This window comes from Microcebus murinus, chromosome 4, assembly GCF_040939455.1.
Source record: "Microcebus murinus isolate Inina chromosome 4, M.murinus_Inina_mat1.0, whole genome shotgun sequence".
In the NCBI taxonomy this organism is placed as follows: Eukaryota; Metazoa; Chordata; class Mammalia; order Primates; family Cheirogaleidae; genus Microcebus; species Microcebus murinus.
This window is the reverse complement of record NC_134107.1, coordinates 29,643,397-29,787,093: the sequence shown is the minus strand read 5'-3', so window position 1 is coordinate 29,787,093 and position 143,697 is coordinate 29,643,397. Positions and strand designations below refer to the sequence as shown.

At 46.4% G+C, this 143,697-nt stretch overlaps 1 protein-coding gene across 3 annotated transcripts; it reads left to right on the top strand.

The window, feature by feature from the left end:
• The first annotated feature begins 51,247 nt into the window (after positions 1-51,247).
• Positions 51,248-137,903, top strand: PRR5L (proline rich 5 like). Of its 3 annotated transcripts, none has more exons than XM_012738740.3 (9): positions 51,248-51,339; positions 70,197-70,487; positions 72,193-72,273; positions 85,334-85,382; positions 96,961-97,018; positions 102,466-102,557; positions 108,445-108,585; positions 113,257-113,383; positions 123,667-137,903. In XM_012738740.3, the coding sequence occupies exons 2-9, from the start codon at positions 70,324-70,326 to the stop codon at positions 124,059-124,061; spliced, it is 1,107 nt and encodes a 368-aa protein (XP_012594194.1). In that variant the 5' UTR covers positions 51,248-51,339; positions 70,197-70,323; the 3' UTR covers positions 124,062-137,903. The 3 variants fall into 3 exon arrangements, with proteins under 3 accessions (XP_012594194.1, XP_012594195.1, XP_012594196.1); XM_012738741.3 differs by lacking the exon at positions 51,248-51,339 and adding an exon at positions 51,613-51,709; XM_012738742.3 differs by lacking the exon at positions 51,248-51,339 and adding an exon at positions 64,868-67,679.
• The last annotated feature ends 5,794 nt before the right edge of the window (positions 137,904-143,697 follow it).

Sequence of the window (143,697 nt, the reverse complement as noted above, 5' to 3'; positions counted from 1 at the left end):
CAGCTTGATGTGATGTGCAGAGTTCAGCATCTGCAACTTGATTCATTGATGTATCCAGATGGCACGTTCCTTAAGGGGTTTCAAAGCACTTTGCAGACATCCAAATGCCCATTCCCCAGTTAAGCACCTGCTGTGTTATGTACTAATTTTGTGACCTTGGGTAAGTTATTTTCTCCTGTTGAATCTCAGGTTACTCGTCTGAAAAATGAAGATAATGATTGGACCATTGGGGTTGTTGGAAAGACAAAGTGAAATCATGCCTGCAAAACACAGAACAGAACCTGGTGTAAAATAGGATTACAATGTATGCTTTTCAGATAAATAAATAAAAGCAGAATCCCTCACCTAAATGGGATTTCTCTCAGTTGAAAGTGGGCATTGATCACTTTTTATGATGTGTGTATGAAGCACTGGAGAACATAAACTGGTCAATGGTTAGGGCCATCGAGATGGCGTTGTGAATTTATACAAGTTGCTTAATCACTACACATTAGTTTCCTCCATTATAAAATGGGGATAATAATAGTACTTATTTAAGGATATTGGGAAGATTAAATGAAACAATGCATATAAAAACAGAGCCTGGTCCAATTTGAGAGTTTAGAAAATCATAGCTAATATTATTAAAGGCTTATGCCTTAAATTGATCTATTAGGATAAGAAAGTGTATTTGCCTCTTTTCCTGGTATAAGATTCAAATCTGCAAAATCTAGATGAATTTAGAAAATCCCAATGTTATTTTATTGAAGGCTTTAGTCAAGACAGAAGTTATTTAATTTAAGCTGATAGCTTTGGCTTTAAAAGCTTTAAATCACTACACAGTTCATAAACTTAATAATTCCGTATTGATATTTAGTTTAGAAAATCTCAACTTCTTTTTGGGCTGTTAATTTTGCAGTAGTTTCCTTTTGTCAGCTATACATTAGAATTAATTTGGGGTATGAACGAATAGTCTAGCACTCCTGGCTGGTGATGCTTTTGATTTTGTATAAATTGTGAGCAATTGGCCATATTCCACAGCAGCTAGTTATGAAGATGGAATATGCATGAGCAGAGTTCAGTGTTGGGATCAAATAGAGCTTGCAGCAAATTAAATGTGATGTTGTAAAAGATATGCAAAATAATTATTGTGCTGTGGGGTAATTAGACATAAATGCAGTTCATACAGATTACATAGTTGTCTCGCCCAAAACAAGTCCTTATAGGATTAGCTATGTGAGGAAGTGGGTTGGGCCTGTCAGGGGCAGAAAGCAGCTTTGGGGTCCCTCAGAAGTCACCCAAATTCAGAGCATCCAGATCTCTTTTTGGAGATAGGGCCTGGGTGACCTGGAGGCTTGTTGTTAGGACCAGGACATGACAAAATCATCAACCTCCTCCTAGTCGTTATAGAAGATTGACTACAAGGGAAGTTTATTAGTCTAGGCCAGGAGTCAGCAAACTTTTTCTGTAAGAAGACAGTGAATATTTTAGGTACAAAGGGCCATATGGTCTGTGTTGCCATTATTCAGCTCTGCCATTGTAGGACAAAAGCAGCCATAAATGACCCATAGACAAATGGGTCTGACTGTGTTCCAGTAAAATATTAGAACAGGCAATTGGCCAGACTTGGTCCACGGGCTGCAGTTTGCCCAACTCCTAGTCTAGACTAAGGCAACCAATGGGAAAGTGGAGAAGAGGAGAACCAAACCGACACTTCTCAAAAGCAGGCCAGCATGTGGGTTGATGGAAGGAATAGGGCCATGGGCAGTTGGGGGGCATAGGGAAACTTCAGACACTCTTCTCCTTCCCTCTTCGACAAGGCTTGTCTGCCTCAATGAAGGCAACCAGTTGGAGAGGTAGAATAGATAAGAGTGTGCATACTTCCTGGGGTTAGGCTTAAACCCAGCTCTCTCCTAGTTTAACTGTGTGACCTTGGGCAAATATTCTACCTCTGTAAGCCCATCTGTAAAATTTGGATGATAGAACTTGTCTTGCAGAGTTGTAAGGGTCTAAAGAACCTTGTTATGTAAACTTTTTAGCACACACCACATAGTAGAGATAGTGTCTGTATGCTGTATTTTAATGGGAAATTTAAGGAAGGTTCAAAGCTGTTTTGGGATTTGTCACCTTTCCTACAGACTTTAGAACTATGTGATCACCAGCCCCCAGGCCGTGGACCGGTATCAGTCCCTGGCCTGTTAGGGATCGGGCCACAGAGCTCTGCCACCACTGCCCTCCCTACCCACCCCTGTTCATGGAAAAATTGTCTTCCATGAAACTGGTTCCTGGTGTCAAAAAGGTTGGGACTGCTGCTTTAGAACACAACTCCTCATAAATTAGGACCATGTCCAGAATTATTTGAGTAGTTCCATAATATACCTGGGAGTGGAATTTTGGGGTCCTATGTTGTACACATTCAGCTCTAGGTTGTCCATGTTCATCAGATGCTAACGTGTTTAGTAGACACTAAGCAAAATGGCTATACCTATTTGCATTTCCATGGGCGGTATTGTGAGAGTTCCAGTTGTTTAGCATTCTGGTTCTTGGTGGTTTTAATTGGCACATTCCTAGAGAGTAATGAGTTTGTGTACTTTTTCATATGCTTATTAGCCACTTGAATATCCTGACACTTCTGTGAAGTACCTGTTCAAGTGCCAAGTTTTCTTATTGATTTGTGAAAGTTCTTTATATATTTGGATATGAGAACTTTAGCTGTTACAGGTGTTTTCTGATAAAGAGAAGTCCCTGATTTTAATATACAGTCATGTACCGCATAATGACATTTGAGTCAATGACCACATATAGGATGGTGGATCCATAAGATTTAGAATGTCGTATTTTTACTGTACCTCTCCTATGTTTAGATATATTTAGATACAAAAGTGCTTGCCATTGTGTTTCAGTTGTCTACACTATTCAGTATAGTAACACGCTGTGCAGGCGTGTAGCCTAGGAGAAACAATAGGTTATGCTGTGTAGCCTAGGCGTGTAGTAGGCTATACTATATGGGTTTGTGCAAGTGCACCCTGCGATGTTCACAGGATGACAAAGTCACCCAATGACACATTTCTCATAATGTGTCCCCATTGTTAAGTGGCACATGACCGTAGGTCTATTTATCTATCTTTGCTTTGCTTTTTTAAGTCAATGATTTAGGCACATTATTTGGTACTGTTTATACCACATCGCTCATACCACTTCACACTAATACATACCAGTTGAGAACCATCGGCTTAGTTGGCCGATTTCCTTCCATCCCTGAGATTTGCTGTATGCAAAGGATGAGAAGGATGAGAAGGATGGATAGGTGGAGCTACTGTCAGAGGTGAATCATTATGTACATTTGGAAGTGATTTAATCTACTCGCTTGTCTAACAGCTGACTAAAAGTGAGGGTGGTTGGTGCAGGAGAGAAAAACAAAGAGGAAGTTCTGGAGTGCACATACTTGCACCAGGGCAGGGTTTCAGGTTAAGTGGAATAGCGCGAGAGAGATCTGAGCAGCCGTGGAGTATATCCGAAGAAGGCTCCCAGATATCTGGAACAGTGAAGAGGAATTGAGAGAGGGCGGGTCCACAGGATAAGTCAGAAGGAAGGGAGATGTGGCAGAAAGGCAGAAAAGGAGGTTTAAATTACGTAGCAAATGTCAGAGGCTCCAAGATAACGAAGGCCAGTGTTCATGGGAACTCGGCCTGATGAGAACTGGTTTCCTTGACTTCTCCCAATTTTATACTAAAAGGCCCTAATACTAAATCACATAGCAAAGCTTTTAAATGCCCACCACTTTTTCTTCCTCTACTGATGGGGAATAAAATGGGTTATTAACCTTTGAATAGGTACTGCATGAAATAAAAAGGGAATGAAGGATTTAGAAGCAGAAGCAAGCAGTCTCAGCTCCTGGAGTGGATCAGCAAGTCCTATCCTTCAGCCCACAGGGAAAGGCTGATTAGGGCCAATGAGGATCTGGCCCCCAGACTTTTATTTGCTGGTGGAGGGGATCAAGCTGAGAAGGTGTGGTTTGGAGTTGGTGCAGTCATCTTGCTACCACAGGGGAGAGCCCGAGAATCAAACTAGCACAGGGAGGAAAGCAGAGAGAAGCTAAGAGATGGGAGGGACTGGTTTTTCAAAATGTCATTTGAGCCCCTTGATTAAGCTGTACCTGACATTTCTCTATCTAAGTTAGAAATAGGCAAACTCTTCATATAAAGCGCCAGGTAGTAAGGGTTTTAGGCTCCGTGGGCCATATCATTTCTACCACAGGTATCTGTGTCTGCCTAAATGATGTGTAAACTGATGGGGCATAGCTGTGTTCCAGTAAATCTATTTATAAGGGAAGGCGGTGAGCAGGATTTAGCCCAAGAGCAAGAGTTTGCAGATCCCTCATCTAAGGCACTAAATTCCTCTTTTTGCTTAAACATATTTGGTTTGGGTTTTTCTAACACTTATAACTGAAAAAAACCTTAATTGATACAGGTTCCTAGGCTGTGAACAACAGAAATAGACTCTGAATTCCTTGAGAAAAAACAGAGGTTTATTATCAAAATCAAGCACAGCCAAAATTCGAATTCCCAGGAAAGCGATTCCAATCGGTGTAGCTCAGGTCCCATGTCCAGGGAAAGGGGATTTGCCAGTCCTCCCAAGGCTGCATGCAAGAGGGAAGGGGTTGTTTCTGTAGGGAAAATTAGGGGAGAGTTATTAGACACACACTGGAGACTGGGTCTACTTCGTAAAGACAGGGAAAAGTTTCCAAATCAAGTGCATTCAGTAGGTGCCCTATACATGCACTTCATCAAAGACAGTGTTGTGTGTTAGAAAAAAGAGCCTGTTGACAGAAGACCTGGTCCTTGTTGTACTTCTACCACTAACCTGCTGTGTTAACCTGGGCAAGATACGGCATTTCTCTGGGCCTTAGTTCTTTAAGTACAAAAAGAAAGTGATGAACTAGGAATCTTTAAGGCCCCTCTGAGTGCCAGGCTTTAGTGGTTTTTTTCCATCTATCCATCATCTCACCTATTAATCTCTAAGACTTAATACCTTGTGGCCTGTGGTTCACCTTTTTGCATAATCACTAGCCATGGGCCCTCCCTCATGTTACTTAATTCTGTGAGTATTGATTTTCTCATCTGTTATCAGCCCTACCTTGCAAGGTGGCGTGAGGATTAGAATTACATATGCTATATATGTGCAGAGGCAGTGTGTGTACTGGTTTGGAGTAGAGTCTTCAGAATTAGATTAGCAGGACTCAGTCTTTGTTTAGCCTTTTTCTCACATGCCACATTGAGCAAACTATTTAAACTCTTGGAATCTTTGTTTCCTCACTCGTAAAATGGGGCTATCTATAGAACCCTCTTGATGAGATTGTTGTGTGGATTAAATGAGACACTGCCTATGACTTGCTTAGTACAGGGATTGGTACGTGGTACTTTGTAAAGAGTAGCTGTTTATTGTAATTGCTTGGAATGATTTTATTTGGTTTCTAGAAATAGGATTCTGATAGAAAGTTTTTCCTGTTTTTTACTGTCCTTGTTATGGAATTTTTCAAAATAATTCTTTGGGCCTTAATGCTGTTGGTTGTTTTTAGTTATTTCTCTAAAATTACAAAGGTAACAGATCCCTATTTTTTTAAAAAAATTTGATTTTCTAACTATTATAGTAGGATGCTTTCATTTATAGTAACAGACTTAAGAAAGGACATTTATTGGCTCATATAATTTAAAGTCATATAGGCTTAATACAATACTCAACAGTGTCCTCAAAGATCATTTTCTTCCTCTTTCTACACTCTGCCTTCTGTAGGGACCATTTCACGGTAAAACAATCTCAACTCTTGACTGCAAGAGATGGTTGCCAGTAGGTCTGGGAGCTACCTGCTTCCTTTTCCATATCCTACAGGAAGAGGAAAAAAGTCTCTCTCCCTGTGGCTTTCTTAAGAAAAGCAAGAAAGTTTCTTTCCCATAAGCCTCTAGCTAATGGCTTTTCGAGCCTCACTTGCCCAGATTGGGTCATGAACCCATTCCTGAAAGAAGTTGGTCCCACAGAGGCTGGGCATCAACTAGTGTGCTTAAACTAGTCTGGCCCCACCTCTGGGCCCGGCAGACTGTCCGTGTGGCCAGTCTCGAGTGCAGGCCAGACAGGCCCCACAGGACACACTTCCATGACCGAGGGTGACGGCAGAGCCCCACCGTGGGTCACCGCCTCCATTTTAATCCTCTGCGTTGCTTCTGTGTCCCTGCATTAGTTTGCTTGGGCTGCCACAGCAAAGTGCCACTACCTGGGTGGCTTACATGACAGAAACTTATTTTCTCACAACACTGGAATCTGGAAGCCCAAGATCAAGATGTCGGCAGGGTTGGTTTCTTCTGAGGCCTCTCTCCTTGGCTGGTAGACGGCCGCCTTCTTTCTGTGTCTTCCCGTGGTCTTCCTTCTGTGCGTGTCTGCGTCCTGGTTTTTCTTATAAGGACACCAGTTGCACTGTGTTAGAGCCAACCCATTTGATACCATTGTATCTTAAGTATCTTGTTATGAAGGCACTATCTCCAAATACAGTCACATTCTCAGGTCCTGGGGTTTAGGACTTCAACATATCAATTTCAAGGGGGACATGATTTACCCATAACAGTCCCCACCTCTCAGGCCTACTCCTCAGAATAACTATTAATATTTTTATGCGAGGCAGAGAAAAAAGCAATATTTGCAACGGTTTACTCTAAACCGTTAAGTTAATTCATTCTGTTTTCTGGTGTTATATTTATTATTAATTTATTTTGGAAGTTTCACCAAGAATGTATGTTGGGTATATTGCTGTGTATATTTTACTGAGATACTTCAAAATATTGATGATTATTATAATTGTTTTCCATGTTTGACATTATAACCCCCTCCGGGACAAATATCCTTTTGGTGATCTTAACACATATTTGGAATTATTTTCTTAGGATGGATTCCTGTCAGTCAGTTGTTGAGGTCTGCAAAAATGGTGAGGTTTCTTCTATTTTATTAAGAGGTAAACATTTTTATTACTTTTGATGTGACTCCAAACTTCTTTCCAGAAATTTGTATTAATTTACACTGCCATCAGCAATGTGTACCTTTTTTATTTTACTTTTCACTATCTAAAATCTCAAACATGCCAAATTGGAATAGTAAACCCCCACATACTCAACACCCGGCTTTACTAATTATCGATATTTTTCTATTCTTGTTTAATGTGTGTCCCCCTTCCAATATACAATTTTTTTTTTCTTTCCTGGTATATTTCAAGTAAATTGCAGATGCTATAGCTTTTCACCCATAAACACTTTAGTGTATCTCCAATAGGTAAGAACACACACTCACACACACGTACACACACACACAGAAAACCCATTACTGCTATCACACACAATTAAATTAACAACAATCCATGAGTCAAGTCTAATTGAATCTTTTAATACCTGGTACACGTTCAATTTTTCCCAATTTTGTCAAAAAATATTTTTGACACTTGGCTTATTGGAATCAAGATCCAAACCAACATTGCATGTGATTGATCTATATTTTAAGTCTTTTTGAAAACTCTAACAGGTTCCCCTCTCCTCTTTTGTCCCAATTCCACTTATTTGAGGACCTGGGCCAATCACTTGTTCTACAGCAGATCTCATGCTACTCACCTGACTGGCTGCACCCCTGTGGTGTGCCAAACATGCTCCTCCACCCCTACTCCCCAAGGTTGGTAGCTGGCAGAGGCTCCACTAGACTGTTTCAGTTAAAGTTGCTAAGCTTTTGAAACTACTTTTAAAATGTCCTCTGGAAAGGTTATAAGTATTTAAAGAATCTAAACCATTCTTAAGGACCCAGTTAAATATCATGGTAAGTGTTTGTTAAAACCTTGCTCAGTTAGGGACAAACAAAAAAACTCTATTATCTGCATCTGGGTGAATTCCCCTAGAGGCCAGTGGGAGATGAAATATAAAAGTGGCATGAAGACATTCAGATGTAAGCCAAAGTAGAGTGGGAAAGCTATTTCAGTCCATATTTACTTAGTAAAATTTCCAGCTCTGTGCCCCCCAGCTGGGTGCATTGAACAAACAGCAGAATTAATGTAATACAGATAGCTATCAACTTAACACCACCTGTGGAGCAAACTCTGTTTCATTCACACTCTAGGGAAAACACTCTTTTCCTTTACTTTCTCATGTTCAGTGATTGAAACACTGAAAATTGCCCAAAACTGATAAAAGACAAATTAGTAAGATTTTTATTCATGCATATATACAAAGTCCACAGAAAAATGTGATTAAAGAAGGCAGTTAGAATTGGGGGCTTATATATCATCGTGATAGGAGAAGGAGAGGGTGAGAAGGACACTTATGGGGAAACAAATGACCTTTAGGAAAGAGAAATGGATCCTTAGGAGAATAGATGGGCAATATGATAGTTCTGTGACAATGTATGTTTGGGTGATTCTTACCCCAGTGCCAACTTCTCATCTCTAGCGATAGGAGCTAATCGTCCCTGGTTGCGAAACACCCAAGAGGGGACTCATGACTGTTGAATTCCTTTGGGAGGCACTGCTTTTAGGCAGATCAGGGCAATTCAGAAAAAAAGACTCTTCATAGTGGTATATTCTGCATCTCCTCATTTTCCCCATCTGAAACTTTCCTAGAAGTGTCACAGAAAAGGGGCTGAGTTATTCGATCATCCCATATCCCATAGAACCAGTCTCCCAGTCCTGAGAATGGCAGTCTCATGACAGTTGTGTCTCATTTCAGGAGGTAGTGGTGCCGGCGGGAGTCACTGAAGTCAGACCTTTATACAGTGCAGATAATCAGGCATTTGATGAAGGGCATTTCTATGGAAACAAAAGAAAAACAAAGATTAATGGCTGGAGCAGACCATAAAACCAACTTTTTTTGTCTTTCAGTCCAGAGTGCAGCCAGTCAAGAAGATTTCTAGACATTGGGCTTAAAGTGTCTTTAGATGATGGGGTGAATGTGGTAGAGGCAATGTGATAGCCATGGTTGTTACCTGGAGCAGAGGATGGAAGACAAGATGTTCGGGTGAACTTTCTGAGTGGGCCAGAACATTTACCACTGTTGAGATAATTCCTTAGAAGTTATAAATGTATCAGTGCACCCAGATTCAGCTTGTAGGCTTTGGGGAAAAGGCACTTTTAGTTCTGAGTGATGCCAATTGAGGAGGATGGGAGAAAAACTGAAAACATTAGTTACTAAAAAAGTATAAGATGGCAGGATCCAGTTTATAAAAAGGTGAAAACAGCTCAAAGACAATAAACAGGACTAGAATTTGATAACCCACAAGGGTGGGTTATAGTTTTTCACTGAACATAAAATTTCTCTCTATAATTATTTTCATTTTGATCAAAGATCAAACCAAAGTAAGATTATTCTTGTTTACAAAATAAGTCTAGTCTTATTAAATTTTGCCTGATAATTTGCGTAAGTGCAGAAAAAATTTTAATGGACCACATAAAGCTTTTTAGGTTTGATTTACTAGAACTTTTATAAGGAATCTAAGATTAGACTTTTATTATTAATAATAAAAGCCTTAGGCCGAGCGCGGTGGCTCACGCCTGTAATCCTAGCACTCTGGGAGGCCGAGGTGGGCGGATTGCTCGAGGTCAAGAGTTCAAAATCAGCCTGAGCAAGAGCGAGACCCCGTCTCTACTATAAATAGAAAGAAATTAATTGGCCAACTAATACATATATAGAAAAAATTAGCCGGGCATGGTGGCACATGCCTGTAGTCCCAGCTACTTGGGAGGCTGAGGCAGCAGGATTGCTTGAGCCCAGGAGTTTGAGGTTGCTGTGAGCCAGGCTGACGCCACGACACTCACTCTAGCCTGGGCAACAAAGTGAGACTCTGTCTCAAAAATAATAATAATAATAATAAAAGCCTTTTGAGGGTAGGAAGCCAAGCCAAGAACTTGCCATCAGTCTTCACTTGGATGTCTGTAGATTTAAGTGGATTCTTCTTTTCTTGCAGTCCTCAAAATGTCCTAAGTTCCCTGCCACTGCCATGAAAGTGACCTTCATCATTCATCTCTAAGGCTGGGAACCATGTAATCCAGGTAACAGGCCAGTTTTTCCAAGAGTTCTTTGTAAGCATCAGCTCCATAAAGCCAAACTCAGTTCCTTAAATCTGTCTTGTCATATCTGACTCTCTGCACACTGTCCTCAAATATGACCATCTAATCAAAGCCTTGGTACTATAACCAGTGTTTCCAGTTATGTCCTGTTACCAGAAGAAGAGAGTCCTGTTAAACTTATGCAAATAACCATATAAGAATAAGAATGCTCAGAGTTTCTGAATGCTGGAGGCATCAGGTAGAGAGAAAAAGATGAATGCTTCATTTTTGTTTACAAAAGTATAATCTACTAAATTGCTATAAGTTATAGATAGTTTAAGAGAAAAGAAAAAGTGGACCTTTATCTCCAGAAAATAGAACCTCAATGTTCCAAACAAAAAGGCTATAAAAATTATAACTATTCTTCATCAGTTCATTCGGTCCCATATAATTAATTCTTGTTCTTAATCTTGGGTTAGCAGTTTTATGAACTCATCAGTTTCTCTATTCGTTCTGGAAATCCTCACTCAGTCCACTGGTGTAATCTTAGTTATTTAGGCCATGTCATTAGAAACCTGTACTTGCAAGTACCTGTCATAGCCCTTTCCATGGGTCTCTGAGACAGTCTCTCCTGTTGAAGATGAAGCACTTTGTGTTGTAACTGATTACAGGAACATTCAGGAAAGCATCAGAGTAAAACAAGGACTATCTGTGAATAACAAAAGACTTACAATGGCCATGGTTAAAGCTCTGATGAGAGTTCATTATAACATAAGTGACAAGGCAATTTGGTTGTCTCTGTGGCATACAACATTTAAAGACAGTAGCTGGCATCATGACTGATAACATTATACCAGGACATATCATGGACAGCAAGGACATCGACTGATTTCAGGGAACCTCATATAATTTTTGTTATTATTTTTTATTTATTTAGTTAGTTATTTTTGAGACAGGGTCTCACTTTGTTGCCCAGGCTAGAGTGAGTGCTGTGACATCAGCCTAGCTCACAGCAACCTCAAACTCCTGGGCTCAAGCAATCCTACTGCCTCAGCCTCCCGAGTAGCTGGGGCTACAGGCATGCGCCACCATACCCGGCTAATTTTTTCTACATATATTAGTTGGCCAATTAATTTCTTACTGTTTTATAGTAGAGACGGGGTCTTGCTCTTGCACAGGCTGGTTTTGAACTCCTGACCTTGAGCAATTCGCCCGCCTCGACCTCCCAGAGTGCTAGGATTATAGGCGTGAGCTACCATGCCCGGCCAATTTTTGAAATACTTACATTAATGACATATACTAGGGTGGATGCAATGACTCCCAGAAATTTGGGAGGCTGAGGTGGGAGGATCGCTTGAGCCCAGGAGTTCGAGACTGCAATGAGCTATGATTGTGCCACTGCACTCCAACCTGTGCGACAGAGTGTCCCTGTCTCTAAAATACACACACATATATATACATAACACACACACACACACACACACACACCCATGCAAATATAACATAGATAAAAGTTAAGTATCTCTTTTTATTTAACAATGCTTCCTAAGCAACTTAGAGTATCAAATAGACCTAATTAGTTTAATCTCTGTCTTCACAAGGTGAGAGAACAAATTCTTTAAGATTTCTCAGGAGCCCTCTTGATCTTAAAGTCAGTTTGAAGTCAAGAAGACTTCATTTAGAATTCGATTTGGGGAAGTTGTCAAAAATGTCAAATGGTTTGAACATTTGATTAAATAGAATCACAGAATCACAGGTTATTTCCTTGTTTTAAAAAGACTTGGTTATTTTAAATAATCAAAGACAAGATAAAAGACAACATAGAGTACAGGAAATTATTCTGATAATACATAGAATCTTTGTTTTGTAGGCAAATTATTCAAAAGGTCGAGAAAAACCTTTATAATCTCCTATTAAGAGCAGATCAATAATCCAAGAAACTTTATCCTTTAAGAGAGAGAACATCAAACTCTAGTTTTGCAGTGAAATGTGCTCGATATTAAAACTCACTTTAACAACTTATGATAAATCTATTCAATCTTAGCCAGCTTGACACATGAATTAAACTGTGAGCTAAGTTGACAAAAGAGATTAGCAAGACAAAAGACAGATTTTTATTCATGTACATACAGCAGAGTTCACAGAAAAATGTGGTTCAAGGAGATGGTTAGAATTTGGGGCTTATATTAGCCAGAGTTCTCCAGAGAAACAGAACCAATATATATATATATACATAAAAATACACACACAAACACATACTCACTTGGGAAGTGAAGTTCCAAAACATAAGAAGTGTCACTTCTTATGAGCTCTTTGACCTTGGGTAAGTCACTTAACTTCTCTGAGTCTCAGTTTCCTCATCTATAAAATGCAAAACACAGGATTGTTGCAAGGATGAAATAAAAATCATTCACCTAAAGCTCTTAGTCAAGTTTTTAGCTTCCATTCAGCTCATTCTTATTTAAGTCCTTTGATTTTTTCCCCCCTGGAATTGAAGTTAAAAGAGGCGGTATACACAGAAATCGATAATAATAATAATTTCATTAGTATCAACAAAATCGTAATAATATTACAAATAATCCTCATGGATGTCAACATTAGCATTTGCGCATCTTCCTCCCTCCTGTCTAAAACACGCTCTTCCACAACAAAACAAAGACACAAACAACCAAACTAGCAAAACCCACAGGTTTGCAACAGCCAAAGCTGGAGCAGTTGCCAGTTCTCCTCCATGTGACTTTGACATCTTGGAGGCAAAGAGAACAGTAGTTGGGAGTATTCTCTGGCAGTAAATAGGCCTGGGCCTGAGGCCCAGCTCCTCTGCTGTGTAACCTGATTGTCTTAACCCTCCACACCCAATTCATTATTATCAAGTCCTAAATCTATTATCTCTTAACTCTCTCACCAACCTATCCATTTCTCTCCATCTCCCCTGCTCTCCCTTATTCCAAGCCACTGTCCCCTCTTAACTGAGCTGCAGGACTCTCCTAATGGGCCTTCTTCCTTCCACTCTTGCTTTCTGTATTCAGTAGGATTAGCTTCAGCTGGGAGTGATAGAACATTCAAAATAATGTGGCTTAAAGTCAACTTAAAATTTTATTTTTTTCTCATATAAAAATCTAGGTAGCCCACACAGAATCCTTTAGAATGTCTAAAATTAAAAAAACTGACAATATCAGGTATTGCCAAGCTACATGGAGCAAATGGTACTCTCATTCACTGCTCATGGGAATGCAAAATGCTGCACCCACTTTGAAAAACTGGCTGTTTCCCATAGTATTAAACTTACACCTACCATATTTCCCAGCCATTCCACTCCCAGGTATTTTCCTAGAGAAATGAAACATATATCTACACCAAGACTGTACACATTTATGTACACAATAGCCCAAAACAGTAAACAACCCAAAGGTCCATCAATTGCTGAATGGATTAAACAAATTGTGATGCATCCATATAATAGAATACAACACAGCAATAAAAGGAACGAATTACTGATAGAACAAAATGGATGAATCTCAAAATAATCATGCTGAATGAAAGAAAAGAGTACATACCATATGATTCCATTAATATGAAGTTCTAGAAAATGAAAAGTAGTCTATGACTCAAAGCAGATCAGCAGTTGTCTCATGCTGGGAGTAGGTTGGAGGTTGAATTGCAAAGAGGCATGGGAATCTTGCAGGTGTGATAAAAATGTTCTGGCCCTTGGGTGCATTGGTAGTTGCATGGATGTATACAACTGTCAGAACACACCAAGTTGTACATTTTAAGTGAATTTTTTGGTATATATATATATATATTTTTTTAAAAGTTAGGTTATTAAGTATGAAATGTCCAATTTCCTTAAGTACAAAGTTTGATAGTTGATATCTGTGACATTTCACTTTGATGCTTCTTGTTTTATTTTTATTGTAAAGGTACATCCTCATTCTTTCAAACACACACTTTGGCTTGTGATCATCTTTCAAAAAATTTTTAGAGCAAATTTTATGAAACCATGGATAAGTAAAAAAATCTGTGTTATTTTCGAATATGAGTTCCATCGTAGAACAAATGCTGCACAGACAGCTAGAAATATCAATGAAGGGTTTGGGAAGGATGTGGCTAATGAATGCACAAGATGTCGATGGTTTGAGAAGTTCCGTTGTGGTGATTTTAATCTTGAAAATGAGCCTTCTGGGCTATCTGAGACCAAGGTGGATAATGACGAGTCGAAAGCTGTAGCGGAAGAGAATCCATCTCAGCATATGCGTGAATTAGCAGCAAGGTTTGACGTTACTATTCAAACAATATTGGACCATTTGAGACAAATGGGCGAGGTAGCTGGATAGATGGGTTCCGCATCAATTAAACAAGCGTCAGAAGAGAAATCGCCTCGAAGCTTGCCTTTCTTTGCTGTCACAACATAAAGGCAAACCATTTCTACACTGTATTGTTACGTGCGATAAAAAATGAATTCTCTCTGACAATCGCAAGCGTTCAGCACAATGGGTGGATAAAGATGAAGTGCTGAAACACAGTCCAAAACCAGTATTTGTAAAAAAAGAAAAAAAAAAAAGCTAATGGTGTCTGTTTGGTGGTCCAGCACTGGTGTTATCCACTATGCCTTCATGAAACCTGGTCAATAGGTGACAGCGCATGTCTACTGCGACCACCTGGACAACATGATGAGGATGCTTGTGAATGAGCAGCTGAGATTGGTCAACAGAGACAGGCCGGTCCTCCGGCAAGACTGCTCAACCACATGTCTCACAAACAACACAGCTCAAACTACAGCCACTGGCCTTGGAAACTCTCTGTCATCCACCTTGCACCCACTGACTACCACTTCTTCCAGGCTTTGGACCACTTCTTGCAAGGAAAAATATTCAATTCTCAACAAGCTGTGGAAAACACCTTTTGCAATTTCATCACCACTCGCTCCCCAGGCTTCTTTGCTGCTGGCATAAGCAAGCTACTGTTAAGATGGCAAAACTGTCGATAGTTAGGTGCATACTTTGATTAGTTGTGCTGCTTCTTATTTGCGATGCAATAAACTAAAGTTTTGATTTGAAAGCAGACATAGGTTAATTAACGTAATAAATTGAAAAGTCAAAGGAGCTGTCCAGGGCTAGTAAAGCACTCCACAATGTCAAGAACCCAGGATCCCCTTTTCATGTTACTCCTCCACACGAGGCTTCGTCTTCATGGTCCAAGACAGCAGCATCTGGCTTCCAGGCTGCAGGATGGAGGAAGGGACAGAGAAGGCAGCAAAGAGCACCTGCGCCTGTTCTCTTAAAAGAGGACCTTGGAAGCCCTTCCCTCCTGACAATCCAGCTGACACACGGTGGGCCATAATCCAGCCACAGAGACTAGTTGCACAGGAGGCTGGGAAATGTAGTCTTTAGCCTGGATGGTTCCAGATCCTGGGGGAAATAAACTATGGAGGAAGGGGAAAATGGATACTAACAGACAATTAGCAGATTTTATTTTTGATGCCGCCACTTGTATTTTGTCAAAATGTGCATCTGATCAGATTATCATCTCTGCTTCAAGCTCTTCTGTGGCCTCAGAATACAGTACAAACAAGCTCCTTGCCATGGCTCCAAAACCTGCCCCGTCTGGCAAGGAGCTTGTCCTTTGTATCTTAGTCTCTTCTATTTCAGAGCTCCTCTGCTCCACCTTCAGGGTTTCATTGACTCTGTTTCCCTCTGCGTGGAAACTTTCCCCTGCTTCTTTGTCTAGCTAACTGCTCTGTGTCCTTTGGCTCTCAGCTGATCCTCACGCTTTTGCTTTATACTTACTTTTCCTACGTAGCACTCCCCACAGTTGGTAATTTTATACTTGTGGGACAATTTGATCAAGATCTTCCTCACACATTAGCCTGCAAGCTCTTTTGTTCACCTCCATATTCCAGTGTCTAACTGAGTACCCTGCAAGGCAGAAGGAGCTAAATTTTGGTGGAGTGAGTGAAAGAACGGATGCATGCACTATATATTAATATAAGCATGTACTGTTAATTGAACTGAGATTGCCAAGGAGCAGTTTTGTAGTTCCACCGAGCTCCGAGGGCAAAACAGCTCACTTGCTAATTATCTTTTTTAGGTGCCAGTTTTGAATAGTAGTTCATCTGATCATGTGACCTGTACCACCACCCTAAATGTTTAAGTCACCAGCTGTGCTTTGAGCAGAGATCTTTCTATACATATTGTCTGCTTGGGTGGTGTAGTGGGGTGGGGGACGGTAATGTGAAATCAGTAAAGTTTGTGGAAATAAAAGTTACTGTACAGTTCAACGCCCGTGTCCCTAGGGGGGAAATGTGAATTATTTAGGGCAGGAACAGCTCTCAGGGGAGAACTGCCGCAGGTTGTGATGTGGTTACATTGTTCATTTAACTGGAGAGGCAAAGCTCTGTTGATCCACTTGAGGGGCAAATTATTCTCAAGTACATGGTATTTATTTAGAATGCAAATACGATATGGTCTGCTTAAGTGGGAACTTTGACAGGATAATTATAGGATAGTAATAGATTCAAAAAAACTAGGTTCTCCATAGTGCGACTCGTGGTTAGCCAGCTATATAATAAGCAAAAGTGAAAAATCACTTTTTTTTAATAAATATTTTCTTATTCAAAGCTTCCTTGATTTACAAAGCTTTGCCAAGTGAATCCTGTTAGTGGCTTTTCTTATAATTTTGACATGGAAATACACTGATTTCATTCCGTATAAGCTTCAAAACATTAGTGAAAGAAATAGATGATTTGAGATATAAACAAGGGGAAGGGGCAGGCAGAGCCTCAGGGGAAATAGGCCACGAGGTTCCAGGTGGACACCTTCCTTTCCATGGGTGCTAAGTGAGACTGGACACCCCTGCCTAACATAATAGGTGCTTAAGGTATGTTTGTTGAATGAATAAATGCCATTCTCATGAATAGAAAAACTTGTGTTTTTCTAAGAGGCATTGCAGATATATAGCTATTACAAGCAATTAAAAACGTTCATCTGCTTCCTATGTAGAATCCTCTTGTCTGCCACTGGCAATACATCTATGCGCCATACTTTTCTAAGCCGTATAGCAATGGTCACTGCAGAAATTATCTCATATCATCATTTACTTATTGTCTTCCTCACTCACTATATAGGCACCTCTGTTTCTTAGCAGTTTTGTCAACCCCACCCTTTATTTCCAGCACATGTGCGTCACATTACAGGTGTACAACAAACCTCTGTAAATGAATGAGTGTGTATCTCATTTAATCTTTATAGCAACCCAGCATGTAAAGTATTATCTCCATTATCACATAGATGAAGAAGAAACCAAGACATAAAGGAGTTAGGGAACTTGCCCAAGGTCCCAGAGCTTGTAATTGTTGGAGTCAGGATTGGAGCCCAGGCTGTCGAAATCAGGAGCCCTCCTTTTGAAATATTATATTGTATTACTTGGTATTCTCCTTTCCAGCCTGTATCACCAAACACATCGATTTTAGTTAGACCAATTAAAAAGCAACAACTTTTTTCAACACTATCAAAGTGCATTGTATTTGCCATGGTCCGAATGTGGGTGTGCCCTCAATAGTCACGTGTTAAAACCTAACCCTGAAGGCAGTAGTATTAAGAATTGGGGCCTTTCGGGGGTGATTGGGTCACGAAGGCTCCACCCTCACGAATGATATTAGTGCTCCTATGAAAGAGCTTGAGGGAGCCTGTTTGCTCGTTCCTGCTTTTGCCCTCTTTTGCCATGAGGACGCAGCAAGAGGCACCATCTACGAAGCAGAGAGTGAGCCTTCAACAGGCACCCAATCCGCTGGCTCCTTGATCTTGGACTTTCCAGCCTCCAGGATTGTGAGCGATAAACTTATGCTCTTTATAAATTACCTGGTCTAGGGTATTCTGTTACAGCAGCCCAAATGGACTAAGAAAATACTCTCGTGTAGTTACGATTTTTTATCCTAATTCTTACAATGGTTTTACCCCAAAGCGGGTCTCAGCACATTCTCATTTATTCATCTTATCTAAATCTCTGCACTCAACTTTCTGAGCTCTCAGCCTCTGGGCTCTCCCTGCTTCCATCTTTACTGCACAGTTGCTGCCATATTGTTCTGCGTTACACCCCTCCACCACCACACATTGATCTCGTTACTTGCCAGCTCAGAACCTTCCAATGCTTGCCTGCTGCTCCATGATAAAAGTGTGAAGTCTTTGCCTTGCTAATCAGTTAGGAACAAGTTCAGACACAAGTTAAGTCAGACCCAGAGTAATAGTGGCTTAAACAACCAAGAAGTTTCTCTCCTGTGAAACAATCCAGAAGTAGGATGCCCAGGGCTGATATAGTCATCAGGGAGCTTAGTTCCCTTCTTCTCTTCCATCATGCTTAACCTTTTTGCCTCATGATCCAAGGTGACTTCTAAAGTTCCAGCCACTGTGTCCACATTCCAGAATTCACACATAGAACTTTCCTTTAAGTCTTACTGGTGAGAACTTTGTCACATGGCCACACCCAGCTACCAACGAGGCTAAGAAATATAGTCCATTCTGGGCAAATGAGATGTTTTGTTAAAAAGGAAGAAGGAGAGACATCTAGTAGTCTCTACCATAGCCTGGAACTGAAGATCTTTTTGAATCGAGTATCAATCTTGCTTTTCAGATTTCCTTTACCTACTTCTGGTTCTGAATACTCTGTTTGCATTGAGCTCCTATGCTTGCAGTCCCTGAAACCCATCTTATATTTTGTCACCTTCTCTTCTTTACTAACCCCTGTTGGAATTGCTGTTTTGCTTCACATTCAAACCAACCTTTGTTTCCACAATGCTGCTTGAATCCGAAATGACTTCTTCCAAAACTGAAGTCTTCTAGCAATGACAATAAGGTCCATTCAGATATTCACACTCTTCTGCCTCGGATTGCTCTTTTTTGATGACTTGCTTAAATCTTCCATGTTAACTTTTAATATATTTATGTTTTGACCCCACCCTTACCCCTCCATCTACATCCCCTGAGGACAGGAGCCCCTTGCTCAGTGCATATTTGTTGGTCTCCTACCTTACATTTGGCCTTGTGCTCTGTGCTAGGGTGACTAAGATGCAAGTCCTCTCCTCAAAACCCTAATGTTTTCCATGATGTCTGATTTTAAACCTTGTACCCATTAAGTACTTTGTAAATTTCTGTTGCTAAAAAAAAAAAAATTCTGTTGCTTTATTGAGGAATAAAAGCTGACATTTATTTAAATGATCATCACATATTCATAATAATATTTAGCAGGTAATTACTCTTTGCTAGACACTATGCTAGTTTTTCATATGTACCATTTCATTTCTTTCCTTCTACATCTAGGAGGTAGGCACCATTAATTTTTACAGATATGGATGAGGCACAGAGAGGTTAAGTTACTTGGCCAAAGTCACACAGATGGGAAGTGATGGGGCCAAGATTTGATCCAGAAAGCTTGATTCCTGAGCCGAGGCCATGCTAAGAAAGTGCCTAAGAGGGTGGTCTTATGATTCAAAGATTTACTGGTATTATTTGAAATAGCCATCCACGAGTGAACTAAGCCAGCCAGCCACCCCAACAGGAAGCTTTCCTGGGCTGCGGTGCCCTAGGCCCTGGGAACGCCCCTGGGCTGGGTACTGCCGATCTACTACGCCCGTCTGAGTCTTGTCCTTTGATCTCATCCTTTCTGCAGTGACAGGATGCAGCAACTCTGAGCAGAGGCTGTAGTCTGGAGGCCCCAGCTGGATCAGGTGCACCGACCTGTTTTGTTCAGTCTAACCCAGTGTTTCGTAGTTTTTTTTTTTTTAATTCGTTGTCAACGTTTACAAATCAGATGGCACACAAAATCTGGAGTTTTGGCTTCTTTTGAAAAACTGAAAGGTTTTGGAAACACTGGGTCTGTATGCCCATGGGCTCAGGCTGCCAAGTTCAGGTGAAGCATGTGCTGTCTAAGTTGGCACAGTCCCCTCCTCCCTGCTACTTGGACACCTGTAGCCACATTCATTTTCCTTTCCAGCCTGCCACAAATGCTACGAATCATGATATGAAGTGCACGTGCATATAATACTAAGTGTCAGACACTGTTCTAAGTGGTTGGCTTTTTGTCACCACGGTCACTTTTGGGAGGAGTACTGTCCCACTGGTGCTACTTTACACACAAGGGAATTGAGACCCACACCAGCAGCGGGAGAGCTGGGACTCACACCCTGACATTCTGGCCTCACTACACTATGACCTCTCAGTGTAGACATCGGAATTTATATCCCTGCTCTAAAAGCAGGGAGGGGACCTGTTCCTGACCCCTGTGCTGCCTAAAGCTGACACATCAAAAATGCAAAATGCCCAGAGCTGATTTCCTATACAAAGAACATGCAAGCAGGAAAAGGCGGCTTTTCCTTATTGCTCTGAACAAAGTTGAACTTGCTGTGGAGATCAGGGCAGTAAAAGGAACCCTAGTGAGCACCTGGCACTGTCTCGGGGCCCATCTCAGAGCCAGCTGTGGTGGAGAGAGCTTTCCCTCAGCTCCCGTGGAACGGAGAGAATTAATTAATTCTATTAAGCTCCCATCCAACTCCCGCTTGAAACATTAGCCCGTAAACATGTGTAATCCATCTGAATCCCCCATTCTCTCCCGGGGAGGCAGGTGGGCTGGGGAGAGGCAGGTCTGAAATGTGACGCTGGGCTGAGCAAGCATCCTGGCCTTCGTGCCGGTGTCCACGGGGGTCGCCCAGCCTGCCTGAGCCCCCCCTGGGCTGCGGAGTCCACAGTGTGATAGATGGAGCCTGTCGAACAGGGAGAGATTAATTTGGTCGGGTTACCTGCCTGATAGTCACCGGAAACTGAGCTTCTTTGTATGCTCGGGCTCCAACCAGAGTTTCATTTGGAAGCCTCCATAACTCAGAGGCACAGGGAGTACCCATGACCAACATGGCAGCCGAAGATATTCACTGAGCACTTCTGAGTGCCATGCGCCGTGGCTGCAACAGTGGACGAGCCTCTAGTGTAGCTAGGGTGATCACAAGAGTCCAGACCAGGACGCTCTTGAGAGTGAGGGACACAGGCTTAATCTGGGACTATCCGGGACATATGTGGTCACAGTGAGCAGAGCCTTTGAGACCACCCACAACTCTTTTTTTTTTTTTTTTTTTTTTTGAGACAGAGTCTTGCTTTGTTGCCCAGGCTAGAGTGAGTGCCGTGGCATCAGCCTAGCTCACAGCAACCTCAAACTCCTGGGCTCAAGCAATCCTGCTGCCTTAGCCTCCCGGGTAGCTGGGACTACAGGCATGCGCCACCATGCCCGGCTAATTTTTTATATATATATCAGTTGGCCAATTAATTTCTTTCTAATTATAGTAGAGACGGGGTCTCGCTCTTGCTCAGGCTGGTTTCGAACTCCTGACCTCGAGCAATCCGCCTGCCTCGGCCTCCCAGAGTGCTAGGATTACAGGCATGAGCCACCGCGCCCGGCCCACCCATATACAACTCTTGAGATCCTGATTCTGAATCTAGCCAAGTGTCTCTGGGCAAGTACACCTCATTGCTTGTTTCTTGCTGAACAAAAAGAGAACGACACCAGTACAGAGTTCTTGCCTCTCACGAACGTCGTGGGGACTATAGTGGATAATGCAGAGGCTGGAATTTGCCAAGAAACCCATCCCCACGAGGAAAGACCTTGCGGCCAAGTCCCTGGGCTCTATGGGCTGAGCTAGTGTGTTCCTTACACTGAGATGCCAGGTGGGCTCTGCAAGCCAGTACTTAAGGGCTCTGGACTATCAAGGGAATTGTAGAGGCTGAGGATGGGGAAGAGAACAAGGACAAAGGAAGAGACAACTGGAGGAGGAAAGAAAGGTTTGGTGGCAGCGGGAGGAGACAGTGAATGGAAATTTTTTAAAGTTACTGCTATGTGGTTTACATTGTGATTCCAAGTCTATGTGCCCATCTCTGCATAACGTCTTCAGTAAAATAGCTATTGCTCCTGAATGCCTTGGCGGAGGCAGATCTTTGGGAGGATGCAACAGGCTCAAGGTGGGTGGACAGTGAGAGCTGAGACAGCCCCCACCCCAGCCCACCCCCTTTCCCATAAAGGCTCACCGTGGGTGGATTTGTGAATGCCAAGTTCTTAGCCTAGTACTGGTCCACAGAGACGTCCCTGTAAACCCTAGCTTCTCTTATTACCATTACCTTTATTAGGCAGGCCAGGTTCGGTCTATCAACACCAACCTGGAAATATAAAGCTAGAAACCACTGGGGCAGACAGGAGGGAAAAATAGGCCCCGTGAGAACAAAGGGGAGTATTATTATAACACATCACCCCTGGAGAAGCCTAGTGTCCCGCAGAAAGGAATGGCTTCAGGAAATCCCAGGCGTCTCCGAGTGTGCCAGGCCTACCTCAGAAAGACGTGGGTGGCACTCCGCCCTCATCAGTTGTTTGCAGAATGAGAAGAATGTTCATTAATCCTGTTATCTGAGCTCAATACTTTCTGGTTCAATTTCTCTGATAAAACCTCCCTGAATGGGGAGCTCTCAGAATGCCAAGGGAGGCCTCCTCGTGGGATCCCTGAGGTGCCGTGAGACCTGGAAAAGGGGGTGGGGTGGGGTGGGGCGCCCTTTCTGCCTTGGGGACCTCAGGTCAGTGCTGACCCTGTTCATTCTGACTGGAGACCCTTTACCATCTGTTTTTGTCCCCTGTTAAACATGGCCACACTTTAGGAAGTAATGGGAAGAAATAAATTCATAAAAACTAAGCAAAACTCCTTCTCTAATATTAGGTGGCTCCGGCATGTTATTTTTTCCCCATAGTCTCTCTTTTTAAATACGTGCAGATATTTTTAAAATCCCAGCCATGTGGCAAGGACTATGTTCTGGGCGCTGCATAGAACAGACTTCAGAAAGTGAATTATTAAGTTGAAAGACAAGAACCATGTTTTAAGAGAGAGCATGGTTTTGCAAAAGGGATTCTTAAAGTGATTGGCGGCTCACAGAGACTCACGACTCCGTACGAAGAGCTGACAATCTCAAAGGCAGCTGGGAAAAGACCCCAAAATGATTCCTTCGGGACCAAGTTGCGACTGGCTTGCATGATTTGTCTCAGAATTCCAAGTGAATCAGAAATACGTTGAGAATTGTTTCAAACATTGGAAAAAGAAAGAGACAAACTCTAGTTCAATATCTGTAAGGGTGTACATGGAGGAAATATAAAATTCAGAATACAGACTGACCTACAATTTTTGCATCACATTTAATAGCCATGTAGTTGCTGAGTGCTTACATGTGATAGGGACTATCTTTCTTCCTTTATAAGTGTTATCTGTGTAATTTACTCTAAAATGCTTGAGCTTAGACTATGAGATATTTCTGTATATATTATTTGAGATTATACCCCATGGGCAGCCATTATTCTAACCAGGCATCCCTTCTCCGGGGGTGATAAACTGGAATTATTTCAGATGAGCCTCACTCCAGAAGAGCTATTTTAAGTGCTTCAGCTATCTTAACCTTAGAGACACACCAAATGCTTTCCTAATTAGCAAACTAAATATCAAAAGTGGGATTTCATTGGTGAAATTAATAGCACGTTGATAGGCATACTGGTCTTAGCAAGGGACCCTCAATTACTCTCAGTGAGTGACAATCAAGATTTGTAGATTGGCTAAAAAGTTTTATTACTGACTGACACCTCCGCCCCGTGTGAAAAGTATGTAAGAAGTCTTGACCTCTATATGGTCTTCTATCTAGCTATGGGAGGTTTAGAGGGAGGATTTCTTTGTTGCCTGAGCCTTTCTATAAGGGTCCCACAACCCCACCTCTGAAATGTTTCAATTACCCTGAGGACCCTTTCATGCAATGTGGAGGTTGGTCTGAACAGCTAAAAAGACAGGACTTCACTGAGTATGCAATGCAGGTTGTAGGAGCTACCTTACCCCTGCTCACTAATAAAAATTTAGGAAATGATGATGGTGTGGAAGATTTGGACTGAGACTTGCTTTCAAGTGGTAGGAAAACAGCTGAACTTCACCCATCAAACTTTACAATAGCTTCCATCACTTACGAGTAGTGCACACGCACAACCTACATGAACTCTACAATAACTCTGTGAAGTGGAGGAGCCATTATCACCTCCACTTCCTGTTGAGGAAATGGGTCTGGAGGGCCTGCGTCACTTGTCCAAGGTCACAGAGTCAGGATATAAAGCTAGGTCATTTGATTCTGAAGTCCATGCTTTTTCTACCATATAGAAATCAGTTTTATGATTTTTTAAATTTTGACTTTAAAAACATCATAGGCTCACAGGGAAATAGCAAAATAGATCAACATATAAAATAGCCTACTCCCACAACTCAGAGAAAACCCTATTAAGCCTTAGTGTATTACTTCCAGACTTATTTCCGTGCACATTTAGTTGGGATTGCACAGTACTTATCATGCTGTGTTTTGCTTACTTGACATGTTATAAATATCCCTTCATACTATAAAAAAAACTTCATTAACATCATTTTTAAGGTGCACATGATAGTCAATCCTCTGGCTATGTCATACCACCCGCTGTTGGACATTTAACTTCATTTGGACTTTTTGCCACCACCGATAACAACACGATGGCCATCTCTGAAGGTAACCTCTTGCTTACATGCCTTAGGGCAGATTTCTGGAAAGGATATTACTGGGTCAAAGGGCAAGAACAGTTTAATGGACGTTATGAAGCATTAAAATAGACCACAGTGCACTCTGCCTTTGTAAGCAACAAAGATGAACCCTACTTTCCAAGGCTGAGATTATCCATCAAGATAAATTAGGCCGAGCACGGTGGCTCACGCCTGTAATCCTAGCACTCTGAGAGGCCGAGGCAGGAGGATGGCTCAAGCTCATGAGTTCAAGACCAGCCTGAGCAAGAGGAAGACCCTGTCTCTACTAAAAGCAGAAAAAATTAGCCAGTCGTGGTGGCGCATGCCTGTAGTCCCAGTTACTGGGGAGGCTGAGGCAGGAGGATCACTTGAGCCCAGGAGTGTGAGGTCGCTGTGAGCTAGGCTGATGCCACAGCACTCTAGCGTGGGCAACAGAGTGAGACTCCGTCCAAAAAAAAAAAGATAAAGCCGTGAGCTTTTTGACGAAAATGGACTGAGCACTGTCAGGTTTATTTAGTACTACTTTTCTAACCAGTAGGGGGCAGCACAAATACCAACGGAGATCCCTTCTTGGCCATCGAATTTGGGGAGCATTTTTGCCAAGCTTGCTTTGTTAGCAACAACAGAGTCATGAAACTTAGGAGCAGGGGCCAGAGAGGAAAATGCAGTTTGTAAAGATTTACAGCTTTCAGGAATGTTCCGGAAGACTGTTCCAGATGGCAAAGAAAAGGGTCTTTCCAGTGAAGTGTGGGCTTGCCCTGGCGGTGAGGAAAGCAGGTCAGGGTGAGCGAAGCAGCAGGAAGAACAGGGTCGGCCGGTGGGATGCACGGTGCTGTTCCGTGCCCAGGGAGAGGTGGTCTGAGGGCGGAGAAGTGAGTTTATCTTCCCAAACAGGATGGCCAGAGGAAGAAGGGGGCACGTGACTGCCAGCCTCAGGAAGACCTTTGGAACGACAGACAGGCACACGGTCCGTCATGCGAGGAAGGGAAGCGTTAATGAATCACAGAGAAATATGCCGTGTCTGAAACGACCGCCAAGGGCTGGGCGAGCCGCAGTAAGGAGCGTGACTGCAGTGCACCTGCTCTGGGGCTGTTAACCTAGGGAGCGTGCGCCATGGATAGCATCTTCGGGAAATCTGTGCGTGCCCTGCACTTATGCAAAATGCATACAGAAAAGCAGATGTATCTTGCAGGGAGACAAGGTCTGTAGCTTTCAGGGGTCTGTGACCCAGAAAAGATTAGAAACAAATTATCTGTGTATGTTCCTTCTGTTTCCAGGATCAAAGGTACCCCCTCCACGGAGCCTAACTCCTCTTCTGTTCCAAGGTGCCTCTTGCCCTGAAAGTGGCAGAAAACCCTGCCCAGATGCAGTGTGGGTGCCCAGCCTAACGCCTGTGTTGCCATGCAGGGCTCGGGAGGAGGGCAGGTGAGTCGGGGAACAGAGAGCGGCTGCTCAGGGAAAAGCTCTTTCATGGCACAGCAGAAAAGCCGGGAAGCATCCAGGTAAACTCTATCAGAATGAGATTTCCTCTTGGAGGCATACTCCCTTTCCTAAAAGTTTAATTCCTCCCCCCGGGAAACTAGCAGCACCTCCGGCTCGCTATAACTGCTGCTGGAAAAGGCTTATTGGCATCATGGGAGCATCGCGTTAGAGATTAGGGCCGTATTTCTCTTGAGAGCCCTGGGGATGTCTTATACCCCGTTTCTTCTGAAGGTTCTAAAAAATTGATGTTTATGACAGCATTGTCCACAGTGGCATAAACCAGAAAACAATATGAGCTCCCATCAATAGTGAAATCATAGAATAAACTGTGGTTCATTCATATTATGAGGACTAGATGGCTTTTGAAAGAGTTTTAGATTTATATACAGTGACCTAAAGTAGCAGTAACCAATCTTTTTGGCACCAGGGACGGGTTTCTTGGAAGACAATTTTTCCACGGATGGGTGAGAGTGGGGTGCGGGGAGCGGGGCAGAGCTCTGCAGCCCGGGCCCTAACAGGCCACAGACCTATATCTGTCCACGGCCCTGTGGTTGGGGACTGGAGACCTAAAGGATGTCCATGTTATTATTTTCTCAAGTGAAAAGCCAAGTTGGAGTATAGTTCTTAGGACAGGGATAGGCAGATGTTTTTTGAAAAGGGCCAAATGGTAAATATTTTAGACTTCGTGGGCCATATGGTTTTTGTCACAACTGCTCAACTCAGCAATTGCAGTGCAAAAGCGGCCATAGATGATACACAAAAGAATGGGCATGGCTGTGTTCCAATAAAACTTTATTTACAAAAGCAGGCAGTGGGGTCAGATTTAGGCTGCAGGCCATGTTTGCAGATACTTGGCACAGAGCATGATATTTTTGAAAAGAACATTTGCATATTGTGTATATATGTTTTGTAAGGATAGACGCCGAACTATTAATACTGGTTACCTTAGGGAGAAAAAGGGTACAATGGGGTGGAGAGGGTGATTATTCATTTCTTCTTTATTCATTTCTGTTTTCTTTGATTTGAAATGAAACACGTTTATTTGCTTTTGCAATTTCATTTTTAAATTCCTAACATGAAATAATTAAGCACTGGGAGTTTCCAACTGTATAGCAATGCCTTTGCCTGTGGAGTAGGACAGTTCTGACTGGTGTAAGGGGGTTTTGGTTGACCACAAGCTCCAGAGAAACCAGCAGTTGCTAAAAGCCTAACCCATTTTGAGATGATGGTAATGAAAGTATGATTTTATGATTAATAGAGGGGACATTCCCACCGGTTTTTGCACCAGTCGAACCAGGGACAAAAGAGAGTCCAGAGCTCTTTTTTTGATTTTGAGGGGCAGGGTTGTAAGGCAGGTGTGGAAAAACTAGATGATTGCTAAAGACAGAGGCCAGGAAGGGGGGCGGTGTGGAAGCTCTGTCAAGAGGAGCAGAGCATGCTCAGCCTGGAGAAGAGAGGGCAGGCGTGGGGGGTGCAAAAGCTGCCCTCACATCCTAGAGAGGAGAAAGGAAACATCACCCAAGCTCCAGGCTGGGCCCCGAACCACTGACCTCCATCCCTTCTCGTCAAGCAGAGGATAGTTCAGCCACCAGGGGTACTGCAGGGGATGAGAGCCTTCCATGGCCCCGTTTCTAAAATGTTCCAGAAGGGCCTGGTCTCTGCAGGAATCGGGAGTTGAAAAAAAAAAAGTTCCTATGGGGTTTTATGGGGTTTCGAGGCCTGAACTTTGGGGCAGACAGATCTGAGTTCGTAACCTTGGGGAAAGCTTCTAAATCTCTCCAAGCCTCCATGTTTCCTGTGCAAAAGAGAGACAATGGTAAGATAATGGCAATAATACCTATTTCATCTGGTTATTATGAGAATCAAATGAGTCAATACACATTTAGCACTTTCCATGATGCCTGGAACAGTAAGTGAGTGCTTAGTGAGTGTTAATAGTTTGTTCTTGGCTCAGTTCTTATTACTGAGGTTGTTATTGCCATAACTGCCAGATTACTCTTAGTTTACTCCCGTAGCTGTGTTTGGCGGGCCTGCCCCCTTAACCTCACGACATTTGCCCCATGGTCTTTTTTTGACAAAACCAAGCTGATGGCTTGGTTGTGTGGCTTCCTCTGGGCCTCGGTTTCTCATCTATAAAACAGACTTCACCGTATCCATTGTTCCTATTTAATAGGGCAGAGGATGTACAAAAGACTCCATGGATATGTCCCTGGACAGTAACGTGAAGGATACAGGTTGCAGGTGACGCAGTACTCAAAGCCTGGAGTCCCCTGCCTCACCTTTCTGTGTATCCAAACTCTGCTCCTCTTTCAACCAACTTAAGTCCTGCTTCCTGCAACCGTGCAGGTATCTCCTTCCGGAGGCTTCTTGCTACTCCTGTCTGCCTTGCCCATGTGGGCTGGTGACTCTATACTGCATCGCTTTGCACTATAACTGAATCATCTCACATGACTGTGTCACAGCCACAGCTGGAAGTAAAACCTTAGAGAGCTGGGTCTTTGTTGTAATGTAGTTTACATGAATAGATATTAATAAAAAAAAAAAACAATAATAGATGCCAAATTCAAGGAGATTGCCATGTGCTAGAAATGGTGCCAGATGTCTTCACAGAGAATTAACATGTAACAATGTCACAATACTCCTGTAAGGTAGGTACCAATGTGCCCCTTTTACTGATGAGCAACGGGGTTCAGGAAACCAGTTAAGTAGCTCGAGAGCCCCCCAAGTATATGAAGAGGCCAATTCTTTCCTATTCTCTCAAGACCAAGCAGAGTATCAGGCACACATACAGCCAGTTCAGGGAACATATGAACAGCACTTCTCTCTGATGAACTGGAGATTTAAAAAATTGTTATTTTCTAAAAGCAACTAAGTTAAAGTTAAAAAAAAGAAAATCCATATGGGCTTGCACTTGCTACTTTCTGGGATCTGTTTACCAAACAGGCTGCTCACTCACCTGGAACCCACCCAGGGCCTGGGAGGGAGGGGAAACAGGAGGCCCAGCTGGACCAGGGTTTCCTGCGGGGAAGTCCAAGGGCTGAGCGTCCAGCTTCCGTCTGGTCGATTGTTCCTGGGAAGGCAGGCAAGGGGCCTTCTGTTCTTTCTCTGGAATCCCGTGGTGCCCCCTCTTTGACAAGCAAGAACAATGAGCGCTTCCCAACCCGCTTGGCTCGCAGCGTGTTCCACGCACATCTTCCCCCCTATTGTGGCCTTTGTGGTGCGTGAACACATTGTAAGCGCTTGGATATACGAATTGATTCTTTCTAAACCCAGGGCCTGCTGGTGAGCTGCAGGCCTGGGATTTACAGGCATTACCCATCAGCTGAGAGCAGCGACCCTAACCCAGGGTTCGTCTCAGCTCTTCTGGCTGCAGGGACGGGGTGGTGGGAAATTGCAGGAGGAAGATGGAACCCAGCACTAGAGTGTGAGCAAAGAAGAGGCAACTCTGCTGACTTTGGAGAAAGCTGCACACGGAAGGGATCTAAGGCATGAGTGTCTCGGAGAAGGGGGGAGAGCGTGGGGAGGAGGGAAAATGTACTTAGGTCACAGAGGAGGGGCTGCTGGAATCCAGGTTAAAAAGTTAACCCTGGAGAAAAGGAGGTTGATTAGGGATTTCTTGCTGTAATCTGGGTGGTGACAGTGGAGGAAGTGAGTGTGTGTGGGTGTTTCTGTGTGTGGTGGGGAGGAGGAGGTGGTGGAGAAGTGACAGGGGCAGTTGCAAGAGGTTCTCGAAAGTGAAGACAAAGCTTGACTTGGGATTGGATATGAAGCAGAAGGATAGGTTAAAAAAAGAACTTCAAGTTTTAGAATTTATTGAAACTAGATAGTTTTAGAGCTATAAGGGGGCTAACCTCCCCTCCTCCTCCACCCCCTTTTATAGACGACAAGTTGAGCCCAGGGAGGTTAAACCACTTGTCTACAGCAGTCACTCATGTTAGTATCCAGTTTCGGGGCCAGCAGTTAGATCCTGGATCCTCGGGCTGGATCCCCAATGTTTCCGTGTTCCTTCCTTTCAGCTCAGGGGGTGATGCTAACCGTGGGTTGTCATAGTTGGCACAGGGTAAACAGTGGGGCTAATACGTCCCTGGCCCTGCTCAGTCACCAGGACATTCCTTTTAGGAAGAACAAATCCTGATATCAGCATTCTCAACCTCAGCACTATCGACATTTTGGGCCCAATATCTCCTTGCTGTGGGTGATTGTCGTGTGCATTATAGGACATTTAGCAGCATTTCTGTTCTGTGCAGCCCATGGTGTTCAGCAGCATTCTTGCTGCTAGATGCCATCGGCATTTTCTTCTCTCTCTCCCTACCCCTACAGTTGTGACATTTAAACATGTCTCCAGACATTGTGAAATGTCCCCAGAGGAGTGGGCATGGAAAGACAAAATCACCCTGGTTAAGAACCATCCATGAGCTTCAGCATCATGTGGGGCGAAGAAAACCATAAAATCGTAAAGGTTGAAGCTCTTATACAGTTTGTTGAGAATTAAATGGTTAATATTTTCCAAATAATCTTTAGAAAGGTGATGTGTTCATTCATTCAACAGCTATGGCTTCTTTATGTGCCAGGAACTGCCGAAGTCTTTGGGGAGACAGGAGTGGGAGTTGGACTATAGAGGTTTGTAGTCAAGCTCGGCGATGCTGTGAAAATGTGTGACCATCCCTGAGACTTCAAGAGCCCCACAGGGAAAGGGAGAAGGGAGAGAAGCCATAGAAGGCAAAGACTCAGCAGTCAGAAGTGGCTACAAAGGCAGGAGAGGGCACTGCTGCGGGAGTCAACCTAGGAATTGAATGGCTAAGACATGAGCTTGTAGTCGGGTACACCTGTGTCTGAACCCCGGTTGATAATGACTTGGGCACATTCCTTTCTTCACTTCAGTTTCCTTATCTGTAGAATGACGATCGATCATAACAATAGTCACCTCAAGACTGTTTTAAAGATTAAATAATATAATGCATATAAAGCTCTTGGCACAGTGCCTGGCACCTGGCAATCACTCAACAAGCCTACAGAAGCTTCTGTAGCCATCGTTTGGTTTATGCTATTTGTATAGTTAAGAACAAAGTTGCTTTCCAGGCAAAAGCACATCCACTGCCATCGAAGGTTACAGTAAGCTATGGGAGCATTTTGGCCCTTCCCAATGGCTCGTTGGTTGTGTATGTGGTTATAAATTTTACTAAGCCTGTTATTTCCTATACTCATGACAACAGCGAGAGGAATGTGCTAGTTTAAAGAGATGTTCACTCATAATGAAAGTAGAGGTCACTTTTTAAAATTGAAAGCGAGAAAACGCAGAATGCTGCATGTGCCTTTGTGGCGAAGCCTTGGACAGGGGGCGACGATGATACGTAGAAAATACTTAGAAATGAGCGTGGCACATAGTGGGCACCCAAGCAGTGTCTTCCTTTACAATTGTCATGATGATGATCATGCAGAACAAAGAGGGAATCATATAGTATGTGAAAAATGTTGAGCTTTTATGCACAAAGCAATTATTAGCCAGAGGCAAGGAAAAGTGAAGAGTAAATCGGAAAAATATCTGGAATAGGTGGCTAGAGCTCAGCATCAATTTCAGACGCCTCATACAAATTCAGGAGACACTGGGGACTGCAGAACGCAAAGGCTCAGCTTGGAGAGAGTGCTCCTTCGAGGTGATCGAGGTGATCGTTGCAAGCCCTGCGTGTAAGGTTCATTTGAATCTGTTCCTCATTAAAATGAAGCTCAGGTGACTGGGGTATGGAGCCCATAACTCTCTGAGATATTTGTGGAGACCATCAGGAGAGGAAGTGTCAGCTGCCCCAATAGATTCACAAATTGATCTGTTTTAAGGAAGGATGTCCAAGAGAGGAGTGTTTTACAATGGCAAGGAGAAACATAAACTTCAGAGCCTAAACTAACACTTCTATTTGGTGGGTGTGTGAGTGGGGACTGCATACTTAATCTCTTCTTGCTCACCTTGGATTTACAACTATGATGCCAACAACAGCTCATTGATTGAGCATGCAATATGTGCCAGAGAGTTCTAAGCATAGTGCATGGACTTTCACCAAGACTCTATGAGCTAGGTAGTGTTAGGCTCCCATTTTACAGATTTGGAAGCTGAGTCGCAACTTGCTTAAGGGATCCAGTCAGTCAATTGTAGAAGCAAGATTTGAAGCAGGCAGTGTGATCCCAGAGCCCATGCTTTTAACTACTGAACTTACAAACAGCCTTTTAACACGTGACCTATTTTTATGTATCAAAGCTTCTGTAGTAGTATAACAACTGTCACTATGAGGGAAGCATGGTCGTTAATGTCCAGGAGAATTATGACCAAGTAGAAGCCATTTCATTTATCAACAAGCACCTTGTTGGCCGTTGAGAGGGTGGTTTCTGTAAAGCACTGGGGTAGCAGCCAGACTGCGCTGGCCTAAGGGAGTTGACAGAGGTGGGAGAAGGGAGGACTTCGGTGATTACAGGCATACCTCATTTCATTGCACTTTGCTTTATTGCACTTCACAGATGTTGCACTTTTTACAAATGAAGGTTCTCGGCAGCCCTGCATTAGGTAAGTCTGTTGGTGCCATTTTTCCTACAGCATGTGCTCACTTTGTGTCCCTGTGTCACATTTTGCCAATTCTCACACTATTTGAAACTTTTGCATTATTTTGTTGCCTGTTATGGTGAAATGTGGTGATCACTGATATATTTTTTTTTTTTGAGACAGAGTCTCGCTTTGTTGCCCAGGCTAGAGTGAGTGCCGTGGCGTCAGCCTAGCTCACAGCAACCTCAAACTTGTGGGCTCAAGCAATCCTCCTGCCTCAGCCTCCCGAATATTTGGGACTACAGGCATGCGCCACCATGCCCGGCTAATTTTTTCTATATATATTAGTTGGCCAATTAATTTCTTTCTATTTATAGTAGAGACGGGGTCTCACTCTTGCTCAGGATGGTTTCGAACTCCTGACCTCGAAAAATCCGCCTGCCTCGGCCTCCCAGAGTGCTAGGATTACAGGCGTGAACTGCCGCGCCCGGCCGATCACTGATCTTTGATGTCACTATTGTAATTGTTTGGGACACCATGAAGTGCACCCATGTGAGACGGTGAACTTAATCGGTAAAGGCGTGTGGTCCGACTGCTCCTCTGACCTGCTGTTCCTTCATCGTCCTCCCCGCTCCTCAGGCCTCCCTAGTCCCTAAGACACAACAATATTGAAATTAGGACAATTAATAACCCTACAGTGGCCTCTGAGTGTTCAAGTGAAAAGAATATTTGCATGTCTCTCACTTTAAAACAAAAGCTAGAAATGATTAAGCTTAGTGAAGAAAGCATGTCAAAAGCTGAGACAGGCCAAAAGCTAGGCCTCTTGTGCCAAACAGGTAGCCAAGTTGTGAATGCGAAGAAGTTCTTGAAGGAAGTCAAATGTGCTGCTCCATGAATGGTAGGAAAGCTATGTTGCTGATATGGAGAAAGTTTTAGTGGTCTGGATAGCAGATCAAACCAGCCACAACATTCCCTTAAGCCAAAGCCTAATTGAGAGCAAGGCCCTGACTCTCTTCAATTCTATAAAGGCTCACAGAGGTGAGGAAGCTGCCGAAGAACAGTTTGAAACTGGCAGAGGTTGGTTCTTGAGGTTTAAGGAAAGTTGTCTCTGTAACATAAAAGTGCAAGGTGAAGCAGCAAGTACAGTTATAGAAGTTATAGCAACTTATCCAAAAGATCTAGCTAAGATAATTGATGAAGGTGGCTACATTACGCAACAGATTTTCAATATAGACAAAACAGTCTTCTATTAGAAGAAAATGCCATCTAGGAGTTTCATAGCTAGAGAGGAGAAGTCAATGCCTGGCTTCAAAGCTTTATGGGACAGGCTGACTGTCTTATTAGGGGCTAACACAGCTGGAGATTTTTGAGATGAAACCAATGCTTATTTACCATTTCAAAAATCCTAGGACCTTTAAGAATTATGCTCAATATACTCTGCCTGGGCTCTATAAATAAAACAAGAAAGCCTGGATGATAGCACATCTGTTTATAGTATGTTTTACCAAATATTTTAAGCCCCCTGTTGAGAACTACTGCTTAGAAAAAAAGAGATTCCTTCGAAAATATTACAGCTCATTGACAATGCACCTGATCACCCAAAAACTCTGATGGAGATATACAAGGAGATTAATGTTGTTTTCATACCTGCTAGTAACACAACATCCATCCTGCCCATGGATGGAGTCATTTCAACTTTCAAGTATTATAATTTAAGAAATACATTTTGTAAGGCTACAGCTGCCACAGATAGAGATTTTTCTGATGGATCTGGGCAAGGTAAATTAAAAACCTTTCTGGAAAGGATTCACCATTCTAGATGCCATTAAGAACATTCATGATTCATAGGAGGAGGTCAAAATATCAACATTAACAGGTATTTAGAAGTTGATTGCAACCCTCATGAATGACTTTGTGGGGGTTCAAGACTTCAGTGGAGGAAGTAACTGCAGGTGTGGTGGCAATATAATATCAAGAGATTAGAAGTGAGGTTGGAAGATATAACCCAATTGGTACCATCTCATGATCACGCTTGAACAGATAAGGAGTTGCTTCTTATGGATGAGCAAAGACAGTGGTTTCTTGAGATGAAATCTATCCCTGGTGAACATGCTGTGAACATTGCTGAAATGACAGCGAAGGATTTAGAATATTATATAAAAACTCAGTTGATAAGGCAGTGGCAGGGTTTGAGAGGATTGACTCTAATTCTGAAAGAAGTTCTACTGCGGGTAAAATGCTATCAAACAGCATCACATGCTACCGAGAAATCTTTCATGAAAGGAAGAGTTGATTGATGTGGCAACCTTCATTGTTGTTTTAAGAAATTGCCACAGCCACCCTAACCTTCAGCCACCCACCATCCTTGTCAGTCAGCAGCCATCAACACCCAGGCAAGACCCTCTGCCAGCAAAAATGATGACTTACTAAAGGCTCAGATGATTGCTAGTATTTTTTTTTAGCCATAAAGTATTCTTAAATTAAGGTATACACATGTTTTAGAAGTAATGCTATTACACACTTAATAGACTGCAGTATAGTATAAACATAACTTTCCTGTGCACTAGGAAACCCCCCAAAATTATATGACTCACTTTATTGTGATCTATTCACTTTATTGCCATGGCTGCCACCAAACCTGCAATATCTTCAAGGTATGCCTATACATCACTTCCGGGAGTTTGGCAGCAACTGAAGAGAAAGCAATAGAATTACTACCACAAGGAGTAGCCAGCCATGGAAAGGTTTGTTTCTTCTTCTCTCCAAGGTGATAAATACACACTGGAAGTAAGAAAAAGGGGCTGGTGGAGGGGAAGAGGATGCAGGTGCTGAAAAGGGAGGAACGCTGTTTTAAATAAACATCTGGGGAGGGATGGTGCTCAGGGGAGGGGTTTGGAGCCTGGCTGGATTTGGAGGAGATGTGTTTGGGCTTTACTCTTTGGTAATCCTTGATCGATCAGTGGTTGGATTCTCAGTAGTATGTTCCACACTGACTTGCAGGCCTACATTCTCCTGGTGTGGATAGTTCGTGATCTAATTGTTAGAACTGGGTTTGGGTCCCAGTGCTGCCATTAAGTAGCTGTTTGATCTTGGATAAATAAGTCACTTCAAGTCTCTGAGCCTCAGTTTCCTTATCTGTAAAGTGACAGGTTTGAGCTAAAGATCGTGGGGTCCTTTGTACTTGGAGCAGTATTTACTTGATTAGAAGGATGTTCTTCAATGTTAGGTGAAGGGTCAGTAATCCTCTTGTAAGATTCTGTCTTAGCGTGGGAGACAGGCTACTGTCACTTCCCTCTGTGCCAGAGAGAGAGGTGATTTGTCCAGAATTGCAGCACAGTTTCTGTGTTATATGTATAAAAGTGTATAGTGTTCATTTAAATGGATTAATTTGATACCTAGATCCTAGGGCATTGTTTTAAATACTACAGAAATCTTCTGTCCTTTATTAGCCACATTCATGGCTGAGTCTCAGGAGCAGCATGAAATATAGCTGGCTTGTTGCTGGAGACGTGCTGTCATTCTTTGGACACACGAGGCCACCTACTCTTAGTGGTACTGCTGACCTCCCTAAGTGTCTAGCTCTCAGGAAGGAGGACCCAATGATACATTTGAGTTGCCAACCATCAGTTGTTAACAGTATTTAATAAGTAGAATTTTTCCTAACCACCGGAGCTATGCAATTCAATTCAGCAAATGCATAGAGTGCCTATCATGTATAAGGTACCAAACAGGAAAATGGGAACTACAGATATCAGTTTTGCTGATCGAAGCCTGAAACCACAATAAAACACAAAACAGGAAATCGTGACAAGTATCTGACTATCTGGTGTGCAGCCACTTGGAACACAAGGGGTGCAACCCATCAGCTCGAGAGGAGGGCGGTGTTTGTGTGTGTGTGTGTGTGTGTGGTTAGTGTGCAATAATAGGTTGAATAAGGGTAGAAGGTTTATGGTAAACTCCCATTCCAGGGGGAAAACCTGCATGAGCTATGCTTGTATTGTGCTAGGTGTATATTATTACTCAAAAACCCTTACCCCTGGTGATCCAGTAGCTCAAACACACACACACACACACACACACACACACACACGCACACACATTTATATCACCTTGGTGTGTGTACACGGATTGCCCTAAGCGTGCAGGTACAACGCTACAGCAGCAGTTCTCAGCCTGTGGTCAGGGACCCCTGAGGTTGCCCCCGGGAACTGTGCAGACACCTGGGGCCTTATGCTTAACGCTGTGCTGTGGCTTTCTTGAAATTCTTTGTGACTTTTGAACAAGGGACCCAGTATTTCCACTCTGCACTTGTCCCCACATATTATATAGCTGGTCTTAGTTGCTGAAGACTCCTTCACAAGGTCCCTGAGGTCAAAACTATTTTACTAATAGTATTATTAATATGTTATTTGCCTGTTCCACTCTCATATAAGTGTACAGTGGAGTTTTCCAGAGGCTACAAGACATTGGTATTGTAACAGATTGAATGCAGAAGCGGAAATGAGAATCCGGCTATTATCTCTTAAGCCAGACATCAAAGAGATTTGTAGAAATGAAAAACAGTACCCCTTTTCTTGCTATAGATACAGTTTACTTTTGGAAAACATAGCTATTTTTCATAAAAATATGTTATATATGTTAACATGTTATGAGCTTTAACAATTACTTTTAAGCGAATTAATAAATAACCAAAGATTTTCTCAGTTTTAGTTTCTAATTTGTTAAATATTAATAGATGCAACTCACAAAAACAAAAAGCCTTGAGGGCCCTTAATAATTTTTAAAAGTATAAAGGACTGAGTCCAAAAAGTTTGAGAGTCACTGCTCTCTAGGTATTTACTGTTTCTACTAGAGGAAAGAAACCACCCTGGAATGTGATCAAAAGATACAGCGTGTTTGTTTTTACTTTTTCATTTATGTGGGTAAATTGATGTCTACTGAAAAAAAATGAGGCAAAGAGATAACCCTTTTTATTACCCTTGAACTTCTGCAAAATTTCCCAAAGTGTGACCTAACGCAAATCACATGTTTTTACTTGTTTTTCTCCTCTGTAGAAGTTTCAGGGTGGCTGGTTCTAGGTTATATCTAGCCCTTGGAGTTTTCCAAGATGGAATGGCCACTTGGAGAGGGAGTGAGCAACTCTTCCCCAAGGGTTTCTAGCAGAAGCCAGTTGTCCCCTCCTTGAGGGGGTGCTCAAGAGGATTCCCGCGTGAGGCAGAGTTGGATGAAGTGACCTCTCAGGTATCTTTCACTCTGGGGGAAGCTGGCAGAGGAGAGAGTCTTTCCATTACCAAGTCCAAAGTCACGGGACTGAGGTTATAATGAACCGGCACACCAGGGGAAAAAAGAGAAAAGGGAAAAGACATTCTGTCAACGTGGGAGCAGTGGGCAGTCACCAAAGATTCCCATCTTCCCTTGGAGAACCAGCCAGAGGCGGGACAGAGAACTTGCTAGAGGATGCTTCCGATGGGAGGGCCGGCAGGGTGGGAGTGGGAATCGCATGTTCTCATTCTTGTGACTCTGACTCACTGAAACGGATCCCTCCCTTCCCTTTTTGGGGCCACTTTCCTCCACTTTTAGCACCAAAGTGCCGACATGCCTTTCCCCAACTTGTCTTTCGAAAATGTATCTTGTGAGCGAACGCCAAGATGCTTGGCTGTGCAGAGTGTAACACATCACCCTTGGGGAAGAAAAAAAAAAAAACACAACAAGGATATCCTGGGGACAATATCTTTACCCCACAGAGCAAATCTCCCAAGGAGGATGTTTTAGACATGGGGTAAGTAGCATGGACATTTGGGGGAACAAACGTTTTTCTACCACCTCTCACCGTGCCTGCTGTTTTAAAGAGTCATCAATTTGTGTGCCCTCCGTTCCTCTCTCCACCCATCTTTCCTTCTTCATTCCCACGTTTCCTTCTGCGAAAGGTCTTATGGATCCTCTGTTAGATCCCAGGCATTGCCTAGGTGTTGGGAATTCAAAGATAAATAAGCTGGTGTCGTTGATTTCATAATTTGTGGGTGGAGGCAGGTAAACTGATCACTGGACCATGCTCAGGCAGCTGCTCTCGGGGGAGGGTGTGCAGCCTGCAGCCTGCTGGGGGTGGAGGGGAAGAGCCTTCCTTTGACCCGGCTCCTGCAGGAGGAAGTGGGTGTTTCTGAGGGGGAGCAGGAGAACAGGCACCCCAGGCCCGGAGAAGCGATATGTCCAGGTTCACATGCGTATGTTGTCAGATCAGGACTGAAGCCTGGTTTGGCTTCGCAGCCTGCACCCCGCCCTGCATGCAGTAAGCGCCGCCTTTCCCAGGACCACGGGCAGCTCAGTGCGACCTGGCACAGGGCGAGGTGGGAGGCAGCAAGAGTGACCGGGAAGGAGGCTGCGATCCAGACTCTACACACCGTTCCTTTCATCATACCAGAAAACAGAAAAGGGAAGCAGACATTAACGGGCCAGGAGGAAAGTAAAGCCCAATTCTTTGCGGTGCTGTTAACTTGCATCCATGTCCCAAGTCATTTAACATATATTCATGGGGCCCCTGCCAAGTGCCAGGACAGACTCACTCCCTGCCCTCGGGGTGCTCATGTCTTTCTTCCCAGAGTAGCTGGGGACAGACCGACTGTGCTAACCGGAGTTCACCGTTCCTAGCTCACTGCCATTTCAGCAGAAGCTGTGGTTGCAGCCCCTCACTGCCTCCTTAGAAGGAAGCCCTTTTGCCCTTTCTGCTAACAAATGACCTGACTCATGTCATTCCTCCTTTCCTTCTTCCTGCCCCCTCGGCCAGAGGAGCCGCAGAGCAGTGAACTGACCCCCAGGCAGGTTTCCTGCAAGGAGAGGAAGGAGGGGCCCAGCGCAGTCAGCAGGAGTTGACCCATCTCTGCCAAGTTCGCTTGACAAAAGACTTTGGTACCCTTTACCTTCCCGCCTTTCTGTACCTGCCTGGCACTGGCTGAGAGTGAATGTACTCTTCCAGAAACAGCTGGGTTCAAGGAAAATGGCCCGCCCCTCCCACAAGAATGCAAAGAAACAATCGGCTATTAATTTTCAGTAACAGGAACCCCTTCAGCCAGGAAATCTAAATTGAACAGTGATTAAGTCATGCAAGCTCCCCGGCCCCACTGACTTTCAGGACTACAGATGGCTCTGCTTTCCTCTTAGAGACCATTTTTACCCATTTGGTCTTGGGAGGGTATTTCACTTTTAAACAAGCACCTGCATGTTCTTGTCGGGCAGCACTCTGTGGTGGTTAAGGCCACAGACTAGGGAAGCAAAATGTTCTGGTTTGAATCTAAGCTCTGCCATGTGCTGTGTGACTTTGGGCAAGTTACTTCACTCTCTGTGCCTCTGTTTCTTCATCCGTGAAATGGAAATAATAGTAACAGCACTGACCTCATAGGGTTGTTTCATAGTGGTAGGAGAGTTACTTGAGTTGATATTTGTGATGTTCTTAGAAATATGCAAAGGAAATACTTTCAAGGGCTAAATTAATAAAATAAATATATTTAATTATCCAACTGTGGATGGTGCTTGCCTCTGTCCTTTCCTTTTCTCAGGATGTCTGTCATCAGATAGAAGGAATGGATTTAGTAAAGAGGTTAAATACAGAGATTTGGGCTTAAATTGCCTCAGTTTAAATCCTGACTCCACCACTTGATTAGAGGTTAAGCTACCTAATCTCTCTACTCTTAAATTTCCTCATCTGTGAAATAGGCTGTAATTGTATCTATTCCTTAGCTTGGTCATGGGGAATGAGCTTTGTAATGCTCTTAGCATAGTGCCTACACTTGCTAAGTGCTCGATAAATTTTAGCTTTTGTCATTATCAGGCACTCAGAAAAAAGTGCCATATAAACGCAGTGATTTTTGAGTGCATGAGCTATCATCTGGCCAAAGCTAATGTACTGAGCAAATGTGGCCAGAGCCTCAAGCCAGCTCTCAAAGGCTGGCTGCGCGTTAGTGAGCGAACAGCCTGGCAGCTTGTCGAGGTGTGGAAGGATGCAGCTCTTCCGCGTTGCAGTCTTAGCTCCTCTACCTGCTAGACAGAGGTGTGATCTCGTGCAGGTCGACATCTCCAAACCTCAGATTTGTTTCCTCCCTCCCTCCTTCCTTTCCTTCCTTTGGTGAACATTTGCCGAGGGCCTGCTCAGTGCAGGAGGCCCTGTGTTAGGTCCTAGACAGTCCCCAACGGACGGTTCAGCGATGCCCACTCACATCACAGGCAGGCTGTAGGCTGTGAGGATTACACGGGTCACTGTGCGCTGGGGGCCTAGCTGGGGCCTGGGACCTAGTGTGCACTTGGTAAATGCCGGCTGCTCGTGCTAGTTTACTATCCACTGTCCTGAGATCACATCTATATTAGGTCTCGTTACCCTTTCCATGAAGGAGTTGGCTGGTCCTTACGATGAGGCTATTAGGCAGGACAAGGGGAATAATTGTTCAAGGTTACCCGTTTTGTTTCTGCAGCGGAGAGTGAAGCAGGGATATTTTTTTTCCTCTGTAAATTTGGGGTACTATCAGCAGACCAGTCATCCAAGAAATTAAAAAGCAGAAAGCAGAGTCTACTGAGTAGATTCATTTAATATCTCCCCTGATTGTGGGCCCTTTCCAAGCAAGTTTGACTGACATGGAATTAATTCATCTGCCTAGGAAAACGGTTCCCCAATTAAATACTGCAGAATACTATTTCCTCAAGCCGTGAATAGTATTCAACGAGAAGGAATTAAATTATTGAATGTTTCTTTCCTGCAGACCACCTCCAAGTTCTTAATATATCAATGCATTTTATATAGTGCAGGCAGTATTTCAAAAAAATCATTTGACTAAGAAACTTTTCTCCAGTAGCACTAGCGACAGCTCACAGTATTACCCCTTTTCAGGAACAGCGTGAGAAATGCCCATCTAGGAGATCAAAGCTAAAATTCGTCAAGGAAAGCCAGGCTGACACACCGAAACTCTGGTAACACAAATACTATGCTCAGAAGGAGAAGTGACGAGCAGACCAGAAAACTGCCCTAGTTAATGCCGGAGAATGAACAGAGGGTTCTTTGTAAAGGGCAGCCATGCACTCGGCTTGGCTTGGCTCACCTTGACTGAGTGAGACACTCGGCACTGTTAGGTGCAGGTGTTCCTAGGAAACAGGGCATCTTTGCTCTGTCTGCTTTTTGCTCCTGCAAAATTCCCCTCATTTCCCACATCCGGCAGAATACCTCCCTACAGTTGGTGGTTTGGATGAGAATATTTATCTTCCCCAAACAGTTCTGCAACTTCCTCTTCCTAAATTGGGAGGTCACGATGACTGAAGGTGGGAAAGATCTTAGAATGGGAAATAAAACCGTACAGTTTGTGGTTTATTGCTACCTCTGACAAGCTGTGCGACCTTGGGAAAGGCCTAAATCATTTCTTTTCACTTCATCATCTGTAAAACGGGGGTAATAATAGATCCCATTTCATGGTGTTGTCTGAGGGGCTCAGCTCAGCTTGCAGAGTGCCTCCTCCCACAGTGTCAGCGCATTTGTACGTCTGCAGTTGATATTAACGTCAGTTGTCATTGTTGTTTTTTATAGATTCTACGTGTGTGTGTGTGTGTGTGTGTGTGTGTGTGTGTGTGCATGAGAGGAGAGAGGAGAGAGAGTGCAAAAAGGGAGGAAGAGGGAAGTATCTGCAATGCTGAGAGTATAATGTGAATTCCATTTTGCAAAGGAAGATTTAGATTGAAATGGAAAACAAATACATTTCCTACTAACATCATCTCTTTCACCTAAAGAGATAATTTATAGATGTGATTCTAAGCAGAGAGTCCTAGAAACCAATATTACGAATTAATTACTGTCTTCACTTATACACTGGTCTCTGGAGAATTTAGTTAGCGTGAGTCAATCCCCAAAAGCTTACTTTGTATGGGATGCACCTTGTGGGTGTATTATGGTACCCAAAACACTAAATTAGTGCTTAGAGGGTTGTGTGATGGGCTTTGACTCCGAGAAAAGGGGCTCGGATTGCTCGGAGGGATTTATTTTTATTTTTAGGTTTTTTTGAGACAGAGTCTCATTCTGTTGCCCAGGCTAGAGTTAGCCTAGGCAATGTTAGCCTAGCTCACAGCAACCTCAAACTCCTGGGCTCAAGCGATCCTTCTGCCTAAGCCTCCTGAGTAGCTGGGATGCCCTGAGGGATTTTTGATCAGGTCTCTCAACCATAGCCTAGATGAACTATCCTGACCAAAGTTCTTTTGCAGTAGAGTTTAGAACTTCTTCTCTCTCCTTCTTTCTCACCATCCTTTCCCTTCCCCCTACTCCCCACAGCCACCCCACCCACAAAGATGAATAAACATAACACGTTCTTGCTTATCCCATTTGCCTTGTTATATATCCAGTGCAGACTACTACCTTATGGCATTATTCATGTTATATCTATGTGATTATGCTCCTTTTTCTTATTTTGCCTGTTTGTGAAGTGGGGAGGGTGTAACATGATGCTTCACTTCTAAGATTACTATTTTATTTCCATATTCTTGGACTACTATGAAAGTCTCCTTCATAGTCAACAGCATGCAGCAATGCAATACATATTAGAGTATAAAGAAAGGCTAAAACACATGCCAACCCAATTGGGGCTAGAGTAGAATATTAGGCTTTACCTTAAAGGAATCGGGATTGTTTATCTGGGGACAGAAACATTAATGGGTGATAAACACACACAAAGATCTCTTACTTTGAATATGGTGCTTGCTTATTTTTCTTTTGTCACTAAAAAAAAAAAAAGCATCACAATGTGCCAAACATTATGCCAAATATTTCACATAGCTCTCAAAATCCTCATTTAGGTCTCACGAAATCCCTGAGAAATAGGTAGTGCCTGCAACTGAGACTCCAACAACTGCCCCCAAATGGTACTACCAGAGCTCAGTCCAAAGGGGCCTCTTTCCCACAAGGAAACATTTATTGACTCCGAGGTTTGGCTGATGGTACTAGAAAGGATGACTGTTCTGGTCCAGATATCTGGGTTTCAAAGGACAACCTTCCCTGGACCCTGGACCTCACTATCTCAAGTATTAATCAAAGGGGCCTCTCACAGAAACCAGGCCCAACCGGGCTTCATGGGAGCCTGGACCAGGAACTTGGCACAGCGGCTCTCTCTGCGTCAAAGCAAACACGACAAAGTGAGCGAAGGGGTAAGGGAGTTCCGAGTGTGTGTGAGGGAGTTGATACAATAACGGAATCTAATCTGGGTGAGGAGGGAAGTGAGGACAGGGAGGGAGAGCAGCCGTGGGATAAGGCAGTGTATCCCACGGGCGCTGGAGATTTATGGGAGCCAGGATACTCGCGGGAGTGACCCGGAAAGACAGGAGGTGGTGGTTAGGGAGCGGGAGAGGGTGTCGCTAGGAAATGGCAACGTCAAGGCTGAGAGCAGATGAGAGCAGATGGCTGCCGTAGCGTGGGGGACAAGGTCATTGGCGCAGAGGGCAAGGATCTGAACCTCCAGGATATCGGAAGAATCCCTTCTTCCGATACTGAACTCGTTAAGCATTATGACAGGAGCAACATCCAAGAGAGTGACCATAGACCAGGACTGAAGCCTTCCAGGAGAGAGGGGGATAACCCAGGAGTCTGCAAGGACCACGACAAGGAGGGGTAGTGAGTAGAACAGTCTGACGGTCTGACGGGGATTTGTAGGGAGGCTCTGTGGTCCGGAAGTGACACAAGGAACAAGGAGAACAAACACTTCCCGCAAAGTCCAGTGATGCCAGGAGTGTGGGAGAGAAACCATCACCATTTGAGAGGATCTGGGGTGCCTCGGCGGAGAGCCAGCATTCACTTAGAACGGTGATTCTCAAAGTGTGGTTCAGGGACCCCAGGGAGTCTCTAAGACCTGTCAGAGACCCACAAGCCCAAAACTATTTTTATAGAAATACTAAGATATTATTCACCTTTTTCACTTTCATTTTCCTACAAGTATAGAGTGGAATTTTCCAAAGGCTACGTAATGTGTGGTAATGCAGCATATCGAATGCAGAAGTAGATAGAAGAATCCAACAGTCTTCTGTTAAGCCAGACTTTAAAGAGATTTGCAAAAATGTAAAACAATACCATCCTGCCAAATAATTTTTTTTGTTTTATTTTGGAAAATATAGTTATTCTTCATAAAATATGGTTTTATTATCATTTTAAACTTAATAAATTAATTTCAATTTAAAATTTAAAATACAGCCAGTATTGGTAGATATAACCCACACAAACACAAGCTGTTTGGGGTCCTTGATCATTTTTAAGAGTGCCCTGAGATCGAAATGTTTGAGAACCACTGAGTTAGGGCCTATGTTCAGAAAAGCAGTTAAAAGTATAGGGGATTTTGCTGGTGATGGAGTGTGGCTTCCAGAGCACACAACAAGAGGTTTTGGAGAATGGGGAAGGGCTGGGAGACAGGTCAGAAATGGGGGTGGAAAACAAGCAGATGGTGATGACAATTTAGGGGGGACTAAGAGAACCTTGAGCCCTGGCTTCTTGTATTGATGGGTAGAGACAGGGATGAAGGCCATAAGGAAGTTAGTCCTGATGTCCGAAAGGCAGAGAGTGGTGATGGGGCTGTGAGTGTTGCCAGGAAACCAGGAGCAGGTGGAGCCCGCTTCTGCTGGGGAAGGATGAAGCCAGGAGACCAGTCCTCTTACACAATGTGCGGGTTCCTTAGTCTGAATGCTGAAGGGCAGTCTGATTGGCACACCTCACCTGCTTTTTCGTGTCAGGTGCCCACGCCTAGGAACAGCCACCTGATACAAGTCACAGGATAATCCGCTGTCCCATCCTGCAGAGTCTGAGGTGTGTGATGGTTCCTGGAGAAGGGAGTGTGGTCTGGGCAGATGTCCCCCAATGCTACCTACAATGACCGAGGAAGATGAAAAGCCCCTTTTTAGATAATTTTGAGTATTTACTCGGAATGTTTCCCATTCAATCCTGTCTTACGGTGCAGAGATGGATTGTGTGCTGACTTTACATTGTGACACACATACTCGGATACATGGCTGGTCCTGAACGTTTTCCATTGCCTCTAGATGCAAAAGGCCTCCTGAGACATGGGTTGGGCAGTGCAATGTCAGCATTTTTTATCATGGCAGTGGTGACTTCCCACTGTGACTAAACTCCTTACCATGACCTACCATGTCCTATATGGTCTCACCTTGATCCATTTCTTGAACCTCCTCTTGTTCCCCTCCCCACCTGTTCGCTATGCTTCAGCCATGCGGGCCTTCTTTCCCCTCTAACTTGCCCAGCTTCCTCCTGAGTCAGGGCCCCTGTATTGCCCATTTCCTGTGTGGAACATTCTTCTGTTCCCATGGGTGCCTCTGTTCATTATTTAATTGTCAACTCCAAATTTACCTTCTGACAACCCTAGGTAAAGCACTTTGCTTTCTTCTGCTCACTCTAGGACCCTATTTTGTCTTCTTCACAGCACATATTAGTACTTGAAATGATCTCCTTTGTGTATTTGTTTTCATGTGCATTACTTGTCTTCTACTCCTGGATGGTAGGGACCTTGTCTTTCTTGTTGCATTTCTGCTATGTGATACCAGTAAGTGACCAGCCAATGTTTGTTGACCAACCGACTGACTTGGAATTGTGGGAGGCTGGAGTCTGGATTATCCAAGGAAAATTCATGTAGGACCACTAAATTTCTTTTTACTTTTAAGATTTGCTTATTCAGCCGGGCGCAGTGGCTCATGCCTGTAATCCTAGCACTCTGGGAGGCCGAGGTGGGTAGATTGCTCGAGGTCAGGAGTTCGAAACCAGCCTGAGCAAGAGCAAGACCCTGTCTCTACTATCAATAGAAAGAAATTTAATTGGCCAACTAAAAATATATATAGAAAAAATTAGCCGGGCATGGTGGCGCATGCCTGTAGTCCCAGCTACTCGGGAGGCTGAGGCAGCAGGATTGCTCGAGCCCAGGAGTTTGAGGTTGCTGTGAGCTAGGCTGATGCCACGGCACTCACTCTAGCCTAGGCAACAAAGTGAGACTCTGTCTCAAAAAAAGAAAAAAGATTTGCTTATTCAGGTTATTCTCAAGAGAGAATCAGATTGAAATCTCTACCAGTCCCTTTAGAATGGAGGGTGGCCACTCTGCAATACCACCAGACAAAAAAGACAGTACAAACCAACATACCAGAAATACCCCGTTGCTATGAAGAAAAGGATGAAAGGAACTAAAATAAGTTTTTTGTTTATGTCATCTAAAATTCTTCCAAAAAACAAACTCCAAGGTTCTCAATTTTTTCTATTGTGGAAGTTAAAAGGAAGGCAGAGGAGGGCAAGCTTTTTTCACTTGTGTGCTAAGTCTTCCTGCTGCACCAAAGGTCACTGATTTTACAGCCTGGTGTGAGATCAGATGCTGAGCATATTTCTCAAATGGTCCGTTTATTAGGGACGGTGCGGTGCTGTGGATGTGTATTGAGCGCTTATGCAAGTTCCATATCTAGATTGGTATTTATCATGAGTAACCACATGAACTGGCTTTATTACCTGAGCCCTGAGAATCTGCAAAACTGTGTGTTCTAAGGCCACACGTGCCTGGGAGATTACCTGGGCTGCTCCTCACAAGCTCCATAAGTTAACAAAAGATCTTGGATTTTTCAGGGCCTGCTTTTTTTCATCTTTAAAAATGAGAAAACTTATGGGTGGATATATGCTTTTCTTCATTGGAATACTTTTATGACATGGTACGAGATATCCAGGTATCATAGAAGGTCTGAATTGGAGGGTAAGACCTTGAACACCTAAATTTGGCAGATGTTTGTTTTGCACCTATTGTATATCAGACCCTTGAGGCATTAAATGCTATGATTCTGTAAACTGATTTTCATTATTATTTGGAGATGCAATCAGTTAATCAGAGCAAGAATGAATATAATGTACAAGGACACTGAATTGGTATCAGGGATCCCTGCCCTGTCCTTTCTTGCCTATGTATAACTTTGGACAACTCACTTAACCCTTCCTGAACTTAGTTTGATCAGGCTCTTTTTGGGGGTAGAAATGAGTAAGCACTGTCATGGGAACAAAGCAAAAGTAGAAAAACAGGCCTCCACAAAAGCAGGAACTGGAAGGTGGTATTGATCCCAAGCAGCCCTAGGAGGGCCTCTGCTTCTCACTGTCTTGATGTCCACTTGCTTCTTTGTCTACAGCTTCCTTTACCTCGGTAGTGCTCCAATTGTATGGTTCCGGGCAAGGTTTTGTTTGAAAAATGGATTCTCTTGCCAGGGGAAAAATGGTTTGAACCCATGCCACTCTGTTGCATAATTTCTGCCTGTTCATAGCTTTGGCCCATCCTAACTACGTGCCCACATCCCTTGCTAGCTGCATCAGGAGTGGCAGGAAAATGGGTGATCAGGCTGGGAACAAGAGAAGCAGGGAGTGGCTGGTATTGTGGCAAACTGGAAACTGCATGTTCTCCCTAAAAGGGAAAAAAAGTACTGCAGAGCTAGCCAATTGGGGCCATGTAGGCCTGCAGCAAGAATCTAGGTCTCTCAGATTTTTCAAGTCAAGCTGAAAACTCCATTTTGCATGATGTTTTCTGATTTTTAAATATTGGCATGTAATTCAAAAAATGTTAACACCATGAGGTTCAAACAACATATATCTAATATACATCTAACTGGTCAATAGGCAGCCAGTTTCAAGCTTCTAGAATCTAGAGTTCAGATATGTCATGACCTTTCAGCTTCTGCTCTGCTTATTAGCTGCGTGTGTGTGTGTGTGTGTGTACCTGTATGTGTGTGTGTGTGTACATCCACATTCCTGAAATAGAATCTGATTGATTGGCCTAGTGTACCTTTTGGGGCCAGAGTTTGTCACTGGGCAAATCTTTGGATGGACTGCCCGTGGGTCATGTGACCACCCTTAGGCCTAAAGGGGCTGCCTAAGGGTTACCCTTTCAGCAGGACCCTTGCTTGGGCCAACTTTCATTTCAGAGTCTGTGGATATGGCAAGCTATGTATCTGATATGTCTAATAAAGACCTAGAATTTCTTCCTCCATAAATTAATGTTTAAATAGAATGATCTATGCTAGCTTCTCCTAATAATAGTCTGTTTCTTAATTTTAAAAAGGCAATGTTTCATTGACATTTAGAATTTTGGTTAAACATTGGATGTTGACAAGCATAATGTATTGGCATTAATGGTCCTTAGAGAGGAGCTCTGATTTATACAGAAATGTTGGCTACTTTCCATTTTAAGAAAGTTCTGCTTACAAAATTAAAAACTCTTAGGGTTAGAAAAGACTTTAACCTCAGCAAACCTCTCTTCCTGTCCTTGAATACTTTTTTATGGCATCCCCACCAAGCTGGTGACCATTCCTATTTCATGAATGCTTCCCTTTACTAGGGAGTGCACTTCTTCCAGAAGCCTCTTTCATCCTTGGACAGGCCTGGTGATTAACTTTTTTTCTTATTGCACAATGCCCTGCCCACCACAGGCAATCAGTACAGCATATGCTAAATGAATTCACTCATCGATTCATTTATGTGGTATTTGCTGGGTGCATATACTATGTGCCAGACACTGTTCCAGGAACTTGGGCTGTATCAGTGAACAAAACAAATCTGTGCCCTTGTACAGCCAATGTTCTAGCCTGAAAGTAGGAGGCGGTGAGAGAGAAAGACAATAAATTAAAAAAAATAAATCATATAATACATTACAAGGTGATAGATGCTATGGGAAAAAAAGGTACAGTTGAGTGAGGGGGATTAGCAGGGAGGGGCAAGTTACAATTTTAAATAGGTGGAATAGGATAGGCCTTACTGAAGAGAACTAAAGGAGATGAGAATTAGCAATGTGAAATGGATGTTCCCAAACTGATCTCCCTGCAGCCACACAGAACTAGCTCCCTTTTCACTTCTCAGACTTGAGGGATAATAACAGTAATACTAAGACCTTACTAGCTTCTGAATGCCAGCAAAGATTCTACACACTCTCACTGTCTGAACCCATTAAATGCTCACAGCCACCCTAAGAGCTGTCTACTACTTTTATCCTCATTTTCATATGAGTAAACTGAGGCCCAGCTGAGTTAAATAACTTGGCTAATAACTTGAGGCTAGGAAGAGGAGGAGCTGGTATATACACCTTGCTGTTCTGGCTCCAAGCGTTAGTTCTTAAGCTCTTGGAAAAGCTTCCTTTTTTTTTTTTTTAATTTCAGCATTTTATGGGGATACAAATGTTAAGGTTACATATATTGCCCATGCCCCCCTAGAGTCAGAGCTTCAAGCCTGACCATCCCCCAAACATTGTATATCTCACTCATTATATTTGTATATACCCATCTCCTCCTCCCCCCTCCTACCTGCCTGACACCCGATAAATATTACTCCTATATGTCCACTTAGGTGTTGATCCGTTAATACCAATTGGCTGGTGAGTACATGTGGTGCTTGTTTTCCCATTCTTGAGATACTTCACTTAGTAGAATGGATTCCAGCTCTATCCGGAACAGCTTCCTTGAATACCTTTCTTAAGTTCCCTCCCTGCTCTTTGACCCCTTAAGATTTTCTTTCACAGGCCTGTGCCCAGGTGCCCAGTGATTCTTGGGATGAGATTTAAAGCCCTCCTGTCATTCTGGGGTTTCGGCTGAAAACCCTTTAGCTTTACCTAATATTACTGGACCAATGAGACACTCAGAGATTCATTAACCTGCAACACTAACAATATGTTTTGTAAGGTCACAGTGACCAAAACGAAAAGGAATTACGATCCGTTTTGAGATAAAAGGACACATACATTTTTTTTCTTCAGCAAATGTCACTGTGGTTTCAAAGCCTAAGTGTGATGTGTGATCAGGCAGCATTTTTAAAGTATTTCCTGCTCAACCATAGGGTGAAATTGTGCAAGCCAGTGAGTCCTGCAAACAGCTGCATCAAATTCTTAACACCTGCAAAAAAAAGTTTTAAAAATAATTTTACATTGTTTTTAATCTTGGGATTGGTTGGTTTTCTGTGGTTTTCAAACCCTGAAGGGCCCTCCAATTTATTAAACCTTCCACTGGAATGAGAACTGGGGACTTTTAAAAGAATTTTGCAAAGTTAAGCGAGAGACTTCACTTGGATTATATTTTCATTAATGCACTTCAAACAACTTCAGGAATCAGCCTGAGGACTTTTGAAAGAAAGAAGGAAAGGGAAAGAAAGACAAAGAAAGAAGAAGAAAGGAAAGGAGGGAGGGAGGAAGGAAAGAGAGAGAAAGAGAAAGAAAGAGATAGAGAGAAAAGAAGAAGGAAAGAAAGGAAAAGGAAGGAAGGAAGGAAGGAAGGAGGGAGGGAAGGAAGGAAGGAAGGAAGGAAGGAAGGAAGGAAGGAAGGAAGGAAGGAAGGAAGGAAGGAAGGAAAGAAGGAAGGAAGGAAGGAAGAAGGAAAAGGAAGAAAAGAAAGAAGGAAAAGGAAGGAAAGAAAGGAAGAAAAAAATAAAAGAAAGAAAGAAAAAAGTTTCAGGCACTTGTCCTGTATGCAGTCCGGCCTTATTTCTTTTAAATGAGCCCCCAGAACCACCTCTGGGCTTGGCAGAGCTCCCCTCCGTGGGGCAGGGGCGGGGGCGGGGGCGGGGGCGGGGGCGGGGCTGCGGATCTCATCTTGTAGGAGAGAAACGAGCGCGGAGCTCCCCTCACTTGGGGCATCCTCCCCGTGTTTTCTTAGGTTAAAGAGCTTGGATTTCCCGAAACTCTCGAACTGGATGTAAGTGCAGGGGCCCCCTCCCCGCTCTCCCGGACGGGTGAGAGTTGCAGGGGGTGAGAAATGGGATGGGGTGAAGTGGGGTGGGGGCCGTTGGAGAGAAACTAAAGCGTTGTGCCTGGGACAGGAAAAGTGGGAGGAGGAGGAGGAGGAGGGGGAGAAGGAGGGGAAGGAGGAGGCCGTAGGATGAGAGAGGAGGGAAACGTGTCACCAGCCCGGCCGTGCGCTCCGCGGCCGCGGCGTTCGTCGCCTGGCGCGGGAGAGGAGCGGGGCTGGACCGGCCGCGCGAGGGCAGAGCTGGGGCAGGAGGGCGGGAGGGGGAGCTCGGCAGAGCGCGGCGGCGAGAACCATCCAGGTCGCTCCTTTCTCTCCGGTGAGAAAACTTCCCTGGGAAGGCCGGAAACTTTTTCCTGGGCGCGCGGAGTCTGGGGCGGAGGCGAGTGGCGATTGTGCGCAGCTCAGGGTGACTCACGCCGGGGACCCCAAGGGGGTGAGTGGGGAAGTCCCCGGGAGGGGCCGGAGTCCTGGGCTCGGCAGTGGCACGGGATTAAGCAGGAAATCGCCAGGCACAATCTGGCGGGGCACTGCGGGACGGTTGCGGGCGGGCTGGGGAAAAGCGGCACATTTGGGGGGCAGGCAGCTGCGGACCCGCGCATGGTTAAGGGGGGACGTTGCAGGCGGGCATGGGGGACAGTGCTGGCGACCACCATGGTGGGGCGGGGAGCAAGCCGAGCTCCCGGGGGGGGGGCATTTAGGGTGGTTGGGGGACCGCTGTGAGGTGGGATGGGGGATGCTGCCGATCGTGCCACCCAGGCTGAGCCAGGAGGTTGAAAAAGAAAGTTTGCTTGTTTTTCTCTCTTGTTCTTCCTCTGCCGGAGGGGCAAATCTAAATAGCTGCCGCCCCTCGGGCGCGGGCGACTCGGCGCCTGCAAACGGCCGTTTCCCCGCCGTACCCCTGTTTGTAGAGGGGGGCGTGGGAGGGGAGGCTGTCACTGTCCCGCGCGCGGCTGCACCGCCGAGTGGGGCGGGCCGGGGGTGGCTGCACGGAAGCGCTGGGGCCGGCCCCCGCGGACCCCTTGCTCTGAGCCCGCGGCATCCCCCTTTCCGCCCCATCTCTGGCGCCCGCCCTCCATTTGGCGAGCTTTGCCCTGCGCCTCCACTGTGCGCACGGCGCGTGCTCCAGCGCGCAGGGGACGCTCTGCGACCCCCTCCCCACGGGCCAAGACCCCCCCTTCCCCACCCTCCTGCGGGATTTCCTAGGGGCCAGCGGCCGCCCGGGGTCAGACCCGGCTGCGTACTTGCGGCTCGTGCTTCCGGAATGGGCTCTGGGATGCCTCCCTGCGTGGCAATAGGGTTTTCCCCCAAGTTCCACCCAGCCCCTGCCCTCGAGCACAGGCCGCCGCCGCCTCTTCCCCCGCGGTGCCGGGAGCCCGCGTTTTGTTTGTCAGCAGTAAGGCGGTGAGTATTTATAGAGGCCACTGCAATCCTGCGGTGTGCAAGGTTTCAATTACTGCGATGCGCCCCACATGACCGAAGGCTCGCGCGCGGCTGCTCAGCTGCACGTCTGGCCCGGAGTCCCGCGTGGAAGCAGCTCTGGGCTGGAGTCTCCCGGCGTCCCTGCTTGGGCAGAGTTCAGGACCTGTTGCTCGAACCATACGTGCAAATTCAGGTGACCCATGCCAAGGACCAGAGCCGACGGATGGACCAATGGGTTGCCTCCATCCTTACACCTCACCCCCCACCTCCCCAAGGCACGCTCGCTGAGGAAGCCTTGAAGACTGCCCTTTTTGATCTCTCTTGGGTGATCCTGACCACCGTAGGTTTGCAGTCATGACATTTCATTGCCCTACATACTGCAAAATGTCATAGTGCTGAGCTCTGGTAAATTGCTTTGGGGTGGAAGGTGCTGTCACTGACAGCACGAAGAGGAGGGGAAATGGAGCTTGCAGAAACTAATTTAGCCACATTTTAAATTTAGCCCCTGGTAAAGTTCCCCGTAAGACTGAGGAGGTGCAGTGCTTCTCTCTGTCCAACCTGGCTGGTCGGTCTTCTCTGGTTGCAGAAATTGAGCCCCAGAATCTGATCACGAGTGCTGTTTAGAGCGGTTTCTGTAGAAATGTAGCCTTGCTAATAAAGGAAACAGTGCTTGGTCAATCTACAGAGTTGTCTTCAATTTTTCCAACCCCAGTCATTGCCCTTTCTGTGTTTCACTGAGGCTTCTAACAGCTGGAACCATTAATGTGTAAAAGAAGAAAGGTATGAGAAATAAGCACGTCTAACTGGCTTATTTCTCGGGGGCTTAGTTTAGAGTAGCTTGTTTCTCCGGGCTGGGACCTCATTCCTTTATTTATTTCAGAGGGTGAGGTTTCAGTAATGTTCTGTGTTTGAACATTGTAAAAATGTTTTCCTTATTTTAAAAAGGGGGAAGGTGCAAGCAACTCTTGAAGTCTTAGGATACCTTAAACTTTGCACTAGGAGAGTGTGATAATACGTAATCCCACCAAAACAATGGTGTAGGTATTATTATATACCCATTATATAGACGAGCCCACTGAGGTTCAGAGAATTTGGTATGTCTAAGGCCATACACACAGGGATGGAGCTGAGAATGGATTACAGGTTTTTAATTAACTACAGGTTTGTAGGCTGAAGATGTCTCTTTTCTTCAATTCCCCAGTTGTTGACTGGATCATTTTGTGGTTGATTAAATTGGTGGCTTTTTATTTCTTTTTTTAATGTTACAAAATGTCACAAAATGGGTCAATTATTGAAAAAAAGTCCTAATCTTGTCTTTAGAAAACTGTTAAACTATCTGAAAATCTCATGCAGATAGTACAGACCTAAATGTCCTCATCTTCACTTTGCTCATTGACTTAATATATGTTCAACTTTTGAGCCATTTCTGTAGAAAATTGAATTCAGCAAGGACTTTGTGGATTTCTTAAATTTTTTTTCTGATTTCTCTTTCCTAATGACTTGTAGGTATGCATGTGTCTATTTCTCTATGGTTATTCCTTCCATACTGCCCTTGTACGAGGTAAAATATACCGAAATCTTTTTTGAATTGCAGACTTTTTCCTTCTAGTCCTTTTCACAGAACTAGAGCAATATAGAATTGGTTTGAGAAATAGTGTAAGTCCCTCAGAAAGATCCCTACAATATCTAGCATTCGTCATTAAATGGTTGTTCTCAGAGTTGCCTCTGTGTACAAAAAATGTAAATGTGTTAAAAGCCATGCTTGTAGAAATATGATCCTTTGTTAACAAGCCAGTGTAAATTAATATCTCAGTTGCTGAAATCCAGGAATAAAATGTTTTATGGCTATCCTACAGGATATGGCATTTGGCATTTGGGAACAGAGAGAGTAGTACCCTGACAAGCAGAAGGTACTGTTTTACAAGGAAAGATTTTTACACTGGAGTCAAGAAGTGGGTGGAAGGCATAGAGGATTCGTGGTAGTGATGGGGCATCAACGATGAAATTGAGTTAATTCACATTTTTTCATCACCTAGAGATCCAAGGTTTATTTAGAAACTCACACAGTTAAAACAAATGGACCAACTTATTTATTGGGCAAGTACTCTGAGCCAGGTACTGCTATGGGAATGGTATTCAAGCCTCCCAACAACCCAGAAAGGTAGATATTATTTTCTCTATTTTAAGATGAGAAAGCAGAGGCACAGAGGGGTTTGTGAACTTTTCCAGGGTCACACAGCCATTAACTTAAGCCTCTTACTCTTTCCAGTACATTTTGATACCTACCCTTGAAGGCCTTCCATGAAGAACCTAGGGTCCCAGGTTCTCAACAAGGGCCTAGTGGTTCTCATGGAAGTTTCTGCATCAGAAGTCAGTGCCAGAGCCATGCAGGAACTCTAAAATGAGGGGACAGGAGGCAGGTGGACAAGGGTGCCTGACGGGATAGTCCTGGATAGCTCTGACCAGGGGTTGCTCCATGGGAGAAGGAGAGTGGCCCTGCAGATATTGAGAGTGTAGGGCATTACTAGCATTGACCTGGGAGGGGATGGCAGTTGACGTTCCAGATGAGGCTCCCAGAGGGGAGAGGCAGGGAAGTAAGTACCTCCACCCCCCTCGGAATGCCTTCTGTTGTGCTCTGTCCTCTTATCCTCCATATAAATTAGGGAGCCTGTGAGACTTGCTTCCATTTTAATTGGACTTGGCCGCAACCTCTCTCTCTTTAAATATTCTTTTCTTATGCTTTGCCAGTTTATGGCCTTTGTAGATCAATCCTTGGGTTTCATTTAGGGGAGAGGAAAAAAAAAGCAAAGGTTAGTGATTACCTAAATTGGATTAAGTTCTGTCTAGCAGCGTTTAAAGAAATGCTGCTTGCTGTCTAATTACCATCAACTAGGAATTTAAACGGTCTATTAAATTTAAGCTGACTTTTATTTTTTTTTTTAAACTCCCTGATATTTCCAGCTGTAATGTATTCTGGGATTTTTGAGGCTTTTATGTATTCTTCTCATGCGTAAAGGACATTCTCTGCCTCCCCCATTTTAAAACTATTACATTTCTGTAACAGGATAATAAATGATGCTGTTATACACAGGCGTCATTAAAGAGAAGAAGCTCAAAGCCAGGTTCAGCTGGCTCTGTCAGCCTCAAGAGCAACTTAGTTAACTGAGTTAACCCAGAAGTATTCTGGAGAGGAGTAGAACTCATCCGGATCACTCTCATTTCCTCGTTTGACCATGGCCTATGGGAAGACCTGGTAAACATCTACCCCCTGCCAAACAATCCATCATTATTATTTGCACAGTTTATTTGGCAGATAACTATATATTACATAAAATTCTGTATTTACCCATATGTTAATCTCTCTAGGCTTTCTTTCTCTCTCCCTCTCCTCAATTTTGAGGTATAAATATAAGATTTCTCTATCACACATATCAGTATTCTGGTTTCGCTGTAGCTGGTTGCCAAATGCCAGCAACACCTAGTTTCTTGCTCTCTCCTTTCTTTACTTGTTATAGAACTTTCTCCAACTTTGCTGGTTCTTTTTGACACAGGCTGCGATCTTCTGTGTTTTGTTGAAGGCATCTTTGACGGCAGTTGGGTTTCCAGCAAATACTAGGATTAAGGCACGATGTTGGACCGCTTCAGCTGTTTAGGAGTATGTCGGCTTAATTTGAGCCTGTAATATTATTATAGCCAAAAGAATTTGTTTTTGTCTTCTTCCCAAGGACTGGGGGCAAACACCCACCATTAGCTCTGACGTGTGTCTGTGTTAGCCTGCACTGAGCTGCCTCAAACCCTGTTACAACCTGCTCGTGACCTCAGCTGCGTAAATCCTCGGGGTAAACCCTTTTTACGCTTGCTGTTTAATTCTGCATGCTTCTTTGGAACTGGTTTAGCATCATTCCCCAGAAGTCTTTTGGGGAGATTGCATCCACTCTGCTGTCCTGTTGGAGAACTCTGCTTCGTCATGCTGGCTGCCGGGCGCCACCACGGTGGGGGCTACTTTCCTTATAAAATTTAGGGGGGCAGCATCCGTGGGTAAACACAGTAATCCTCTGTGGTGCTGGAGATAATTTTTTTAAACAAATTATTCACCAATAGGACAGTAGACCCCTTTCAGGCTTCATGACAGCCCCCCACCCCAAAGGTCGGTATCCTCTTTTCAGAGAGACTGAGCTGTTGAAAGAGCCCATGCTTTGCTCCTAACTGGCATCGTGGAGTTTTCCTATCTATAAAATAATGAGATTGGCCCACCACGGAGGTTCCTTTCTGTTCTAAAATTCTGTGGTTGCCAAGGAAGCCGGTCGAAAGCTGTGCTCCTCAAAGTGTGCACGAGTCACCCGGAGAGCCTGGTAAATGACAGAATCCGAGTCAGTAGGTCTGGGCCGGGGCCTGAATGTCTAACAAGCTCCCGGGCGATGTTGATTCTGCTGATTCCCAGACCACAGTGTGAGCAGCAAGGCACGAGGGTCTTGATCAGGGCTTCTCGACCCTGGCCCTTGATGCTTCTGGCTGGGTGATTCTTTGCCGTAGGGACTGCTCTGTGCATCCTGGGATGTTCAGCAGCATCCGTGGCCTCTGCCCACTAGATGCCCCTAGGACCCCTCACCCCCCGCCCCCACAGTTGTGACTACCCAAAAGTATCTCCAGGTAGAATGTTCCCTGGGGAACCAGGGGTACCACATCACCCCTGGTTGAGAACATGAGTCTAGACCAGTGTTATCAAGGCTGGTCGTACATCAGAATGACCTGGGGGATGCCTAGAAAGTTCAGATTTATGTCCAGACATCAGGCAGAAGGAATGGGAATCACCAGGAGGGGCCGGGATAGCCCGGAGCTCTGCTTTTTGAGATTCTGGAAAAGTACATGTCCTAGAGTCCTGGTGGTGTCACTCCACAGCTGTGGGACCACAGGCAAGTTGCTTAAATGTTCCAAACCAGAGATTCAACACTTATACAGCAGGAGGAATAATAGTGCTTACCTCCTAGGGTTGTTGGGGAAAAAGTGGGATGACACGAGAAAGAGCTTTAGAAACTGTAAAGTGCTGTGCAGGAGTTAGTGGTGAGTGTTATACCACAGGCCTCTGGAGTTTTACTAGATTGGTTCAATTACTACATTTATTTTTACCAGGACTGTATTCATTTTCCCTTGGGCCTGGCTCTGCAGCCTTCACAATATCTCTCTTCATCATTCCTTTGGCTCTCACAGTCACAAGCTGTGTACATTATTCTCTACTCACTCTCACGCAAGGGTCTCCAACTGGCAGTCTGTGGGCCAGACTTTGGCATCGGGCATGTATTGTTTGGCTTGCATTGTATTGAAAAGTTGGAAGAGTTGACATCTAAGCTCAGGTTTCCAGCTTTTTTTTTTTTTTTGAGACTGAGTCTCACTCTGTTGCTCTGGGTAGAGTGTAGTGGGGTCATCACAGCTCACCGTAACCTCAAACTCCAGTGCTCAAGCGATCTTCCTGCCTTAGCCTTCCGAGTAGCTGGGACTACATGTGCTGGCCACCACGCCTGGCTAATTTTTTCTACTTTTGGTATAGACGGGGCCTCATTCTTGCTCAGGCTGGTCTTGAAGCCCTGACCTCAAGTGATCCTCCTGTTTCAGCCTCCCAAAGCGCTAGGATTATAGGCATGAGCCATCATACCTGACCTCCAGCTTTTCTTTAACAAACCAAAAGAAGATGGAGGATGTTCTTTGGTTTGCTGTAGTTCCTACCTGACCCTCTAACCTTGGTCATGTTCTCTGTCTTTGCCCCCTGTAGGCATTGAGTTTGCCATCCCTGCATTAGACCTTCCTGTTTTTTCTTTAATCATTCTCTTTTATTATTATTATTGGTAAGAGCCATATCTGACTTGTCTTTGTGGCCAAGGTAGTAGGTGCTCACTAGATAGTTGTTGAAATGGAATATTTTCATCCTGTCCTGGTCTCTCTTATATAAGGCCTTGAATACACCTCGATCTTCTAAAGCTCTTACCCATGAAAACTTGTTTTTCCTTCTCAAAATTTCTTTTCCAGTCTCCAGTGCCCATATTCTCTAGAGTTATGGGCAAGGAAATGGAGAACGTATAGTTTTCAGTTGACCTTTCATTAGCTTTGCCTTGTAGCTCTAGAAGATGATTTAACTTCTCTACCTCAATCCTGTCTCACCTGCCCATCTTCAGTTATAGCTGTATAACTGAAGTATCCAGTTGCCTTCGTAGTATTACTTTAGATATTTCCTGTGAGACCTTGAGCTCCCAGGGACAGATAACTTTATTCTTCTTTGCCCCTATGGATTCCCTTACGCAGACCCTAGCACATGGTGGATCTCGTAACATTTGGTTGCATTAAATGGACTTGAATGGGACTCAACACCTCCATGAAGTGATCGTACCTGGATAGCCCCATCTACTTTCTGATCTTTTATTCAGCATTCTTTATACAGGTTATACTTCCTGGGAAGAGATTTCCCTTCCCTTCATCTGCTTTTCTTATGAAACAGCATTTCATATTATTTCTGCAGTGAGAGAGTGGAGCTAATTTTTAACAAGTAGCACATTTTAATCTAGAGCAAATTTTCCCACACTTAAAAAACTCTTGCTGGCTGCCAGACCGTGGTTTTTGACTGCCCGCTTGCCCGCCAGGGTTTTATATATGTTACATGTCAGCAATGTAATTGCTCACGTAATGGTCAGTCTTAGCTCCTGCCTGTGTCTAGACATTTGGGCTTACCGTGTGGTAGGCACTGCAGAATCACCCTGGATGGCATTTATGGGCCACACCCAGACCATTTACACTCCAAAGACACTTGATACTTAATGTGGACTTATAGGTGAGTAAATAAGTTGTGGGATTATTTCCCACAGTTTTGCTTAACTTGTACCACTGAAGGGCATTTTTCTGGTGATCGTACGGTGGTTTGCAGGCCATGGTGATGATGACGTGATGTGATGATATAATTACTTGTAGGTGCATCGAAATCTTCAGTGTTCTGAGTCCTGTCGGCATTTAGAGATAAACACTTGAGTGTGCATCCTGTTTCCTTTAGTGTTTACCGTTGCACAAAGTCAGACTCCCGGACTCTTCTGTCTGTGCTCGGTTTCCAGTGGAGCGCTGAGAAAGCTGTCTCCTGCTTCCTGTTGTGCCTTTTCCATAGTCCACACTTGACCCTTAACATCTTCTTGTTTGTAGGAGTCCGTGTCCGTCCTTGCCTGGCTTTTGTCTCGTAAGAGTTGTGAAGGCTGGTCCTTAATCAAAACAAACGTGCTGTGCCATGCGCAGGCGCCTCTCCGGTGCCTTGTTTGGAGGCTCCACTGCCCAGCAAACAGACCCGGTTTTCCTCACCCACGTGGCCCAGGTCCACGCCCCTGTGGACGGTAATGCTTAGGTGGACCCGAGATCAATCAGCAGCAAAGGCAATTTTTTCTGGTCTCTCGGAAACAAAAAGCTGCTCCTCCTGGGGGCTTGGAAATCCATCTTTCATTCCATTATTTAAAAATATTTCCTGGGGGCCTTTGATGTCCCCAGCACCATGCTCAGCACCAGGGTATGGCAGTAAACAAGACAGAAAAGGTCTTTGCTTTTAAGGAACTTCCATTCTGTCAGGGCTTGTTAGATGCAGAACCAGTAGACAGACACAGTGACTCCAGCTCTCCCGGTGAGGGCCGGAAGAAGCCAAGCCTCCTTCCCGGGAGGGACAGAGCGTGCTTGCTGCCAGGACAAGGTAAGAGGCTGTCGGGGATGTTCGTGAGGGGAAGTGAGTGGCCGTCGGTCACTCGGCTCTGTGTGGGGCAGGCACCAGCGTTGTTTAAAACAGAGGGCTCAGGAGCTCAGACTCTGGGATCATGTAGGGTTAGACTCGTGGTCCCTCTTACTAGTCTTCTCCCTTGCAGTGAGTGACTCCGTGTGCTTTTGTTTCTTCATCTGAAAAATGGGCCTCATGAAACCTCTACCTCATTGGTTTAGGGTGGAAATTAACTGAGATAATACAGTATAAACAGAAGCTTGGCACCGTCCTGACCACGTGGCATGGCCAACCTCTGATCATAGTTGATATTATTCCAATCAGCAATAATAATGATAATAATAGTCATGGCAGGCAATTGGTTTGCCAAAGTGCTCCCACTGCTCTTGAAAATGTACTTCTGACCTGGTTTCCATGCAGTGGGCTGGGTGGAGTGGGGGAGGGGAGGGTCTCCAGATCTGGTTTCCTCTGCTGGCTTGGAGGGTCCTGCCCGCTGCGTGTTGCCTTTGGCAATACCTTGGGTGGTGCTGCTGGCCTGCCCTGTGTCTTTGAGGAGTGCGTCTGGGTGAGCACATAATACAAACGGGTGCTTGTGGCTCCAGGGAGGAATCAGTGTGGGGCGAGAATGGGATAAGACAGAGAGCGGCTTAGTTGAGAGGCTGGTCGGTGAGATGAGGCAGTAGGTGGGCGTTGAAACATCGGCGGAGGGCTGGCCGTGGGTTTGAGCTGTGTTAGGGTCTGAGCCCCTGCCTAGGCTCTCAGAGCTGCCCACTGTGTGCAGCTCTCGAGGGTAGGGGCTGAGTGCGTAGCCAGAGATGCTGGAAGAGAGTCCTGGCTGTCTGCTGGGCCAGTCCCCCAGTTAACTGGCAGGTCAGCAGCCCCAGAGAAGCGAAGTGACTTGCCCAAGGCCCCCGCAACTGCTTAGCGCAGGTCTACTTGACACCTGGTTAGGCCCTGGATAGAAGGTCTGAAAGGCTTGTGTTTGTAGCTGTGATGGGTTAGAATAAAGGTCACAAACCTACGTATTTGCCACCAAAAGAGCTGGTTGGCCTGTTGCATTAGTTACCAACACCTAACAAATCAGGTGATTTCACATTTTTAAAAATCTGGATTTTTGGCTTCTCTTGGGAAAAATCAGATCTCGCAAAGCTGGGCTTGTATCCTGAGATGGCAAACCCCAGATCCTCCTTTAGCCTGAGCAGGAACTGCTAGTAAAACGACTTGCTGTGTCTGCCAGTCTGACTCATTGCGACGGTCCCGGCCTGGTGCTTTTGGCCAGGTTGTGAGGCATGGTGCAGAAATGGGTTCTTCCTTTCATCTGCTTTTCCTACAAGTGTTTACTTCCTGGCCCAACTGTCCCCGCACAAGGCAGCTCCCTGCTGTGGAATAAGTGCTGATCAAATAAATTCGTGTTGAATGAATGAACCAGCTGTCATTAGTAGACCCTGACTTGAGGTCAGAAGCTAATTTTGAGTCCTGACTTCCTCCTAACAGCCCAGTAACTTTGAACACATCATATAATCTTCTTTATATTTTGGTTTTCTTTTTTGGGGTGGGGGTTGGGAGAGTCACTGTTGTCTTTATTTATTTGAATCAGTAATGCATTTTCATGTTTCAAAATTCAAAAGGTACCAAAGTGCTTGTAGGGAAAAGACTTCCCCACTGTGTTGCTGCCACCTAGCTCCCCGCCCTGGACCAAACAGTGTTGTCAGTTTCTGAGTTGTCCTTCCAGAGATACTTTATGCACATGCAGGAAAATATGTAAATGTTCTTTTTCATCTTCTTTTAATGTATGTGGTAGCATAATATAGACACAATTCTGTGTTTAGCCTTCTGGTTCGAAGCGGCCCTTAGAGAGCGCCCTGGTCTGTGCATAAAGAGATTTCTCCTTCTTTCTTAGAGCTGCATAGTATTCCATTGCATGGGACACCACGGTTTACACATGGCCAGTCCCCGCTTGCTGAACGCTTAGGTTATTTCCAACCTGTTGCTGTTATAGAGAAGGCTGCAGTGAAAACCCTTGTTACATAAGCCACTTGTGTGCCTGGAGTAAAATTCCTGGAAGTATTAATAGAATTTCTGAGTCAAAGGGGATGGCCTGCGTCATTTTGGTAGATCTTGTTGAATTTCCCTCCGTAGCAGTTGCCCCAGATTTCTTCCCCGCAGCAGTGCGTGTGAGAGCCCGGCTCCCCGCCCTGCTGCCCATCTCCCCGTGAGGGCTGAGGGTTTTGTGAAGAACACATGTTATATAAAGCTGTTAATGCTAGCTACAGCTTTTTTGGGCCCCAACTGTGCCAGGCCATGACCTAGGTCATCTCCTTTTCATCTTAACAGCACCGAGATAAGCATGGTGTTCGTTTGACAGATAAGAACGGTGAAATTCAGAGCGTGTGGGGAACGTACCCAGCTAATACGTTGCAGAGGCTGGATTTGAACCCAGGTTGGTCAGATTGCAACACCATGGTGTTTGCACGTGGTGTAAATTGCCCATGTAATTTTAGGCGTCGGTATCCTGAGGTGATGCTACGGTTCCTGTGTTTTACAGCAATAGCAGCGCCTTCCCTCATTCAGAAAATGTCTGTGGAATGCCCACTTCACTCGGCACTGTGCTGAGCCCCTGGGGACATCCCTGAGAACACGACAGACACAGTGCCTGCCCTCGTGGGCCTCACAAAACTATCACAAATAATTCTGTGGTTGTTTATTGGAGTAGATGTGACAGGGCTACAAAGAAGGTGGGGGGGTGCTCTGTGGGAGAGGGGGACCTCATCGGGGGTGAGGGGAAGGAGGACCTCTCTGAGCCAGGGAAGGATGTGTGGTGTGAGCCTGGAGAAGTGGCTGGGAAGTATTTCCTGCAGAGGGCACAGCACGTGTCAAGGTCCTGGGGCAGGGAGGAGCAGGTGGTAGTAGAGGGAATGAAGGAAGGCCAGTGAGGTGGCTTGCAGAGTGGCTGGAGGTGAGCCTGTGAGGATGGGATTTGTGGATATTTTATTTTATTTTATTGAGACAGAGTCTCACTCCATTGCCCTGGCTAGAGTGCCGTGGCGTCAGCCTAGCTCACAGCAACCTCAAACTCCTGGGCTCAAGCGATCCTCCTGCCTCAGCCTCCCGAGTAGCTGGGACTACAGGCATGCGCCACCATGCCCGGCTAATTTTTTTCTATTTTTGATAGAGACGGGGTCTCGTTCTTGCTCAGGCTGGTCTCGAACTCCCGAGCTCAAATGATCCACCCGCCTCAGCCTCTCAGAGTGCTAGGATTACAGGTGTGAGCCACTGCGCCCAGCCTGGATTTGTGGATTTTAGGAGTCCTGGGAACTGTGTGACCTTAGACAAGTTAAACGATTGGTGCTTCCATTTCGTTCTTTGTAAGCTGGGAACGGTAATGGCACCTACCTCCTGATGGCTTTAAGACCAATCACAGGCGCTTTCAGGTGGTTCTGAGTGCTACGTATGAAATGCAGGATGCATCTTAACTCATTAAACATGGACACACATGCAAGAGAACGTTTCCCCCAGATGTGATGCGCTCTGATCTTTCCTGTTCTATTAAAGGTGGAGACCCTGTCTGTCCACTTTTTAAATGCTGAGATAATACAGGTCGAAGGTAGGCTGCACCGTTGGCACTCAGTAAACGGTGCTGTCGTTGTCATCGCCGTCATTAGGAAGATCATTCCAGCTGTGATGACAGGATGGCTCGGCTGAGTTAAATGATCATTGTCTGAATCCCGGCCGCGTGGAAGGACGGTGGGTCTTCATTTCTGTGCTCATGACCCACAGAGGGAGTTCCACCGTCTTCCTTGTTTTCCTGGGAGCGGGCTGCTTCTCGTTTTCCGGGCGGTCACATCAGACCTCGTGGCTCAGTTTTCTTTGACTTCTTTGTTATTTACGCTCAGAATGGCTTTTTCCTGGAAGCCCCAGAGTCATTATAAGCCACGCAACTTCTTTATTTTAAGTTGTTGGGCCGTGATTCTACTTCCCCTTTCAGAGGCAAAGGTTGGAGCCCTAGTGGAATTCATTTGCATTTTCCACTAAGTGCACCCTCTGCCTTTGCCCCCGTGGCCCCGTCCCGTGACCTGGCAGCTGTGAGCAGAAAGTGAGATGGCACATTTCTTTTTCTCCAAGGGACACATTCTGGATCCTGGGTGTGAACATTTGCAAAGAAACCCGTGTGAGTCTTAGCGAGCAAGGCCCGTGCTGCCTCTCCAGAGCCCCTTACCCGCCGCAGCAGTTCCTGTACCCAGGACCCCAGCTTTCCGGATCACTTTCCGGATAACTTTCAGCACCAAAACTTAACCATTTAAAGCACTTTTTTTTTTTTTTTTTTTTTTTTTGAGACAGAGTCTCGCTTTATTGCCCAGGCTAGACTGAGTGCCGTGGTGTCAGCCTAGCTCACAGCAACCTCAAACTCCTGGGCTCAAGCGATCCTGCTGCCTCAGCCTCCCGAGTAGCTGGGACTACAGGCATGCACCACCATGCCCAGCTAATTTTTTCTATATATATTAGTTGGCCAATTAATTTCTTTCTATTTATAGTAGAGACAGGGTCTCGCTCTTGCTCAGGCTGGGTTTGAACTCCCGACCTTGAGCAATCCGCCTGCCTCGGCCTCCCAGAGTGCTAGGATTACAGGCATGAGCCACCGCGCCTGGCCCTTAAAGCACTTTTGAAGGGCATTTTTCTAGATGTAAACTGCCTTGGTCCTTCAGAAAAGAATACTGAGCAAAACCGTGTAGTTTCTTGAACTCAGAGACGTGTTAGGCACAGAACTGTTTGTGATGGCGATGGTGATGATGGCTGCTGTGGGCCCAGTTGTGCCCCACCCCCTGCAAATTCATACGTTGAGGCCCTAACTTAGCCCCCAGTAGCTCAGAATGTGCCTCTATTTGGAGAGAGGGCCTTTAAAGAGGTGACTAAGTCCAAATGAGGGTGGTTAGGGTGATCCGATCTGACTGGTGCCCAGTTCCTCATTTGCACTAGTCACATTTCATGTGCTCGAAAGCCACCTATGGCCAGTGGCTACCATACCGGACAGCACAGACAGGGGACATTTCTGTCACCTCGAAAGTTCTACAGGGTAGAGCTTCTCTACACTAGTAAGAGCCTAGAAGGAGGCCTTCCACTTTGTGTGTTACAGACTTATGTGCATGTTTACATTTTTCATAATAAATGAGAAAGTATGCTATTATCAGAAAAATAGGAACACATTTCCTGCATAAAAAAAAAATAGACTGTTTCCAAGGTAACAGTCTATTTTTTTATGCAGGCAGTAGCTTATTATCATTATTCAAAGTGTATATTTGTGTGTGTATACACTTTTCAAGTATGTTTTATAATGGAAATATTTTTAAATATTTAGAAAGAAGGAAAACACGAATCACCTGGCAGGCACACTGGTGGGTCCCTGACCCAGCAGCTTTCCAGCCTTGGCTGACTGAGTCTCTTAGCCTGCTCAGGCCTCAGTTTCCTGATTTGTGACAGAATCCCTGTACAAATCTTGGAGAATGATTTACAAGCACAACGATGTGTGGAACAACCTTTCGCAACTGAGGAACGTGCTATACAGAGGTGAAGCGTCAGTAAATAAGGCCAGAAAAGGCAAACCTGAACGCCCCACATGACCATGACCAGGGCTCAGCAGCCTTGCCCACTCCCGAGTGGAGTATTTTCAAGATGCTGCTGAGGTCACCAGGAGCAGAGGGAAGTGGTTGTCATATCCCCACAACTGTCATGGCTTGGCAATTTAGAAATAACTACAACAACGTAATTTTATTTGTTTAACAAGCACTTATGTAGTACTTGCTTTTTGCCAGGTGCTGTTCTCTGTGCTTTGCAAATATTTACTCATTTAATCCTCCTATAACCCTGAGGTAGTCACTGTTAGTATGGTCATTCATGTGGGAGGAGATCGAGCCTCAGAAAGGTCAAGTAACTTGCCCAAGGTCACATAGCTTAAGGGGTGAGTGTCTACCTAAGGCAGTGTGGGCTTTCTCCTTCTGTCCTTTCTCACTCCACCTCTTGCCCCATCAAATACGGTCATAGAGTTCCTTATGCCACCTTATTTATCTCAAGGGCATGAGATTGAGATTTTGGTATGAAATCACATGACTGAGGTTCTCGACTGACTTAGTAGCTTCAGTTCTAGTTTTCTGGCTGAGTTTGGTACCATGGCAAAGTGGGGATGGGCTGGGGAATCAGGCTGATCTGGGCACCAGCCAGTGATTTGCCACTTAGTAGCTGTGTGACTTTGGGCAGGCTACTTAACTTCTCTGATCTTCAAATGGCATTTCAGGAGGGTCGGGTCACCGACCTGTTACCTGTTGTGACAGTGCCTGGCATCATGTCAGGATGACAGTCAATGCCTTAATTCCCATCTTCTCCTTCATCTTCATCTTAAGTGGTGAGCGTTGGCTTCAGGATTCGGAGATGCCTGTCTTTAAGGAGTTTGTAGCATGGCCTCGGTGGGGGCTGGGGGACATTCTATATCAGGCGTCAGGGGACCCAAGTCCTGGCTGTCTTCTGCCTCGGAGACCTTGGGCAAGTTTCTTGCTCTGCTTTGCCCCACTTTGTCATCTGTAAGTGGGGCCTGGACTGGCCCCGCACTGAGGCCCCTGCCTGTCCTGTCATCTTCTGATTTGTCATCTGTGGGTCAGGACAAGCCCGTGCCCGCAGGGCCAGCGCCGTAGCAGGTGGATCCGGGGAGTTTCAGTTCTTCCCTTCAGGCCACTCTTGCCCGTGCTCCCAAGGGCTCCCTCCCTGCGGTGCTCTGGGGAGGCCTCCTGGCCCTGCCCAGAGGTAGGAACGGTGGGGACAAGGACGGCCTCCGTTCTCTTCCCCCGGCAGGATTGAGAGTGGCGGATCAGGGCGGTGAGAAATGAGTCAGAGGCAACTCCTTGTTGTGTGTGTGACTCTGCAGTTGATTCGTGGCTACGGGAGCCACAGTCATCGTTCTTGGCTGAGAATCACCCTCATTCGAGAGAGGTTGTGTGTGGGGACAGGCGGTCGTGTGCGTTGCTGGGTACTCAGGCAGTGGAGTGGGTGGCCGGGGGGCACCGACTGAGAAGTGCAGGGAACAGGAGCCAGCGCCATCCTCAGTGTCTTCCAGCCTCCCGGGGAAGTGTGTGTTTCGGCAGGAAGGTGGAAGGTAAACTCCTGGAACAATCCGTTCTGCTCACTCTTCCTCTTCTCTGTAGCAGTGCCGTGGAATGAGAGGCAGCTCCATCTCCCCGAGTTTAAGATCCTCGTAAAGGGAGTCAATATCCTGTAATTACACGGGTGAATTGCACTTAGCAGGCCCATTTCAAGAAGGGCAGAGAAATGGATCCTGTCTTGCTAGGGTGACCTTTACTGGACAAGTTAAATCCCAAAGCTAGCCAGTGAAACGGTTTGGAAGGGGCTTGCGTGGCTTTATGTCTTTTCCTTATTTGTTGATTTGCATAGATCTTTCCAAATGATCCAGTGGTAGTTTGACATTTTGAGACCTTCTAAAACTTAGCAGGCCTATTATGACTTGCCCAGCATTTATGGATACTGTTTTATTAACTATTGGCTCATTCTGAGCCTGGGGTGGAGGGGCAGAGACTATGCAAGAAAATCGTACACAAGTCTGCTCTCCTTTTTAAAAATAAAGCTAAGAGACAGGAGAAGCCATTTCTTTTTTGGTTTGGCTCTTGGTATTACAAGTTCATTGTCATTGTGTCCATTACCTACAGACAGCTTCTAGCACCTCCTATGTCCAATCAAAGGACTGCTTTGGTGCCCGTCAGAGCAGTCTAGATTGCTCAAGCTCTGACCACAGCAGCGTGTTAAATTTGGTGGTGGCACCTCAGTTCCTCCTTCTTCAAATGCCACAGCTGGAGCTGCACGCCCTCCTCCTCTGCCAACCTGAAGGTTGCCACTCATGGCCGGAACATCTCTTTTTCTTTCACCGTTGGTTTCTGGGACAGAGTAGAATTAGCTAGTGGGAGAGGCAACAGTGAGAATACTTCTGGCCTAAATCTGCTAAACCCTCAGGAAAAAAGTGACTATAACCTGGGAGGTGTTTCTTTCTGTCCTTCGCTCTGTTGAGCCCCCAAATTTATTTTGAGTCCTTCATTTAGACTGTAGATTCACTAAAGAGTAAGAGACTGACATTACAGGGCCGCGGGTGCCAGAGAGAGAAACAGATCCACCTGAACAGAAGTAGCCAGTCCTTGAGGCCCTGGGCTCTGCCGTTCTCCTGGGCATGTCCCATGGTCTCCTTTCCTCTCTCACCGGCCCTAGGAGGTTGGCACTGCTAACACCTGAGGACTTTGGACTCAGTGTGTCCAGAGCCACACAAAAAATTGGGAGTGGCCAAGTTAAGACTCGAACCCAGGTTCACTCCAAAGCCATTGCCTCTCACCATGAAGCCATAAAGTCTCCCAGGAACTACCACAAGGGAACAATATCCTTGAGCCCAACCCTGCAGGGTAAGTCGGGTTTAGAGAAGCAGAGAGGGAACAGGAGAGAATTCTGGGTAAGGGGAGCAGTAGGTAGGATGAGAAGCCTGGGGGAGGGACCGAGTGTGACATGACACAATAGTGCCCCACAGGGCAGAGCCACCGTGGTCTCCAGGGCCATCGTTGTTATGTCTCCCAGTGCCTGAGTGAGTGCCTGTGCTTAGTAGGTGCTTAATAAATATTTATTGCATAAATGAATACACCAACAGACAGTTATCTTTCCTATTGACTGAGTCCTTTGAGGGCAGGGACTTGGTCTCAGAAGTCTTTGGGTGCTCCACAGCCCACAGTGGTCAATTAATAGTAAACACCCTGTGAATATGCCCTGACGGAACCAATGAACAAACAGCAGGTAAGGGATGGTGAGGGTCTGTGCCTGAGTGAGGAGACACTGATATTTTGGGAGACACTGAGGAATACCCATGGACTAGCATGGTAAGGGCGTATCATGAAAGGTGTTCAGTGCCAGGACAAGAAATTCTTGTGTTCTTCTGGAGGCATTTTTTTAAAAGCCATATCTCGTCAGACCTGGTGGCTCATGCCTGGTGGCTCATCCCAGCACTTTGGGGGACCAAGGCAGGAGGATCGCTTGTGGTCAGGAGTTTGAGACACAGCCAGAGCAACATAACAAGACCCTGTCTTTACGAAAAATAAAAAAAGAAATTAGCTGGGTATGGTGGTGGTTGCTTGTAGTCCCAGCTACTCAGAAGGCTGAGGTGGGAGGATAGCTTGAGCCCAGGAGTTGAAGGCTGCAGTGAGCTGTGATCATGGCATTGCACTCCAGCCTGGGCAACATAGTGAGACTGTGCCTCTTAAAAAAGAAAAAAGCCATCTCTTATTGCACAATACTTGGGCTTCAGGCACCCAGGCAGTGTCCTAACTGACGGGTACACGTGGGAACCAGAGTCACGCACAGCTCAGAAATCGCTTTTCTGCAGGACTGCCCTCCTCCTGGCCCCATGGTTACAGTCTTCCCACTTTGGGGTGACCACACTGTTATATAATCAAAAACAAGCCTGTGACAACTTACAAATGGTTCGGAACCTGCAGTGAATGGATGCTATTGCTGCGTCCGGGAGTTGTTTTGGGGATAGTTTTGCTAGAAAGTCCCAGACAAAATCCTCTAAGATGTGGTCTGCTCGGACCAGGAGTTCTCAGTGAACGCTGCCCTCTCTTTTCAGGTGTTGGCTACATTTTTGTGATTTTAAGAAAGCCTGAGGGCGGGAAGGCAGCCCCGGGAGAAGCCCTTTTCCTGGGCAGTGAGAACCTTCCGGTGCTAGAGGCGAAGCCGAACCCTCACCTGGACTTATGACCCGCGGCTTCCCTCCCATTCTGCCCGTCGAGTTCCACAAGATGGGCTCCTTCCGCAGGCCCAGACCGCGCTTCATGAGCTCCCCGGTGCTCAGCGACCTGCCCCGATTCCAAGCCACCCGGCAGGCTCTGCAGCTGAGCTCCAGCTCGGCCTGGAACAGGTAAAGGAGGTGGCCGGGTGGGCGGAGGGCTGCCAAGGGCCAGGGCAGGGCAGGGCAGGGGCATCTGGGCGCTGGCTGAGCTGCTGCTGCCCCTGGGATCTCTGCTTCTGGAATGCCGCGATTACAGGGGCAGATGACATTGAGAGCAAGTTTTCTTACGTCCAGTGGTGTCCGTTAGCTTACCTTATCTTAGCAGCGAAAAAGTAGATCACCAGGAGCCTCTGGCCTTTCAGAGTCAGTTAACCAGCCCGGGACAGTTGGATTGGAATTTGCAGTGACTGTTCATGCCCATTAGTCACATGTACCGAAGGTGGGCTCATCATGTAGTTGCCACCTTTCCATTTGGGAAGAGAAGACATATATCTATGAAGAGTTTAATGAGTGGCATAAACCGAAGAGTATCAGTACCTGTGAGCCACAGGTGTTTGGGAGTTTTGTTAGGTGTCTAGCCCACCTTTCCTGCACCCAGCAACGCGTGGAGACCGAATCACCACTATGTCTTATGCTCTTGTGGGCTACCCCTTTTCAAATGTATGCAGATACTCTTTGGATAAATTACATGTATCATTACTTTTTTTTTTTTTTTTGAGACAGAGTCTCACTCTGTTGCCTGGGCTAGAGTGCCATTGTGTCAGCCTAGCTCACAGCAACCTCAAACTCCTGGGCTCAAGCGATCCTGCTGCCTCAGCCTCCCGAGTAGCTGGGACTACAGGCGTGCACCACCATGCCCGGCTAATTTTTGCTATATATTTTTAGTTGGCCGATTAATTTCTTTCTATTTTTAGTAGAGATGGAGTCTCACTCTTGCTCAGGCTGGTTTCGAACTCCTGACCTTGAGCGATCCTCCTGCTTCGGCCTCCCAGAGTGCTAGGATTACAGGTGTGAACCACCATGCCCAGCCCATGCATCATCATTTTAAAGCATGACTGAATTCTTTGTTGTTTGGGTCAGTATGGGTTTTTTCAATGAATGGACACAGAAAGCACAACTCCGATGATGGGGATTTGAGTTGGAACTCTGAAATGTTTTGGTGTTAAATAGATTCTTGTTCTTTAAACAAAAGACCCCGGGGCCCTGGATAGAGGCAAGATTGTAAGCAACTGTTTTGCTGAAAGATTGGGCTGGGGTCCCAGAGCCTGTGGCATTAAGCTGCCCCTCAAGGGACTAACTCTTACTACCTGTACACTGCACAGGAGTGGGAATGGAAGTGGCCTGTAAAGGAAACCAAAAAGCAAAGGGGCTAAGGAAAATGCTATTAAAAAGGCATGGAACTGTCATTTCATGTTAGTGCCAGGCCACCAAGCTGCCCCGTGAAGACAGTGGCCTCCTAGGAGAAAGATCCCCACAGGTCAGCTCCTGCTTGCAGAAAATGCCATTTCGGATTCTTCCAGGCCCAGTTTCCTGAGAGCAGATCCCAAGGCCTGCCCTTTATTGTCACCGCGCACCAGCAGGGCTGCCAGGGAGGCGAGGGAGGAAGACCTGCCCGCCCTTAAGAAAGCGGGGGCCACTTTGGAGTCCTTTGAGCTCGTCTTCCTTCCTCTCCAAGGACGCTGAGAAGGAAATGGTAGATTCCAGGCATGGGGAACGTGGCCGTGTTCGTGCCATGGGTTTCCTGGCCCTTCCACCCACCTTCGGCCCTGAGCTGCTTGTTGAAATGGCCCTGAAGGCAGATTCTCTAACCAGGATTTTTTCTATTTCCCTGCAGCGTCCAGACTGCTGTGATCAACGTGTTCAAAGGGGGTGGCTTGCAAAGCAACGAGCTCTATGCACTGAACGAAAACATCAGGTATGTGGCAGGCCAGGTCTGGTGCTGCTTCCTCCCATGGGCTTGAGCTGGGGCAGAGGGGGCCACCCCACCAGGAGCCTTACCTTAACTTTTGTAATGTTTTGTTTTTCCTGCTGGGTTCTTGTTGCTTTTTCTGTCAGCTATTATGTTGCTCTTACGGCTATTGACTTCTGATCCAGAGACAGTTCATCCATTTGTTCACATATATAGTGTGTTCTAGGGGGTAAGGGGTGGAGGGTTGATAGGTGGCAGCTGTCATTTATTCTGTAAACATCTATTGTGCTCTGCTTAATCATTAGGGACCATATCAGGCCGCATGGCCTCGTGGTCAGAACCAGAATGCTTGGGATTTTGTTGCTATACTTTTACTAAGTGGTTTACCAACAAATGTTTGAGTGTCTTCCTGTTGGCCAGGCACCAGAGAGACAACAAGGAGAAAAGACAGAAGTGGAACCTGCCCTTCTGGGATTTATTTTCACTGGGAAGATAATCAGTAGTTACTTAGTCACACATGTAAATGTACAATGCAACTCTGACAGCTGCTACAACATAGTTGATGGGATGAAAGCATCTGTTAGTATGACCTGATCTTGCCAGGGAGGCCAGGAATGTGGATATGATGCTGGTGCTGTGATCTGAAGTGTCAATGGGAATTAACTAGGAGAAGAGGGCTCCAGATGGTAGGAACTGCATGTGCAAAGGTCCTGTGGTCGCAACGAGCAAGGAACCAAAAGAAGGCCCAGCCAGGTGCGTAGTGCACCAGAGGTTGGGTTGGGTAGGGATGTGATTGGGTTTGTGTTTTGGTGAAATGAGGGTGGAAAGTCAGGCAGGTCCCTGAGCACCAGAGTCTCCTAGGGATAGGAGGTTGAACCATCAGAACTTTTAATGCCCTGGCATTCATTCCTCTCTGGGTGTGTTAAGTGCAGAACATCAAGGCTAAAGAGCCAGCCCTGGAGTGGGCAGAACAATAAACAAGGCCATAATTCGAGTCCTGTTTACTTTTAGTTAAGGCCCGTATAAAGGGTAAATGAGGTGTTTTAAGAGCTCTGCTTCCATTAAAACCTTTAGAGCTCATAAGTAAACAGAGTCGTGTTAAATTTCTCCCCATGTGCTTGAATTTCACATCATACTTACATAAATATGGAAAGAGACAAAAGCGATTATCTAGCCCGAAGCCTCATTTTACAGAGGAGGAAACTGAGGCTCCAAGAAGTTGAGTGATGGGGCCAAAGCTGGGTCAGCCAACCCCCAGGTTGCGAGAGCTCAGTTTTCCTCTAAGAACTGCAATACTGAGATCCTGGTCTTTCCATGAAGTTCTCTAGCTCACAATAGAAGTGTAAATAAATAAAACAGCGACTCAGGAACGTGCTCATTGTTCCTCACTTCGGGAGGCTGATCCTGAAATTGTACTTAAAAGCTCTGTTTGTGGGCAGCTAGGAAAAGTAGAGGCCAAGCCAGATGTCACCAGCCCTGTTAGCCCCGGGACTGCTCACTCAGAAGCCTTTGGGTGCCAGGCAGGCCTTCTAAATGGGCAAAGCTGGCCTGGGTGCCCAGAGGCAGAATCTCACCCTCTATTGAAAGGGGATTACTTTGGCAGGACACAGGTGCAGTGATATATTGTCTCATTTCTCAAGAAGAACCGGAAATTGAGATTTTTATGTGAGATTTCCTGACTTTCAAATGTTGGTAAATAACCCAAATTTCCCAAACATTGGAGCAGGCCAAACAAAACACATCTGTGGACTGAACGTGGCCGGCAAGCTACCCCCTACGGGATCAGCTGTCGCAGCGTGGGGAGACGTTGCCGCTGGGGGGTGAGTCCCGAAAGTGCTGGGCACCTTCCCCGTGCATCGATATGTTCAAGAGAAAATTATGGATAAGAGAAACGATATAACTTGTCCAAGGTCAGGCAGCTGTTGACGGTGGAGTCAGGATTTGAACTCCTCTCTGATCTAGGCATCTGTTATTAGTCAGCATGGGCTGCCATAACAGATACCATAGACTGGGTGGCTTAAACAACAGAAATTTATTTCTCAATGTTCTGGAGAGGAGGAAGTCCAAGGTCAAGGTGCTGGCCAACTCAGTTTCTGGTGAGGGCCCTCTTCCTGGCTTGTTGATGGCCACCACTCAGTGTGTGCTCACCGGACCTCTTCTTTGTGTGTGTGAGGAGGGGAGCAAGATCTCCGGTGTCCCTTCTTATAAGGACACTAATCTCATCGTGAAGGCCCTATCCCCATGACTTTATCTAACCCTAATCACTCCCAAAGGCCCCATCTCCAGATCTCACCATATAGGGGGCTGAGGCTTCAACATACGAATTTGAGGGGGCACACAGCAAAACCTTTGTTCTTTGCACTATGTTGTCATGTCAGAGAGAGAGAGAGAAGTTTTATGTTGGGGAGAAGGGTTAAGCTGATGGTTCCTGATCTTTTTTTTCATCATCATTCCTGTCCCCAGGCCTCTGTGAGCCATCTCTCATCGTGTCCTGTGATTGACACCCCACCCGAGGAACATGGCACTCCCCCAGCCCCCTTCTCTAGTGTTGGGGTTAGGGGTGCCACTAGAGGTTCCTCTCTGTTTTGAGTGATTTTTCAGATTGGTGGGAAATGCATACAGTGGGGGTTTGAAGCTATTTGCTCACATGTGCATTGAGCCCAGAATAAACCAAAGCTGTAAGCAAATCAGAGCTTTCACTCCCCGTGTTTCTGCACCTCTGTTTTCTGGTCTCTAATACAATGGCTAGAGTGGAGACTCAGGGCATAACCGAGAGCATGAAGCGCGTCCCAGGCATCGATGTGACCTGGGCATCCCAAGTTGACTAAAGCCAACTGACCTGCACATGCTCCCACTGCTGCAAGACCCTATGTGGAAATAAACACAGCTGCCCTATTTCAGAATCTAAAACACTGACATGGACAGGCGCTTTCTGGTTGCATTCGAATAGACCCTTGGGTTTTGATTTTCCTTTTCTTTTTCCTTTTGGCAGACTTGTTTGCAGAGTAGGTACATCAGCGCAACAGGATTGGGGCATGACCAGTGGGGCACGTGGCGAAGGGGGCACAGGATGGTAGGAATGTTAGAAAGGAGATACGGAAGGAGAGAAGGCTACGTTGTTCTCAGGCCCATTTTTCCATCAGTTGTGACAGTCCTGTTTGCAAGAAGATCTGTGCTGGGTTCAATAGAATTTTTTAACTTAACAGCTTCTGAATTCAGAGACTTGGGGATCAAGATCAGGCTAGTGTGTGGCCTTGGGCAAGTTACTTCATCCTTCTAAGTCTGTTTTTTCTTTTATAAAATGAAGGTAATAATAATAGCACCAACTTCAGGGTAGTTGGGAGGATTGGGATAATGCTAAAAGCATCCTTAGGACAGGATCTGGTGTATAATAAATGTTTAATAAATCTTAGCCATTATTCTTATCATGGGGAACATTTAGGAATAATAAACTGATAAATGAGGGGTGCGTATTGTGCATGAGAGCACAGAGCAGCGTGATGAATTGCTCCATGCACAGCACTGTATAAAGACTTCTCCAGCAGTTTGGATGGGCTGAGTGAGCTCACTTTGAACTGGAGAGTCTGGGACCGGCTCCTCAAAGAGTGTGCTTGGACTTGAAGTTTGGGTGAGGCTAAGTGCTTACAAGGAGAGCCAGCTGTTTCTCCTTTCCACAGAGGAAAGAGCAAGAGGAAATGACTTTCTCAGTTCTTCATTCTACTCAAGCCAAACGATAATAAACTTTTTGATGGATTATCCAAGTCCAGTGTTGAAGCCTAAATCAGTTTCCTTGGGCCGCCCATCTTAGCTGTCCCTGGCCACCTTTCTAATTATGGAGTTAGCGTGTACCTGGGCAACGTGAATTTATTTAAATATTAGCCAATGCAAAAGATGAATGGGAAGGTCGATATTTTATGTAACCAGGTCCTATAATGCAGTCATTACAAATAATTGGCCCATTGTCTTAAGACGTGTCATTGAAAATGGGCTCTGGTTTAAATTTTAGCGGACAGAATTTGAGCTTGCTATGATGAAGAACTTGGGACTGAGGATAGCCAAGTCCTAAAACACAGTATTGGATCCACAGACATCTGTCTCTGTACTTTAAGAGTAAATTCATCAGAAATGTCACACCTCAATATAGCGGCCAATGTTCCCCCAAATAAAAGTCAGGGCACATGATCTGTTGATATGAAAGTCATAAATAAGAATATTTTCTAATGAAACTGCTTTAGAAAGCAGAGCTTGTACGTTGTTATATCCCTAAAGGCAAGAAAATGACTTTTCAGAGTAGACATACTGTGGCTAAATCTCCCAGTCATCACATAATCTATAATTCTGGCACCCCCCAATTTCCATCTCCCATAGCGTGGGCTGATCCTGGGAGCCTTCTTGTTTGAATTCTCTGTGGGTCACTGATGGGGTTTTCAACGCCCCTCCCCAGCCTCACCCGTGATGTGGCTGCATTTTGGCAGTTGGGATGAGTCTGGTTAGAGGTTTGGGTTTCATGAGCTCGTCCAAGAACAAGAATGGCGAAGCTCTCTGGCCCAGGGGCACACTCTTCCTAAACAGTCCTTCCAGCCAACCCTCCTACTGATTTTACGTGACCAAGAAGAGTTAGAAAAGTGGGGGGGAGGGGAAATACCCCCAAGGTTTATGTTTACTGGTTCTTGTAAGAACCTATACAAAGTAGGTTTTTTAAAGTGCTTTCAGGTGTTGATTGGTTGGAGCGTTGTGTCTCTAAGGAGGGGTCATTGATTATTTATAGAACGAATGTGTGTGGGGTGCTATGCTGGGTGCTGGGCTGTGTTCTAGAATGGCCACTGGGTAGGTGGTTCTTGATTTGGGGGAGCTTACAGCAGAGTGAGAGAGGGGACCTAAGCCGGCAGTTATCACATGATGGTTTTCGTGGGGTGAGAGCGGAATCCGGAGTGCTGGGGCTGTGTGGGGGAGGGGCGCATAATTAGATTCAAGAGAAAATGATACCTAAGTTGGAATATGAAAGGGGGACAAGCGGGGAGCAGGCAGAAAGGGCAGCTGGGGATAAACTTTCTTGTCGTCACTCTCTTCATGCCCTCCCACCCCCTCCCACCCCTCCAACTCCCTGGGAGGACTTTTTTCTCTGCAGAAATAAATGCTCAGAGATGAGGTTTCCGGAAGCCCGAGATGAGTTATCTGCAGCTGGCCTGAGGCAGGAAACGCACATTTTCCTTCTCTCTCCAGCCTTCTGTTCTTGTCGGGAGGGAGGAGGCGGTGTGAAGGAAACCCCAGAGATTTTCAGGGAAAGAGGAGGTTCCAAGAATTGTGCTTGATCTCTGACAGGTCCTCCTTCTGAGTCAGTTGGCAGCCCCAACCCCGCAGGGAAATCCACCTCAGATTTTTCCACCTCTTTCACGGAGTCTGTCGACTGCAGTGGGACTCACAGCTGGGGGAAGATCTGGAAGGCGATGAGAAGGGGAGCCAGGTCCAGCCCACAGGCTGGCAGAGTAGACCCGTCTGAGGCCCCATTCCATGAAGTCATGATTGTAGCAGACACTTGCTTAGCGTTTAGTGTGTGCAAGTTTCTGTTCTAAGCTGTGGTCCCCAACCCTCTATTCATGGCCTATTAGGAACTGGGCCACACAGCAGGAGGTGACAGTGGGTCGAGCTAGCAAAGCTTAATCTGTATTTACAGCCGCTCCCCACTGCTCGCATCACAGCCTGAGCTCCGCCTCCTGTCACTTCTACCCCCTAATCCTCCCACGCCTGTCCGTGGAAAAATTGTTTTCCATGAAACCGGTCCCTGGTTCCAAAAAGTTTGGGGACCGCTGTTCTGAGTGCTTTATGTATGTGAACTCTTTTAAAACTGACCACACTCCTGTGAGATAGGTACTATGTCCCTGTCTTACAAGGAGGAAGTACAGGCCCAGAGAGGTAGAATAACTCACCCAGAGTCACCTACTGAGAAGTGCCTGAGCTGGGATTTGAACCCAAGCCTCCTATGTTCTTAAACACATAGTAGGTAGGCTGCAAGAGGCACTCAGAGCTGGCATTGTCCAGATGTAGGCTTGACATAGGTTCACCAATAGACCGTGAGGAAAGGGGGGCCTTGTCTTCTGAGCAGCCTTGGTTTGGGAAGGGTTAAGGTGAGGCCTTCTCTTTTGTACCCAGATGACTCTGGGTACAGAGTGTGCTGCTACCTGGGGCCTGCTGTGGTTGAGAGACAGGCTTGGTTCGAGGGTAGGAAGGGTAGTTAGAGGGAAATGGCAAAAGGGAAACCCACGGGGATGGCCCGTATGGTGTTTGGCCTGAAAGTTGTTTAGAAATCTAGACATCTCACCTGAACGTTCAGGTGCGTGGCCTCTCTGAAAAGGTCCGATCTGGCCATGCTGGACCCATGGTCTGGCGTGGAACCTGCCAGGGGAGCTGAGGCCTGGCTGGTGGCTTTAGAGAAATTCATCTGCTTCCTTCCCTCCCCAGCCTGCCCTGTTGTGTGGGTGGCACCGCTGCCTGACTTTCAGGTTGGGCCTCTGTTACAGTTGGGAGCTACCTGTGCATGGCCCCAGGCAAGGCTGTGCACATCCCCATCCACAAGACGAGGATAAATTCCTACCTGCGGGGCTGTTGGAGAATTTGAGATGCTGCATGCAAACGGCCTAGCTTAGTACACGCTACAGCATTAGGAGCTCAATAAACGCTCTTTGTCAGTTGCCTTTGTGCTTCTCACTGTCCTCACGGCCGCCCACTAGAGTGCAGACAACAGGACAGTGTTGGTACTAGTGAGTCCTAAGTCGTGGACACCACCTGTGGAACGGATCGGAGGAGGAGAGGGGCCTTTCCATGTGTCACTGCTGAAAAGATGCCCCCTCCTTGAGACACGCCCTGTTGCAGAAGCGAGGTGGGTATCTTCAGAGAATCCAGCAGTCCGGCTGGGTGGGCGCTGACTGGCTACAGCGCCGGGCACAGGACCCGGGGGCGACTGCTATTCCTGGATCTGGAAGTGGTCTGGGTGGATCTCGCAAAGGAACCGGGGTGGCATTCTCGGGTGCTTGGGGCAGCCCCTATTGGCCAGACGGCACCGAAATATTTAACGACGGATGTGGCTGTCTGGACGCACCCTGGCTACACTGCAGCCCTCGCCTGCAAGCTGCCTGGTGCTCGTTAACCTCGCCTGGGGCGAGCAGGGGGCAGAGAGAGGGCTTGTGCTGCCTTGGGTCTTTAGGGAAAGACCCCCTGCATGCAGGGGAGATTGTGCCTCGGATCCGAAGTGGTTTGTCCCCGTCATGTCTGCCCCTGCCCTCTCTGCCCGCCATCCCACCATCCCTGAGCCTCTCCCCTGACTAGAATTCAGTTTTGGCGGTGCCTCCTTTATTTACCTTTAAACGCACAGAAGTGGGAAGTTGAGTTAACAAGACGGCGAGGAGTAAGATAGCAGGTCTGTGTAATAACAGGAAATCCTGTCAACTGGGGTGGTGTCTCAGCTGGTCAGCCTGGGAGGGAGAAGGGGTGAGATAATATAGACCAGTGACTGGTTCCCCATTTTTTTTTTCCTATTATGGCTCTTTTTGGCTTGTGATTGAACTTCATGCTCTGTTTCCCTTTTTGGCCGGGTCCCACGTAACTCTTCCATTCCCATCATCTCCCCAGCTTCCTCCTCGCTGGATGGCTTGTGGTGTTAGCAGCAGAATTCTATTTTGCAGTGAAACCCGGGCACCCAAGTCCAGAACGTGAAACAGACCGAGCGGGGGCCACTGAGGCTGGGGGCTGCTTTCATGTTTGTTCCAAGTACCCGCAACTGTTTTCCCCAAAGCTCTGCCTCCACCTTCCTACCTTCTTACCCAGAGGGGTCTGGCCCTGATATACTGCCCCCTTTATGAGTTTCCGCAAGTCCTTAATCCCAGGCGTAGGAAATGCTAGTTTGACTGTACTTGTAAGAAGATGCTGAGAAGCGGCGATGGTGAGTCCTCGGGACCCTGGGCTTTGGGGTTCAACAGACCTGTGTGAATCGTAGTGGCTTGACGCTTCCTGAACCTTGCTGTGTGCCAGGCACGGTGCTCGGAACTTGATGAGGATTAACTCATTTGACTCTTGCGATAAGCCTGAGAAGCAGGTATCCTCATCATCTTCATTCCCCAGTTCTAGTTTAGGAAGTGAAAGTGTGAATGACCAATGAATCTGCCCTGGCTTTTGCTAACAACAGCTACTAAGTGGCTGTCAGGACTCAGGCCCAGGCAGCTCCGTGCTCCCTGCTCTCAACAGGACACCTGTCATCTCTGGCCTGTGCTTGTTGGGGTCAGTTTCTTTGTGTATTAAAAAATGAGGATATTACTGCTACCTTTCGGTTCTGTTTTAGGCGTAAATGGAGAAACACATTATGTTGTTGACAATAGTATCTGGCACCCATCAAGTGCCCAGTAACCTCTAACTGGAAGAGAAAAAGGCTCCATCCTAGGAGCAATTTGTTTACTGTTCCTTATTGCGATGATTATTTTTTATTTCAGTAGGTAATCGCTTTGCTGTTGGCAGGGAAGGGACCCTAGGAAAGAGGGGAAAAGCAGAAGGCGGGCTGCCAGGTTCTAGGCCCCAGCCTCCTCCGGATATCAGGAATGAGGATTTTCGTCTTTTCCGCATCGAGGCAACCACAAACCACAGGCTCTTTAATTCGGCTGTCTCTCTCCTGCTTTTCTCTTCTTCCTTGTCCTTTACCAGTCAATTTGGTACACTTAGTGAGTGAGGTTACAGGGTGAATTGTCCCTCTGCAATTTTGGCCTACGTATCTCTGTCTCGATATTTTTTACTCTCAACTTTAGGGTAAGATGTACCCCCGTGTCCCACAAGAAGGTGGCCCAGACAGGAAGCAATTGTTGGCTGAGCTCTGTCTGTTTCACCCCTCTCTTCTAGCATCCAGTGCCACGTCTAACACATAACAGGTTTTCAGTAAATGGTTATGATTTGAGGAGTTAATTAATGGGGCCTCTGTTCTCTGTGAGTTGTTCTTTCCTTTTGGGGGACATAAGGAGAATGTGACTCGTGAGCGGAGGAACTTCTGCCAAGTTCCACTAGAGATGGTGTGTGAGGACAGAGGTGTCTAAAATCCCCTTTTCTCAGTTCAGCAGAGATAACACTAGAGGTTTTCGAAAGCTCTCTTGCCTTGCAACCCAATGCACGCAGCATAAACACGGAGTATAGAAGTAGATGGTAGATTTGCAGCGAGACTCAGCTGTGGTCTACCCACAGGTTGGCTTAGGCAGCACTGCTCCGCCAACCTGTGGATAGACCCCGGGCCCCCTTTCCTCACCATTGTGTTATGTAAGAACAGAGGTTCTCAGGGTACCAGCTTGAGGAGGCTGGACAGGCAGGTTCCTGGGACTCGTGGCATTCTCTGTCCCCTGCACAGCCCGCTTCCTGATGCATGTCCTTGATAGGGGGACTCACGCCCGTGATTCTTTCTCAGTTTCAGGCCGTCCTGCAGTCAGTCACCTTGGTTGTGGTGATTGTTGTACTTTAGAATCTTTTAAAAAATTGTTTTTGAATAGGATTGTATTCACATGGCTCAAAAATCTTAAACATATAGCAAGGTATACAGTGGAGTCTCCCACCCCTGTATCCCAGAAACCAGTTCCCATCCCGCCCCTTCCCCAGAGATAAAGATTATAACAGCAGCCTATTGAGCATCCTTCCAGAGTTTCTTGATGCATGTATGTAAGGGATGTATGTGGGAACATAGCTGGCGAAGCTGGACGCTTTATACCAGGTCCACGGATTGGACTCGGGTCAGGTGGGGTCACATGGCATCTGGGGACAGTGTGTGCCTTGAACTTCAGAGAATAAAGTTGGGTAGAGTGTGTGGTTGCCCTGCTTAATTTCCAGCACTAACTTCCAGCTTCTCCGCTCTCTTACTGGGGGGATGGGGTGGAGAGGAGGGCACACAACCTAGTGCTTTTATTTGTACACACACACACACACATTAGTGACTTTTTATATATATAATTTTTTTAATGCATGTCTTTTTGTGTGTGTGTGTTTAAAAAATGAAGGAGCTATATATTTCAGTTCAAAGGGCCCACAGGAAACCAGACCATATTATAGCTAATACAGACTCGAAGTGCAGTAATTGCCCACCCAGGACATTAGCATCCCGACTCAGATGATCAGGTGGCGTCTTTACTGTCCAGATGACTCTATAACAGCGGGGAGGGTTTTGAACTCGGGATTTGATAAAGGGACACATATGCAGTTCTCCCGCTGTACTTGGTCATGGTCCATTATGTGTAAAGTACATAAAGCAGATTCCCACATCTGTGTCGGGTTTCTCCTCAGCAGAGAACTAGTCATCACCCCGTCCCCGTCAGCGTGGCGGAAGGCACCGCTTCACGTTCTGCTGCTTTATTCTTACCCACGACGGTCCTAGCGCTGCTGCTGTGGCTGCGTCTAGCTTCAGAGTCCTTTCTGCTAAGTCTTTGTCTTGGCAGTCGCATCATCTCCTCTAGCTTCTGCTCCGTCACTGGCTGATTTTGTCCTCCCGTGACACTGTGCAGAGTGCTGGCCTTGGCTGTGGCTCTCTGCAGCCTTGGCTTCGGTGTAAGGGTGCCTCCCCCCTCCCCGTGGGGTGCAGCCTCCTCCTGGTAGGGAGGGGAGAAGACCTCTTGGATTCCTCAATTGGTAGCATCATGTTTCACCACTGTGACCCATCCTGGGGCAGTCGTCACTGGAATAATCACCTCCAGCCCCAGTGTACAGTTTTTACGCCAGCACAGCTCCCTCTTCCCTGTTGTTCCAGGTGGCTTTTGACCTTGATGGCCCCCTTACCCCTGACCTCTTTCTAGTTCCATCTTACCCGTGGCATCTCCACGAGCACAGTGTTTTCCCACGTGGGTTTCTCGGGACACCAGGGCAGCAGCGTGTCATTTGATCTCACAGCATCGTGAGTACCCGAGCGATCCTTGGCAGAGGCTCTGCCCTGAGTGGCTCATTATTAGGACTTGTTTTTCCACTTTTTCGTGAAGCTTGGCATCTTCACCTATGTTTTTGTTTTCTTTTCTTTTCTTTCTTTCTTTTTTTAAGAGATGGGGTCTTGCTTTGTTGCCCAGGCTAGAGTACTACAACCTCGACCTCTTGTGCTGAAATTATCCTTCTGCCTCAGCCTCCCTGATGGAATTATAGGTGTGAGCTGCCATGCCCAGCCTCACTTATGGGCTTGAGACTTCCCAATGGCCACCAAGACCTTGTTAGGAGGTGTTTCTGTCTCCTGTGGTCAGAAGCAGACTCTTATTACCTCTTCCTGTTCCAAAGCCTCCTCTTATCCACTCAGGGCTGGCTGCCCACTTGGTTGCTGTTTCCTATCTGAGAGAGGTCTCTGCCTCGAAGACCAGCAATGCCCAACCTGCTCTTAGCTCAGTGCCTTTTGACAAAGGCTTCCCCGTCGCTGATGAGAGCTGCCCACACCTGGGAGAACCCCTGGGTTGTGTTGATGGGGTGGCCTGCCAGGAGCCTGCCATGAAATTGGATCTCAAAATGCAGCGTCCACCACAGACGCATGTTTGCAGCTCTCCAGGGCTCTTTCTGGTACAGAAAGTTAGGTCATGGGTGTTTCTCTCTTCCGTCTCAATGCTATTGTACCTGTTGTCTGCACAGAACATCTTGCTGTAGCCTCCTGTTTACCCCTCAGTGACGTGTGTGAACGTGTCCTGGGGGGAGGGAATACCAGGGAGGGTTGTCAGAAGCTTGAGCATTTGTTCCTTAATAACCGTAGCCGTGGGTTGAGTAAAAGCAATCATTTGAAGTCAGGAAGAGTTTGCTCCCTGGGGAACGCGTTGGCTCTGGGAAGCCAGTTAGTCTTGTTTTGAGCTGTCTCACCTCCTTTGGATCACACCAACGGCCCCATTATTTGTCACAAGGAGAAGGAGAGCTGGTTCCATAGCTCTTATTTTTTTGTGGGGGGCGGAGCACTTAAGATTCTTTGAAATAATCTTGAGTATATTTATTAATGTGTGCTGTCTATCCACCAACCCCCGAGAGTAGAGACTCCAGAGAGTAGAGCCCTTACCTGTCGTGCTCACCTTTGTACTCCTGGTGCTAGAACAGCGTCTGGCCCTCAAAGGGCAGCTCAATACTAGTCTGTTGCTGGATGAATACAATCTCCACCCCCCTGCTGTGGTCCCCTTTGACAGTTGCCTCCGTGTGTCAGGGATGAGTGGTGAGACCACCCCGAACCATGGCACCCAGTGGAATTTCAAGTCTGAGAGTCCCTGATGGATTAGGAGGAGAGACAGGGTAGGGTTACAGGAAAAGATGTTGGATTTGCAGAAGGACTGGGTTCAAATCTTGGCTCTGGCTTATTTGGGGGCCCTCTGTGGGCCTTGGTTTTGTTTTTGTCTGTATAGGAAGAATAATAATTAACTACCCCACATGCACACATACCTCACGGTCCTTAAAGAATGTATGAAAAATGTGATTAAACTATAAAGTGCTCTGCAGATGTGGAGGATTGCAAAATGGTGATGGCCTCTCTCTTCCTTGCTGCTTTTTGCTTCATATGAAGCCACGTGCCTTGGGCTGCTCCTGCATATCCTGTTAGAGTTAGGATTTCTGGTGGCTGCCCTCTTCAGATGGTTACTTTCCCAGAGTGAGCTAAGGAGCAGATCTTCTAGGGCAGGCATCCTCAAACTACAGCCCGTGGGCCACACATGCGGCCTGCCGAGGGCATTTATCCAGCCTGCCGGGTGTTTTTGCAGCCGCTGCCTGTCCTGCTTAGCAGCCGACTTGTCCCGGTCCACAGTGCGCATGTGTGGAATGTGCACCTCACTCTCCAATGGCCCTCCAATGGTCTGAGGGACAGTGAACTGGCCCCCTGTTTAAAACTGTTTAAAATGTTTGAGGACCCCTGTTTTAGGGTTTCCATCACTGCAACTCCCTGATGAGAGTGGGGGCTGGGCGGGTTATCAGGTCCTGGGAAAGTGCACTCCTTTCTTAGGCCTGGCCCCAGCCCTGTGCCACTGGCGATCACATCGTCATTGTCAAGTGCCGTGAGCTCATCACCACGAGCTGTACCATCAAGGGCTGCTTGACGGTGTTTCTCTCTCCCCAGGCGGCTGTTGAAGAGTGAACTTGGATCGTTCATTACAGACTATTTCCAGGTAAGCCATGTGGGTCTCGGCATCCGTCATCATGCATGTGGGCCCCTGTACCTGAAGGGATGGCCAATACTGTGCAAAACTGGACATTCCTGCCTCCAGACCTACATGCTCCAGTCCCTGCTGTGTGCCAAGCACTGCAGTGCAGTGGCTGCAGAGGCCACCAGGCCAGTGTGGTCCCTGCAATTAACAGACACTGCAGTCTTATGCAGCAAGTCTCAGGACCCCTTTACATTTGTTAAAAATACATATATATATATTGCTTATTTGAGTCACGTCTGTCTGTCTTTACCATATTAGAAATTAAATCTGAGAAGCTTTCACACATGTCTTAATTCATTTAAATAATGTTTATTACATAATAGCACAAATAGCATTTCCCCCCCTTGGTGATCATTAGTTACAGCAACAAATAGCATTTTATGAACACTAACTTTGGGAATAAAGAAGAGTGGCATCGTTTTCTGTGTTTGCAAATCCCAGCACTGTCTTGCCTCTTAGGAGAGAGCTGGAGTCTCATACCGGCTTCACATTCAACCTGTTGTGATATTGCCCATCATGTAGCCTCAGGAGAACGCAGTGGAAAAGGCAGAAGCAGCTCAGTGTTACTGAAAAAAATTGTTTTGACTGTGTAGATCCCTTGAAAGGGCCTGGGGGAGCCTCCAGGGGACCCTGGACCAACCACACTTGGAGAGCTATTGCTCTAAGGACATTCTCTCCCACTCCCATGCTTGGCGTTTAATTGGATGTAATTATGTGCGCCCCTAAGCCAAGTTATTTCTTGTCACTAAGCCTCCTGGTGTGTTCTGTTAAAGATAGATCAGACAATCAAACTTCCCTCCTCCTTATACAATATCCTCACGGGACTAATGAGCTCGAGGTTCCAGGTCCAATTAGAGGATAGTTTCTACTCTGCAGACACAGGCAGCTTTCCTGCCTCTAATCAAAGGCATATGGTGGTGGGGGCGTGGAAGGCGTTGGGTGACAATGAGTAACTAACAGGGTGACACCTTAGTGAAGTCAGAATCCCCGGCTCTCACTTATTTGCTGAGTGGTCTCCAGCAAGCTGCTTTGCCTCTCTGTGCCTCAGTTTCCTTATCTGTAAAATGGAATAAAAATATGACTTACCTGATGAGGTTATGGTATGGTTTGCATGAAATAACACACAAAGCACACAGCACATAGTGTGTAGGGGGTGGCATAGGGTAGTGGTCAAGATCATGGCCCTCACAGGCAGACTGCTGGGTTCGGAGCCCAGCAGAGCCACCTACTAGCTCTCTGGGTTTTGGTTCTATTTTTGTAAAACACGGGTAATATTAACAGGACCAAGCCTTATGGGGTCGTCATGAGGACTAAATAAATTGTTATTTATAAAGTGCTTTGTAAGCACTTCATAAAGAGTAAGACAGGATGGTAAGTGTTTATTAAATTTATGCAGGTGCCTATGTGTTATTATTCTAAAGTGTAATTGATCCCTTTTAATGGGAAAGTAACATTAAAATGCATAACATCTTGGTTCAGGCTGGCGATAGTATTCCGAGTCCAAGTGTTATTGCATACTTTTAAGACAGTTTAAAAAGATTTTAGGTTTTAAAAATAAGGCAGGCATCCTTTTATCCTTTTTCTTTGCAAGATTCAGGAAGCTTAAACTTTTTTTTTATGTGCACTTTAAAAGAATGACAAATGTCAGTTGTTTAAAGACACAAACACACACAGCAGAAAACGACTCCTCTAAATCTGGACAAACCGAGACCCAACAGAAGCCTGGAACGCGTTCGGGTCATATGTCTCCGCTGCTTGGAAGACAGACAGCTCCTGCTCGGGGAGAGACAAACATAAAGATGAAGAAAGAGATAATTAGTCACAAATGTGAATCATTTCGGTTGCCCTTGACTCAAAGGTCAGTCTTGGCCTCGCTTTTTTCTCTTGCTGTCTCTATCGATTGATTTTAAATCCAGCTACAGAGAAGTGGTTTTTCAATCAGTCCTGGAGAAACCTGCTGAGCTGAGCTGCCTTCCTGCTTGACATTTAAAAGAGACACGGTTTGGTGTGGTTTAAAATGTCAGTTGTCTTTTGGCACGGGGGGCTACCCCTCCGACGGGTAGGGAAGGGCATTTGGGTGGGGACTTGTTTATCTGGGAAGCCCTGAGGTTTTCGGGGGCGGTTAATACTGCTTACAAAGCTTGCGTGTTACTCAAAAACTAATAACCACTTGTCATTTCCTATCTGGAGCATAATCAGAGACGCTGCTTGGCAAATGCCGGGTCTCTTGCAGGGAGGGGAGTGTGGGATGGGAACTGGTATTCAGTTTTGAATCTGGGGTTTTCCTTATTTAAGGTGCTAAACTGGAAAGAGGCTCTCCTAGACATTTTTTTCCCCCAATGTATAATAGATTTTAAGTATCATATGGCACAGAGCTTTTTTTTTTTTCCTTATTGTGTTCGGTACCCTACTCCCTACACAGTCCCTGGTACATAGTAGATGCCCAGTAAACATTCTTGGGAGACAGGATGGGAGTATCCACCCCAGATACCTGGAATGATTTTGGATGACACACGCAATGGCATTCAGCAACATTCAGCTGTGGTTAGAAAGTGTTGCCCTGTTTTATTTTCTCTTAGCCCTTAGGATTGTGCTGGAGAGTGTCCTGGGTTGGGCCATTGTATCCTTTATACTCCTCCAGGACTTGGCACTCTCCTTTGTTTAAGGAAGTAGGAGCGGGCCTCAAACTTAGTGTCTTCAGCTGGGGACACTGTCTAGTTAGGGTTTCATGACATTATTTTATTGGCATTGAGGTGATCATTCTACTTTTAGTAAAGGATGTTGCTATAGTTTCCTTTTTAAACATATTTAGGTTTTTAAAAAGTGGATTGATTTAAGAAAAATAGTATGCAAAGAATAATATGGTAGGTGTCCCTGGCTATGGCCCTAATCGGGAAGGTGGTTCAAGAGAGACTCGGGTTTGGAAAGCCCAGGGCCAGACACTGCTAGAAAATGGGGTGGTCCCAAGCCCTTCACTCTACAGAAGAAATCTCCATATGAAGAGGGAAATCTGGAGGGACAGCTTGTCACACTGACTGCCACACTAGGAAAAAAATATTTTCCTTGGGGCCATGGTGTTTTATTACAAAAATAGAATAAAAACTTGGGGAAAAAAATGATTCTTTCGAACTTAATGAAAAATTTAACGAAAAACAAAATTTGACTTCTATTCATTTAATCCACATTTTTAGAATTGTCAATATAGATTGTAATAATAAGTACGTCAATAAGTAAGATTTTCATGAACCAGCAGCAGCTTTTGCCCAGGTTTTGCTTCACGAGGCCCTGGTCTGAAAACTAGCATGAGTTATATACAACTCGCGTGGCAGTTAATGTGTTCTAGAGGTAAGCTTGGCCTTCACATTGAACTCTCAGATGGAGACTCATGAGAGCAAGGCAGAAGGGGTTCCAGAAAGTATATTCCCCCAATAAGGGGGTGGAGGAAGGTCTGAGAACAAATGAGGACCAGAACCCAGGAGTGGACAGGGAAGCCACCAGAACCATGGATGTGGTTGTTCAGGAAGGTGACAAGTGGGCTCCCTGGGTGCTGGGTTCCTCAATGCCGAGGCTCAGATGGTCGTGCCCAGGCACCTGCGTTCAGCAGTGAAGTCTGTCCCCTCCTGGGACCCTGACCCCCGACTCAGAGCTTACCACGTATGCAGCCATCTCCTTCACTCTGCTTTTGAAAGTGAACATTTTGATTTCATAGCTTTAAAGAAAGACTCACAGAAAGAATAACCTTAGTGAAGAATCATGAAAATGACCCAAGGGAAGGGCAAGGGACAGCAGGTAGGAAACCAGTGTTCATATCACATCTGCACACAGAGAGGACAGGCCGTGTGATCTACAGGGGCCTAGAGAGATGTCCCTAAGATACTGGCCAGGAGAATCTCTGACATCGCCAGTATTGATTTTTCTTTTCTCTCTGTTTTGAATTGTGCCCAGGAGGAGAATCGGGGTTTCCAAGAGGAACTCTCCATTCCTGTGACAGCTCTGAGGGATAATTGGTTCCTTGTAGTTTTTGAAACTGATGATATGAAATGTACTGCATTTTTCCATAGCCTAATTAGGTATCTTGGCGGTTCAGGGCATGGAGGTGCTTGCAGATTGCACTTCCTGCCATTCTGCATCTGCTGGCTGCGTTGGGTTTATTAGAAACTTTTTCTCAAGCCCAGAAAGTTCAGTCCTTTTCGTTGGAACTAGAGTTTTGTTTGATACAGAAACTCAGGCTAGAGTCAGTGGCTGCGAATGAGTTAGCGGGAAGAAAGGAAACTTAGCTACCATGATTGCCCATAGGTCATGGATGCCTGGTAGTGTTGGAGACATACGTGCATGTCTGTGTGTGGGCATGCGTGTGTACATGTGCACGCACATGCATGTGCACACATATGTGTATGTATATTTACTTTTCCATTTGTTGCTCAAATCTTTGAGAATCTCAGGAGGCTGGTTTCCCTTAGCTCATCATTATCAGAGGAGTAAGAGCTTACAGCACATGGCAGAGAGTGACGGGGGAACCCGTGTGACATGTCCTGGCCACCATGGAGTTTACAATGAAGACACTGCAGGGATTAGACGTGTCTATACAGGTGACACACAGCATAGCACTAACTGAGGTAGCTGAAGTAGACTTCCAAACAGGCCCAGAATAAACAAATACACTTTGTTAGGGATGAAGATAGGACTTGTAAGAATTCACGGCAAGTTGGGTGGAGAGAAGATGAAGAGTGGTGAAAATAACTTTTGTGATTTTCAAATCCAAATCGAAGAGGGGAAAAAAGTTCCAGCTCTTCTTCGATCAGCCTGGGAAGGCTACTCTTACAAGAGGATTCCCCAGATGGAAAAGGAGATAGTTAGGTAGACGCAGGGTAGTAAGAAGAATCCCACATACCTCTGCTTTGAAGGTAGAATCGAGGCCTTGTCTACCAAGGGGCTTTGAACAAGGGGATCTGGTGGGAAGACAGGGACAGCAGACAGGTTATGTTTTTAGGTGAGAAGGTCATTAGAGGTTGCATTTTGGATTCGGCCAGTACTTGGAAGAAAGGCATCGTGGAGTTTGTAAACGTGGGACGACCTCGAAGCTCCCAATGGCCACTATGAGGGGCGGAAGTAGCCCAGGGGCTTCAAGATGCATTGCTCCCTGTGGGACTGCCCGCCAGCCAGCCGTCTCCTGAGCAATTACTTGAATTTCATGCAATTATTTGAGTACCTTTTATTGTACTTTTCTCATACTTTATGAAGCCAAATGGAAAAATGGGTCTTGAAATTGATGAGCACAGGTCCTAATGTAACTGAGATAAAGATGAAAATCCATAGGCTGCAGAAACGCCACATCTTTAGCTTCGTTGGACTCAGGTTATTGCACATTCGATTGTGAGAGAAAGGAGCACGTAGATTCAGAATGCTGAAAATATATCGCCCACAGATGAGCTCTGAAGTGAGCTGTAATTAGGGAATTTATAATCCTTTTTTTAGCTCTATGGGGACAGAATTCCTCCTGTACCACTTAAGTGTGGTGTTCTACATGAGTGCGTATTTTCAGGAACCCATTACGTATGAAATCAGGTGATTTCTTGAAGACTAGGCAGGGAATGGCAGGAGCCGGTTTTAGGGCATTGGTGGGGCAGGCGTAGAAGGCAGGGGGTGGGGTGGGTGTTGGAAACACCGTGGTGTGAAAATACGTAGACACGTTCAGCAACTCAGTGGGCATGAGACGTAAAGACTGAGTGGGAAGTGTTGGGAAATTTTGTTCAGTATGGGTAGCGACAGGGCAACTTTCTCTGAGGCTGTTTGCGAGCTGTAAGGAGGACAAAAGTAATGATAGCAAGTAATGACAGCTAACGTTTTCAAGAACTTCCATGCCAGGTGTTGTTCTAAGTCAGTGATCCTCAGAGTGCGGTCCTGGAGCCAGCAGCATTGGTAACACCTGAGAACGTGCTAGAATTGCAAATGCTTAGGCTCGATCTCTGGCTTATCGAACTAGAAACTCTGGGGTTGGGGCCCGGCACTCTGTGTTTTAGTGCATCCTCCATGATTCTGATGTGTGCTCAAGTCTGAGAATACACCAAACATTTCTCCAGTGCTAATAATGCATGTATTCCTCCTGACAGCCCATGGGGAAGATCCTGTTACTATATATGCCTTTGCCCCTGAGGCTTAGCGAAGGGGTGATTTGTCTAAGATCACACAGCTAGTGAAAGGTTCAGCAAAGATCCAACCCAGGTCATCTGGCCATAGAAGAAAAATTTCTTGGATTATACTTTCAATGTTAAAATGCCCTCAACGCATCCCCTGGAAAAACAAAAAAACTCAGAGAGGAGGAGTTTCAGGATTATTTTTTGTTTTGAGTGTCTAGCAACTCAGACATGGACTGTTTTCCTGTTTCCTTGCAAAAAAAAAAAATATTTTTTTTTAAGAGATGGGGTCTTGCTCTGTCACCCAGGCTAGAGCACAGTGACTGATCCTATCTCACTGTTGGCTTCAACTCCTGAGCTCAAGGGATCCTACTGCTTCAGCCCCCTGGGACAGGTGCACACCACCGTGTTTGGCTACTTTTTAGCTTTTATTTTTGTAGGGATGGAGTCTTCTTAGGTTTCCCAGGCTGGTCTCAAACTCCTGGCCTCAAGTGATCCTCCTGCCTTGGCCTGCCAAAGCGCTGTGATTACAGGCATGAGCCACCGTGCCCAGTGCAAAAATTTCTTTCAAGCTATAATTCACCCTTTAATTATCACTGAAATGGTGCTAAATGAAGAAGTAGCATTAGTACTGAGTTTCTAAGCTGCTTCAGTCTCCATCTGGGGATTTTTCTCTAGTCTCATCACACCCACATTACCAAGATTGGTTTATTAGGAACTCTCTGGCCCCAGGGGCGAGTTGTGTTTATAAGACGTTTGGTTGCTTATGAGGAAGGCATCCAGCTCACAGGAGAGGTAGACATCATTAGTGGTGTTGGCTGGCCTTTTGGAGTCACGGAGGGAAAAAAGATGGAGGTGGCCCATGATTTTCATCCCTGGGTTCATGCCAACAACAGGAACCTTGGAAGACATTGATATCACTGGAATCAAATGCTTGGAGTGAAATTGGTTAACGGAGGTTCTTGGTAGGCAGAGCAACACAGCTCTGCCCCTCTGCGGTAGGAAAGAGTGTCTCATTTGGGAGTGGAATCCACGTGGGAACCAGGTGTTCCCATGCTCGATGTTGAACATGGACAGTGGAGAGGAAGGCCCAGCTGGATGGAAGCCTGTGGTAGAACCTAGTTACCTGGCCTGAGATTGCCAAGACAGCTGCTCCCAGGATCTAAACCTGAAATGGATCCCATCTCCTTTCTCTTGTGGGCAGGGACATAAGAAACCTCTCCAAGGGCAGGAGAGCATGGTGGCTAAAGGCAACCAGCTTTTTGGCCAGGTAGGACTGGGTTATGATCCTTGCTAGAACACTTATTAGCTGTGTGACCTCAGGCTTAGTGCTTTACCTCTCTGAACCTATTTTCTTAGTAGTAATCCAGTTGTAATCATAGTAGCTATTTCATAAGGTTGATGAGCTTACTAAGTGAGATGACATATACAAAATGCTTGGTACACAGCAAAAAGCCCAGAGAGGAGGAGTTTCAGGATTACTGAAACAAATGATAATGTGTATCTTAGTATTTTTATTATTATTGCCAAAGTAAACCAGAGGAATGTAACAGGGGAAAGATATGCGTTTGGGATTCAGACCAACCTGGGTGCAAATTCTGATCTCACGTTTGCTAGTTGTTTCTCTGAACCTCAGTTTCCTCATTTATAAAAAGGAGACAGATTTGTGGCAAAGATAAAATGTGACAGTGCATGAAAAGAGTCTAAGACAGTGGCTGACACAGTAAAAACCAGTAACGGACTCTACTGACATTCTTACTATCATTATCATCATTACTGCTGAAGCGTTAGACATGATGGTAGCAAGCAGCCTTAGCGTCTACAGAACTGTGTGGAAAGTTATGCCCACTGGGGAGATGAGGTTACCCTTCTTGGTGACCAGTTTTCTGTGGGCTCCTCTGTCTGGGTAGGGGAGGTGCCTGCTTGGCAGGAGGCATATGCCATCGGCAGGCCCCACACCACGAACGCCCACCCTGTCCTCTGCTCTCCCCGCCTATTCCAGTCCTCCCTCCATGATGAGCTGGGATGAGCTGAGTCTTTCCTACCCGCTAAAGACTGGGCGGCTTGGGATGCCTCTCCCCAGACATCCTTGTTTGCATTCTTCCTAGCTAAGCCTCATTTTTCTGTTTGCAGCCCATTTTTCTATTTCATAGGAAAAAAAAAAAAAAACCAGACATGTTAGCTGGGGTTTGTTCACTTCCAGATTCCTCTGCCACTTCGTTAAAGTGCTATTTATTCCATGTCTAAGTTCATTTACGGGGTCGGGGAGGATGCATTAAGTAACAGCGGGCCCAGGTCCAAGTCCTAAGTCATTTCCTAGGTGGCTACTGTTTATTGTAACTTTTTTTTTGGCTTTGAAGCCTTTGAGTCTTCTCCAGCTCTGTTATGTGCAGCCCCATTACCCCTGCTCAGCTGTAAGCATTTACTCAGATCCTTCTGGAGTCAGGCATTTGTCAGGGGATGAGGGTACTTTGAGATGAAGTCCAGGAAGAACAGTCACTTAGAAAGACAAACAATGCAAGTGCAAGCTGGTTTTCTTTTCTTCTCCCTCCCACCATTTGAGCAGGCCTCAGCCTCACAGATGTCAGGTTGGCGTGTCCGCAGATGAAGTGACCAGCAGACGGAATGGGCTTCATAATTTGCAGGGCCCAGTGCAGAATGCAAATGTGGTCACCTGCTGGGCTGGGGGTGTCCATCTTCCCTTCCCACCCGTCTGCCATTGCAACCTATGGTGGGCAGGTAACCCCAAGAGATTGCAACCATTGCACTGGGTCACTCTTGGTATGTAGATTGGGGGTGGTGGGAGCACCTGGTGAATCACTAGCAAATGCACCACAGTGCTGCCTGTCCAGGGGTACAGGGTGACTGCCAGCATGCCTCTCCCCACGATGCTGCAGGATATGTGCCTACCCCCACCTCTCCCTGCAGCAGCAACTAGGCCCCCACCAATATGACCCTGTCCCCTTGGGAGTAGGGTGACATGAGTGGTGGGGCCCAGGCACCAGGGCAGAGGAGTGGGTGCCTGAAAACCCCTCCCAGGATGTGGTGGGAAACAAGAGCACAAGTGAGTGGAGGCTCCAGACCCTGGTGCATGCTCTGTTGTCCCTTCAGACTTCCCTATAAAACCCAGATAAAAATATTAAGAATTGAAGACGGCAACCACAGAGCATGTGAGTGGAGGCCTGCAGAGTGCAAGGCCCTCAGGAATTCAAGACCCTTTGGGCCGCAGATTCCCAGGAGAGGAAATTGTTGCTCAGTTTGAGACCCATCATTGAAGCTGGGATATGAAGCTGGGCTCAGTTGTTGGGGCATGAAGGGGCATAGCTCCCCTGGGTGGATGGTGGGCAGCTCTCCAGGAAAGAGGGGCTGGGGGCCTGGCCGACCTAAAAGATCCTTACTCCAATTGCATGTGCTGCTTAGAAGGTGGATAGTGTAGAGACTCAGCTTCACTTGTGTGTGTTTCATTGCAATTTGAGGGAGGGAGATCCTACTTCTAGCCTCAGTTTATTCAACTGTAAGATAAGAACAAAATGTACAAGCTTCTGGGGAGGAGGTAAATAGTTTCAAGATGGTTTTGCAAGATGCTTTAGTTTCCTAGAAATATGAGTCCAGGCAAAAACTTGATTTTTTTTGAAGTGACAAGGTCTTGCTCTGTCACCCAGGCTGGAGTACAGTGGCATGATCATAGCTCACTGCAGCTTCACACTCCTTGACTCAATCAATCATCCTGCCTCTCAGCCTCCGGAGCAACTGGGACAATAGGTGTGCACCACCATGCCTGGCTAATTTTTCTTGTTTATTGTAGAGACAGGGTCTCGCTATGTTGCCAGCTCGTCTTGAATTCCTGGCCTCAAGCAATTCTCCTGCCTCAGCTTCCCAAAGTGCTGGGATTACAGGCATGAGCCACTGAGCTTTCTGTGATTTTGTTTTTCTTTAACAAAGTTAGTGTATTCCTATACAGGGTCACTCTAACTTTTATTTGAGGTTCCATCTGCCATCTTGAAACTACATGGTGGCCAATTAGTTTTTAAAATCAGGTCATATCTGTGAATATTAATTTGGTTTATGTGTATCAGTTGTAGAAATGTGATAGTACTTTTGATAAAATATTCTATTAGTACATTTGATAACGGCCCTTTCATTACTGACTCTCTACCCTGCACTCCTTTTATGAAGAAGTTGGGCTAAGATAGTAACCGTTACCATTGCTACCACCACCACCAATTACTGAGCATGTAAAATACTGTGTGTGTGTGTTTATGATTAATTCTTATAAGAACTTTATTTCTAGTATTATGCCATCTTACAGAATTTAAGACTCAAGGGAAATTAACTGCAAAATCACATAGCTAGAATGCAGCTGAGCTGGAACTTGAATCCCCTGTCTGATACCCAAGTTCCTTCCACTCTGACGTGCATGCTATCTTCATCACTGTAATAAGGTTTCAGGGTTTTATAAAGGACAGTGCTAAGGAATGCATTAGGTTTTTTGGTGAAATATTTATCACCTTTGCTCCTGCCTCTCCCATAAGCATAGGCCTTTGGCAGTCGAATAATGTGAGATGAGTGGAGAAGTACCAGCCCATCATTGGTCTCTGAGCTGCTATGACCTGCAAAGAGGCTGCTCCGTGTCTTACAGGGCCAGCTGTAGCCCTTCAAGGGAAGGAAGAGGTCTGGGTGGGAAGACTTGCTGGAAGGTAGCAAAGCGAAATGGAAAGAACATGGTTTCTGGAACCAGGAAGACCAGCTCTGTCTCCCGTGGGCTGGCCTCCACACTGACTCAGTGAGGATAATAGCACCAACCTGATAGGATTGAATTAAACCACAAGGAGGCTGCAAAGCCTAGGATACACACAGGACATTCAACAATTGTTAGTTGCAATTGCAAGAAGACAACCGTACTCCTTCTGCACCTTCCCCAAGCACATGCTGATCGACAGGCACATACTCACTGCTGCTTAAGCTTTTGCACGCAGTCTCTCTCATGCTAGCGTGAGAAGCCCAACATTGATCATGTTTAAAACTATTATGTCTGTATAATTTCCCATTGTCTCAATGCTCCCTTTTGTGAGTTTAGGTCATTAAGGGCCTCTAAGGACACTGGGTGTCCACAGTAGTGAATTCATCCAAGCTTGTGTCATGCCTCTTCCCTGGTTTGGGGCATGAGGGTGGCGTGGTTGGCTTGGGCTCTTATCTTACTTGCCTGTTCGCTATGGAAGTCTCGCTGTCTTCTCCTGAGGCCGGGGCCTTCTGACAGATCAAAAGGCTTCTTAAACTGGGAGGCATGGCTGGCACACGAGTGCCTGGAACCCTGTGCCCTGGCCCGTTGGGAGCGGGAGAAGGTTTGTCACTCATGCCCTGGAGCTAGCTGCCCCACTCTTATGTTCTCTGTTCTCTTTTGGCAGAACCAGCTTCTCGCAAAAGGACTGTTCTTTGTGGAGGAGAAGATCAAGCTGTGTGAAGGCAAGTACCAGGCAGCCCTCAAAGATCCGGGCCTCTGTGACTCAGCCTTTGATGTTGAGACAGCTCAGGCACTTCTGTCCAGACGTGGCAGGCTCCAAGAGAGGGATTCGCCCTGTCGGTTTCTTCCCCAACTAGGTGGCAGCACTTCCATTTGCAGTCAGCTGCTCGTGGCAGTCAGAACTGTTTTTAAAAATGAGGTGGTATTGGGGTGGTTTCTTCGGAGACCTCATTAAGGGGGGTTTTTCATGGAGTGCATGCTGGTGGAAGGGCTGAGTTATACTGGGGACCCTGTCGTGCTGTTCCCACTGGTCTGCCACGTGCTATTTCCTATAGGCCTTTGTGATGTTTCTTGGGGTCACGGAAGACAGGAGTCCTGTCCGTTAGGGGGACATTAGGCTAAGTAGACACCCACTTAATGAGGTATGATTTGATAAAGTGAAATTTCCTGGTCTTGTAAGATTTTAGAATCCGACGAGTGGGATGGAAAGGGACTGCACGGAGATGAGAAATGGTACCAAAGGCAAGAACTGGCCAAGCCCATGACTCTACCAAGGGCTACTCTTAGCTCCCACCTCAGTGGGGCCTGATCTTAGCTTGCTACCTACTTCCTGGGTGACTTTTGGCAAGTTACTAATTTGTCAGAGTCTCGGTTTTTTTTTTAATCATTTTTAAAGTGATAAATTGGGGTGAGAGGTTATGGGGTGCATGAGGTGCATAGCTGGTGTAACCCCACACCTGGCGCATGCTAGATATGCACACTACTGCCTTTCCTTTTTTCACCTGTAGCCTAATGACCTCTCTCTGTAGGCCAGACTCACTTCCAGGAACCACAGTTTTTAAGTCCAAATGTCATCCCTTTTCTTCTGCCCATTCCCTGGGAAAGAGACGAGTGTCCACTAAAGTGGCTCTGAGAAAGACAAAGTAGGAAGAAAAATGAGAAACTGACAGTGGAAAGTCCCAATGCCTGGCACTCAGTAAATGCTCACCTAACCTTTGGAAGAATAGAGGTTAGAAATTAACCCGTCTGCATATTTGAGAGTTGGCTGAACCCGTAGCCTTTTTTTCATTGAATACATCTATGCCGTGATTTTTTCCCAAACCTTATAAATACCCACTAACCCAAGGCCTTTAACAATTTTTTTTTAATTGTGGCAAAAAAACATATATAATGCACTCTCTTAACTATTTTATACTTCAGAAGTGTTAACTATGTTCACACTGTTGTGTAAAAGATCTCCAGAACTTTCTTTTCCAAAACTGAAACTCCATGCCCATACACAGAACAACAGCTCCCCATTTCCCCCTCCCCTCCCCCGACAACCACAATTCTACTTTCTGTTTCCATGATTTCGACTACTCTGGGCATCTCATGTAAGTGGAGTCCTCATAGTATTTGTCCTTTTGCAACTGCCTTATTTCCCTCAACGTAATGTCCTCAAATCCATGTTGCAGCATGCGGCAGGATTCCCTTCTTGTTTTAAGACTGAGTAACGTCCCATTGTGCGTGTAATGCCATCTTTTCTTTATCCATGTGTCTGTCGATGGGAGGGGCTTGTTTTTAGGCTACTTGCTTTGACCAGGAACTTAGTGGCTCTCCTGCATTTTGGAGTCAGGTTAGTGCCCAAACCTGGAAGGTGGCTCCCTGGTGAACGGGGGGTGGGGGGTGGGGGGGGGGAAGCATTGTCCCCGGCCACATCATCTGTGTGTAAGTCATCTGGGAGTTATTCCTGGAAATGTGGGAAGACAGCTCTATGTAAAAAGTACTGAACGAAACCAGAGATTGCAAGTGACCTTAAAAGGGGGAGTTAAATGTCTCTCACCCAAGTGACCCTCCGCAGATGCACTCGGCGTGAAGACTCACACAGGAGCTGGCTGGGATGACAGAGATCATCCGGGCATCTGTGCCCCTTACCCGGCGTGGCCGGAGGGCACCAGGCCAGGGCATCCTCTCCGGGTGTCCTCTAGCCCCAGGGTTCTGGGTGTTGGGAACCTTTCTGCACAGTGAGTGGGAACCTTCAGGGGACTCACCTGTCTTCAACCAGACATCTCTACTTTTTTATGCATTAGGACTCCAAGGAAGATTTTTGCCTGGATAAAAGGATTCTCTTGCTATAAAGTTTTGAAACAAATAATATACTTTATCCAATCACTGAATAAGCTTCACTTTAGTGACATATTTGTTTATATATTTACATATTTGTTTATGTATTTATATCTTTGTTTATATATGCACACCCCTGATTTATTGCTGCAGAAAGGACAGGTGCAGCTCACATCCATTTGTTGCTGTCTTGTGGGCAGGACATGCTGTGTTAACTCCAATAATCTTGTCTAGAGCTTGAGTGACCTTGACTCTTAGGAGGTTTCTTATACCTACCTATGTGCTTCTGGTGGTCTAAACCCCTGTGGTACATTAGAGGACAGATTTTATGGGGCAGTCATCTAGAACCTTCCATCCAAACCCGCTTCGTCTTTGTAGGGAGCTAAGTCCTTGACTGGTGGGCTGTTTCTGGAAGTGAAGTCACCTGTTTCCTTTTCACTCTTTCTTCCCCAGGGTTACCCTGTTTGTTAGCCTGGGTCTGTCTGATGTTCTTCTCTGAACACTTTCCAGAACCTCCATTACTCTCTGAAGTCTGCAGCCAGCAATTAGACCTGGGTTCCTGGGAGGCGCCTTTCTGCTGACGGGTTTTAGGATTACCTCATGTGCGATGAGCTTTCCGTCTTGGCACTGAAGGGGGGAGTACGTAGGCACCAGCACTGACCTGCAGGGTCCTCTCCCTAGCCCTCCTCCAGGTCACGAGGGCTACTGCTTGTCCTTATCATGAAAGGCTTACGATAAGAGCCATCAGCAAAGGAGCTGGAGTCCCCTTTTCCCCTTTGGGGTACATTATCCAGGTGTTGAATTTACCTGGGTTTTAGGAACCGGGGTAACCTAACATTTCAGATGATCCTCTTGCCTTCCCCGCCTTCTCCCTGCAGTGAACTAGCATAGCCTGCACTTGAAAGAGGATGGTGGCCGGGCGTGGTGGCTCACACCTGTAACCCTAGCACTCTGGGAGGCCGAGGCGGGTGGATCGCTCTAGGTCAGGAGGTTTGAAACAAGCCTGAGCAAGAGCGAGACCCCATCTCTACTAAAAAAAAAAAATAATAATAGGTCAACTAAAAAATATATAGAAAAAATTAGCCGGGCATGGTGGTGCACACCTGTAGTCCCAGCTACTCGGGAGGCTGAGGCAGGAGGATTGCTTAAGCCCAGGAATTTGAGGTTGCTGTGAGCTAGGCTGATGCCACGGCACTCTAGCCTGGGCAACAGAGTGAGACTCTGTCTCAAAAAAAAAGAAAAAGAAAGAGGATGGCAATTGATTCAATCAAACTTTTGTGGATTATCTGCTACCTGCCAGGCACTTTGCTAGGTGCTGAGGACTCAGTGGTGGACAAAACTGTCTTAGGATCACAGGTCCCGGTGAAACTCACAGACTGGTCATGGAGACAGATGTCAGTCACATCATCCCAAACAAAACTGTAAGCAGGACGAGTACTAAGATAACAATTCATAGTAGGAGCATTTGAACAGTTGGGAGAGACTTTCCTGTCCCGTATTTAGGTTAAATGGTAACCTCCTTCCACCCACCACCCTCAGCATCTGCTAAAACCTATATGGTAATTTTTACTCATTTAGCAAAATAATTTTAAAGATTGATATATCAATGTGCCTGGCACTGTGCCAAGAACAGCAGTACAGCGGTGAGCAGGACAGGTAAGGCCCCGTGTTTGCTCCGTTCTAGTGAGGAGACAGAAGCAAATAAGCAATTCCAACAAACTGTGATCAGTGCTTTGTGCAGGGAAGTAGCGTGTGTCATGGATTTGCACTTTTCCCCCGTGTATTTCACCTTGGCCTTTCAAAACCTGCTGGCTACTAGTCACGCCCTTGTTCTGTTCTCTCCTCAGTCCCTGCTTTTTAGTGCCCATTAAATTAATAGACGGAAAGTGCCAGATGCATCTTTCAAGATTTGTGCAGTGGAACTGGCAGCGTCTTGCCAAATGCATCTCTCAGAGTCTAATGTTGGCTGACCCAGTTTCTCTGCCTGGGATGAGCAGAGACGGTGCCCAGTATCAGCTCTGCTATCTAGGTCATTAAACAGCGGCCGCCCTGCCGGCTCCTCTCTGCCGGGGCCGTCTTTCCTGGAGGTGCGGAGTTCCTCACACAGCCTTCTGGTGGCATTGGGTGACCCGCTGTGCTCTAGCCTGGGGTGGCACTTGGCCATAGCTCAGGCTTCCTGATCCTAGGGGTAAGCAGGGACAGTATCAGGAGGTGGCCTCTCCAGAGAACGCTGCCCTCCCAGTTACTATAAAGTGCCCAGTGGAGGGGACAGTTCCAAGGTCCTTTCTGCGTCTCTTCACTGACAGCTCAACCCAGAATAAAGCCAGTGTCGTAGTGATTAAGAAAACAAAACTCCTAGCACTCTGGGAGGCTGAGGCAGGTGGATTGTTTGAGCTCAGGAGTTGGAGAGCAGCCTGAGCAAGCATGAGACCCTATCTCTACTAAAAATAGAAAGAAATTAGCTGGACAATTAAAAATATATAGAAAAAATTAGCTGGGCATGGTGGTGCATGCCTGTCGTCCCAGCTTACCTGGGAGGCTGAGGCAGGAGGATCGCTTGGGCCCAGGAGCTTGAGGTTGCTGTGAACTAGGCTGATGTCACGGCACTCTAGCCTGGGCAACAGAGTGAGACTCTCTCAAAAAAAAAGAAAAAAGAAAACAAAACAGTGTCTAACTGTGCACATGATCCTCCCAGATTAGGTTAGTCAAAAGCATGGGTGCTGGAATCCCAGCTCTGCCTTTGAACTATGTGACATTGGGGCAGTTACTTGGCCTCTCTGAGCTTGCAAAGCAGGGGTAATAGAGTCTTACTCTGAAATATCTTGTAGGTAAATAGTTTAGCATAGTGCCTGATAGCGTGAGACCATTCACATGATAGCAGTTACTATGTGGTTTTAAGATTTCAGCTCCCTCTTCTGGATGGACGGATGGATAGAAGGGCATATTTGCCTATTTTCAGTTGTGTCTTCCCAGGCAACCCCACATTTACTGTAGCAACACCTTGTAGATCAAATGTAGGCAACGTGCTCTCTTCCCATCCCCCACACCAAATGCTACTCCCCTCACTTAGAATCTCCCTCGTGAAGTGTGAGTTTCGTTCGATCCATATGTACATCCTTGCGAGACAAATATATTTTCTGCCCGGAGAACTTCTAGTAGTCTCACCCAGGGATAAAGACCCCATAGTACCACGTCTCTGTCCTCTGGGCTTTACCAGCTCCTGGCTGCAAGTCTCCTAGCATGCGCGACTTCGCGTTTTACATGGAACTGTCTTCTGGCCTCTCCTGCAAGTAATGACAAGTTCTTTTCTTTCTTCCTCCCCTCCCATCTTCTCGCCCTTGTGTAGGTGAAAATCGCATTGAGGTTCTGGCTGAAGTCTGGGACCACTTCTTCACTGAGACTCTCCCCACCCTGCAGGCAATATTTTACCCAGTTCAGGTCAGTCTCGCTGGGGACCGCCTCCTGCTGGCCTCCGCCATCTGTCCTCCTTCTCAGCCTTGGCAGCCCGGGGCCTCCTGGTGAACAGGAGAAAACTTGGAGATTGGGCGCTTGCATTGGTTAAGGACAGCGGTGGTTAAGGACCGCGGAGATCTTTTGAGGGCTCTCTGGTTCTAAATTTAGTGCCTAACTTCAGGCGAAGAACAGCGCCTGCCTAACTAGCAATTTGTAGGCTCTCCTTTCCCTCTTGGTTTTGAGTATGTCTTTATATTCTTGGAGTGGTTTGTTTTTCTTAGTTTTCAGAAGCAGAGAAGATGGGGGAAGGAGATTTTCCTTTTTCTTTCTTCCCCTGCTTCTCTCCTCCTTCCCTCCCTTTTTTTCGAAGCACAGTTTTTAAGCAGGCTTGCCGTTGCGCTCACACCGTGGGGAAGGAAGAATGTCTCTTGCCCTCGGAAGATGAGAAGCCGCAGGACGTGGCAGGAAGCGCAGAGGAGTAGGGATTGGTGGGCTTGGGTTCAAGAGTGCGGGTTTGGGGAAAATCATTTAACTTCTCTAAGCATGGCTCCATCCCACCGCCTGCAAAATGAGGGATTTGGAGTAAAAGATGAGGGATGTCCCTTTAGCGTCTTTGTTCTGTGACCTCAGCTCCTGCTACCACTTGTGTTGCTATCCTTGCCCCCTTCCACGGAGGCTGATGCCACATGGATCGCTGCCAGGTCAGAGTTGCCACCCCTAAGAGAGCTTGACCCACAGATGTTCCAGTCCAAAATACGTGTTTCTGTCATGCTGCGGTGTGCTCTCTCTTCTGCTCCTCCCACCGGGGTTAAGGCTTCGCATGTAATCTGTCGGGCTTTGTTGGTGTGGGTGCTGTCTTCAGAATAGAGCACAGCCGTTAGGAACAGGTGGAATGACCCTATACCAGGGGTAAGGGCCCCTGCCCTCCCCCCCTCGGACTGTTCGGTCTGAACAGTGTTTAAAGGGATTTGCCATTGCTTAAAATAGATGTCAAATATTTAAAAACTGGGAGGTTATGCATACAGATTTCGTTTCCCATCTCAGGCCTGCCCCTACCATTTCCAGTAAGTAGCACAGCTAGAAGCCTCTGGCCCGCAGCCCATTCCTCTTTGTCATCCCAACTTCGGTCCCATCTGCATTCCTGTGGACCATGCAGACCCTGTGCCCATGAACCTGGCCCTTCCTTGGAATAGTCACCCGTTGGCCAGCAGTGGGTCCTCAGGAGGACAGACCTGGGGGAGGGGGATGGAGTTGCCAGAGTTAGCACATAGAAGTGCAGGGAGCTGAGTTATATTGGAATTGCATACATAAATAAACAAGTAATGTGATATTTGGGACATATTTATACTAAAGAAACTATTCAAAGTTAACTGGGCATCCTGAATTTTATCTGGCAACCCTGCTAGAGGGGGTGTGCAGACCTGGGTTTCTCCTAGGGCCATTTGGACAGGGTGCCAGTGTCTGGATGGTTCTAGAATGGGAAGTGTGGGATCTGGGTGACGTGGCCTCAGTACCATCCGAGGAGGCAAAGAGGGGCCCTCAAAAGCTCAGAGTCAGACTGGAGCAAAGATGTGAGGCTTGAAGGATTGTTATATTTTAGATTCGCAGGGCTGCAGGACAGAGAGACAGAGTCACCCAGGCTGTAATTATCAAAAGGAGTTTTATTGTCTAGCTGGAGCTAGGGTCCGAGCCCCCAGGGTGCCAGCGCAGTGGCCTCTTCTTCAGGCAGGGACCCTCCTTTATGTGCTAGTGACCCTTTTATAACTAAGTTGTTTACACACTGGTCATGCATCCACCCCCACAGTGATTCTTACTTCATCCTGTCCCTGATAGGCTCTAACCTGTTCCGGGTCCTAGCTGAGAGACTCCGGTTTCTGCATTCTTTGTCTTTTTTCCTCTGTATCCCATAATGTACTCATAATGCCTTGCAGTTAGCAAACAAGCAGTAAACAGAAGCTGGAAGGTGTCCATTGTCCTTATAGCCCAGTATCTTACAGTATGCCACTGTCCTGCTTCTCTTGAAAACTTGTAAGCTCTGGCAACGACTGACATTGCCCCTGTTCACCCCCAACGCCCTAGCCGCCGCCTTGAACTTTGCTCTCCACTTGGCCATGGCCCCCACCTGGCTGGCTTCTCTCTCTCCCTGTCGACTCCTGAGGGCGTCCGCATGTGCTCACCCTGCTGTATTAGGTGGCGTGAGATACATCCAGACTGTGGGTGGGGAAGCTCCATGGCAGATGGGCACCAAAAGTGGTGGGTGCCCAGAAGGGGCAAACTGTGCCCCCTCCCCATGCTTTTTTGTTCTCCACTGACCCAGGGCCACATATTCAGGATTTTATAGTATCAGTGCACTTAGCTTTTACTCTTTCTTTGTCTCAGCCTAGAGAAACTAGATGGCACATTGAGACTAATATGTATATGCACTTTTTAATTTTCTGGAGGACAGAGGTTGTGATGGAGGTAGGCTTGTTATGCTTTTTTACCCCCCAGCCTAAATCAAGAACAGAAAAGCCGACTCTAGGTTAGTACGAATTCCTTCTCTGACTCACTGTGGGCTGCAGAGATGGCTAGGCCTGGTAACAAGTCCATGCTCTGATTCATGGCCCCAGACAATCCTCGGAGAAGGCAATGATTAACGTGTTTATATGGCAGGTTGGTATCCACTGGGTACCCTACACCCTCCCATAAAAGTGTTCTCTGCCAGCGTCAGAGGCCGGATTTTGCAGACGGAAAAAGCCTTTATGGTTTTGGAGACCAGGAAAGGGTTCTCGAGAGAAAGCCTCATGCAGTGGGAGGACTAATGACGTGAGATAACGGAGCTAACTCTAACGTCAGTGGTGGTGCCACGTTGCTGTCTGTTCAGCTTGCCTTTCAGCACAGGAGGCACCCGCTTTGGGTTCGGCATGCCCCTCTGATCACTTACAGATCCAGGCTTTTCCTCCTGAGTGCGTGGTGTCTATCTAACCAGGGCTTTGGAAGCCCCCAAGGCAAAATCGTTCATCTTCTCCAGGTGAATGCTGTGGCTGCTCATGCCTAGCCTATTCCCAAGTGACTGTAGGTGTCTCGTGTGAAGAGGTCATGGTAGCAGAATGATCTGGGAAAGAAGTGGGGGTGCAGGGCTGGGGCAGCAGCACCAGAGATCAGAGGGGTTCAGAACGTGAGCTCTGCAGAGTTAGCTCACGCCTGGCCTGGGGTCACAGCCTCACTCTGCCACTCACCGTCTTGTTTATCTTGGCAAGATAACCTCACCTCCCACAGGCTCGGTTTTCTTCTATAAAATAATAGTATCTACTTCACAGGGGTGTTAAAAAAAAGAGTGAGATAACATACAGAAAGCACTTAGTTTAGCATACGAAGGATAAGGGCTGAAGAATTGTTGCTGTCATCATTAATATCATCATCATTATTTTTCTCTGTACAGCTGATGACCCATTTATTTGGATCCATTTTTCACATTTCATGGGCTAAGCAGATGGGTCTGGAATGGGCGATCTTGATCTACTGCCACCCTTGTGCCTGGCACGGTGCCGTGGAGATGCGGGGAAGTTGGAGTTGCTTAAGTGAGACCATGACCTGTATTTTCCTGTCTTCCCACTTGAAATAGCATCCTCCCAATCGGCGTGAGATGACAGGCTTTCTCATATGCTGGTGCTGGGAGTGTAAATTGATGCGGTCTTTTTGGAGGGGAACGTGGCAGTATCCGTAAGACTTTTTAAAAGCATATTTTAATCAAGCAATTTTCCTTTGAGGGAATAGCCTCTGGATATGCTGACAAAAAGGACCCAGAGAGACAAGGATGAATGTATTTATTATAATAGCATTGTTTGTATGCAAAAAAAAAAAAAAAATGAAGGCATCTTGGTCAGGAGATGGTTGGTGAAATAGAATGTTCGTATGGTGGAATATTATGCAGCCTTACGGAAGAATGAGGTAGGTTAGTATGTGCTGGTATAAAAAGATGTCCAAGATATACAAAGTTAAACAAAAGCAAGTTGCAGAACAATAGGAAGGGTATAAAAATCTATGTGTGTTTACAAATTATATGTGTGATTTTTATAGATGGAGAAACTTTCTGGAAAAATTCAGAATATAAATAAAAACCTTTAAGAGTGGTTACCTATTTAATTTTTGAAAAAAAAAAAGAGTGGTTACCTGTATGGAGTGAGAATAAGAGATTAGAAGACTTCTGCTATTTACTGAACTCTTTTAATCTTTGCCTATAAATATCTGTTGCTTTACGATTTAAAATCAAAACCAAAAAGAAAAAGGCAAATAAATAAAAATGGTCCCCCCTTGCTGCGCAGTGCTGGGCAATGAGGAGACCTCCCGGGGGCCTTGATATGGCCACGAGGGAACTCCTGGGAGATCCCTTCTGTGAATCGACTTGGCAGTAGTTGGAGCAGGAGGTCCTGGAACTGTCTCTTCTCGCCTGTCCGTCTTCCCTTGTTGCCTGAATCACTGTTGAGGAGTGGTTTCTGGAAGACTGTGTGCCCAGTCTTCCTCCTTCTCTTTCTCCATCTTCTATAGCTTAAATAGTTCCATTGTCCCCTTCACTGGAAGGTTGTGAACAAAACTGGGTATGTCCTATCGGCTCCCGGCATCACACAGCACCCGGAGCCCTGCGCTGGCCGGAGGGATGGGGCCTCGACCCCGTGCATCAGAGTGACACCCCGCCTGCCCAGCTTCTCAGAGGTGGCGAAAGAATACAACCACATCACAGCACTGTATGATTAAGATAGCCTGCGTAAAGCACCCAGCAGGATCTTAGGTCCCTTTGTGATTATTTTTAGGCTGCAGAAAGGCATGGATGGTGGTCGTGTGTGTCTGTGGGGAGTGGAGGTAGGGAGACGTGGACGTAGCCAATCCACCCTCGCCCGTGTTTCTCTGCAACACTAAGGAGGTATCGGAAATGTAAAACTTCCTTAAGGAAGTCTAAACCTTGGTGGACTTGGGGGACGGGAAGGCAGGTCCTGTTTGGGAGGGTAGACACCCTAATGATGTCTCCGGCTCTACCAAGAGCAGCTGAGTGTTTGTGTGCACAGGACATGCGTGCAAAGGGAGTCCCGGAAACGGGCCTTCCTTTCCCTTATGGCCTTGGGAAGCTTTAGGAGCTCTAAAATCAAATAGTTTGGGTAGATTGCAGCTCTGCCTTGGATGAATTAGAGTAACTCTCTGGGCTTCAGAATGTTTCATCTGTGAAGTGGGTTTTAGTATGGAACCTATCTCAAAGGGTGGTTATGGGCATTACATGTGTTACCTACATTGAACGTACTTAGAATCTCACCTGGCACGTGGAGTGTAATGATGTCAGCTCTATGATTAGCTATGATTTCCACCCTCTGACCTCCCTCCACCAACACCCTCTCAGTTGAACAAGTCCTTTTCTGTCTACTTCCCTGATTACTCTCCTTCCTAAGTTCCTGGCATGAATATAACAATCTAACAGGTCCAATGCTTTCTTCCTTTGCCTGGCGGTGATAGGTGCTCAGATATCTTACAGATGAGGTTGAGGAAACAGCCTTGCATGTGGGGCGGTGGTATTGACCTTTTCTCTTGTTTCTCTCCATCTTCCTCCTCCTGCCTGCTCAGCATTCATGACAGCACGGCCCCTGTTGCATGTGTGTCTTGTATAGTCGTTGGGTCATTTAGGCAGGTTGAGTCGCGCCTTATCTTAAAAGAGGCTTTAATTCCAGAGGGTGGGAGCTGGGTCTTCGACTCTTTGTCAGACCCACTGGGCTGTGCAGATGCTTCCTCCTGGCTCATCCTGTCCCAGGCCGGGTGTTCTGTAAACACGTGTTGTCCTGAACCGTATGTGGTTGGTGGCAGATCCAGCAATGTCTCACCTCCCGGCCCCCTCCTCTCTGCTGTCCAGGGCCAGGAGCTGACCATCCGCCAGATCTCCCTGCTGGGCTTCCGAGACCTGGTCCTGCTGAAGGTGAAGCTGGGCGACTTGCTGCTGCTGGCCCAGCCCAAGCCGCCCTCATCCATCGTCCAGATGTTGCTCATCCTGCAGGTGAGGCCCTGCTGAGACAGTCACCGAGGTCGAGGGAGGGAGGGAGAGAGGGAAGGGGCTGCTGATCTCTGGGTTAAGGAGGGAGGGATTAAATGCCCAGAGCATCCTAGGCTGGTTTAGTCTTCTTGAGTTTGTCCACGTTCCTTCATTCATTTGATGTGCTCTCGCTGAGCTCCTGTTAGGCCCCTGGTGCTGTGCTCAGTGCGGGGGTCTCACTGGGCAGTGGAAGCGTGGTCCTTCATGCAGGAAGAGGGCACCCTTTTCCCCTCTCCGGTGGTGTCAGGGAGCCAAAGTTGCAAGTTACAGCGAAGAATCCACTTTGGCCTAGCTCAAGCCAGACCAGGAACTCACTGGAAGGCTCCCAGGGTAGATGGACTTCATAGGGGATTATATCTGGGAATGAGGTCATGTCAGGCCACGAAGCCAATGGCCTTTCTCTGCTTCCTGGTCTCCACGTGTATCTGGTCTACCTTGTGTCTTTCTGATGCTGCCTCTCCTGGCCTAGCCCCGTCTCTCCTGGACTTGGTGTTCTGTGTTTGTCTTGCTCCTGTTCCAACGTGACAACCCACATTCGTGTGTTTCCAGTAGGAGATGACCCAGTGTCTGCCTAGAGTGTCTTAATCCCAATTCTAAGTCAACAATAGGAAGACAAGCTAACACTACTGGTCCCTGGCGGTGTGCCAGGCATGAGCCAAGGGCTTTAAGTATGTTGTTTTCTTAATTAAATAATGCAAACAACCACCTTATGAAGCAGACTTTGTTGTTATTCCCATTTTACAGATGAGGAAACTGAAACCTAGGAAGTTCACGTGCCTGCCTGAGATCCCTCAGCTGGTAAACGGTAGTAAGATTTGGAACTGTGCACTCTCTGCTTCCTCCCCAGAGACGAGAGTTTGATTGGTCCAGCTTGGGCTAGGTGACTCCTTTGAGTAGGATCAAGCAGTATGAAGAGGGACTTGGTGAGCCCATTCCTATGGATAGGGGCACACAGGACACAGGTCTCAAAGGGCAGGGTTGTGGCGCAGGACACCCCCACAAGAGGACTGGTATGCCTCCCACCTCTAACTATTAATAGCTCAGATGCTGCAGCATTAGCTCTGGCCCTCCCAGGGTAGAGGGTTTCTTATTTGTTTGTTTGTTTTTTGAGACACAGTCTTACTCTGTCACCCTGGATAGAGTGCAGTGGCATCATCATACCTCACTGCAACCTCAAACTCCTGGGCTCAAGCGATCCTCCTGCCTCAGCCTCCCAAGTAGCTGGCACTATGGGTGCACACCACCACACCCGACTAATTTTTCTATTTTTAGTAGAGACGGGGTCTTGCTCTTGCTCAGACTGGTCTCGAACCCCTGGGCTCAAGCAGTCCTCCTGCCTTGGCCTCCCAGAGTGCTAGGATTATAGGCGTGAGCCACCGCGCCCGGCTGAGGGCTTCATGTTTGATTAGGCTGGGTGACCCCATGCTGCCTGTGCAGCAGGATGGAATGCCAGGCTTTGGGGCCCTGACTCCCCCACCTCTCAGCTGCTCTTCTCTTTCAGTTCTCTGCCGGGCTGTTCTTCTGGGCGTTGTCCCCCTTTCCTGTAATCACAGGAGAGGGAGAGTGGCCTAAGAGGACGAGGGTGGGTGTCATTGGCTAGAATGCCAGGTCAGGCATTTCTATGGAAGAAAAGGAGAAGGACACAGAAAAATGTGTGTGCAGCTTGTGTCTGAGAAGCCTGAATGAGAGCTTGGATCCTGAATAACGACTCTTGAAAATGTGCCCTTTGGGCTGCCACCCTCCCATTTCCATTTAGAATATTCTGGGGATGAGAAGTGGTGATCCCTTCGTGTTTTTGGTGGTGGTGATTTGCTTTTGTTGGAAGGAGAACCGATCCAGTCCAGCAGGTGAAGGGTCTCACGTGTTGATGCTGGAACAGAGGGGCTTGTCTGTCTAATGAAAAACATCTAGCACATTCCAACATTCTGGCTCTGTGCCAGGCAACCCGGCAACAGTATGAGAAAACTGTTGTCATCTCCCTGACCCCCCAAGGATGGGTGTGACTGTTTGCCCAGAGGACTCTGCCTTCATCTCTCCATGGGGCAGCTCAGTCCCTTCAGTGGTTCCCTGTTGGTCTTAGGAAAACAGCCCAAGTCTGTCCCCCGGCCCTGGGCCCTCTCCCACCTCCAGCCTCCCTTGGAACTGGACTTCCCCGCTGCCGTGGCCTCCTGGGCTCTTCCCCGCACCAGTGGGGTCTTTGTTCTCGCTGTCCCTCTGCCCAGAACACTTTGTCTCCTGAGGCCCCCAGCCCCTGTCCAGTCAAGGCAGGTCCTTATGTTTTCTCCGAGCTCTTGTGCACCCAGCTCCGTCTCTGGCACGTAGTGGGTGTTAATTAAAGTTTGTTGTTCAGTGAATGACGGTGCCAGCTAGTAAGAGCCTGAGGAGGACTGACACCAGGTCCCTGGTCACAGTGGTGACTGCTGCGCGGGGCTTCCCCTCCGGCAGAGGAAAGTACAGTCCGAGGAGCTCCACAGTCGTGGGAGTTTCTAGAAGGTCAGGCAAGGAAAGGAAAACGGCATAGACTCCTCTGTTTTGCCCCTTTCACAGCTGGGATGGAAGAGGAAGTTGGCGACCTGGCTCAGGGTCACATGCTCATTTGTAGGAGAGCTGGACTGTCCCATTCCACACTTCTCGCAGTTCTAGCTCTTTCCACCTTCCCTCAGCCCCTCCCTGCTGCTGCTGCCTCCCTCCTGCGGTCTCCCAGGTACCGGGAAGTGCCTGCCAGCTTCTAGGACAGGGGCGTGTGGCACCGTGCTGCTGAGGGCCTCCTGGGAATGTTCTCTAGTTCTAGCGCCTGGGGCTGGGAGCGTGACCTGGAGGGCCGGGTCTCTCCCCAGCCAAGTTCATCTCCCCAGCCGCAGGGGTGGTGGCTCTGCAGGGGCGGTGGCCTCTGGATCTGAATGGCCCGTCCAGGTGGCACTGCCCTGGGGCCCTTCCTGCTGTCGGAAGTTTGGGCCTCAGTACTTAGAACTGTACGTTCTCTCCCCGTTCCTTCACTGAGCCATGAGACCCGGGGCTGGTTTTTCCAAAACTACCTGAGAAAAGAGTTCTTTCTCCAGCCTTTATCTCTCCCTTTTGCATTGCTCTTCCAAAATATCCCTGAACCTATTCTACCTTTCTCAAAATGCACAAGGGGCTCAAACTCTCCTACCACAGGCCGTGTGCTCTGCCCGCAGGCTGTCCCAGCCTAAAGTGTGACACGATCTGGTCCCTCCCGCCTGGTGCAGACTGGTCCAAGATCACCCTAAGAGTGGTGCATCCTGAGGGGCCCCAGCCAGCCAGGCAGGGTGTACAGCCTGTGCTCTGAGGACCCTGCGCTTGCTTTAAGCTTCTCCCATCACCTTCTTGAAATTCGTAATAATTTTTGAACAAGGGGACCTGGATTTTCCTTTTGCAATGGGCCACGCAGATTCTACAGCCAGTCGCAGCCAGCCAAGGGCTGAGGGCGGCAGCTTCCTAGAGGGCTGTGTGCAGGCCAAGTTCTCGGCAGCTGCTTTTCTGGAAGGAAACCAGCCAGCTCCAAATCACGTGCGCATTAACCCTTTTCTTCCTACCTTTCACTGCTGCTCCTTTTTCTGCCCTTTCTCCCCGTTGGGCACTTAGGAATTACAGCAGGGAGAGGCATGAGGGAGAAGCCACGCCTGTCTTCTCTGCTGTCTTCTCTGCTGGCCTCTTCCCTGCCCCAACCTCCAAATCTCTGACAGGACAACCTCTTTGAGGACAGCCCCATGGAGCCTTGTCTCTTTCCCGCTCAGGCCCCGTCTCCTACCCGGTGGTCTCTGCTTCCTTGCAGCCCCTCAACATGAGAACACGTCTTCAAGTCCTTTCCAGCAAGAAACTGAATTCCCTAGGAGGCTGCTGGCTTTCTAGAAAATGTTGGCTACTGGTTCCTTTTCGGTTTTGACCACCGTGGTCATTCGTTTTAGTTGGTGTTTACTCAGGCCTTAGCTCTGAGGACTCCAGTTGTGCTGAGCTTTCGAAATTCGCTCTTTGTGTTGGTGCCAAAACTGTGTGCCTAGTTCTAGAATAACTCCCCCTTTCTTTGATTGTCCTGAGCGTGTCCATATTCTTTACCCCTTTCTTTTCTAGCCTGGCAACAAGTGGCAGTAAGAGGGGCTCGGGGCCAGGTAGGGTGGTTTCCAGGCTGGGGTTTCTGCCGTGTACGGGCTGTGTTTTCCTGGGTGTGTTACTTAACCTTTCTGGGTCTTTATCTTCCCCTCCGTAGGAGGGGGATAATGAGATCACCTTCCTCTTTTGGTTGTTGGGAGACCGCCATGCACTGCTACATGTCAAATGCCCGTGCTGTGTTAATGGGTCACTGTGACAGTGGGGGGTGCTTATTGCCTTTGGGACCAGTCTGCCTTAGGAGCCGGCACAGGTGCACCCATGTGTATTCACAGGGCCCCATGGGAGAGGCTGCTGTGGGGTGACCATGCACAGATCTCATCGCAGAGAGACCTATGACAAGCGATTAGGGCTTCAGGCCTCAGTTTCCTCCATTCTAGCCACGAGGGGGCTGCCCCCTGGCAACACTGCCTTGAAGCAGGAGGGAGGGCAGCCAGGCTTTGCTGATTGGGACCTGCTGGCCGTGGCAGCTTTCACTGACCGTTGTCTCTCTTGGCTATTCATTTGCAGAGTGTTCACGAGCCCACAGGCCCGAGTGAGGGTTACTTGCAGCTGGAGGAGCTGGTGAAGCAGGTGGTTTCTCCTTTCCTCGGCGTCAGCGGGGACCGTGGCTGCTCAGGCCCCACGTACACGCTGGGTAAGGAGTGCAGCTCCCGGGTTGCCAGGAGCCTCGGTGATGAGGCCACCGGCGCTGTTCAGTGGAACGCTGATTACATGCGTTACGTGCCGCGCCTTTTGCTTCCTCTGTGGGTCACGTGCACATCTGTGCTTTTCAACCGCTCACGTTCCTGGCCTCCCGAGGCTGCAGAAACCTCCTCCCCCCTTGCCGATCCCTCCCCAGGGACCGACACGGTGCCTCTGTGCTGGTGCTTGTCTCATCCACATCTTTGATCTGTGGCTTTGATCTTATTCGTGTGCCTGGGACATTAATTTTTCTATATTTGATACCAGAAACTGCCTTGTTACACCCTCAGCGGAAAAACCACTCATGATGCATTTCCCTTGGAAAGCAGCTCGGAATGTGAGGCCAGCTTGTTTGCGTGTGGCAAGTGTCGTGAGCGGCCGGTTTCCCCTCCGTTTCTGTAGGTGCCACCACACGACAAGGAAAGGGGCTCCTGGCTTTGGGGACAAATCCCATTGGCGTCTGTTTTGGTGGCAGTCAAGTGAGCGTCCCTGAGCGTCAAGCTCTGTACTGGGTGCCTTGGGGAATCCAGATCTGAATCAGGTCTCTGCCTTCTCTCGGTGAGACCACAGTGTAGACGGGCTGGGGAGCAATAACTTTATAATGTAACGATATAAAATAGCTCTCAGTGAGACCACAGTCTTGGTAGGATCGCTGCATGGGAAGGCTTGCAATGAAAGACACAGTCACTGTCTGAAACGTAAGCCTTTACATTGCAGGAACTTTTTGTTCATCGTTCTGTCCCCAGGAATGGGGCCTGGCCCTGGCACATAGTAGGCACTCAAAAAACATTTGTTAGACGATGACAGGCAACCTAAGACGAGGGGGCCCTGGCACCCACGGAGAGGTGCAGAGGCAGAAGCAGATACTGAGCTGGGAACTGACGGCCCGCTCTGCTCACGTTAGTGGTGCTGTGGATGAACCTCAAAGAAAAGAGCAGCCCCCAGCGAGGTTCCTGCCCCTCCCTGGGCCTCTGTACCGCAGAAAAAGTCAGGGCCAGCCAGCCGGCAGTTTCCACGTCCCTGACCGTGTTTCTCTGGGGACACCGGCTTCCCCGCAGCCGCTGTGTATTGTGGGGTGCCAGCGCCCACCTCACCTGCGGGTGCCTCCCCTCCTTTGCTGGCTCGCTCACTCCAGCCAGGAGCCGGGACTGGCCAGCGGGACCAGCCAGCATTGCAGTGACACTAAGGCAAACAGTCTCCTGCCCCCGCCCCCTGGCCCTGAGCTGGAGCCCACCTTTCTGCTGGCGCGGCTCACCGAGTTTGGGGAGCCGGAGGTATCCAGGGAGCTGTCAGGATGTCAGCACTTGAGCTGGGCCATGGTGGGGACGCCACCATCATTTGGGCCTGATGCCACTCTAGGGGGAGAAAAGTAGTTTTTCTTCCATTGTCATAAGGTTGTAGTTGGAACAGTCCCCTCTAATAGATTGATGAGAGGAAAACAAACAGGAGTTTCCTAACGTGTATATTTCATATATACCTGGAAAACACACCCAGGGAATGAGTAGTTGTGAAAGAGGAGGCTTTGAATTTCAGCTTATGCGGCATCTTCAGCAAAGAACGGTACATTTTTAGGGAAGTGACAAGACAAAGGAAAAGGACTTTAAGTCTCTAGGGGTGGCAACTTGTGGGAAGACAAATAAATGGCAGATAAAGGCGAGTTGGTAAAGCTGGTTGATGTAGACTCCCCTGGTACCATCTCTAGACAATAAGGGTCTAAAGTTGTCTTCAGTGGTGAATGTCTGTTCTCCCTGGCAGAAGGGGGGCAGGAGACCTTTTGTCTTTGTAAATCTGGGTGCTGCTTTTAAGCAGGTAGAGGGAGGACAGAGAGTTCTCCTGTATCTGCTTCACCATGGCCTTCAGCTCAACAGTCCTCGAGCCCGGGAGGCATATTTTGGGGTGGTATGTTCTGGTCTCCCACACCCGGAGCAAGAGTGGATTTGGAAGCTTGTTCAGTGAGGACTCGCTGTCAGAGAGGATACCTCTCGTTTTCCAGCTAACATAAGAATAACACACGCTTTGGTCCAATTATAAAGGTTTTTATTCCTGTACTGAGGGAGTCCCTGCCTCTGGAGAGTTGTCTCAGTAGAGGCAGAGGGAAGGAAGGAACCCTCTTTCTGTTCATTTTTTTATTTCGGCAGATGTGTTCTAAGACCGTGTCCCAGGCACCTTGTGAGGCGCTACGGATATATCCTCAGACAAAACCAACGCATCCCTGCCCTCCAACACACACAGCCCGATGAGGAAGTCACCGAGTCAGTGACTCATCAGTGTGCAAATGTTCTGAGAGGGAGAAGGGTAGAGTAGTTCACCTTGATGAAATCATGGAAGGCTCCCTGGAGGAAGTGACGCCTGTGATGGGACTGGTGGGATAGATACGAGGTAGCTGAGTAAACTGGGAGAGAGGACTGTTTATCTCAGGCCAAGAGGAGGACCTCTGGGAGGATTTGGAGGGCAGGAGGTGAGCAGGAGGGCAGAGCATTTGAGGAACTGAAAGAGCTCCAGAGTTGCAGAGCTGCTTGTGTATGGCGAGGGAAGCCACCGGACACAGGCCACGTCCTGAGCGCTGTGCCAGGTGGGCTGGGTGCCAGGCCACGGATCAACTGCTGTTCCCATTTTACAGGGGAGGCGAGTGGGGATTCAGGTCACCTGGCTGTTGGAGCCAGGACTCCAAAGCCCAAGCCATCAGCCCTTTCTCAGCTGGCCCTCGGGTTCTCCCTTCACCCACCCGCCCGTCAGCATTTAGGAGGAGACTTTACTAAGGGACAGCTGAGGAGCTCCTTAGCCCAAAGGTGTCCTAGGCCAGACATCTTGTCACAAAGCTCTGGATACCAAAAAAATAAAGTGTCACAATGGTGCCTTCCTGACTGAGGACACACCTTTCCTGATAAAGAGAGGCCCCTTGGGGCCTCAGTCAGCCCCTCAGTAAGATGGGGTAATAGTATTTATCCTGCCTGTGGGGGGAGGGGTGTTGACGCTCGGCTGAGGTGAGAACTGAGGAGTCAAGTTGGGCGTGAGAGATTCCTGCACCCGTGGGGGGCTGTGCCGTGGCCCCCCTGGGGTGGCCAGGGGCAGCTGGGGTGATCGGTCCTCTCAGGGCCACCACCCGCGCTGCGTGACTGACCAGGCTGTTGGCACGTATTTGTTCCTGCTGAGGCAGGCCCTGTCGTGCCTCAGTCTCCAGTCGCCCGTGGGGAGGGGTGGGTGAGCAGAGCTTGAGAAGTGGTTGAGAAGGGGGAGCTCCTCCCTGTGCCCAGGGCCCCCCTGGATCTGTGAGCTGGCTGCAGAGAGGAGATGGGTTGTCTGGGGCCATGCTGGAGCAAGAGTGTCCCCTCCCCTCAGAAGAGGCCGCTTTGTCACAGTGGGGAGTGAGGGGGTGGGGGGAGAAGGCAGGTTCCTCAGAGGCCGGCCCTTGTCCCACCTTTCCAGTTCCCAGAGTCTGCAGGCTTTGTCCTGCTGCTGACAGGCCCCTCCTGAGCACACGCTGGGACTCTCCACACAGCAGCCCCGGCCTCCCAGCGTCTCCCTCCATTGTGTCTGCAGCGGGAGGGCCCTTCCCCTCCAGGATGCCAACCCGCTCTGCCTGCGTGACAGCCAGGCATTCATGGCTTTCAGGTGCCGGCCGGGAGCACGGTGCCCACAATGGGCTTGGTGTGCAGGGGTCACAATGGCTGCATTATGGTGGCCGCTCCGGTGGGGCCCGGCCAGCGAGCCTGGGAGATCAAAGGCCTGGGAACCGAGTCCCCAACAAAGGGCCTGAGGACAGCCTTATCCAAGCTTTGCTTCTCTCTGGGGGTTTGAAAGGAGCTGCGCTGTTGGCTCGGGTGCAGGGATGCATGCCAGCGCTCAGCGGGGCTCCTGCAGGGAGGAAGGAATAAAAGCTCCCGGGCCCCACCTCGTGTGAAAGGCCAGGAGAGGGAAGAGGAGGTGGCCTGGAGGTGCGGGCTGAGGTGGCGGGACCCAGCCCTCCTTGCTAAAGGGCGCCCCTGCAAGAGAAGGACCAGTTTGTGGGTCCCAGGCGCACCTACAGGGTAATGAGTCCCTTAATGAGACTCCCTTCCCTGGGTGACAGGACCCAGCCCTCCCTGGGGCAAAGAAGAGAAAGAAGGGGAGGAAACCAAGCCAAGAACGTGGGTTGTTGTCTGGGTTTTAAGGCCTCCCAAGGGGCCCAGTGGGGCTGACCCCAGCGGGGACACGGCTGACGCACTCGCCTGAGGGTTGGCTCTGGAGTCTGGCGGGAGCTTAGCGAGGAAGCGCTGTCTGCCCAGGGGACTCAGCACACCCCTGCTGCCTCTGCGGTCTGGGCTCTGCCCACACCCAGTCTTGGGAACCAAAACATTCCACCCAGAAAGCAGAAGGAAGAGCTGCAGTCCCCTGCCGTGAGTCATCGCTGGGAGAGAGCTGCGGAGGCAGCCATGGAAAGAGAGAGGGCCTCAGAAACCACGAGGGCTGGGGCTCAGCTGTGAGGCCTGGAGCAAGTTGCTTAACTTCTCTGAGCTGCAAAGGGCTAAGGTGCCCTGTCTCAGGGCAGGGCCAGGCAGAGTCGCCACCTGCTGTGTTAGGGGCCCAGCTAGAGGCGGCCTTGGCCCCGTAGGATCACTCTGGGGGGAGGTTATGTATGCCACCCTCTCCCCCTCCCCTGGATCCCAAACCACATCTTGGCCCTTGCCATGCTGTGTTGCCATGGCCTGATTATTTTTCAGTGTCCCCCATAGACTGTGAGCTCACTGAGGGCAGGGAGCATGTTGTCACCCTCTGTATCCCAGGACCTCGCACAGACCTGTCCTGGGAGTGGGTGAGTGAAGAGGCCAGTCTGAGTTCAGTCTGTAAGTCACTCCCCCTCTGAAATGACTTCTTTTCTTACTCCTATAGATTTCCAGGATGGTCCTGCCTGACAGGTGCCACACTAGCACCGACCTTGTTCTGACAGTTACATGCGTGCAGGTCACGAGCAGGGCTCTGCTGTCAGCCTCGGGCTCCAGTCTGTCACCACTGACTGTGACCGTAGAGTCATTCAACATCTCAACCTCAGGTTCCTCTGCAAAATGGCCAGAAGGAAAGCATGTCGATGGAGCACCTCTTTTGCGGGGGATAGTCCCTAGCACATCGCTGACCCTCAGTAAACGGTTGCTCCTAAGACTGAACCCCTCCACCCAGGCACGCGTGTGCTGGGCTCAAGCCCCTTGTGGCAGGCCTTATAGCAGATTTATTTTTCTTTTCCTCTCAGCAGCTAGTGCAGCGTTTTGCATATATAGGTAGGAGCTTAACAAGTGTTGAAGGAGGGAGTAGGTGTTAATCAGGGTTCCTTATCCAGGGCTGCCCCCCTTGCTCTGGCTCCGGCTCTCAGCCTGTGAGCCCTGCTCAGTGGCAGCCAAAGTGGCCTCTCTTGACCTATCACTGTTTGGTGACCCTCGGAGGACCATCAGAGACACCTTTCCCCAGCTCATCCCGTGGGGTAGGGCCCATGAAACTCATTACAGGAAATTTTCATTTCCTTCAATAATGCTGCAGGTGTCAGCTGTGCAAATCAAGTCCCTGTTACCTCAGTTCACTCCGTGTCCTCTCTGGGCGCAGTCTTTGCTCTGACTTTTTCCTCTTTTTGGACTGCCCACTCCGGCCGTATCTGCCTGGCCCAAGTTTTAGCCATGTTGTAAAATCCAACATTAATACTGCTTCTTTCCAGAGACTCCTTCCCCAAGCAGGAGTCCCCCGTACGCCCATAAAACATTATTTGAGTCTTTGCCAACAGTAGAAGTGATCTAGCTACTGTCTGCCTCTCTGGCTCTGCCCTCTGCGCAGAGATTTGCACGTAGGAAATATCCACCGAACGGGTCTTGTTTAGCCTCCTGCTAGGCTGGTGGAAGGGGTTCAGGCCACAACGTGAGCTTCCCAATAGCAGTCTAAAGTGCTTGCCTTTAACAGCAGCATGAGAGAAGTGAATTGTTTTCCAGGGAGTTTTTTTAAGGACAGTTCTTTAATGGGGTCTTGCTGCTTTGAACTCTATTTTATATTATCAATTTGGGGGGATTTTAAAAGTAATGCAGGGTTATTATAAGAATGCAGGCCTGGGATGGTCATGATGGAGACTCAGACTTTTTGGGGGAGGGGGGGAAATGGGCATTTATTGAAACCTTAAAATCTGTACCCCCATAATATGCCAAAAAAAAAAAAAAAAAAAAAAAAGAATGCAGGCCTGATAGCAATGAGAGACTTGGATGGTACAAGCGTCCCTGCTTGAGAAAGAACCTCTGTCAACATTTGGCATGGATTCTTTCTTCTTGGTTGCTCCTTGGTGTTTTGTCTCCTGTCCCCAAAGAGGAGGGCCAATGGCCACCTCTCCAGGCCTCTGCCAGCCTCTTGTCGAGGGGGGCAGTGTTGGCTACTGCTCGGCTTCAGAGAGCGGGCTGGCTCAAGGAGCATGGCTTCCAAGGGCAGCGGCAGCGCCCAGAGACACAGCAGTGTGTCGTGGGCAGAGTTCGGGCACTGCCGTCTAGAACCCAAGAGAACTGGGGCTGAGCCGTGTTTTCTCATCTGTGCGGTGGGGATAATGAGACCAGCCCTATCTGTTTTGGGGGGAGATTGGGACTGAACAGGGAGCCCAGGGATGGGAACATACTCCAAACCCTCAATTCAGTAAATTCTAATTTCTACATATTATCATTTGGTTTTGAGAAGCTGTTACCAACCACCAAATAGGTCCCTTGGGGTTCCGAGTCAGTAGACTTGGAGATTTAGTCCTGATGATTAGAATGTCATTCTCTTGTCATTACTTATACACACACAGACACACACACAACAGTCCATGATAGGAGCTGCCGTGAGCTTTGCACGTGGACGCCGCAGAGCAGGCCTCACTGTGGTCCCCATCCAGGAGTGTGAGCTCTAGAAGTGACTGGCACGTGTGTCTGGGGCCCCCTGGACCCATGAGAAGAGCAGAGAATCAAATAAGCACACTGTCCCCCAGGCCGGTCTGTGGCAGCACAGTTTGCTTTCCCCTTGGAAAGTGGGTCAGCCCCCATCCTGTCCCGGTGTGGCAGGAATACTGATGCTCCCAGACCCCGCTCCGCTGCCCCCCGCCCTGCTGACAGGGGGAGCGTGTTTCTCTCGGGGTCTTCAGGGTGTCAAGGACATGGGTGCTGTGGAAGGCAGGGGCAGGTGACGAGGCGTGGGTGATTGGAAGGCTGGAGAGAGCTGTGCTGTGGCACAAAGGGGGGCTGAGGAGAACAGAAGGCCTGGAGCAGCACCCGCCTGTCTCCAGCCCACAGTTCCACAGCTGTGGTAAGGGCACCGCCACACCTTCACAACGGCGCTCTCCCAGGCCGGATTGGCTTCAGCAGCCGGACCGTGTCGCACCCCTGCCTGGCTGAGGTCGTCCGTCCAGCTCACGTGGGATGCTGGGCCTTGGTGGGAGAGAGCGGGGCTGCCTGGAGAGGAGCACAGGTCGGGGACGTCTCTGGGACCTTGTGGTGCCACTGTGGCCCAGGCTCTGTAGGTGTCTGTACTGGCACGGGCCTTGTGAAGGTGGGAGAGGGGATGCCTGGGGATTGGGAGTTGCTGGTAGATTCGCTTCCTCCTTTGGGAATCTTCTCCCCAGACGTCGGGGACCCTACTATTCCGGTTCTCCTGCCTCTCCGACCCGCCCAGGGTTTCCTTCCTTCTGGAGAGGCAGTGGCATGGCCATTACGACACTCGGCTTCCAGGCCGATGCTTGTGTTCCAGGCCCAGCTCAGCCTCCTCTTCGAGACATCAGACAAGTCCTTTAACTTCTCTGTGCCTCAGTTTCCCTTCTGTAAAATGAAAATAGCAATAGCTCTTACCTCCTTGGGTTGAGAGGATTTAATTGGTTCGTAGACACAAGATACTGTGAACAGCTCCCAGCTCTCTTAAGCGCTCTCCTGTGTGTTAGCTGTTAGTACTTTTATTGTCCTTTTAGGGGGCTGTCTCATGTTATCTACCCCACACAGATGCATACACGGGAACCATTTAGTCCTTGACCCTGTCTTCATTGTCAGAGCGTTCACTCTGAGGGCTCCAGCCATCACCAAGGTCCCCGGGACTCTGCCATTTTCATATCCCCAAATGTTTTCTTTTTGTCATTATAAGAAAAATGCATGCACATGGATTCAAATTTGAGAAAAATCTCCCCCCCCAAAAAAAAAAAATAAAGGAGAAATTTTAAAGATCATGAGTAATACCTTTACCCAGCAACAACTACTATTAATATTTTGATGAACAGGCTTCCCAGTTATTATACATATGTGTATGAACTCAACACCCAGGATAACCCCAGTTTTGTTTAAAAAGACAAAAATGCATATAATACTATTATTTATATTCTGCTTTTGTCACCAAATATACTGCGAGAATTTTCCAGTGTCCTAAAATATTATGTGAAAATAACCAAATTCCTACCTTTACATGGAAAGTTTTCTCCCCAGCTTCAACATCGCATATTGCAATTTGGCTGTGGAGGCACCTCGGATGCGACACAGCCAGAGCCAACCCGAGCTCTTGGTCGCACGGGCTGCCGCCTTTGGCCCTCGCCCCTTCCCCAAGTCTGTTGTTCCACCACGGCTCAGTGCCTGTCACCATCTCCATCCCTCCTGCTCCCACCCTGTTCCCGTGGTCTCCTATTTTTCAGTTCTGTTGTGTCAGTCTCTGTTGTCTTGCCCGATTCACCACAACTCTAGTTTCTGTCCCCATCACCTCTCACCTGATGCTAGTGCTGATTTTTTTCACACGGGATCCATATTTGTTATGGAGCATAATCCCTGAGCCTTCTCCCCGGCTTCCCTCACTCTGGCCTCTCTGGCTCCAACCCGTCCTGCCACACCTCTGCCAAGGGGGCTCCAGAGGCATTGTGCCACCCTGCCCATGACTTGCAGGGTTACCTGCCTTGCCCACCCCCCCCCCCCCCCCCCCGCTCTGCCGTGGCCTGACGCATGATAGATGCTTCCATCTGGCGTTCAAGGGCCCTCTCCCCAGGACACGGCCCATCCTGCCAGCTTGGACCCATCTCTGCTGGCTCCTATGCTGTGTGTTCCAGCCAGGCTGGGACCTGATGGCGCCCTGTCTCAGCAGCTCGCTCAGGCTGTTGCCATTGCTCGGAACACTGTCACCCCCCATCCCCTCCAGGAGCTCTGCCATCGCCCTGGTTGAAGGCCCATCGCCAATGTACAGCCTCCCTGGCAGGTCTCCTGGTCGTCCCCAGATGGGCAAGCTTTTTCGAGCCTTTGATCCCCCTGTACTTGGCTTGCCCTCCCCTTGGGGCACCTCGCCTCCTCTAGCTAGGGGTGTGCTTCGCACGGGCATCTGGGAAGAGCAAGGAGTGAGACAGACCTTGTTTGAATCCCAGCTTCTGCCTTTTTAGCTGTGTGACCTTGGATAAGTTATTACCTCTCTGATACTCGTTTTTTCCTCTGTAAAGTGGGATCCAACACTAAGTTGTGACTTAGGTTCAGTTTTTAGGAAGATCCAAAAGGTGCGTGTCAAGGTTCGGCACAGTTTCTGCATTGTGGTGGTAGCTCAAAAGCAGCAGTTTTATCGTAGCTTCTGTCCAGCCCTCCTGGTGTCTGCCTCCTCGGGGTGGTCCATGGACCCTGCCTGCCTGTGATGGTGCTAAAGGCCATTTGAATCCGGGAGAATTGACTTGAACAGAGAGCACAGGTGCCAGACCCCTGCCCTGGCGGGAGACGAGGGCACTGGTCGTCCTGGTTCAGGGTGATTTGCAGGATGGTCCCACTGCCTTGGCTGTGATAGCCCAGGCCACTCCCCAGTCACCTCTTCTGCAGGATTTAAGCTTATGAGGCCTCTTTCACGTCATCTGCTAGAACACAGAGGATGCTCTTGCAGAGAGCCAGGGGCTTCTCTGAAGCTGGCCAGCCCACACCCAGGTCTTCAGAGGAAATTGGTTGAAAGGGGATTTAGGGCAAATCCAGTGAAGCTCAGGGAGAAGCTAGGAAAGAGAAACGATTCCCTTGACCCTTCTCTATGAAGGCAAGGCTTTTAGTGACCACCTAACGGTAGGGTTGGTCAGGGGTGGTGTTGGCATAAACGGGTAAAGTTGCAAGAGAAACCTTTGGGTGTTGCCAAGTGCCTCCCTTGTGTTTCAGCAGGGCTGTGCCTAAAGCTGTCCCTAAAGGTTGAGCCACCACCTTGTTCCTCCCCCAGATTGACTGGGAGCTTCTGACCACCATTCCCCCTCCCCAGTGACAGCCTCTGCTGGTTTTTCTCTTGCAGGCAGGCGGCACTCCAGGGTCCGGCCCAAGGTGACTCTGCTGAACTTTGCCTCGCCCATGAGCACGGCCAGCCGGCCGCTGAACGAGATGGCCCTGACGCCACTGACGGAGCAGGAGGGGGAGGCCTACCTGGAGAAGTGCGGCAGTGTGCGGCGGCACACGGTGGCCAACGCCCACTCGGACATCCAGCTGCTGGCCATGGCCACCATGATGCACTCAGGCCTGGGGGAGGAGGCCGGCAATGAGGACAAGTGCCTGCTCCTGCCGCCCAACTTCCCCCCACACCCGCGGCAGTGCTCCAGCGAGCCCAACATCACCGACAGCCCTGACGAACTGGAGGAGGGGGCGGGTGGCAGCCAGGAGGGCTCAGAGCTGAACTGCGCTTCCCTCAGCTGAGCCCAGGGCGCGGGTCTTCCCAGCTCCTGCTGTGCAGCCAGGATGCAGACAGCTCCGTCCCAGTGGGCAGCCGAGGGGCTCTGCCTTTGGGCAATGCTGCCTTATTTCTTTTAGGGTACAGGCCTGGTTGAAATGCCCTAGGAGGTGACCCCTGTGGTAAACCTCTTCATTTTGGTGACTGTGACCCCCTCCTTGCAGCCACATAGACCCAGTTGCCGAACGGTCACTGTCTCACTTCCAGCCTCGCCTGCCTGACTCAGATCCTCGTCTCTGGGCCTTTTCCCCCCGGATGTTGGACTGCCAAGTCCTCCCAGTGACACAGCCAATGCCCTTGGCATGACTGTAGCCGTGAGGTTGTTAGGACACACACAAAACCACCAAGCATGTGTAGGTCTTTGGGGTTCCCCGGGAGGTTCCCTGTGATGCTGAGGCTTATGCATGAAGAGAGGAGCGAGGTCACCCCTTTCCTCTTTTGTGTGGAGTGAAAGTGGGCTACACCCCTGCCAAGCATGGGAACGTGGCTTCCTTATTTTAGTTCCAGAATGACTGGGAAAGAGCTGCCCCACTGCCTTCACTGCATCCAGGTCCTGTGCTGCCTACACGAAGCCTTTGGCTTTCGGCCCGGAAGGCGGCAAGGCTGGGGCAGCCCCGTCTTTCACTGAACGGCGCGTTTCCCTCTCAAGTTTCCCCCAAGCTCAAGGAACTAACCTCCAGAGGAGTAGCTGCTGCCCGAACCTCTCTCTCATTTCAGAAATGGACCGATTTCTTATTGTGGGTACGAGAGGCTGGCTGATACCAACCAACTAGTCTGTACCTGGATTTGACTTGAATTTTTAACATGTGTATTGTTTCCAAAAAAAAAAAAAAGTTTGCAAATATTTGCACGTAGGATCTTGCACTGTTCATTTCTAATGGGGTGTGTTTTGGAACTAAAAAACAAGTAAACCCCCTGGGAAAGGAACCTGGAAATGGTCCAGAGAAAGTGACCCATGGCAAGCAGGGCTGTTACGCTGCAGAGCTCTGGAAGCAGCTGGATTTGAATCCAGAACGCCCTGTGTTTGTGAGTGGTTTCTAGGAGGAGCTGCATTGGAGTGGGGAGACTTCAGTTTGCCTCATGGGCAGAGGACTGTAGCAAATGGAATGTTTCCATGCTTCAAAGCGGGGCGGGAGGGTGCGGGCAGGAACTTGGGGAGGGATGTTTATTCCCTGTGATTAAAGAAGTGCCCAGAAGTGCCTGGAATTTCTAACATGTGAGGGCTCAGAGTGCCATTTGGGGACAGCCGACTCTGGCACTGTGCTGGTCCTTAATACTGCTCCCTGCGGGTCTGGGGCTCTTTATACACCTTGAATCCCTGCCCACCTCCTCTGTATTTGCCGTCAGCCTCCCTGACAACAGCTCCAGGAAAAGAAACAGCTCCCCTGACCGTCCTGTCAGTGTTTATGAAGTCTCAAGGACGTGAGCCACCTTGGCTTCCAGTATGGCAAGTGGGGGCTGGGCAGAAGGCAAGGTTCAGTTTAAGCGGCCATCGGGGGAAGAGACCTTCTAAATTCATCTAAGTCTTTTTTTTTGAGACAAGAGTCTCACTTTGTTGCCCAGGCTAGGCTGAGTGCCGTGGCGTCGGCCTAGCTCACAGTAACCTCAATCTCCTGGGCTCAAGCAATCCTGCTGCCTCAGCCTCCCGAGTAGCTGGGACTACAGGCATGCACCACCATGCCCAGCTAATTTTTTCTATATATATTAGTTAGCCAATTAATTTCTTTCTATTTATAATAGAGACGGGGTCTCATTCTTGCTCAGGCTGGTTTCGAACTCCTGACCTCGAGCAATCCACGCGCCTCGGCCTCCCAGAGTGCTAGGATTACAGGCGTGAGCCACCGCGCCCAGCCTCATCTAAGTCTTGATGGCATTTCCCTTCTGAGTGAAGACCTGAATTGTGACCAGAGGTATGCTCTTGATGGCTTATAATTTAGAAATTTTATTTCAAAAGTCATTTCTTTTTCATCCTCCTAAGAGAGTGATAGAAATGTCCAAAGGAGATCTTCTGAGAATTAAAAAAATATACGTATGTGTTGGATAAAGTCTCTAAATTGACTAACATGCATTCATTAGCAAATGGGACATCAGTCCGGTGGCAACATGTTGATTTATTTAACTGATAGCTACTGTCCTTGTTAGTACACTTAGCACTTGAAACTAGTATTTATTGATCCAGGCAAAGTAATTAATCATGCTTGAGTTTGCTTTTTTGGTTTACAAGGTTAGCCATACACATATATTTTTAAAATGCCTTTTCCATGTCTTTAATGTCCTGATGAGGAGAGCAGTCATCAGTTAAATATATAAGCTCTTGCACTGAGAATGGGAGTGTTGGTACAGACCCAGTGTACTTAGTTGCCGATGACTGTTAGCCGGTTTACACCTTTACCATTGATGTACACACTTGATATTTGTGCAGTAAGACTGTATCTATAAACATTTTTATGTTTATGGGCATTTTAGCCATCAGAGCTATTGCAGGAATAATAGCTGTGGTGTTTCTAACCACTTTTTCTCCCCTTTATGAGATGAAGATTCATTTTCGTTATTTATGCTAGAATTTTCCTGAAGCTGAGGTTTAATGACAGGAAGCAATTATCACTCTCAACTCCAAGTGAGCTCACAAACCAAAAATCTGTCATGTTGTCTGTTTCCAGAATAGAGTCAATAAACATCATTTTGTGCGTGTTACCCTCTTTCGTGCTGGGTGCCTCCAGGGTGTCTTGACCGAATTTGCAAGTGTAGCAGTCAGATTAGATCTTGATGCATCCTGTCCTCAAACCCTGTACACCCGGGTCTTCTGCCTCCTTGTCCCTTTTCCTGTTGCCTCCACTCCAGAGGTAGGCAGCAGCCCCAGCTGGTCTCCCCTGGCTTTTGTTCGCCATCCTGGACTAAACCGGCAAGTCATTTCCCGGAGAAACAGCCTGTCTGTGGACCTTAGAAAAATACCGAAAAAAAGTCTGAGAAACCAAAGCTCTTTCTAAAACCAGCTTGGTCTCTCTCCCCAGAGTGTTTGACCTAGGGGGACACTTACCGTATTTACTCATGGACTGTCTCCTCATATATTCTGTATTTGGAAGAGGAAACTTGTATTTTACTCTCTACATAAATGTTGCTAGGAGGGCAACAGCAGCATTAGTCTGAGGTCCCTGAGGGCTTAATAAGAGACTTTGAAGAGGTGTGACCTGAACTGAGATTAACAATCCTGTAGGTTGTAAAACGGGAGTGTGCACATTTTTGAGCCCTCACCCTCACAGGTTGTAACTACCATCAACAGCCACTGAGTGGTCCTCGGTAGGTTCCATGAGTGCACCCGTGACCTTGCAGTGCACCACCATCCTCGTTTACCCACCTGCTCATCTAGCACCAAATATTTGTGGAGCTGCCACTGTGTAGGCACTTTTCTTGGTACTTAGGGATGCAGCGATGAACAAATAACCAAGGTGCTTGCTATCTTGGAGCTTACAATCTATCGAGGAAGGCTGGAAATCAGGTCAACACAAGCATTTCAACTAACGAACAGCCCTGGAGGAAGTGAGATGGCAAAGTGCCAGCGGCTGGAGGGTGACGAGAGGACGACCGTGGGTTGGTGGCTGGAGGTCTCTCAGAGTTGGCTGCAGTGAGACCTGAGTGACAGGGGGCCGGCCTTACCATCTGCTTTGTTCCCGATCGCTGCCACAACGAACTACCGCAAACTTAGTGGCTTGAAGCAACACACACATTTATCATCTCACGCTTCTGTCGGTTAGTCTGACATGAGTCTCCCGGGGCTGAAATCGAGGTGGTGTCAGGGCCGCATTCCTTTCTGGAAGCTCTAAGGGATAATCCGTTCCCTTTGCCAGCTTCTAGACGCTTCCCCTATTCCGTAGATCGTGGCCTTCCTCCATTTTCAAAGCCAGCAGCAAACGGTAGGTTGAGCACCTCGAATGTCACATCACTCCAACCTCCATTCTGTCTCCCTCTTCCAATTTTAGGGACCCTTTATGATGACATTGGGCCCAGGCAGATAATCCAGGATAACCTCCTATCTCGAGGTCCTTAATCGTATCTGCGAAGTCCCTTAGGACATGGACATCTTTAGAAGGAGGTCATTCTGCCTACCACACAATCCTTAGTTTTTGCTGCTTCTACCGATTACTCTTTTGTGGGTAGAAAGTTCCCAACAGACCACCTTAGCTGCTTAGGAAACTCTCTGTCCACCAGGCCATCTGAAGGTCACATTTCAGTGAAATCTTATATGAAAAGAGTAGGAAAGCAAGAAGGAAAAAAAGCGTCCATACCGAGGGTTTACCTTGCGTTCGTGCCAAGGAACAGTGGTAAGTTGGCTGAAGCTCTTCAGAAAGTCTCTAAATGCCCTTGGCCCCTCCGCTGGCCAGAGGTCCTCTGGTGTCCTCTCCGACTCGCTTCTTCTGGCCTCCCTCCCTACTCCGCTGGACTGGAGATTTCTGTGCATTCTGCCCCTGCTGGCTCCTGTGCTGACATCTGTCCCAGCAGGAGAAATGCCAGCCCCGTGGTATGCTGGGGAGCCCTGGAAGAGGAGACTGCAGTGCACAAGTGTGCCCGTGCTGGTCTCAGGGGCCCTGGAGACTGGGAGGCCTGGCCTGAGGGCCTAATAGCCTGACCTCCCTCCACCCCCCATGGCCTGGACTCCCACAGTGAGGATGATTCTGGGGTCCCTCGCTCACTCATCTTTTCCTCACTGCCTGTCTCATATGCTTGTCAAGCCCTTATCATCCACAGTCTTCTAGGACATGGTACTTCCTGTATTTGTCTCCCCTGTGGACATCCCCATTTGATCTAAGGTGCAGCCCCTGCTTAAGACTGTTCCCTGGCTTTCAACAGAATCCACACGTGTGAACTTGACCCCGAGGTCCTTCACACGCTGGCCCCACCTACCTTTCCAGCCTCACTGGCTGCTCTGTGTCTCCCCTGTGAGCCAGAGACCAGCCCCAGCCTCCCCAGGACCATTCACCATCCCAGGAAGCTCCTTCCACCGCCACGCCCCCTGCCATACTCCCACTGTCCCCCCTCCCCGGGGGCTCCCCACCGCTTCTCCAGCAGAAGGAGCCACTTCTACTTCCACATTCTCAGGAGCTATCCCTGCAAGACAAGGACAGGTAGGGTTTATATTTGCATGCCTGCGGCCTTGCAATACAGAGGAGGTTCTAAGTCACCTACATTGAACACGTTTTTGTTTGTTTTTTTAATGTTGTTCCGGCTGGTCTTGAACTCCTGGACTCAAGTGACCCTCCTGCCTAACTTCCCAAGTAGCTGGGATGACAGGTGTGCACTACTGTGCCTGGCCAGTGAACAAATTAATGGGATGGTATGATTCTTTTTCTCCACCTCCTCCCTCCCAGGTATTTGCAGAAAGAACCTTCTGTTTTCCTTCCCTCTGGATAGGGATCTTGCCCACACTGCTCTCTCCAAACACGTTCCCACTGAGGCTGTGTGGCCAGGTCACCCTAGGAACACAGGTGGGGGCTGGGTTCGAGCCCTTCCCTGGAGCCCCTCCCCTTCCTGCTCCCCCAGTGGCTGTCACATCCCTGCAGAGCAAGAACCCTGTCCACAGGGCTGACGCTTTACCCCAGAGCCAGCCCCTTTTCTTGGCCTGCCCTCTCTCTTCGTGGTGAGAAACTCATTTAGGACCTGGAGTGCCTGCCTGAGGGAGAGTGAGAGCCCCTGTTGTTTGCCAGGGGGCCATTTCTTTGAAGCTCTCCTGCCAAGAAGAGGGAGTGTCCCCGCAGTGAGCTCAGGCAAGAACCTCTTTGCCTTAACCCTCCCTGCATCAGGGATCCAGCCTGAGGCCTGACCATCACAGCAACCTTGCAAGGAAGGAATCGGCCCCATTTTGCAGATGAACAAACTGAGCCTTGGGTCCTTTAAGCAATGGAGCTGGTTTCTTTCATCAAGTCTAGTGGTCATCCCCTTACTATTCTATGAGGTATTGTGGCCTGATAGGAAATGGAGAGTAGCTAAGACGGGGACATGATCTCTTCAGCTTGCTGCAAGGTAAGATGGCTTCAGAGTTTCTAGAATAGCTGGGAAAGAGCTGCATCTCCTGTTCTTCCCCAGCCTTCTAGAGAACCTCATGGAGTAGGGAGTGGGGTCGGGGGACTCTGGAGTCCAGGACAGTGGATTTCTTATGTAGAAACACTACACTTAATGACTTTAACCCAAACCGTACAAAAGCAAATTATATAACCAAAATGTGTGTACCTCCATAAAATTCTGAAATTAAAGAAAAAATGATTTCAGTGTTTTTGGTCTTTAAAAATTAAGTTTAAATTTGGCTTTAAAAAGTAATATTTTAATATATTTAATAAATGGGACTAATTTAATAAATAATATAATTTGTAATTTTGTCTTCAGAATCAATATCCAGTTTCAGATACAAATTCAAAACCTTTTTTGGGGGCTTTTAAATTCAGCTTACAAATCTTATTATTCTTGTAAGTCTAGTAAATGTTAGCAATAACTTTGGAGGAGTCTGAATCATGCTTGATCTTATTTACAAGCTTAGCTCAGCACTTCAAACACTTTTAATTGAATTTAGAAATTAGTATATTTATTTCTTTTAAGTAGTTTTTCTGACAGCAAGCAAAATCATCTGAAATTCCAAATTCCTACAGAACAAATTAAACTTACAAATAGAGAAACCTAAGTCTTCTTAAATGTTTTTATACTCTACTTAAACTTAGATGTCACTATTAAAAATTGTAAGTCTAAATCCTCAATTATACATTTTAAAGTGGAGTTATAAAACTGTCACTCTCATAGGCTCTATTCTGTTAAATGTTACGTCTAAAACACCAAATATGCAGATTCCTTCCTAACACACACACACAAAATCAGTGTTATAGTTTTGTTTCTTTTAAATCTTTTTACCCTGAAATCTAAATCTTCCGAGTGTTGGTGAACTATTGTCTCTCACCTTCAAGCCTTTTCCCTCTGTTTTGATGCTGCGGCTGGGATTCTACTATATAAACATTTCTGCTTTGTCAGCTGGGTCCTTGATAGGCTCTGCCAATGGGGGGCGCTAGACAGAGCCTGGGAGGCTGGTGGAGGGAGAAGAACTGGGCTTATCCTGTCATTGTCAACATCACCTGGCAGGGGCAGTGGGGCCCGGCAGCAGCAGAGAGTTTCTGTTTGCAGTTTCTCCACATTCCCATAACCAGCCTCAACATCTCCGCTTGGAGATACCAGCATGGGCCAGCCTGGACCCCTTCTCAGAAGTCTGAAGCCTTCTGGGGGCCCCTTTCTTTTTTTTTTTAGGGACAGGGTCTCTCTCTGTTGCCCAGGCTAGAGTATAGTGAGACAATCAGAACTCACTGCAGCCTCAAACTCCTGGGCTCAAGTGATCCTCCTGTCTTAGCCTTCCGAGTAGTTGGGACTACAGGCACATACCGCCATGCCCGGATACTTTTTATTTTGTGTAGAAATGGGGTCTTGCTGTGTAGCCCATGCTAGTCTACAACTTCTGGCCTCAAATGATCCTCCCATCTCAGCCTCTCAAAGTGCTGAGATTACAGGCATGACCCATTGTGCCCAGCCTTCTAACTTTTTAAATTTCAATACTCCTTTACTCTTCCTTTCGTTTCCCCAGTTCTAAGGGTGGTAGTTGCTTCCTGTAGTTACTGCCTCTGTAATTCTTCTTCGCCATTTTATTTTCCCAATACCCAATTGATAATTCTTTATATTAAATCATCTTTGTTGAAATAACTGATGTGGCTGTTGTCCTCTGACTAGACTATGAATGATGAACCAGGATTGAAAAATACACACCCACTCAAGAAGATAATAACCATGCCAGGTAACCGAGGAATTTCAACCAGTAATTTCCTTTGGGTGTGAGACCTAAGGCTGCAGACATGGAGTGATTCTTCTCACCCTCACCTGAGAAAACTGTAATATCATTTCAAGTGATTTTGGTGATTGCTCCTCAGCATTCCTGAGCTTACAAGTAGAGCATACTTGATTCTTAGGTCTGAGTCCCCACGAGACACTGGGTCCTATTTATGGTTGCTTAGTCAATGACTTCATAACTTAAAGGAAGTGACTTGTAAGCCTTTGTTCCTGTAATTGCCGGGTTCTTCAGTTAGCTTCAGAAGTATGCCTTTCTCACTAGGTCACTCAATAGATTGGTTTTTAATTTCCTTTGCTCTTCTGGCCTAGGTCTGATGAACTTTGAGAGGAATCCCAAGCACAGTAAGTATCTTGCACCTAATAGACTCCTGAATTCTTTCATATTTTCAGGACCACATAACTCTTAACAAATGCTTAAATTTCAGTCTGATATCAGTTAAATATTTCAGATAGCTTTGTTTGTGGTCCAACTTATGAGTTCATTTCATTCTCTGTAGCTTGAAGTAGGATTAAGTCAACTGCCTGCCAGCAAACTTTTGCTGCCCACTCTAGAGCATAATTATAATTATCAAATATAAACAATCAATAATTATCAAAGCTAGGCAAAATATGTACAGCAAATGTTTGAAGGAATTGGAGAGCACCCAGTGCAGGCAGGACCTGAGAGGCTGTGCTCCCAGAGAGAAAGGAAGCAGGAGGCAGCTTCACATTCTTCCTGGTTTTTCCCCTGAAGGCATTTTCCCAAATCACTGGTAGGGGCAAGGGTGGGAGAGAGTGGGTGAAAGCAGAAAGCAGCCAGCCCTCCTGGACCAAGATGAGAGTTGAAGTTCGCCAGAGACAGGCGTGGTGGCTCACACCTGTAATTCTAGCACTCTGGGAGGCCAGGGCAGGAGGATGACTTGAGCTTAGGAGTACGAGACCAGCCTGAGCAAGAATGAGATCCCGTCTGTACTTTTAAAAAAAAGGCTACCAGAGCTGCTGGAATTTGAAGATAAAATGATAGGGCTGAACAAGAAATATGCACACAAGTTCCCCTCAAGTTGTTGGCTGACTCCCAAGCTGAGCATATGAGGTCTGTCCAGAAAGTATCCAGCCATTCTTAATATAACGAGAACGGTTTGCACGACATCCATGTAACCTGGCAGCCAAGGAGAGTGGGCTGGAATGCACATGCGTGAACAATGACGACATCACTGTACCAGTCAGTGGGGCGCTGTTGAGTGAGCATGTATACTGTGTGTCTGTCACATTCAAAATGACTGAGCAAGTAGAGCAATTAATCTGCATCAAATTTTGAGTTAAGCCTGAACATTCCTCCACTGAAACTACTCGGATGATTCAGAAGGCCTTTGGGGACAATGCAATGAGTGCAGCGCAAATAAAAGTGTGGCACAAACGCTCCAAAGATGGTTGAGAACCTGTTGAAAGTTATCCCTGTTCTGGAAGGCCTGCAACAAGCAGAACACCTGAGAATGTTGAACGTGTACAGGTTAGGTTAAGAGACGCTAGGAGAATCGTATGAGGTCTCAGGTGCCTACTTTGAAGAAGACTGAAGCATTACTGTTCTATGTACAGTGTTTCTTGTATCTTATATCTTCTTTAATAACTGTCTCTATTTTTCATATTACATGGCTGGATACATTCTGGACAGACCTCATATATAGCAAGAATTACAGGAAACCAGCAAAAATGAAAGGAGAGTAGGGATGCTAGATAGATGAACCAAATTTAGCTGCTACATAATGCTGAGGAGATAGTTTCAAGTCCCACAGAAGGTGGAAGGGCTTTGGCAAACATCCTGGGCTTTGGTTAAAACCCCAGAAGGGCTACAGTCTAGGAGTAAGGGTCATGCCCCCAAACAAGATTGTAGGCTTAAAGACAACTATTAATATATCAGTAATTACATTAAATGTAAATGGACTAAACACCCCAATGAAAAGACAAAGTTGGTAAAACAAGATAAAAAATAACAATATGCTATTTATGACACACTTTCAATATTAGGACAGAGAAAGATTGAAAAGGATGAAAAAGATATACCATGTCAATACTAGCAAAAGAAACTTGGTGTTGCTAATTTAGAATCATGCAAATTTTCTAATGAGAAAAGGTAAATTCAAAAGGAATATATGAATTATAATATAAGTTGAGTATCCCTTATACTGAAATGCTTGGGACCAGAAGTGTGTTGGATTTTGGATTTTTTCAGATTTGGGAATAATGGCATTTGGGATATTTGCATTTCTGAGTGTCAAGTAGGTGTTCTGAAAGTTTTGGATTTTGAATTTTTGGATGTGGGATGCTCAACCTGTATAAAAATTATCATTTATTGGTCACCAACTATATGCCACGCACCCTCCTAAGTATTTCACATTCCTTGTTTTTTTATAGTCCTCCAGGCAATTTTTTGAAGTAAATTTTATCATCCCAATTTTGCTAGATGAGGAAATTAAAGCTCAGAGAGGTTGAGCAATTTGCCCAAGGTCACACAATTACTAATTACAATTAATAAATGGTAGAGACAGGATTCAAACCTAGTTCTGTCTGATCTTGTGCCAAAGAGCTTTTAATCACTGCTCTGCTTTCTAAGCACCATCCTCCTGTGGTGTGCTTGCCTGAACTAGTTGGAGAGGGCCTGTGAACACAGGATTATCATCTAACCTAAGGGCAGGACATTCTGCAGGGACTCCTGGAACTCTGAACTGCAAACCATCCAAAAACTAAGGTAGTCTGTCTGTCCGACTCTCTATCATACACACACACACACTTCTGCATAAATATTTTGCTCTTCTGTCATGTGATCCCCAACATGTTACTCCAACTGAGTCTAAGGGACCTTCCAGTTCATGGGACAAAGCCCTACTTCTTTGAATTTCTTGGTGCAAATTCTCAAGAACCTGACTGGTCCTATTCAAGCATCATGGACTCATCCCTGATCTAATCAGCTGCTAGGAAGGAGCACCATCTCACGTGGTTTTAGACTTAACCTCTGTTAAATCCTTCTTTTGGAGTTGAAGGGGAAGGTTCAGCAGTGCTCTGGGAAAAGGAGAGCCTTGTCTACTCCAGACTGAATCAGTGCATATGTTGGTGAGTAGGAGCCACAGCAGAAAAACTCAGGTAATCCTTCCCAGGCAACTTTTAACCCTGGTCTTTCCCCAAAATACAAATATGCCTGGAAGGAGGGATAGCCCGCAGGCTCATGTAGAAGGGGCTTGGGAGCCCTGAGAGAGTGGGGAACAAATGGGCCCATCATCAGGGAGGAAGGGGGGAACTTGGAGGAAACCATGAGATAAAACACTTCCTATAGTGGGTGGTCTCAGGCTGGGGCCCTTTCTCTGCCCTTGAGCCACCAGAGGGGCACTTTCTCTCACAGCATTGCCATCAATGGCTGCTCCTCTTCCTACCAGGGCAGGTGCAACTGGAAAAGCCCACACAGAAAACAGGCTGAAGTTTTAGCATAATATGCTGTGGTGGTAGATAGCCAGGATCATGTAGGGGGAGTCCAGAAATCCTATGTGTCTTCCAAGCTTCTCAGACCTCCAAGGATATTACTGTAGCAAATAATTATAATAACATTTAATACTTATTTAGGGTTTTAGAAGAAGCCAAGTCACGGTGGCTCATGTTTGTAATCCCATTGTTTTGGGAGGCTGAGGTGAGACAGTGATTTGAGGCCAGAAGTTCAAGACCAGCCTGGGCAACATAGCAAGACTCCATCTCTAAAAAAGATTTTTTTTAAAAGCCAAGTGGTGGTGCATACTTACGGTCCCAGCTACTCCAGAGGCTGAGGCAGGAGGATCACTTGAGCTCAGGAATTTGAGGCTTCAGTGAGCTGTGATCACACTACTGCACTGCAGCTTGGATGACAGAAACCCTGTCTCAAACAAAACAAAACAAAACAAAACCAACAACAAAAAAACAACCAAGAATCCTCCAGAATTAAAAAAAAAAAACATATAAGAAAATTGTTGAAATGTTGAGTTAGGCACAGATTTCTTAGATATAACACCGAAAGCATGGTCCATAAAAGAAAAACATCACCAATTAGACTTCACTAAAATTTGAAGCTTTTGTAGTTCAAAAAACACCATTAAAAACATCAAAATTTGGATCCAAACCTGGGCTAAAAAAAAAACATGAAAAGATAAGCAACAGATCGGGAGAAAATATTTACAAAACACATATCTGATCAAGGACTAGCATCCGGAATTTATAAAAAAAAAACAAAAAACCCTTAGAAATCATTAAGAAGACACACATCCCAATCAAACAAGGCAAAAGATATAAACAGACATTTCATCAAAGAAAATACACAAATGGCTCAAAAGCACATGAAAAGACACACATCATTAGCCATCAGAGAAGTGCAAATCCTAACTACAATGAGATATCATTTCACACCTACTAGAATGGCCAAAATAAATAAGATAGACAATAACAAATGTTGGCAAGGATGTGGAGAAATGGGAAGCCTTGTACATCGTTGGTTGGAATATGAATGGCAATTCATGAACAGCCACTGTTTGAATACGGTTTTGTAGTTTCTCCAAATCTAAGCCTAAAACTCAGCCATATGACTCAGCATCTCCATTACTAGGTGTCTACCTAATAGAAATGAAAACATGTCCACACAAAAAACTTGCATGTGAATATTCACAGCAGTATTATGCATGGTAGCCCAAACTGGAAACAACCTAAACACCCATCAAATGGATAGCCAAAACAAAGTATATCCATACAGTGGTGTTTTAGTTGGCAATCAAAAAGGAACAAACTACTGACACATGCTACATCACGGACAGACCTCAAAAACATTACGCTAAGTGAAAGAAGCCATACCAAGAGACCACACATTACATGATTCTCTATTAATACGAAACATCCAGGGAAGGCAAATTTAAAGACAAAGGTAGATTAGTAACTGCCTCGAGCTGGGGGTAGGAATGAGGATTAACTGTAAATGAGCATTAGTGATTTTATTGCAAGGATGAAAATGTTCTAATACTGATTTATGTTGGTGGTTGCAACATTTGGTAAAGTTGCTAAAAATTATTGAATTGCACACAAGAAATTGGTGATATTTTTCTTGTAGTAAAATATATATAGCATAACCTTCACCATTTTTAGGTGTGTACAGTTCAGTGGCATTAAGTATATTCACATTATTGCATAACCATAACCACCATCCACTTCCAGAACTTTTTCATCTTCCCAAACTGAACCTCTGTGTACCCATTACACAGTAACTCCTCATTCCCTCCTCCTCCACCTCCTGACAACCACCATTCTACTTTCTATCTCTGAATATGACTGCTCTAGATACCCCACAGAAGTGGAATCATATGGTATTTGTCCATTTGTGTCTGGCTTATTTCACTTAGTGTAAGGTCTTCAGGGTTCATCCAAGTCGTAACGTAGCATGTATCAGAATGTCATTCTGTATGTGAATGTTTTATTGTGAAATCTTTACATAAACTAATATTTAACACGTTAGCCATTTTTAAGTGTACACTTTTGTGGCATTAAGTATATCCCCATTGTTGTGTGACCATCACCACTATCCATCTCCACAATATTTTCATCTTCTCCAGCTGAAACTCTATACCCATCAAACAATTAACAGGTCCCTAATCCTCCCTTCCCTTAGTCCCTGGCAGCCACCATTCTATTTTCTGTCTCCATGAATTTTGCTACTCTTAGTATCTCATACAAGTGGAATCATACACTATTTGTCCTTTTGTGGCTCGCTTATTTCACTTAACATCTCTTCAAGTTTCATCCATTTTGTAGCACGTGCCAAAATTTCCTTCCTTTGTACGGCTGAATAATATTCCACTGTATGTACATACTACATTTTGTTTACCTATTCATCTGCTGATGGACATCTGAGTTGCTTCTACCTTTTGGCTATTGTGAATAATGCTGCTATTAATATTGGTGTATAAATATCTTGATATTGCTGAATTCTATGATATGTAAAATGTATCTCAATAAAATTATTCTGAATTAAAACTTCAATTATTTTTTCAAAATTTAAAGAGCCAACAAATGGTAGATGCTGTTATTATCAATATCTTAAAGAATGGTAAATTTGATCAATGAAGTAGGTTTGTAAAAATTAATTTAATAACAAAGACATGTTCTTGGTTTAAAAATATATAGAAAATTACAAAGAAGAAAAGAAACACAATCCCACTTAGAGATAACCATTGAGAGATTATCAAAAAATTTACTAAATTTTTATTTTATTTATTTCAGCATATTATGGGGGTATATAAAATTTTAATTTTACTTGAAATTAGAAGGAACTGAAATGAAATGAAATTGCTGAACTTCAGGTGTTTATTCTCACAGAGATAATCATTCCTACACTATTAATATCTCTCGAAAGGCAAAAGAAATTATAAAAAGACACTCAGGTTGAATTGGAACACATGGTTTTTCTACTTCACTTCATGTTTCTTGGTGGCCAGAGTTTAATCCCCCCGGTGGACAACTGTTTCATAAAAATCAGAAGACATTTCTGGTGTTTAAACAAAAAAGCCCCTAAATTTTTAGATGAAAAACAAAAGAACAAAGTTTAAAAATTTAGCAAAGTTTTAGGATAAACTTCTAGAAGAAATTATTAGGGAATGATTAGTTCATAAGCAAAATAACGACAAAGAAGATGAATCACTTATTTAAAAAGCAGGAGGAAGTGCTTGTAGCTAGTGTCTAAAATAAATCCAAGAAGTCATACATCAATTCTGAATATGTCAGTGTTCTCCTCCCTCTGAATTATTTGGTTCTAATTTTTGAATATATCTGGCTCCAGCGTGAATTTTCTTACCCAGAAGCATAGAAACCACACATTTCATGTTCTGCTGTCTTTATTCACTGTATAAAATAAATACTTAAAACTTGAAAATAAGGCAAAAAGGTGGGTGGCATGCAACTTTCAATGCCATATTGGAGAATTATTTAACAAGTCCACCTAAGGATTATTTAATTTTCTAGAAGAAATATTTTCTAATTTTGCTATTTAGATATTGTGAAGTTACATGTTAAGTTGTATTTTTCTACAGAAAGATAACCCCACAGGTTATGATTTTATTAGGCTGCAGGGCTTTAACCAGTTTCATCTGTAACCTAGCAATCTTACTTTTTGTTTCTGAGAATGCTTTTCCTGGTGGATTATATAAACCCCTTTTCCTCGAGTGCTCTTGCAAGAATCAGCTTTATCAGCTACTGAAAATGGTCCATCATAAACTAATGAGCTGAATAAAACCTTTGACATGTGTTCATTTTATATTTGCATGAGAGTCATAATTTTAACATTTTAACAATTATGCTTTGGTATAGCTGATACACAACTCAACTCATACATTCTCATCCCACTTACTCTTTAGGTACAGAAAAGCCACCTGGAGAACCTATTGAGAATACAGATGTCCCCCTTCCCAAGAGCCTAATTCAGAGTTTGACCTGGGCTTTGGTGCTATGCATTTTAATAAGCTTCTCAGGAGATTCTGAGGCTGGTGGTCCTCAGACTAGACAACTTGAGAAAATCCCCCAGTGAATTGGGTACTGGTGATGATCCTAATGCCATGTTGGTTCTCACTGTTCAGAGTGGATGAAGTTGGCTGAGCTCAAACATTGAGGCTTTAGGATGGACTGGAGTCTAACAGACCACTTTCCTAAATTTCAACTTGGAATCACAGTTGATCTTTGATGTTCATCCACCCCACTGGCTGTATCAGAATGGGGTGGGGCTAGGGGCACCCAGGAATCTGTATATATAGGTTGAATCACATGAAATCGCTGAAATTTGACCCCTCTTTATTGACCTTAGAAAAATGGCAGTTTCATATGGTTTGATCTAATAACTTCTCAGGTGTTTCTAACTTGCAGCTGGATTTAGCCCAACTTGTAAATATGACAATTGAGATGAGATTTTCAATATCTGGGGAAAATGCTTCATAGCCTTCATCAGACTTAAAGCAAAAATTTAACAACTGTCTTCCCAGGAAAAATGCACAAAGTACAACTTTTTGCATACAAGCTTAGAAGGATTTATGGACTCCTCGAAGGTCTAAGGACTGGTGATTAATCCTATTTTACAAGTTTTTTTTTGAGGGCTGCATTTCCTGAAGGCTACATTCATTAAGAAGAGTTTTGCTGCCACCTACTGCCACACATTAATAGTTCTTAAGCTGGGCTTGCTCTATTCCCGCCTTGTCAATGTCTTCCCAGAAGCTATCATCTCACACCAAGCGACAGAGTAGTCCAATTCTAGGTGAAAATGGGCACCACAAACCTATTTATTTATAATCCATGCATTGCATTGAATTATTGTTAGTACAGGGTATGGGGAAAAATTTGTGTTTCAATGGAACACTATGTGTTGTTTAGTCTAACGCACACCCTTAGCTGATTCTAAGGAAGTTTAGGGTAACAGGGTTGTATGGAATAGAATGACAGGGCTATCTGGTTCTAAGGAAGTTTATTTTACAACTCTGTCCTGCAGATCACTGGATAGCAGTACAAAATAATTATTTCTAGAAATGCAAATTATGTCCTGTTTGGGAGGTTCTCGACTCTCCTCCCCTACTGTGGAAGAAGCAAATTGTGCCTCCATTTGCATTTTGATTTCAGTATTTCTGGTCTGTTGTATGTGTTCTTTGGATTCTCCTTTGAACCAGTTATAACATATTCCTGGTTTCTTCATTAAGAGTTAAATAGGATCTTTCACATGTGCTTGTTTGGTATCTTATGATATTACTCTTCTTTGAAAATTAATCTTTAACAAGGGCCAAAAATCATATTAGATACCTCTGATTCCCATTTAAGAGAAGTCTGGCCCTTTCCTTGAAAGCTCACAGCTTAATTAAAAGAGATGTAAGAAATCCCTCTCCCCCTTCCCTACTGCTCCATTCAAACAGGAAAGACCCTATCTCATTGCCACAAGGGAGGTATTTGGCAAAACAAACAAACAACACAAAGGGGCTTGTAAATCTTTCTGGATTTTATTTTCCTAAAGCTTAAGTCCTTAAGAGAATTTAGAGAAATGGAGTGGGAGGGAACATCCAATGTTGGAGGAACTGAGAGGAGATGGGACTTTTCCTTCCGTAAAACAGTGACGTTACCTCAAACTGAGGGACGGAGAGAGGCAGGAGCAGTGAGCTGGGGCCCAGTGTGGAGCAAGGCTGGACTGGGAGGGCCCTGAAGTTGTGGTCCTTGGCTAACCCCTGTGGACTGTGTGTGTGTGTGTGTGTGTGTACAATGAATGAATTTGGCCTCTGTGTGTATGTGTGTGTGTGTGTACAATGAATGAATTTGGCCTCTGTGTGTGTGTGTGTGTGTGTGTGTGTGTACAATGAATGAATTTGGCCTCTAACTCTCTAGCCTATTTTAAATCCTCAGGTCTTGACTAACCAGGCAAGTTGCAGTCTTATAAACTCATTTGCGTTCTTGGGCTACACTTATTCATTCATTTAATTTTGGGGGCTACATTTTAAAAGTGAATAAAATACCAGAATGCATCAGACATAGTAAAAGCAAGCATTCCATTTTTTAGTCAGTACATATTTTTCCATCTATCTGTGTAATTTTAGTGTTGGTCAGGAGGGAAAATAGTGCAAAACACTGACCACCAAAGGCATTTTAAAAAGTAAAATTTAACTCCATTAGACTAGTTGCATTCAGAAAATCTGCTTTCTCTCTTTTTCTTCTTTCACAGTGGTTCCAAAGGAATCACATTAGGTTTGAAATAAATTTTCCTTTCAGGCTCCTAATCATTGTTGAGGGAAATGAACCTGGGATCAAGACAGAGGCCAGATCTCCTTGGACAAGTTTTTTTTTTTTTTTTTTTTAAATCAATCTCTGCCCATGAAGTTAGAGCAACAAGTGGGAAAGTGGGAAGGATAATCTTTCAGGATTTTGTAATATATTTTTCAGTGTGGTTTTATTATTTAGTTTTCAAGAGTATAAATTCTGTAAAGATCAAACTCGCTTTTATATTAAAATGTATAAATCCTTTCCCAGACTAAGCACAAATTATTGGGATACATCATTCCCTGACAAGGATACAATTATCACTTTTATTTTTGTCTCTGCTGATCTTAGTATAAAAGTTAATTTTTAAAATGTGACAACAGGGTAACAGAGATCCACAGAATGGACTAGAAGAAAGTGTTGAGAAGTTATCTGAAAGAAAACAGAAGAGAAGTAGAATATTTTAAAAACATTTTATTGCTTGCTTTGGTATTAATAACAGTATTTCACTTTTGGAACTTTTATACTCCACTTAGGGAAGTTGAGTCTATTTTAGAAAAGAGGGGTTGACCTATAGGAAGTGTTCTAAAAATGCTTTTAATAGCCCTACAATAGAGACAGCTTTACTGAAAACCCCATTCAGGAAGTTTGCTAAGGAGAGGGCAGAGAGAGCTATATATCCCTTTGGTCTTTACTTATTGGAAATAAATTCATGCTGTTATCTGGTTTCCCACTTTCAGTTTATCTGTTTTTCTCATTGGACCTAAAGTGGCTGTGGAAAAATCTGCCTCTTTGGGCCTGCTTTTATGTGCTGCCAAAGTGAGCACCCTGACTTTGTATTGTAAAATGCTGTCTTAAAGGCCCCAGGGCAAAAACCACAGCCTAAACAGAGGCTGAAATGAATCCTCATTTACCATTTCCAGAAGTGGCAAGATATTAGGTCTTTTCATTTCAAGTGAAAACTAGTGCCTGTAATTGTTCTTCTCTCCTGACATGATGAGTTACACAGTCCCCAAAACAGAACGATGAAGCAAAAATCATAGTCCAGTTTCTTCATTAAAAACCACTTGGGATACTGCTTATATTTTAATATATATTTCATTTTAATTAAGAGTGCTTTCTTCTTAAGACATTGGTGCAATACACAGGCTGATAAGGGAATAAGAACAGAGAGGAGGGGGTAAGTGTGTCAGTCTGGCATTTGTTTTCTTCTAAATTAATAGTCAATAAGGTGCTAAAGATCACTGTTTTGGTCGTATCCTTGGAAAAACTAAGGCATGATCTAAAACCCCCAAGTGCCTTTGTGAGATAAATGTGAATCCACATTTATAACCTGTGTTTAGAAAGAATAGCTCACAGTTACCTTAGTACTAAATGTAGTAGAGACCCTGCTTATCCCAGTCCTTCCTTCTTGCAGCCAGCCCTGCAATTCAATCAAACGGAGCCACTGGAGGCCATCTGAGGCTAAGCTGTGGGGGAAGCAGCGCTTGTTTTATGAGCAGTGTCCCGGCTGATGGTGGGGGAGTGGTGGAGGGCGTGCTGCATGAATCTGGGCAATTCCTTTAATCCCCCCCTTCAACACAACCAGCGCTTCAGGCACTGATTTTCAGTCTTTCTGTGATTAGGACCGCAGCCCCCATCTTTGCACTCACTCCCTCTTGCAAAGCACATATTTTCAGAGTCCATAGGGATTAGGAAACTGCTCACAAATTCTGTGGTAATACTAACATCTAAGCAACAGCAGGCTTTTTGATAAGACACGTTGACCACTGGATGCGTTTCAATTTTCAAAAGTCAGATTTCATTCCATAGCTTGTCAAACAGTTACAGAATTATAAGCCTCCCTAGATTCATAAAGTATCTTTCTTCATAGAGCCAAGCATTAATAAATGTTACCCATTAATAATATCTAAATTTCAAATTCTAGTTTCTATTTTACAGGTAGATAAATGGACACAAAGACAAAACTGATTTGCCCAT

What these genes read in the sequence shown, in the direction of transcription:
- PRR5L (XM_012738740.3), top strand. Translation starts at nt 70,324, where the DNA reads ATGACCCGCGGCTTCCCTCCCATTCTGCCCGTCGAGTTCCACAAGATG. An exon ending in TCCAGCTCGGCCTGGAACAG is followed by an intron (nt 70,488 to 72,192) that starts GTAAAGGAGGTG and finishes ATTTCCCTGCAG; the next exon opens with CGTCCAGACTGCTGTGATCA. An exon ending in AGGCCCCACGTACACGCTGG is followed by an intron (nt 113,384 to 123,666) that starts GTAAGGAGTGCA and finishes TTTCTCTTGCAG; the next exon opens with GCAGGCGGCACTCCAGGGTC.